The sequence below is a fragment of the Stegodyphus dumicola genome, chromosome 1 (genome assembly GCF_044657685.1).
Source record: "Stegodyphus dumicola isolate Sdum_Otavi_A_Nest chromosome 1, ASM4465768v1".
Taxonomy (NCBI): domain Eukaryota; kingdom Metazoa; phylum Arthropoda; class Arachnida; order Araneae; family Eresidae; genus Stegodyphus; species Stegodyphus dumicola.
Window position 1 is genome coordinate 92,625,554 of NC_140768.1, and position 144,179 is coordinate 92,769,732.

The 144,179-nt window shown below is 33.5% G+C and overlaps 1 protein-coding gene across 2 annotated transcripts; it reads left to right on the forward strand.

The window, feature by feature from the left end:
• The first annotated feature begins 6,157 nt into the window (after positions 1-6,157).
• Positions 6,158-119,547, forward strand: LOC118180522 (neprilysin-2-like). Of its 2 annotated transcripts, XM_085810885.1 has the most exons (21): positions 6,158-6,386; positions 17,420-17,524; positions 30,928-31,026; positions 42,437-42,598; positions 45,983-46,066; positions 49,762-49,973; positions 60,036-60,215; positions 62,021-62,149; positions 66,059-66,183; positions 76,485-76,707; positions 81,579-81,677; positions 85,765-85,842; positions 85,951-86,051; positions 93,209-93,276; positions 96,263-96,314; positions 96,433-96,500; positions 101,084-101,211; positions 114,332-114,397; positions 117,492-117,587; positions 118,796-118,872; positions 119,266-119,547. In XM_085810885.1, the coding sequence occupies exons 1-21, from the start codon at positions 6,341-6,343 to the stop codon at positions 119,363-119,365; spliced, it is 2,298 nt and encodes a 765-aa protein (XP_085667011.1). In that variant the 5' UTR covers positions 6,158-6,340; the 3' UTR covers positions 119,366-119,547. The 2 variants fall into 2 exon arrangements, with proteins under 2 accessions (XP_085667011.1, XP_085667020.1); XM_085810894.1 differs by lacking the exon at positions 62,021-62,149.
• Positions 119,548-144,179: the final 24,632 nt, after the last annotated feature.

Genomic DNA, 144,179 nt, shown 5'->3' on the forward strand with positions numbered 1-144,179 from the left:
TGACCACTACTTTTCTGATTATAACTACAGTTAGAATTTATATACCGTCTCTATCTTTCTCAAATGGTTTCTTCAACCCCGCTCTCTGTTCTAACTTCCTCATATCTCTTCGCAAAGCCTCATACTTGTCGCATTTCTCTGCTAAAATGGAAGCTGATTTAAATTCTTCCCAATTATCTAAATAGTGCTCTCTTATTTCTAGAGGGACTCGCCGCTTAATTGGTCGGTGAGCATAAGTTCCTTAAGACTTTCAAAATCTTGAACTTCTTCTGAATCCAATCAATTCTCTAAATACACTCTCAATTCATACACTAAATCCACCCATAACATTCCGTTTTTTCTAGAATGTTCTTCAAATTTTGTTTTTAGTACCCAAGAACTAAGCTTAAATCTCTGCATGAGTAATTTCTTAACATGCTGATAATCATCCCCTTTATCCGCATGTTCTTTCACTATTAACTGGGCTACATCGTAAGGTAATAAAGGAATTAATTGCGAGACCAAATCAATCTCATTAACGTTCTCTTTTTGAGCTTGTTTCTCAAATAGCATAAAGAATAATGAAATATCTATATTACTCGGTTCAAAACGCGGTACTAGATCTTTGAAATTAACCTTTTTTTATCTAGATTGTTCAACTTTCGAAACCGTGGAAGCTAGGCTATTAGTCTGAACCACATTCATCAGTTTTAACCTTTCCATTTCAAAAACTCGCTACCGCTCCCGTTCCGCTCTCTCTTGTTCACGTTCCCGCTCTGCTCTCTCTTGTTCACGTTCCCGCTCTGCTCTCTCTTGTTCACGTTCTGCTCTCTCTTGTTCTGCTATTTCTTCTGCTTTTCTCTGCTCAGCCGCAGCCCAAATTGTTGCTGCGTATTCCTTCGCGGCTTCTTCTTCACAGTCCTCGGCATTTAGTATAGCCTGCCTAATTTCTCTTACTCTATTTGCCTGAGACACATTTGTTTCAAACTCCTCCGCTAACTCCAATAGCAGAGCTTTAGTAAATTTCCTCATAAACTCACCCATTATGGAAAATGAAAGAAAAATAACCTACCTCGAAAAACAATAACGCAAAAACAACAACAGGTCTATCTCTCCAAAACTGAATAATTCCCTAACAATTCTGAACAAAAATTGCCTTACAACACTTAATGATAATACCTATGCCTACAAACAAAGCGTATATAAAAAAAGGCTAATTAAGAGGCAACCTTTTCCTGCTCTATATCCAAAATAAGCCTAGTCTCGAATAACTGGCATAACTTCTCCAAAATCATATAAATGGTACTCACCAATTTTGAAGACGCCTTCGATTGACTCTCCTGGCACTACCAGGATATTCTTCCGGGAAATTTCACTATTTTGCGGCTCTAGATCACGCTTCCTCCGGCGTTCCCTTCTGACACACTGTCACTTGTCACTGAAGAGGCTTCACCACGCGACCTGTACTTGCACGCAAAATTAGATCGTTCTTGAAGAGAAGAAAGTCGTGACTTTTCACATAAAACTCAAGTTCACAGGCGAAAAAGTCCGTTCCTAAATTTACTCTCAGGAACAATCCCTAAAAGCTGCCACCAACTTTTAATATTTACTGCTGTGGTGTAGTGGCCGAAACCGCTATGCAAATCCTGGGTTGTGACATCAGATTGAAAACAAAACACAGCATAAAAATTCTATTGAACGCAAAAATATGGCTACATTTAATTCTACAAGAGAGAAACTTATCTTTTTTCAAAAATCAAATTCTATAACTCAATCGTGCGAGAGCCATACGTGGCTCTCGAGCCTGCGTTTTTAACATTGCCAACAATTATATTATTTTAACAACAACTATTTTTTTACAACTTAATATTATTTTAAAAACAATTAAATAATTATATTTAATCACGTGATTTCATCACGTATATTGCACTCTGAATTTGCAATTTGAAATCATTCGTCGTAGATTTATGCGACCTTATCACACCGTTAAGTCACTGAACCGAAATACTTCTGTTAACAAAATCCAGGAAATCATCCCTCACATTGAGCACTGGTGTGTCAAATGGAGGATTTCTATCAATGCAGACAAATCCCAGTTACTCATAAACAGTAGAAATAGAAAATCAAGACAGCCCATCATCTCTAATTTGAAGATATTCAACACTGAAGTTCCCATAGTTAACAAAACGAAGTACCTTGGAGTCACTAACAATCGTAGATTAACCTGGACTCATCATATTAACATCTGTCGCAATAGAGCCTACGGTAACTTGAAACAGTTCATGCCTCTCATAGGCAAATACTCCAATCTTGACTTAAAAAGAAAACTCCATATCTATACTGCCATTATTCGGCCAATTCTCTGTTATGCCTCCCTTGCTTGGGCCACTATCAAAGACAAGGATATCAAAAAGCTTCAAATCATCCAAAATAAATACTTTCGATTCTTTACAAATGCTCATTTGTATGTCTCAAATGCTACGCTGCATAAAGACCTCAATATCGATTATATCAAGGAATACCTCCACAAAAGCAACGAAAAATTCTTTCAAAAAGCCCTTAAATGCACTTATATGACAAATTTCCAAGTTTTTAACTACTCTATTCTGCAAGAAGACAGACATCTGAGACCCTGGGCGGCCCACCTCTGTGGTACATTCTTTCCGACGTAATGTATATAATGTATTATAACTTTGCCTTTGTGTATTTTAATTTTCATCATGTTTTATTTTATGTATTATGTATTTATTCCAGCTTTATTATATAACTCAGATCTTTTATTAATTTTCATTGTACTGCATTTATGTTATATTTTGTATATATCTCTTGCATTTATGTTTTTATGCATTTTTCACCTTATTTATTAGAAAATATTCTTCACGAATTTACTTTTTGCTTTCAATCAACCCGTTTCCATAGCTAAATTGTCTGGTTATCCGCCTCAGCGACACATGGTTGCCTTCTCTTTCTCCTAGACCTCAGTGCCTCCACTCTCACCGGTCAACGACTTACAACTTTCAGGTGCCACCACGGCAAACTTATCAGGAGCCGGTAAAGTCTCATTTACTCACCGGCAATACCAGCATAGACTGGACTGGACTGCTGAGTTATAGAGAATCAGAGTTTCTGATTTGTGCGCGTCTGCCTTTTGGCTGCTCTCTCTCAAAGCTGTTATTACGCTCGGCCGTACTCAGCCCTTGAAAAGCTTCGGAGTCAAATAGAGTTAAGGGGCCAACTCGATTAGAATCTTGATAGCTTCGGTTATATCTCTTTAGTTAATCTTAGTTTCAGTTTATTTCTTAGTCTCTTAAGTTCAAGCCCGAGTGTCGGCTTTTATTGTACACTCCAAGACGGAGTTTTGTTAAATCTTATTGGAATAATAAAGGGTTAGTTACCCTTCCATCTTGTTGTTTCTTGTCACACGAACTTAAGCGATTATTCGCTAACTAGTTCTTAAGGTTACTTACTTTCTACAGTAACTGAGAAATACACTAGTGAGAATCTTACAAAGTAAAAGTTGATTTGCAAAAACATGTACTATTAGCTTTTAGTGTGATGAATCAACATATATCTGCAATGCAGCCTCAAATAAATATTTTTATAAGCGTGTTACCTGTAAGATTACTCAGTAAATAAAGATATGCTGTCAGTTTTGCCATTAAAAGGCTATACACGCGGAGTGGACAAATATCAGATTATTAAAACCATGTACCGAAATTAATGTTGCGCTTCAAAAACTTGTGTCCATAGCAATACACGGCGAACCTGCCATGATTTGTCTGCTGCTGTTTTCATCATATTATATAAGAATAATACTTACTTTCCAAGCTTTTTTAACTGCCATTACATCATACAGCAGCAGGCATCGTGCACAAAAGTTTTACGTTATGAACACGTGAAAAGTTGTTCTAAAAATAGTAAATTTCCTTCTTGCCTGCTTTATTTAGTATAGCTTGTTCAAGTAACCTCTTATGAACTTAATGCTGAGTATGGAACTTTAGTGTTACATTCTGAAAATAAATGGCTCAGTAAGAAAAATGTCCAATGATTTTTACAGCTTCTTCCGAAAACAAAACAGTTTTTAGAATCCAGAAACGAAACTTGAGACATTAATACTCGTAGCTAGCTATCTGATTTAGCCTTTCTTTCAACAAAAACCAAAATATATAAATTAAAGTCTTGAACATCAAGACAAAGAAAATTCTATTATTGATTTAATAGGAAGTATAAACTCATCAAAATTAAATTTTCGCCTTTTTCAAATAAAGGAATGTAACTTATTGCTACTTTACTGATTTGGAGAAATATATAAAGAAATCTAAAAAAAGCTTAAACAATTAAATATTCTGAAAATCTCTTCGAGCTTAAAAATAATTTAGAAATTATATTTTCTGATTTCGTAAACTTCAGCCCATTATTTCATTCATTTCAAATCCATTTGTTGATTATAAGATTTGTGAATATGGCAACAAATTGCAAATATTGTTAAATGAAAACTCTACTAATCTAGAAATGGAAAAAAGTTATTTTTCAGTCTTATCTACAATTAAAACCAAGAATATCACAAATCGAATTTTGAATATTTGTAGATGAGAAAAAATAACCACGTTTAGGAAAAAATTGTCAGAGGTTAAACTCCTGCTTTCTATCAGCTTGTTTCAGCAAAAGTCGTTTTTCAGTAATGAACGTGATAAAAATCAAAGTTTAGATCCACGATCCAGAAAAGAAAGTCTGAATGACTGCATCAATTTAATTATATACATCAGATTACAAATAAACTGGCAGAAGACAGGCATTATCAAGTTTCACATTAAAATATGCTTTTCCTGTATTCAATTTGCGTCATACTGAATTTTTAATAAATAGTGATATAAAGAACATAATTACACTCTTGCTTTATATATGAGAGTTACTATTATTCTTTATATATTTCTTTAATATATGCAGCAAATTTTTATAGTTTATGCATTATGTGCGTTTATAATTGAATTGTTAAAAGTGCAATATGTAACTGTGATTCGCCTAAATTTAAAATTATAAATTGGGTCGTGTCAAGTTAAAGTTTGGGTACCACTGCTGTAAACGGAGTCAGCAATGTTTCATAGCAAGTTTTTTTGTCAGAGAAATATAAATGGTTTATTTATTTAAATGTGTATTAAAAATATTTGATTCTTTTATGGAAGAACATTGTTAGGAGAATCTATCTGAATTTCATTCGTTTAAGTCCATTCTCCTGTTGAAAAGGAACAAGTAATCAAAATAAAGCAGGCAATCAACTTAAGTAGTGATGCTAAAGCATGCAAATAACATTAAGGACAATTTACTTTTGTATTACCGTTCAGTTTATCGCGGTAAACATCACCAAAATGAAAGTATTTTGTTTTGTTTTATTTGAGTCAATAGTCAGCTGTTATATGAAAGACAGACTATGCAACAACTAGAAAACTGATATTGTATCTATATCGAATAATGCCTCAAACATTTCCAAAGATAGAAGCATGGAAAGTTTGCAGAGATTATTAATAGTAGGTACTGCAGTGAAAAAAACGTAGCCTAAAAATTGAGTTAAATCAAGAGAATTTACATTAGTGTCAGCTTTTAAAGAAACAATGCAAACGTTATGAAGAGAGTCAAAGCAAATTCTCTTAAGATAGGGAAAAAGTAATTTTACGCAATAATTCAAATGTGCACATCCGGAAAGAACGCAATATTTTGATGCAGTTTAATTTTCCACGAATTACACTGTTAACTTTAAAAATTTGAAATTTATTTCATTCTTTCATAAACATTTCATTGACTGGCTTCTTTAAACAGATGTAGCTTCTGTCGTACGATGATAGAAGCATTTGGGTTGTACATTGTTCTAAATCCTCCGCGTGTATTTTGTCAGTCGCACTTATTAGGTAGGCATTAAACATAGTGATTGAAAAAAATAATCTTCACTGATTAGACAATACATACGCATATGACATGAATGTCGAAATACAAAAACGAAACAGATGCCATTATTGAAACTCCTAAATATTGATTTTTCATCTAATACACCATCGAGCTTGTGTAGAGCATTGTTTAATATTTGCCATATGTGTTGTATGAATATGCAGATCTGGGAATCTGTCAATTCTTCACTGACAGGCGACTGTAAATGTAGGACACCACAACTAATATATAAATAATCCATGAGCTCTTTTCTTTCATCTATCTTGTTTCAGCTCTGTATGCTGTTTACGTATTAAGAATTACTTTAGTTTCCACTTCGTTGACATTTCAGTAGACAACTGGGGTGATCAGTAGGGAAAATATATAGTAACAGATATAGCCTTCCTAAACCACAACGAAATCTCCAGAAAGCAAATTTAATATGGACCGTGTACTGGAAATTCTTTGCTGGCTGCTGCTGTTCACTCGTAAGTAAATACCATTTACTTTGCAGAAATTAACTAAACTTTGCTAAATTTAAGGAAACCGAGGATGTTATATCCATGTCCTCCATCTAAAGAGTATTTGTTTTATAATACTCAAAGCAACTGCATTTACCTATTTGCTAGTATTACGGTTTCTCTTTATGTTTTACATGTTGTGGTTTTTCCTTTTAGGAAAGGAGATACCGTTTCAAGTTATTTTCGTGTGTTACTTTATTGTTATTTTCGTGCGTTTCAAGTTATTTTCGTGTGTTACAGAGTTATTTTCGTGTGTTTTTATTCTAAGGTTTAAATCTCATTTTCTTCTTTCATATGTATTACAATATACATTTTTTATTTGCTATATCCGCCATTAAAACTGAAGTTTGTTTAAATAGTTTCTATCAATCAACATTAAAATTACTTTATTAAATGCCTTTGTTGAAATAAAACATAATAAATGAAAAATGAAATTCTGCTACTTATCTTACAAATGTAAGCATTTGGCTTACAGAGGAAAAATTTTATCTAATTATTCGTGTTTTTTTGATATTCAGATGGCTTAGACTAGTTAATGTGGAATAATTTGCAAACGTCGCAGTTTACATATTGAGTTTAGAGTCTGCAATCAAATTAATTCTAATTTAACTTTAGGGACTGCTAAATTTAATACATATAAACTTTAGAACATATCTTTAAAGTTATGATATTAATTATGTATTGCCTCTAAAGTTGATATACTAATTATATATTAACTTTAGATTTAAGTTTATATATTAACTTTTAACCCCACAATCAAATTAATTGCAGTCCCTAACGTTCAGAGTACTTTACTGCGAAATCAGTGCAAGTGATTCTACGCTAGCAAATTGTTACGAATTTTGTATATATATTAATAACTTTAGTGAAATTACATGCAAAATGATAGTATCTTTTGTAAAATGAAACATGAAAGGCCTCGCCTGAAAAATAAGGTTACAGATGCAAGTCCATTTATCATTGAAGTAAATGGCTATCTCTCCAAATTAGCGAAATAGCGCCAAGCTGGCAGTGGATTTGGCAACTAATATTTTTAGCCAAATTTAGCGAAAAATCTCCAAATATCGCCAGATTTTGCGACCATTTGGAGACATTTTGTGTCCTGTCTCTGCATATCTATTATTGTAAACTGTGATCCATAAAATGCTTCTTCTTCCTTTGCATTTCTGAAACTTAGAAAATTAGAATACTAAATTGCAATCTTCGTTTTAAACAAACGCTGATCTAATTTTTCATTTCATCTCATTTATAAATTTTGATTATTCAGAAATTATCAAGACTCGAAAACGATGCTGCTTTCAGCTGCGAACTTAAACATCGTTAGGAATTTTGTATAATATAACATGAACGGCTTCAAGAAAAGTGAACTTCTGCAGGAAAAATAAAATTACAAGAGTAGGTCTATTTAACAATAAGGTAAAGGACTATCTGGCTGAATTCGCGAGATATCGCTAAGCAGGCGATGTGTTTCGCGACAAATTTCAAACGTAAAATTTGTCGAATTTGGCTGAAAGTTTTTTCCTACGAAGCCTATTTGATACACTTGGATGACATCAACATCCTCTGGTAAAAATTTAAAGAACATTTGGAAAATACTAGGAAGGTGCTTCAGAAATTTAAAGAAGATAATCCAGTGTCAAATGGAAATTGTTCAGACACGAAGTGCATTACTACGAACACGTCATCTCTGCCGACGGGCTGGCTGCATGGGTGTTTTCGTGGTTTTCCCCATGTGTAACGTGTATACGAGCCAGCTTCCCTAAAAAAGTCCTCCACGAAGGCATCCCTCCCTTAAGGCAGATAGCCCTCGAGTGCTTTGCCGTAATCTAATAAACCAAACCATCTCTGCCGAAGGCGTGCATACGAACCCAGAAAAAATGTAGGCAGTTAAAGATTGGAGAAGCTTCGAAAATGTCGATCGGCTAGAGATTTCCTGTGGTTTGCACGTAGTTTAGAAGATTTGTGAGGGTTTTTTTTCCATCACAAGATCTCTTCACAAACTGACAGATAGCAAGCAAACGTTCTTGTGGACAAATGAATGTGAGGATGCATTTAACAAATTGAAGGAGGCTTTAACATCTGTGACAAATCTTCTTGACACAAATGCGAGCAATGAGAATGTCGTTGCTATTTTGTACCAAGAAATAAACACTCAAGAACGTGTCGCGGTATATTGGAGCAAGTACTTGTCTAAACAGGAGATAAATGGCTGTATCACCACAAAAGAGTTCCTAACCTGAATTTCATAGAACATTTTCACTATTACCTCTAACAGAAAATTCCTGCTCCACACAGATCAGGCACCGTTGACCTGTCTCTTAAATTACAAGAATCCCGCTGGCCAAATAGCCAGATTAATACAGTAATTGCAGGAATATGACATCACTATCCGTCGTCGGAAAGGATCGTCGCACAGAAATTCCAACTCCCTGTTTAGAAAATTCTGCCCAGAAAGCTGCCTATATTGTTCCAGAGCCGAAACTAACCTTGAGCTGGTTGGGCCGGTCGCACATGAAATTACAACTTCAAAATGGTCTGATCCATGCTCATGGAGTGATGAAGAAAGCAAGAAAGATCATCTGTAAGAGCCAGACATTAAATACGTAATTGACATAATGAAGTCTTCAAATAGTAAACCTACCTGGCAGGACGTTTTGATCTATAGCCCTACGAGAAAACAATATTGGGCTCTCGGGACTTACTCCATATTCGAAACGGCCTCTTGTACCGGGAGTTCCAATCCGATGATGGATAAGCATTCCGATGGCAGCTGATACTTTCAAAACCTCGGAACTCGGATATCTTTAAAGAATTACTTAGTTGACCGTCAGAAGCTACACACGACTACGCTCGAAACGTAGCTGACGAACGCGCTTTTCACGTTACCAGCGAAAAAGCGTCCAAACGAATACCCTTGCGAAGAGTGCGTTTAACCAATAGAATTATTTTGCGCAAAAATCACGTGGCGCTTTAATATAGTGTCAACGGAGCTGTATCTTGTTACTTCGCTGTACTTCTACATGTTTGCGAAAAGTTGCCCGAATCAGATGATTTTTTGATAGCTGAAACTTTACTTCACTAAGCAGAGGCAAAACCGAAAAAAAATGACGAGAATAGTTCCGAAAGATTTATTTAGAGCGACCTGTTCAAAGAGATTTTTTTTTATTCACTATCTCGTTTGCGAAATGAATATCCGGAATTATTAAATTCCTACTATTAGCTCATTCTCTCCGTATATCTTGTTCAAATTTTCAGTCGTTAATAAAATACTTTTTTTCATCCACTCAAGTTCAAATACAATTTTTTAAACTTGTAGTGGATGACACTTGATGTGAATACAGCTTTTTCACATATTAAAATTTTTTAAATTTTTGATTTAAAAAAATTCTGTTTGTATTTCTATTTACTATTTTTTTTTGTATTTTTATTTATTTATTTATTTATTTTAATTTTTCTTTGTGGACCTAAGTAGGAATTGACTTAATTTTTTTTGTATATTACTTGTTTTTTAATTACTTCAGAATGAGTATCGACCAGTTTGACAGACTTGCAAATTCTATATTGTATGAAAATTAGGATTTATAAAATTGGTTTGGAATACAGTATGTAAAGAGAATTAAATTACTTAATTCTCTTTATATACACCATCCACCATATAATAAAACCAACTTAATATTTTTTAAACTCCCCCTCCCTTGGTCTTTTGTTTTTGTTTTTATTTATTTTTGAATTTAGAATGAGGTTCAAACTTTGGACAGTTTATGAGAAATTATGTGCATGATAAATGTAATAATGTAAATGCAATAATGTAAAAATAAAGAGATAATTTATAGATGATATATGATAAAGAGATGCAAATATATTATTACATAAGGGTTTCTAGTATTTGCAATGCACATTTTTAAACTAAATTAAAAACAATAATAATAATTAATAAAATAAATGAAAACAATAATGATATGTAAAATAAGAATATAATGATTCATGATTAAATATAAGAAACACGTTTCAAAACGAGAAAAGTCTGAATTGTATACTGTCTACGGGTGAGGTTCGAACGCGCGACCTTTCCGTTTGCAAAGCAGCGCACTGACCACTCAGCTATCTGTGATAGCAGCACTTGTGAAAAATAATGTAACAAGTAGAAGTCACTGCAAAAGTAATTTAATTAAACTTCAATAAATTATTGCTGTATGACACAAGTTGTAACTTTTCTCCAAAATTTCGTAATTGTATTTTATTGAATATTCTTTTACAGTCAACTGCTTTATTTTAGAAGTTGTTATATTGCTGAAGTTAGTTTTTGGTGTATTTAATATTGGGATATTTATAGAGCTTTTTATTGCACATGATATAGCCAATGTTTATAATAATTAAGGAGAATTTTGTAAGGCAGAAACTTTGATTTCGTAGAAACTGTAATTCATTTAGGTTCCTATTACTTACGGTGTTATAAGCAGGTGAAGCATATAGATATACTGGTCGGATCATTGCTTTATAAATATACAGTTTTCCCTTTAATGAGAATTTGAAATTTATACCAATATATATGGTTAGAGAAATCTGAAGATGGGCGTGAACAATGCTGATTATTTTATTGCTGTATAAAGTTATGATATTTCTAAGCAAAAACTCATCTCTGTGTGGTTTTGACGCCATATTAAAACGGGTAAGAAAGAAGGTTTTGTGATTATAACACGTGATAAGAACGCGGTCGGCTATTGGCTGTTCGTTCACGTTACGGACGTAAAAGCTGAACAGGAGCGAACTCATTTTTACGTCTTCTGCGTCACGCGAATTTACGCCGGCGTCAAAAAAGTTGCGTCAACTACGTCGCGAGCGTACTCGTGTGGACGGGCCTTAAGAGGCTGAGACGTGCAGAAGTGGTGATGATCGTGCGATGCATGTGCGAACTGAAAATGACCGAAGAAACGCGGCCGAGGGAAGCTGCGAGTTTAGAATATAAGAGCACCTTTTGAACACAAAGCCTTTACATCCTCGGACCTCTGCCACAAGCTGCTGATGACAATACAAATACATACTAGTTGTCAATTACTACAAAGTGGCTTGAACCTGTCCCTCATTAAGAGGCTGTCAGGTCAGAAGAGGGGTAATGGTATAGCATTAGATTTCCAGGTTTGGAGTGTCTCTTTAGTTACATTCTGATCAAGGAAGGAATTTTATTTAAGCTGTAATTAAATAACCCTGTAAACTACTCGGCATAGAAAAACCCAAACGACGCTCTTACATCCGCAGTCAGACGACATGGTAGTGAGGTTTAATCGAACTATCCTTGATAATCTCTCACTTATGGTTTCCAGAAATCACAAGGCTGAGACCAGAAGTTACCTCTGTTCTTATTGGACTACCGCAGTGTTGTTCATTTGACTATTAGTTATTAACCATCCCAGATGCTCTTCGAAAGTGACCTTGTCTGGTGTGTGATCTGCTGTTTTGTCGCCCTCTGTATGCGCTTTCATCGCCTGAGAAGAGCATTCATGATGTTCAGGCACGGTTTGAATTAATGCAGAAATTTGCTTGAGTCAATTATTGACAGCTTGAGATTTATAGGACATCGATTCAACGAAAGTGACAAGGTGTGGATATGGAGGACTGATTCAACGGAAAGGACTTACTTCTAAACTGCAGTCACCCTAAGACGGTCTTTACAGATTCCTAAACAGGCCGGATGACGTCGTAGTCGGAGCCGTTATGTCATCAAATCCTAACCCTAAAATCATTCATTAGGACAGGTTAGCCCCTTACTATAGTTCCCATCGTGTATATAATGTATTTAAAAAGCATACTAAGACCATGATCCTATGCTTACATAAATTTGTAAATTCATGCATTAAATTTTTGATTTAGTATTTGGTTTTTTATATGTTATTTATTGAAATCATTATTTTAGCATTGCATTGATTTTCCTTATTTGTAAGCATGACTTCCTGTTCACAGACTACTGCCTGGGACTTTTATCCTTGGGAGAGAGGCAATATATAGAATTTTGTATATATGTAAATACATTTTTTGAAAATATACGTAAAATTACAGTATCCCTTTTATAATGTAACAGGAAATGCCTCAGTGAAGCGAGAAAAATAAGGTTACAAGCCAAGTCCATTTTATATTGAAGTAAATGGCTGTCTAGCCTAGATAGCGACAATCTGGCAGTGGCTTTGATGACTAAGTTTTGTCACCAAACTTGGAGACTATTTACTCCTATTTTTTCCGGTCCCTGAATAATCGTAATTGGTAATGTTATAAGGCATTTCTCCCACCTTCCTAGCGTGCCTTCGGGGTGCAGCGGTTCTGCACGCTGGGCCGGTATTCCAGAGGTCCGTGGTTCGATTCCCGGCGAAGGCGGTTGCTAATTTTTCATCTTGTCTGGTTCCAAAAATACCTGATGCCTCTACAATGGCACCCGAACTAAAAGGGTGTTGGATGATGATTCTCCTCACCCAGGATTTGGCGATTGGGTCCCCTAAAACCCCAGTCGCTCTTTAAAAGAGGGAGTATATAAGGTATTTCTCCCACTTTCCTAGCGTGCCTTCGTGCTGTAGTGGTTCTCCACGCTAAGCCGGTATTCCAGAGCTCCGTGGTTCGATTCCCGGCGAAGGCCGTTGCTAATTTTTCATCTTGCATGCTTCGAAAAATATCTAATGTCTCTACAGTGTAATGGAATAACTCTAATAGATACTCATACGTAACTGTAATCATATCCTGCCCTTATATGTAACTTTAACCGTGTATGCCTTCTAGTAGTTTCGGCAAATGGAAGGTACTATAAATTTCTCGGCGGCAGGGTGAAAACTATATAAGATTAGAGAGATCATCATTTCTCAGTTTTGAGTTCAGAGTTGACTTCGGATTGCTGAGAGATCTCCGTAAGAACTTCGCTTTTCCGATGCGCTTTTCAGTGCGTTGTGTTTAACGATCTTAGCAGTTTTTAAGTGGTAATTACTGATTGTGCTGTATCATTATGAGAATAGTTTTACAATTACTTTTGTAAAAAGTTCCAGAACTGTCAAGTGTTTCTTTTGGGAAAATATTGTTACTTTTTTTTTTTTCTGACACCAGTTGTTACGTTATTTTCTTCCTTCATGTACGTACGGGGTTCGTGCGGATTTGGAGTGAATAATGACGACAGCACTTGATGGAATATCGAAACACACTTTATTTAGCCAACATTAATCAGGACAGCTCTAATAACACGTTTACACAGTCGTCGAAGAACTACAATAAACACGCTGAAACAATCAGCGACACAGCCTCCAGGTTATCAGGCTATAACGGTGGAGACAGCTTCACTGCAAAGCACCACAGTACAGCTCCCGACTCTGCTCGGTCGTTCTCGGAACTTCATGTACTCTTGAGACTCTCCACGCTACAACTCGCGATTCACTCGACGACACACAGAGCACAGCTCTCGACTCTTCGGTTCAGTCGTTCTCGGAGCTCAACACGCTCTCTTGACGATGCACTAACCGCGATAAACTAACAGACTCTTTCGGTGCATTCGACGACCCACTCGGCACTCGCTGACCGACTGTCAACTCGATTGGACTGACTAACCCGACTAACTGGAGACACTGACTCGATACTAACTATCTCGCACTGGCTCTCCGCGTACCAGCAGGGTTTATATAGATTTTGGCTTGTGTTCGAGAACATTCTGAGCTAAACCGATAAGAATTCGTTCCAGAAGGTTCTCCATCCGTCCATGGCATATCGCCAATTTTGTCACCAAATGTCGCCAACTGTGACAACTTTGTCTTCTTTTGCCATTTTTCGGCAACCCTAAACCTGCTTTGCAGTTAAGCTATCTTACCGCGCCTGTACATTTCGTAACAATACTTTTTTTTTATCAAACTATAATCGGTTCTGTGGTTATTTAATCCATTACTAATCCGTACGTAAGTAATAATATTATACTAATATTGCAGGCATAAAACCCTGTATAAAAGAGTAAATTAAAGACTTAATATTTTGAACATAGAAGCTGATGAGTTTCATCTCATTTTCACTAGTAATCTATAGTAATTTATTAATATGTTTTAACATTAGATGATATACGATACGTGCTTATCTCTTTCGTCTGGTACAATGTGCCGTACATCACTCCCAAAATATTCTATGTAATGAAGCTTAGAAACTGAAGGATATCAAAACAGAAAGTAATTGGTTTCACAAAGAGTTTGTTTCCCTCTTCTTCGGTCCCACTCAGTAGTGGCAGACATGGAGCAAAACTGACTAACCTATGGTAAATTGACTGTGGCTTCGTTTTCCAGAAATATTCAATAGAAAATAAAACGCGACATATAAATTCAAATATATTTATTATAAATGATTTAAAAAACCCATGGTTTTTGTAATTCAGCTTTTATTTTCTGAAAATTGTGATGTATATTACAATATGTGTAATATGAATTACATATTACTATTTACTTTCCAGCACTGGAAACATCTTCTATAATATTCTTTGAGTGACGACATCTTCGTCGTTAATTCAATCAAATTAATGAGCGGCTTGAAATATGACGAAATGGAAAATTTTCACTTTAAATATATTTTAATATTCTTCAGAAGTGTTAATGGGTTCATTACATTTTTTCACCACATACAACATCCATAAAAAGCTAGAATTAAATTCAATCATTTTATTAGCTTTCGAACAACAGCTTTGTTGCCGTCCCGCAACAGCTAAAAGACATAACTTAAATCTTTGTTGTTTTCTAAATAAAGAAATTGCACAATATTATAACTTCTAATTTTACAACACTGACAATATTTATTGAAATTTTCAATACGATTATAAAGTTTGAAATTGTATATATTTGAGGTTCAATTAACGTTTCGTCATCTGAGTACAGTATCTTTTGTAATCAGAATAAACCTTTATGATCACACCTCTCAAATTCACTTGAGTTTTGAGTCTTACAAAATCAGATAAGATGATAGGAGTGTTATGTTAGAGACTCCTGCAACGTATTTTAGAAAAAAATGACTGAAATGAACTGCGATCATTGACATAATGTTGACTGGTGTAACGAGAAAATTTTAGATGAGTGTTGTGTAATCATAAAATACTAGAATATTAAGTTTTATTGTTGAAATGGTACCAATGTATGTTTATTGATTTATGTTAGTGAGCCGCTAACACGAGAAATAAATACTAAATAACCAGAAATAAATAAATATCGGATAAACGCACTCATTGACTGATTTTGCACCTGTTTTTCATGAATAAAGGACCTTGCAATGCATAATAAAGGACCTTGCAATGCATAATAAAGGACCTTGCAATACATAATAAAGAACCTTGCAATGCATAATAAAGGACCTTGAAATATCCATACATTGCAATTCGTATTGATCTTTATGCTTGATAAGTCTCAGAGCAGATGACTAATTTATTTTTATTCCATGGCTGATTTTAGCAAATGATGCACCTTCTTCATGAAGCTTGTTTATGTCAAGCTTTTACTCTTTAAAGTGAGAAACTTCTGTTTATTAGTGACAGAACCGCGCGTTTTTGCACTCATCAATATTATTATCATTATTTTAACCGGATATTAAAATTTAATTATCACAAATGATCTTTAATCTAGATTTGGTATCGAAATCTAATAGACGGAAGTTAAATGAACATTAATATTTGCAAACATCCACTGCTTAAGGATGCTACGTATCTTACACATTAAGGACAGCAGTTAGGATCGCACAGAACTTCAATCAGAGTACATCTTTATCTCATCTTCATGCTTGCCACTACGACCTCGAGCTCCGACAATTGCAGGCGTTGTTGTCAAACTGAGATCAAAAGCGCGTGCCTTGTCTGTATTCTCCCTATTAACTTCCAGCGATAAATTATCAGAGCTCAAGAACCAACGCCCCGAGCACAGATACTTACATATAAATCGGGAAAACAAAGTAAAATATAAAATATGTATCGTATAACATAATTTTAAAATCACAAGAAAATAAACCATAAAAAACACATTTGACTGTATAAAAGAGAAAAACGATCAGTTATGTTTTAAAAGTAATTTTTGGAGCTGATTTTTTTCGAAGTTATTTTTAGTTTTCACAGTTAAAATTTAGTTATTTTAAAATTTTCAAATTTGGCTATAGTAAATCCAGACTATGCTGTATAAGTATTGCTGTTCTTCAGCGTCACATTCGGAAATCTGTTGGATTAGACTATTTATGTAAGTTATTTATGCAAAAAGCACAAACAAATTTCTAAGTTTTTCTAAGATTTTTTTAAGTTGTAGAGCAGCGGTTCTCAACCATTTGACTAACGCATACCATCTAAACAAAAATTGAAATCCTTTAGTACCACCACTCTTGAACAAGGCTCAGATCGCATAAATTTACGAGTGTTAGAGAAAAAACTCAATCAGGATGTTGGAGTTTTAATTTTTGAATTTAATAGTTAAAAATACTTTGCTTCTATGCGTACCACCTATTTTTCTCTTGCGTACCACCACTTGAGAACCTCTGTTGTAGAGTCATTAGGTTATTTTTAAAGCAGGAGGATGACAAATGATCAACGACCTCGCCGGGAATCGAACCAGAGACCTTGGAATACATCCCCAGCATGCTACGAAGACATGCTAAGAAGGCGGGAGAAATACCTTATAAAGTTAGTTCTAAGTTTTAATGTGTTTTGAAAGAACGAAACATCTCTAAGACGACCATGCATTTCCTGCGGATGAGAATGTGTTAGAATGCATGGTTATTGATGATATTAAACAAAATTATTTAAAATTAATTACTTTCAGAAAGTGTTTGCCATAAGCAGATCAGTAAGCTTAACTGTGGCACTTAGTTTCTTCCTTGTCAGTAATGTCTCATATATTATATGTCATTATTAGATTGCATGTTCTGTTGTGATCTATGCATAATGCACAGCTATGTACACTATTGCTAACATATATAGATGCATTTAAATCTTCGGATTTATAATTTAGAATGATTGAAATATTTTCTTTCAGGTTACAGACCGGATATATATGTTCCAATTGAAAAAGATCTGGTATCACCTTTCAACATCTCTTCTGCAGTGGACAACTGTTTAATACCCGCATCCATCAAGACAGGTGAAATTAAAATTATTTTATTATTAGTCTCCTTCCGAGATTCTCTTCTTAGATTTATATCATTCGTCTCCTTACTCGTCTCCTTATGAGATAAAACATTTAGGGTATCATTAACAAAAAAATTGAGTATAATCTTTTCATTTTACCATTTTTATAACGCTTTGCAAATTAATTAATCCATCTGTTACTATACGCGAAAAATAGATATTACTTTTATCGTTCTCGGGTTGATGACAAAGAAATTAGTAGTTGATTGCTAAACTCTGTGCGAAGCTGCAGTTATTCTCGACTAGAAGAAAAAAGATGCATTTTTTTTTTTTTTTCACTCATAAACCCAGTACGATTGTTACCAATCTTACAGGTGTTTGCGTACGCAAATTTCACCAACTTGGCGTCCGAAACATACGTGATAAGCCCTTAAAGATGCTTGCTTTAGTTATGTATGCGATAAGTCCTTAATGATGTTTGTACCTCTCCATACATAATATTGGAATTATTCGGTCTGAAGACTAACAGCGTCCTTAATTCCGAAGAACGCTTTGGTCTGCTACATCTTAAGCGTACAACCAAGTCTGCTCTGCTTCTATACTGAGAAACCGGCCGCAGCTTAGTGGAAGGGCCGTTCGTCACTTTCCCTTTAAGAAAGGTTGCCGCCCCTCCACAACGCCGGGATAGACCAACGTCTAGGTGGCGTTGGATAGACCATCACCATCGAGATAGATAAGGCCTGCGCTCTGAATCGAAACTGGCTTGTGACGTCCCGGTTAAGGGACCCTCAGCAATAACTCACACAATGACACTCCCCGAGACTTTCTACGTATTCTTTATCCATCTACCTCTTAACGCTGTTACCAGTAGCCACCTGCCTCTTAACTCTGTTACCAGTAGCCACCTGCCTCTTAACAAGATATTCTTTGACTTAACTGTTACTGTTAGACATACTTCACACGATCTTGTTAAATGCTTAGATTTTGTTAGTTTTATTAACATTTGTGCATTATTCATTGCTTTTTCAAGTTGATTACTTAGTGATATATTTTTGTTTCTGCATATTTTCGTGCGAAATTGTGTTATCAGCTTTATGCCTTCCCATTGTATTGTTCCTGGATGCAAAGGAAATTATGATAATGGTCCTCGTGTGAGAGTCTACAGTTTTCCATCTAATGAAATTTAAAAAAAGAAATGTCTTAAAGCTATACCTCGGAACAATTTTAAATTAACGAAAGCTTCAAAAGTTTGCGAACTTCATTTCAAAGATGAAGATATTGAGATGGAGACAAGTGCATATGATCTATCCTCTGGAAAAAAAATAAGTGCACCTCTTTCACGTTCTCGATTAACGAAAGAAGCAATACCATCTTTATTTCCGGGTTGCCCAGCATATTTATCCTATCAGAAACAGAATCGAGAATCTCCGTATGATAAAAAAATACGATTACAAAATCAGCAATTGCATTTGGCTCTACAGGAACTGTAGAAAAGCATGAAAACGAAATCAGAAGAAGAAGCAAAATACATGTTTTCAACATATGCAAACTTTTTAAAGTGCTTAGAGACTCAGCAAATCCCGTTATTTTGGTGTATATAATCAGAAAGGAAGATGAGACATTATTTATTCACATCAATACTCAAGCAGCACCAGTTATTGAAGCCTCTGTTGTTCTTAAATATGATTAAAAGCACCACACCATTCTCAAATAATTTTGTTTTGAAAATAAATACCAACAAAAGAAAATGAAAATATTTCATATTTGTATAAGCTTTGTAAAACATTATATTGCCGCTGGTAATTTTGTTTTAGACTGATTTTATAGTATGAGATACCAATTTCATAGAATAGGTTTAGAAAAACGGGTGTTTAGCAAGGAAGCTAAACTGCACGAAGACCGGTCCCCTAGCAGTGACGTAGTAACTCAGCGCGCAGGCCTTATCTATCTCGATGGTGACGGATAGACCCTCAGTAAGAGGGAATTTTCAGAAAGACTTCGAAATATGTTGCATTTTTCACACTACTTTGCAATTTTATGCACTGATTAGTAAGATTTTCTGTTTTCTAAGCTATTGCAAGACTCAAAACTTAGTATGAACGACGATTAAGACATATCAGCCTCACGATCATCTTGAATTTTGTTGGAAAGCTCATAATGGCAGTAATAATATGTCTGGCAGGAATTTAAACTAAAATTTCTTCCCGAATTCCATGATATAGATAAAGTATTTTACATCAGTATATATATGGAGAGATATATTTATAGATATTTTCGTTGCAGATATGATATCATATGAAATTACTTTAACCATGTTAACAGAGTACTATTTCTTCGGAAACGCTGACAGGCTATAAAGTTCTTGTATGGGAACTCAAACCACTGTCCAAGACAGACGCTATTAGATATTTTTTTTTTTTTTTTTTTTTTTTAAAGCAATGACAAAGTCGAAAGAAGATCAAAATAACCTTTTTAGTTACCTATTTAAATTAATAGAAGCCACTAGTTTTGCTGCAGAAAAGCCTCCGCTACTTGTGGGCATTTAAAATAGCAAGATGAAGTCAAATTTAAATTCAGATAACGTAGTCTAGTCTGAGACTACACACAAAATAGAGTATTTAAGCTGGCTGAAGAAATTAATGGCATATTTAATGGCATATTGTTCCTGTAACATCGAAAAACCTATACTTCCTAAATTATTTTTTAAAAACCATTTCCGCCAAAAAGCTTTGTGCTCATGTGTCTAGTAAAATGTCTGACAGGATTTCATCCACAACGAATTGAATATTCGCAAGTAAAATGTTTTTAATTAGTACGGTATTTAATTGAATTTGAGAAAAATAGCTTTTTGGGGTGACTGACGTCTCTGATCCATAGCTTCCCTATCTAGTTTAAAGATTTCTGTTTATCTACACCTGCTTCCTTTTTATCAGAATGTTTCTGAGATTTATTTTCCATTGGTGGACAAAAGATTTTGCGGAAAGTCAAAATGTTTCCTGCCATCAATTTTCCACCTCTTTCGACTACTTTCATTAGTTCTTTCATCGCATTAATTCTTTCTCCTTTGTAGACCGTATTTACCTATATAGGCTGAAATTCAAATTTCACAGATAACTCGAAAAGTGTTCTAGTGTATCAGGTTTATTAATTCTGTAAAATCTTCGATATGCCGCATAACAACGTGGGTAATATCATCTCAGTAATTCCTGCATCAGGTTTTTCCATATAACAGATTCATGAACTGGACTTTTTTTATTAGAATTAAATTAGTTAAGTCATCGGTATTCGTCTAATATTTGCCATAATGTTCTGCTTCCAACTTGGCCCAATCTTTAACCACAAGAAATGCTCTAAAATACATCAGACATATAGTTCTTACTTTCCAGTTCGTTTAGGAGATGTTTTCTGATCTCTTACACCAGCTTAAAACTTGACTTCGCAGCGCAGAGATTGCTGTAGCAACTTTTAGCATTTCTGGAACGAGTTGTAGAAAATGCGTTTCTAAACTTTCGATAAAGACAGGATACAGCTTCGTCTGTCGAAGCTACTGAATAGTTTTAATGATGCACGCACAGTGTCCATAATCAATCCGAATAGAGTTCTGCTTATACAGGAACTTAAATAACTATCTTTCAGGTTTACTAGACTGAAAGCCAAATTATCACTTTAGTCTGAAACAGTAACAAAGTCGTAAGAGGGTTAAAATAAGCTTTTTATGTAATTCTTTAAATCCGTAACTCATGAGGAACTCCGATATATGTAGGTATTTAAATTGGCATAAGATGAATTCAAATTTAGGTAATGTAATCTGAGACTACACACAAAATGGATTATTTAACATTTTCCTGGGAGCTGGGACATATATTTCCTACTCATTCACTGCATCAAATAAGCTAAAAATTAGTCACTAGAGAGTTTTAAAATTTGGTATTTAATGGGAAGCAGGAAATGGAGAATCATGATGATTTGTTTTCTGCTCTTTCCTGACTGAATAGTTAACTAAATGGCTTCAATACATAAAAGAACTAGTCTATATAGCTCCCAAGAAAAAGGTTAAGCTATCTCAAGAAATTAACGGGGAGTAATTTAAATGTGGGTTAACAAGATTGCTGAAGCCAGAGTTATTTTAGCAGAGATGGAGCTAACAAGTAATTGCAATACGAGGCTGACAGATTTCTAACTGTAAAACATTCAAATCCTCGGCTTACACACAGCAACTAATTTGCTTTTGGTGATGAGAACTACGGAAAAACGAAGTTTAAGCAGAGGTTCGGATCATAATAACTGCTTAATTAACATAAATAAGGTGCTGGCTATTTAGGAATGTACTGATACAGTCTATACTCCATGTTATGAGTTTGGTATCACCAACAATTCTGATGGTAATATCTCTGATCAATTAATTATTATTTATGGTTTTGTAGATTAGCTTCACAATTCGTAAGAACAAACATGTCATCATGTTGAATTCATTATAGGAATATGGCTCAAGATCTAGTGTATCTGGCCATGATATTTATTGTCACTTGGCATAGATCACCCTTATTATTTAAAATATTTCATGTTCGTCTTTTTTTAAGATCTAATTATCATCTTAATGAATTGAAGGTTCTAAAAACAAATTTTTAAATAAACTCTTCTTTAAATTTAGCTAACAAATGCTATTTAAGCATAGCTGTTCATAATCAGATCCAGAAAGCTTTGCCGAAAGAAAATTTCAGTACAGAAGCATATAGCAATATCATTTCTTCGAAGGAAAATCTCTTTTAATTTTAATTAAATTAAAGCATGGCATTACTTTGAGTGTATTGCCTTACATTCGAAGTTCTATTAATGCCAATTTCAAAAGAATGTCACAAATATACTGTGTTGAAGATTTTTTATGTGAAATTCTTGCAACTGCAGTGGGCGTAACTTCATTTCTTGCAGTTTTGAAATTAATTCTGATATTTTCAAACACTGGTCTTTTAAATAGTAACTTGCTTACCCATGAACAATACCACGAAAGATTTAATAAGAAGTACCTGAAATCATTCTCTGACCTTCAGTGTCAGGATGGTTTCCTTGAAATGAACGAACAATATGTCACTGTCTATCCTCGCAAACGTTTTAAGTAATAACTGCTTAGTGATAATTGTAACGAAAATCAGTTGGCGCCATTGCATTCTTGAAGATATTTTAGCTTAATGTCATGCATCATGTGCTCTTTCATCAACTCAAAATTTTGAGTAAGCTTTGACGGAGATAGCCCATCAATTTTATTTCATGTAATTCTTAACGACATCGTAAGATGCAGTAATATTTTTAAATCACACTGTATTTTATACAGGATTTACAAACTGAGAAGAAAAATGGGGCAAGAAAAATAGTATTTTAAGTGTTGGCATCTACATAACTCTGTGATTTACCCATAGAATTGAATGGCATAAAAAATATCTACTTATGATATGAAAAGGCATTAAGTCATTTCAATGAGATTGATCAATTAATTGCTTCTACTTTTTTAAATTTTGATTGTGTAGAAAGGAATTTCAGACTTAAATTATACTCACTCATGCACGCAAATAATTGAAAAATTGCGACACTATGAATTATGTTTCATATAAACGACCTTCTTTCAATTATTAGTATGGCATATTAGTATATTTCTGTCTATGAGAGATTCCTGTCACTATTTGTTAACGCTGTTGCTAGTAAATAAGTTCATGAGATTGGGATCCCTAAAATTTCGTACCTCTTTATTTTACTAGAATCTTAACATTGATAAAAAAATCACAAACTTCATAAAAATCAAACAAATGAAGAGTATATAAAAATTAAAACATTATATAAATCTTGCTATAATAAGATTTCTAGGCACACTTTCCACGAATTTAAATATTAGAACCATTTCCCTTTCTTTTTCTATTTCTTCTTTTCTAATTCACTGTTCGGTAAAAATGGTGTGGAAAAAGAAGTGCTAAGGCCCAATCACACTAGGAACTATATCAACTATCACAGCTAGGACGCACGGGAGATACATATAAACCTAATGGAAAAAAAATATTTTCGGACACAGCGTAGCCAAGTTTTCCTAACTGAAAAAATTTAAAAGGGAGCAGCTTAGCATTTAAATATCCAAATCATAAAAATGCTTCAGATATTCCATCAGAAATAAAGTGAAATCAAGTTCTAAGGGATAACTCAGGAGTATTTAAAGATAACTCAGGAATGCAGTCTAGTTCAATCATACCTGAATTCGTAAATTGAATTGAGAATATTTTAAGCATTGCCAATTACTAATGTTAGGGTGCAAAAAGCTTCAGGAAACTTATAAATAAAAGTAAAAATAAAAAAATAAATAAATAAAAATTGTGCGAAATCTTTTCTTGCTGTCCCTCCCTCAAAAAACCGTTCAAATACCACTGCATAGAACATAATTAATGAAATATATTTTGAAGACAATTATTGTCGATTTTATTTCATTAAAAGCAAGACAAGTTAAATTGGACGTCTGGTTCATGGAGAAGGAGAGTAGTACAGCTTCTGTTCGTTAAGGGACGTGGAGCACCAAAAGGAAGAAGGCTGACTTCGCCTACTAGTTTTAGATGGCATATACCAGGAGAACTCCTGACGTACTTTGCTCATTCCGCTCATTGTCACACCCTCGCCACGATGAGGCAACTAGTAGGACTTGAGACAACTGTTTTCGGGGGTACTCGTGCTCACCAGGCTACTTTGACGAGGATCCTAGGTGGACACCTGAAATACCTTGAATTTAACCGGGGAAATAAGATTTGCTCCATCTGTGGGAAATGTAATACTGATCATTTTACTCCTGAACATCTTGTCACCTGTTTTGGACTTGTAAAAGAGAACATATCGAAAAGACGTACCTTCTTTTTGAAATTATTGGCGATTCTTGATTTGTTCAGCCTAATTGCTAACCAGTTAGGATCAGTAACAACAACAAAATTAAATTACAGAAAGAGTTAGATTACCTAATGTAATACTTTTAACATTAATTGCAGTACTTGTAATTATATTATTGAAATGTTATTTGCTATTTGTGAAAAAAAGTTATTTTTAAAGTTTTTATTTAAAAATTATAAATTATGTCTAAAATATATTAAGTATCTAAATGTATTAATTATGTCTATGTGTTAATTTTTGAATAAAGTTATTATAAAAATATTATAACAGTTATGGTATGATTTTTTGTAGTTACCTTTACTGAATATAGAAGTGCACAGATGAAGTTAATTTGGTTGTATGTAGGAGCGCTTGTTTAATTCTTTTTCTCAGTCCAAAAAATACGTAGGCACGGCTCTGCTTGTAACTTTTCCTTGCAGTTTGCTATTGAGTTTCTGGTTTTTGCATATGGTTTACTCTAAATTTAATAAGGGAAGAATTTTAAACCTATTATTTATTTTTTATTATTACCACCAGTTGTTGCTGCTTCCAGCGCGTCATTGGATTATGTGTTGAACTGCTTTTTACATTATATATATATATATATATATATACAATTTTGAAGAATCGCAAAAATCACATGATATTCCAAGTATACCTTTATTACTTGTGGCACTTCACAATGGGGGACAATCTGCACCCCACAATTTTGATGATGACGCATTACATTTTAAACAAAAGCAGCAAAGCAAGAGATGTCCTTCAGCCAGCCAGCACAAGCAGAGAAAAAGGGTGGGACTTAGACTCTATAATTGACCGAGCTATTGCGAAAAGCAGCGTTGCAGGTTCCAGAATTAAAGCCCAAGAGCACTTGACATAAAGAAATCCGGACGTAGAGAAAATCTCAGATGAGAAAACGGAGAAAAGGGGAAGAAATGAAGTACCAAAAGGAGCAAGACAATCCAATCAGACAAGTTCGCAAAACCTGACAAGCGATCAGAGCTTTCAAGGAGGGCCCAAGACAATGCAAATCAATGACAACAATATGAGAAAGATATTCTACAGCAATGGTTCCAATGACAAATTCAAATACAACAAAACAACCTCAATCAATGCTACTAAATACAACGCAATTCAATAGAACTATGCAATACAGGTGACAGGTGACGGAGGACGGGGACGCCTGATGTTTAACAGAGGTAAACAGGCATATGTCCCGCGCCCTCCCCTATCTAGTGGCAGCAACTCCCAGGAGCCTCATGAGGCCACCTTGGGAGTTTATTGAAGAATTTTACGTAATTGTACATGGCCATACAGAAGCGTCTTAGGAATACATTAGTTTTGATCGATAGGCGGATGATTTGTTACATCTTGGTTTTTAGACACTGTTAGACACTAATTACAGCATATACATACACATACAAGTACATACAATTGCACATATAAAGATACATACAAAACACTTGTAAAACACATATAAAAGCACATATATAACACATATAAAACATGTAAGCACATTATATAAAAATAGAAATTAGATACTAGTTTGCACACACTTATACAAGTAAAACACATACTTATAATGAAACATATTTAAGCTAATATATAGTATACACTTACACTAAAGACACATTTAGATCATTTAGACACATTTAGATCACATATCACATGTAAAATGCGCAAATAAACATACATAAAGCATGCAGGCACACTGTAGAATATTAAATTTTGTTATTAGATGATATAGTAATTACAGATGAAACTTTACTCTGGAGAATACATTATGCAATACGTTATATCAGGTACACAATACTTATTTAATTTGAATAGATATGCAGCGCTTTTTATATACATAATGCTTACAGAATTGATACACAATGTAAAAACAGATACACTATGCTTGTAAAGCATTAGATATTAGAATTTATACTGCACACAATTGTACAAACGAAATAAGACACTATACTACTATATACAACACAGTTATGGTGTACAATTATGCAAACACAATTATACTAACGTATTAAAACGCAGAATAAAACACTATACTATGGTATATAGCACAATTGTGCACAATTATATAAACACAATTATACTTACACATTAAAAAAAATCTATACTATTGTATACACACAATTATAGTACGCAGCACCATGCATGCTATGTTGCCAAGCTATATATTTCTATGCGAAGCTATGAGATTATACAGGTAATGCAGATACAATATTGATAGATATAGATGAATTATACATTATGCATATGTCATATACAGTGCAGATATAATACAGATAGTTTGAGTAATACAGATATGATGTGCAGGCAATAACTGTAGTGGCGACACTATGTTATAGAATGCGCTGAGCTTATTTTATATTATATTAGATGCACAGTGTTTATTGGATTAAAGTAGGTACACAGTACTTTTTATATACACATTGCTCACAGAACAAATGCACAGTGCAAAGTCAGATACACAACAGGTTGTAAGGTATTGCAGGTAGTGCACACGCAATGTAGATAGTTGCATAGTAATTATATGCTTTATATACAGCAGATACTGTGCAGAATTTGACAAATTCAGTGCAGAATGAGGTGCATATTTATTGCAGATAGTTTGTATAACGCGTTTGTGTAATACAGTACTGGCAATGACTGTAGGAGAAACACTATGTTGTAGAATACACAGTGCATATTAGTATTATAATAGATACATGATGCTTGTTATATACACAATGCTTACAGAATGGTTACACAATGCAAAGTCGGATACACATTTGTTCTACACTGTTCAGTTAAGCATGGACTAGCATGGACATGCAAGTAGTAATCTGTGATTAGTCAGTGTTGAGCTCTGTACACTGTTGATAAGTTCTGTACACGATTTGTCAGGGCGTTCCAATTACTCTGCGCACAGTACCTTATACACTATGCAATACAGTAGTATGCAATACAGTATACTATGCAATACAGTAGGATTGCCACAATATTTATAGCAAAATTTTTCTTTAATCTGATTGCTTAAAACTTATGCAGTAGTTTCAAGATGGAATTATGCGGAATACGTTTTCAGATATGACGCAGTTTAGAGAAAGTTATTACTAGAGGCAAAATACCCAAATTAAAACTAAGCAATTAAGAGGCATTTTAAATTATAATTTCGATTTTCTTTTTTTTTCTTACATATCCCCCCTTCAAAGAGAAAAAAGGCTTGGCAACTGAAAAGCCTTTTTAGGATAAAGCATTAAAATAGTAGTGAAACAAAGGAAATACAATTAAAAATAATTATAATATTTCGATCTAAATGTTTTAAAATAACAAAATCTTGTAGACATAATTTTTTACAAGAAATGTAAATTTAAAATGCTACTGAAATTTTGCAAATTCATTTTTCTGTAAACATACTGTAAAAAAAATCCTAATTTTTTAAATAAATAACAGTAAAATTTCACAGTTCTTGGAATATTTACTTGAGTATCATAATCATATTTTGCAATCCTTGGTTTGAAAATCTTCGGTAAAAATTGTTGTTGTCAAAATAAAACCAAAATTTTCTTTTACAGATTAAAGAAACTTCATAATTTTACCTTGTAAGGATCTTAAGTTTTACTAACGTTTATTTTTATTTTAAATCTTTACTATCACTTCTTATTTTCTACTTCCGGCCAGAATTATAAGCGTTAAGGTTTTTATGCAAAGTTTGTCCGGCGAACGCCAAGTATTTAAGTTGTGGCCTTTTGCCAAGCGAGAGAGAGGAAGCAGTTGAGTCAAAGCAGGCCGCTTACCTTAGAAGTTACGCAGTTGCTGTTTGCCTTCCAGGCCAGAGGTTTTAATCCTCTTGATAACTTTTAAACGTATTGTAGTGTTCTCAGTTATCTGTACTACATACGCCTTCCTGTTAATATAAGGCCAATCTTCCACGTGTATTATTCTAAAGTTAAATTAGAGTTTAGTTTTATTTTTATACTTTTACGTTAGACCCCAAGTGGAGGGTCAGTGTATTCCGAAGTACGGAAGTTATTGTATATAGAGAAAAATAAAGGGTTTTGTATACCCTTCGTCTGTATCTTGTCTACTTACCACAATTAGTGAACATAGCTTTAGTAAGCTCTCTGTTCCGAGTCAGGTCCTTGTATGTTCCCGAAGAAGGTTAGAAGGAACATAGACCCTGATAACCTGCTTAGGAAAGATTTTTTTTTTAACCATTCAAATATAAAAATTAAAATGCATCTATAAATTACGTTACAAAATTACAAGAAATTTCAAAATACTATAATGTAATTAGTTATCATTCGAAACATTATTTGAAATATTTTGTTGAAATTATGCTTTTTACTATTATTAGATATTTATATTTTACTTATTCTTTACAAAACCTGAAGACCCCGTAGCTTTTTCTAAATACTAACATATCCATCATATTGGCTTATCCAATTGAGCAAACTAGTGTATTTATTCTGTACCGGTGGCCAAAAGAATGCCAAATTGGCAGTTACAATATAAAAGGCCTCCGTTCCTTGGATAGAGGCAACTGGCCTTTTTGAACTACTCTATCATTCCATTACTTAAAGAATTAGCCACACTCCATTATATTAAAAAATAATTATTATTATATACGAAAAAAAGTGGCAGCCTTCAAAATTTATGTCACTTCATTCTTAAAATGATTAGAAAATTCTTTCTTAGAATTCAAATTTTTAAATAAAAATTTCTTTGTTAAAATGATTAAAAAATCAGATTATTATTTCAAAAGTATTTAAACAATAATGCAAAAATATATTAATCATGTTAATAACCTTCCATAAATAAAATGTTTACTAATCTTTTAAATTCGTTATTAAACATAATTGTGAAAATCAAATTTTTGATACTATAAAATTCTACTCTTAATAAAAGGATATAACATTTTAAAAATTCTGTACAATTTTTAAAAAACAGCATACCTAGATTTTTAGTATAATGACATTGATTAATAATCAGATATTTTTAAAAAATGATATTTTTAGTTGTACCTAAAAAAAAACCTTTTGTTAAAAAAAAGTCCATATCACAAAACTTAAAAATCAGAAGTTGATGAATAAATCATTCGAGAAAAATCATTTCCATTTTTCAATTCAGCTTGGACGAGAAAAGCAACTTTGAACTAACTTTTAATGAAGAAGTTTGCTGAAGCATAAATTACACGATGAAATAGCTGTAGAAATAGTGTGAAATTATTCACAGAAAGAACGATGACCTCGATAATCATAAGATTGCGTTGTTGAAATAAACTCGGAACCTTCGGACACATTAATTCACTTTCATTAATTCACTTTATTAATTTTTAAGAATGGTTTTCTTTTCACTTTAAATATTTATACTTTAGGCACAGTGATTTTGCTGATGGAAATACTTTTTGACGGCACACTTTTTAATCACGAGAAGACCGTTACTGTTGATTCTGGAATCAACACATTTCGCTGACGTCATTTTTTTCAGGTACATGCGAGTTAGCAGCAGTCCTGCCGACTCTTTATTGTGATGATAAAACTTAGTTTGGCAGTCGGGAACGTTTGAAGAATCATTCCAAATATACCTTTATTACTTGTGGCACTTCACAGTGGTGGACAATCTGCACTCCACAATTTTGATGATGACGCATTACATTTTAAACAAAAGCAGCAAAGCAAAAGGCGTCCTCCAAACAGCAAGCACAAGCAGAGAAAAAAAGGTAGGATACTTTGATACGAACGTGATTATGCAGGGTTTCTACTGCAGCAGCAGTACTTCCCTGCAACTTGAGATATTTTCGCGATGGGCATGTTGATGAGGTTTACATGAGTAGATCCCAAGATGGGTTATCAGCATTCAAAAGAAAAAAAAAAAAAATGGCCCAAAAACATGGGGAAGTGAAGAATCTGCTGGAGATCTTGGAGGGAATTTCAGAGCTACATATTAGTGGCAAGGATAGCTAAGTTCTAATAGGCGGTGCCATAGATGAGAAAAGGGTGGGAGTAGGATTGCCACAATATTTATAGTAAAATTTTTCGTTAATGTGATTAGCTAAAACTTATATGCAATGCAGTAGTTTCAAGATGGCATAATTTTCAGATACGACGCAGTTTAGAGAAAGTTATTACTAGAGACAAAGGGCCCAAATTAAAAATGAGCAATTAAGAGACATTTTAAACTATAATTTTGATTTTTTTTTTTTTTTGTTTTGTTTTGTTTTTTTGTTGTTGTTATCTTACATATATATATATAGCGACTTTCGATAAATCGAGGTTGGTGTAATCGAGTTGCTGAAAATGCTTAAAAAAACCATCAAGTTTGCGTACTGCAAAACTATATTATACTATATTAAAATATACTATCGCAAACTATCAACTCAAAAGAAAACTATCTAGGGGATAACGCAAAAAAGAAAAGATAAAACTATGCCTAACAGCAGAGATATTACATGTTGTCGTAATACTTGGGATTTGTTTTTCGATCCATAACAATGTTTAATTGTACGCGGTCTAGAATACATGTAATGTTCTCTTGTAGGTTTAAATCAAGCTATCGATTTTCCGGCGGACAAAGAACACTTGAAATCTCTTCTCAGCATCTCTGACTTCTGTAGGACACCTGATTGTCTTAGAGCAGGTAACATTAGGATTTACTTATTCACCATTCACATGTAAAACTTAGTTAAATGTACTTTCGTTTTTCGCAACAAAAATATTTCTTTGTTTAAACCCCTGAGGAAGGAATAAAAGGAAACGCTTAACGGCTTTTTGCCGTTCAAACGAAGTGAACACGGCAAACCTCTTATTTATCAAACATTCAGTGGTTTACCATTAAAAGATCTACCGGTTTTACTCATTGGGCGGTAAACATTCTGTATTTGTATCATAAGTATAACAATAAATGTATATATATTTATTTCAAAGTCCTAACTATTTAAAAAAATTACTTTTTAAGCAATATTTCATTCTAAACGGAATAAAATTGTTTTGCTTTTCCTATATTTTTAATTTTAATGACCTGTTTCACAAGTTTACGTTAATTGCACCAGAAAGAAATGTTTATTTAGTTAACTATTAATAAAAATTAATATTAAATTAAAGTTTTATTGTATTATTAACAATAAAACTGCGCGTTGTTTCTTTTCTATTTGTAGAATCTCTTTCTGAAATATGAGATGATTTTTATCTTTTCTGAACTGTCCTTTAAATCAAAAATCATATTGTCATTATAATTAATTCTGTTTTCAAATTTAAATACCTTTAACATTAATAGTTAAATATGCTGAATATTACTGATCGGTAAAATTTATTAATATTCTTTAAGACATGCAAAGGAATTGTTATAAAATATAAGGAAATAATTATTTTAATACTTATCAAAATTTTGTCTCCTTATATTCACCATTACACATTCTAAGAGTTCCACCTTACTTTTCATAACATTTTAATAGAATTTACTGATTTTACTTTTAACAGACCTTTAATAGGCCGTACTGTCAATAACAGTTTAAATGTTAGTAATTACGTAATATATACTTAGTAAAGAAATTTCTTAGTAATAGTAACTTTCACGAGAGTTTATGAACGAATAATTTCAGATACATTAATAAATAGTTTAATTAATATTTACTCAGTTAATTGGAAGAAATTTCATGTTTCTTAAAAAGATATGTATAAATAAATTCTCATATATATTTTAGCCATGTGCAATTTTTTATTTTCTGTGCATTGACTGCATTTTTCCAGTAAAGTAATTTGCAATCATTTAGTATATTTAAAAGTTTTATGTATGTCTTCCACATTACCGTTGACCAAGCGGTAAATGAATTCTGATGGTTTGTCCCGGGTTCGAACGCAGATTAATGGTTTGGCTACATGGTTGGTTTCTGTAGTTTTCCTTATATGTAACATGAATAGCAGTCAAATTCCCTTAGAACGTCCTCCACGAAGGCATACTTTCTCTTAAGCGGATAGTCCTATGTATGCTTTGACATATTCAAATAACCGTACCCTCTTTTTAACTTCATAGATGCAGTTTGCCGTTAATGTCATTCTCGTCAGTTTTAAATATTTAACCAGTTAACTGGCTATTTATAAACACTAGTGAATAAAATGCTTTCTTTCTGGGCTGTCGTAGACGAGCTCTTTATTTCAAAAGTAAACAACCCTTTTTTTTTCTTTTCCCTGATGTAGTATTATTAATAGTCTTCTTGTTTCATATTAAATATTTTCCCTAGATTAAAAAAAAAATCTGAAAGGTTTCAGATTTTAAATTACTACCAAAGGGGCGTTTTTTAAACGTTTTGTGTGTTACCTTTATTTATTAAATATCATGTTCTTTGCATTTAAACCATAAAATTCAGTTCAATAGCAATTTCGCGAAATAATTTTAAAATGAGCATATCTTTAGAATTTCCAATACACAGCTCCTCGCGCTGGAGATAAAAAGATCTTTTTTTCCCGTAGAGTGTTGCCATTGCTCGCTTTGAAATCCTTGAGTTTGTTAGTCAAAATTCGTTAAAGGATTTACAAAATATGAAATCGATAATAAAACAAATTCCAAATTTCAAATTTGGTTTTCCACATGCCCATATTCGTAGGAGGATTATGTTATTCAAAATTTGATGGCTCTATGTACCGTTGTTTTATCACAATGCGAGAAATATACATACATTTATGCAAATTCTTCATTATTTAATTTCTTCAAATATAATGCAAGACTCTAACATTGGTGGCAACAGTTTGAAAAGTGAAACGGACATTTATTGGATTACGTCATTCAAAATTCGATGGCTCTATATGTACCGTTATTTTATCACAATTCGAGAAATATACATACATTTATGTAATTCTTCATTATTTAATTTCTTCAAATTTAATGCAGAAACATTTGGTGGCAACAGTTTGAAAAGTGAGACGGACATTTATAGTGATTCAACGCAAAATCGCAAAACGAAAACAGTAGTCCTTCAGAGACAAAGCCTCTTTGGACTAAAAAACTAATCTATTCTCGAAGTAAAGGATTCCGTTTGCTTCTCTTTGAATTAACTGTCAAAAGTGCATATTATTCTGCAAGTTTGAGAATGCGGTATTTTATGTGAAAAGTTTATCAGTTTTTCACTTCGTCTTTTCTTCGTTGAAAGTATTGTTGAAAGTATTTCAAATATTCCAAATTATTGAAAAATACATATGAATTTCATGACGTTAAATGTCATTTTAATAGTTAAATTTATTTAAACGAAAATAGTAAAGCAACATTTTGTACCACTTCCTAAATTTAAAGAAATTTGTCTATGAATATAAAATAAAAATATTAACGCTATGATTTTCTTTTATCGATAATGCAAAACGCAACTTTGTAGTACTTTTTATTACATTACATTCATTCATTTTCATGTTTACTTTATTGCATTACATTAGTTTTCATTTCGCTTTTCATTACATTTACATTTTTTTATTTTCATTACAGTGCGTTTCAAGAATAATTATAAAATTTCTTCAATTACCTGAATGAGTTCCCATGCATTTTTCCTATAGTGTCTTTGAGAACTACTTAAATTTGATAAACGATTCATATAACAAAAGTCAATTTGCGTTAGTAATATAATTTCTCGTTCCATTATGTTTTAGTTGTGGTTTTCTTGTATTTATTTTTTGTTCAAAATAATGTTCAATTTGTTCCTTCCAAGTTGCTCCTACATTTTCGACTTAAACTCAGCAGACGTATCAAATTATTATTCATCTTCACACATAAGGTACGGAGATTTTTACGTCGGGGTATCGTCAGATATTTAAGTTCAAAATAAACTGTCAAAGTATGGTGCACTGAATGTGAACAAAAGTGCCACACCCCATTTGACTATCAAAAGCTCAAGAGCAATACGACATCCACGGAGAAAAATGGCGACTCTTTCTTATCCATCCTCCATGGTTTATAAATGTTTACGAGAGTGGGTAGTTTCAGGTTTCCTTTATCGACGTTTGTATGATGCTATAAATTGTCTTGCATATAGAGTAGTGCCTCGCATAACACATTCATACACGGGCTGAAAAATGTTATGCGAAACGAATTTGGTTTCGCCGAATAACATCACACATTAACTACGGGGGTAAATTTATTTTACTTTCTCTTTTAAAGGCGCCTAAATTTAAAAATATGGCAAATGCATGGACAAGGACAAAAAACAAGCGATGATAAATAAATTATTAAGCCGTGAGCATTCGTCCTGATATCAGACATCCGAATTGTATGCTTTTGTTGGTTATGTCACGTTCTTTTATTCGCACCAATGCCACACCCCCTTTGACTATCAAAAACTCCAAAGCATCATGAAATATCATCCCTTCTTATTCTTTCCTCCGTGGTTCAAACATGTTTATTAGACTGGCAGACTTCTTTATCGGTGCCTGTATGACGCTAAAAATTGCCTTGCAATGCTCTGGTCGGGACTCGAGCCTGGGCCTCTCGAATACGCGCTACCGTTATACCACGAACGCATGCAAAAAGGACAGAGAAAATAACCTTGTATACTCCTCCTTTTAAAAGGCAACTGGGGATTAGGGGACCCAATCTCTAAATCTTGGTGGTGAAGAATCATCATCCATCACCTTTTTGTTCGGGCCCCACTGTAGTGTCATTAGCATTTTTAAAGCAAGGGTACAGAAAAAATGAGCAATGCCTTTGCCAGGACTCAAACCTGGACCTCTCGAATACTCGCTGAGTATGCTACCATTACACCATGAAGGCATGCTGGAAGGAGGGAGAAAACACCTTATATACTCCACCTTTCAAAGGGCGACTGGGGATTAGGGGACCCAGTCGCCAAGTCCTGGTAATGAAGAGTCATCATCCACCACCTTTAGGTTCGGACGCCACTGTAGAAGCATAGGGATTTTTTAAAGCAGGAGATGTGAAAAATGAGCAGTGTCCTCATCGGGACTCGAACCTGGGGCCTCTCGAATACGCGCCGAGTGTGCTGCCATTATACCACGAAGGCATGCGGAAAGGGGCTACAAAATACTTTATAATTTCAATTCCTATATTGAAAAAGATACAGACACTGAAAAAGAAGAGGAACCTTTAGTCTCTCAAAACGATTATTTTATTGTTAAAGAAAAATTATCAAACCGTTTAAAAAGAAATTTCATAACAGAAGCTTGTTACTGAAAAGACTCGGACTAAATCCTTTAGAAGAGCAGAATGAAGATAAAAACCAAACAAATATGCAATCTTTAAAAATAAATTGGTTTTGAATATTAATGAATCACTTACTATAAAAAGTAAAGAAATTTATAAAATATGTGTATTTAACGTGTTGTGTCCTAGTAAAATGACAGAACGCGATTTATTTGCCAAAAATATAAGAAAGGGCATTTGTATGGAACATCAGTATACGCTATTGCCAGTTGAAGGGAATTTATATTGCTTTGTGCCATGTTATTTGCTTATTTTCTATTTTGTTTATAAAATAACATTTTTATTTATAATGTTTAAACAGAAAGAAATGGTCTAAGAGTTTGAGATACCCACCACGAGTTCACGCTTTCGTATTTACTGTAAAAGTCTTGCCTGGTTAATACCTTTTTTTAATGAAGAAATGAAAACCGTTCTTGAATACGTCTAAGCTCAGAAGGCAGATGTTTCTGGTAAAAAAAAAAATATTTACACTATTTGCAACTTTCAGGGACCTTTCTAGCAAACAAGAAATTAGACTGATACTGTATTTCCTACAGAATGTATTTTTTATTTAGTTAGAAAAGGAAAGAAATTCCGGTCACACAATCCAATAATAATTTAATAAGCTGAGATGATAACAATGACTAATCTGCTCAACAACAATCAGCTCAACAATCAAGACCAGAAGAATAAGCCTACTTTGCAAAAGAAAACTTCTGATCAGCAAGGCCGTATATATATATGGTCTTACCGAATATTTCTATAATATTTCTGTGACGTCTTTAAGAAATCATGCATACGCACATATTGATATATGTCAAGGATATTAAGGCGATACATTAAAAGTACATACAAACGAGAATAAAGTATCAGGGGCATTTTGACATTAAAATGACGAAAATACCTCTTCCTCAAGGGAAGTTTGGGAAGCTTGGTCTGTCTTTAGCGAAACGCTGTGCCAGTCAAAAGCTTGAAGAGTAATACGGAGCTAAATGCTTCACGGTTTCTTGTACTGTACTTGAATACAAGTTTTTACATCTTGAACTGAGGGCTCTGAAACAGAAAGAAGATTCGATTTCGATTTCTGACTGAAACACAACATAAATCTACTTGAAGTTAACTCGTTTAAAAGGCCAAACGAATTTGCTAAGTTAAACGGTTTAAAAAGAAGCCAATTAATATTTTTGCGCTAAGATTTTTTGTTTTATTTGAATCTTTAAATGATACCTTGTGTTTGCTCATCTTTTAATTCTTACCGTTTTCAATACATACGAGATCATACTTATCATACATAGTACATAACATATACACACATACCAAGTAAAGGTAAGAGATTATTTAGAACATTTTGTTGAAAACGCAGCACATACTATTGCAAATAGAGACACAATGAAGCAGGAAAAGTAGTGTTTATATCGCCTTTATCAGAATGGCAAAGCGTGGTTAGTGTAGGAGAAATACAGATTCAGGAAAACTGCGCAAAAGTGTTTGCTTAGGAATGATCTTGTAAAAAAAAAAAAAAAAAAAAAAAAAAAAAAAAAAAAAAACATAATTATATCAAAGTTTGAAATAAGACTGAAAAGGAATTCTTGCCGCCTAGAAATAATGCATTTCTCAATTCGTTGTCAGTTAAACTATGCACAACTATTTTTTATTAACCTAGGCAAGCACGTGTGTTACATCACTGGTACAGCCATCCCTTATTTGAAGGGCTACTATTTGTAGGGGTTTTAAGAAACAAAGATCTGCTTACATGCGTTTTGAAACGGATTTCAAAACAACCTTATATGAAATGAATGACTAGGGCAGTGGTCGGCAAAGTGCGGCTCCAGAGCCGCATGTGGCTCTTTGGCTCCTTAAGTGCGGCTCTGGTACAAATATCCACGGAAGGCGCAGTAATATTTTCATTAAAAAAAAAAAAAACTTGGTAAGAAAAAAATTACATCTTATTTTGATAAATTAAAATTCTTCTATAAATCGAGAACATGTATAATTTTTTGTTTGAGTAAAAAGATAGATAGGTAATTAAAATTTTATATTGTTGTAAAAATACGTAATGAACATAGTTTAATTTTATTATTTTTCGTATATGTAAACATAAACCATGCATAAACTACCGGCATGCGCGTGCATGCTTTTTATATAGTAGTTGAAGGTACAAATTGGCATCACGGAGCAGCAGTTGCAATGTAAACAGTTTTGTCTTATCTACCGTGTCTGCCGTTTTCCTGTCTTATTAAAAAGTTGTTGTATTTTTTAATCTAGCTGCACATCTTACAGGTATTTTTATACAATTTTATTACACTTGATATGTATGTTTGTGGTTCCGGTACAAAATTTGTAATCGATTTTTCGATAACTTATATTTGTTCAAATGTTGGAAGTTTTCTTCCAGTTTTGGTCATATTAAAAGTTTTGTTATTCTGATGATGGAAAAAATTATTTGTTTCTTTTTAGTGCAGTTACATAAATTAATAAAATTATATTTTTCAAAAGATTTTTTTAAAATTTTATTTTCATTAATTTAATAATGATAATAATTTTGTACTGATGGCTTTAGAAAATAATATATTTGGAATGTTTTTATAGGCGCCCCAATTAACATGGCTACCAAAAAAAAAAAAAAAAAAAAGCAAAGGAAACCGGGAGATGAAAACCGCGAATTGAAACTTGAGTGGACCGAGAATTTTGCGTTTATTCAAACTTGAATGGACTTTCGTCTTATTTGTAAGGAGAAATTCGCGCATAACAAGAAGTCAATTTTAAAGAGAAACTTTACGAGAAAGCACGCGTCATTTAGCACTAAATATCTTACCGGTGATGCAAGGAGGAAAACAGTTGAGGAACTTCAGAAGAGTCAAGAGTCGTCAACTTCTGTGTTTAATAACTGGATGCAATCTTCCAGTAATATTAATATAGCAAATTTTGTTTGTAGCCAAGAGATTGCTAAGAAAGGAAAACCGTACACAAACGGCGAATACATAAAAAATTGTTTTATAAATGCATCCGAAGAGCTATTTCGGGATTTTAAGAACAAAGCAGATATTCTGAAAAGAATTAAAGAGTTACCATTGTCTGCTAAAACCATTAAAGATAGAACAATTAAATTGTGTTCGAATATAACCACCCAGCATATCGAAGATCTGAAATTGGTTTCGGCTTTATCAATAGCAGTTGACGAGTCTTGTGACATAAATGATACAGTGCAAGTTTCACTTTGTGTAAGATTTATGTCTCATTCAGGCTCTAAAGAACTTTTTAGGATTATTGCCACTCAAAGGTCAGACGCGTGGAGAAGATATCGCCAATGCTGTAATTGGAGTGTATTGATAAACATCATATTCCCCTCGATAAAATTGTGTCGATTTCAACAGATGGGGCCAAAAGTATGACCGGCGTAAGAAAAGAGGTTGTTGCTATTTTAAACGAAAAAATTAATCACGAGACACTTGTTTACCATTGTATCATTCATCAAGAAGCGCTTTGTGCTCAAACATTTCCGGAAGAAATTTGTAAAGTTATGGAATTAGTGATTACCATTATCAACTCCATTTTAGCTAAAGCTCTTAACCATCATTGAGCGGTAACGTCGCTGAACATTGGTAGTTCGGTCCGATGTTCGAATCCCGCGAACGGGCTGGCTGCATGGGTGTTTTCGTGGTTTTCCCCATGTGTAACGTGTATACGAGCCAGTTTCCTTTAAAAAAAGTCCTCCACGAAGTCATCCCTCCCTTAAGGCAGATAGCCCTCGAGTGCTTTGCCGTAATCTAATGAACCAAACCTTAATCACCGCCAAATCAAAGAATTTTTATTTGAAATGGAGAGTGAGTACGCTGATCTTCTGCTTCATAACAAGGTACGTTGGTTATCAAGAGGGAACGTTTTAAATCGTTTCGCGTCCCTTTTTCCGGAAATTAAAAAATTTCTCCCTGAGAAGGGCGTTCACTATCCAGAACTAACAGACGATCAGTGGATACAAAACTTTTATTTCATGGTAGACGTTACGTCTCATCTAAATTAGCTTAATCGTAAACTACATGGGAAAGGAAACTTAATTTTTTCGATGTTAGAAGAAGTAATAACATTCGAAAACAAATTATCCATTTTTGCACAGGATTTTGAAAGGGAAACATTGTTTCACACTTTCCGAGCCTGCTGAAGCATCGTCAAGAAAATAACTCCTCTATTGATAAACACCATTTTAAAACAATAATTTTAAATATGAGGGAAGCATTTCTCAGCAGGTTTCAGGAATTTAAAAACAGCAGAGCAACTTTAGCGTTTGTCAAAAATCCTCTTAATGCTACGATAACCGAGTTGAAATTTTCTCCTTTTGAAACTGTCATTAGTAGCTTTGAAATACAATTGCTGGATTTAAAAAACAAGGACATATGGCTCTCTAAATTTGAACGTCTTTGTGTTGAATTGGAAATAATGGAGAAGAAAAAATGTGATCTTAGTTCACAACCCAAGTGGTCTGCTTTGAATGACTTGGAGAAGGAAGGCATGATTCATTTTCAACGCTTGGAATAGTATTCCTGACTCTTAGGATCAGCCGGAAAAGCTCGCGTTTGCTGTTCTTTCCCTTTTCGGTTCTACATATATATGCGAACAATCTTTTTCAAGCATGAACATTATCAAGAGTAAACTGAGAAGTCGTCTTATTGACGAGAACTTGGAATCATGCCTAAAATTAAAAACAACAATATACAAACCTGACTTACTCAAACTTTCCAAGGAGATGCAAGCACATTGTTCGCATTAATAAATATTTATTAAGTATTAAATTTAGTTTTATTTAGTGTAATAAATGTTTACTAAACAAGCAGATTTGGCTCCCAATTTTTTTTAAATTGTTGTAATGTTCATATTTGGCTCTTTGGCTAATAAGTTTGCCGACCACTAGACTAGGGGATCGATTAGGTATTTAATGAATAGGGGATTAGAGTACTCAGTGATTAAGGATTAAGGATTTAATTATTAGGGGATTAGAGTACACTATTCTTAACAACTGACACTTGTTAACTGTAATTCGCTACCATCTTTCTGATGTATAATTTTTCTGATCTGAATATAGTCTAAACCAGTTAGTTCTACGAGTTCTTGGCCAAAGAGGTGTTGGTGTATTTAATTATGGCAAAGCACACGAGGGCTATCTGCCTAAAGGGAGGGATGCCTTTCGTGGAGGACTTTCTAAGGGAAACTGGCTCGTATACACGTTACACATGGGGAAAACCACGAAAACGCCCATGCAGCCAGCCCGTTCGCGGGATTCGAACCTCAGACCGAACTACCAGTGTTCAGCGTCTTTACCGCTCGGCCGCTGGTGGGCCCCTTGGCCAAAGAGGAAAGGGTTGTATTTATTGTTGGCCTAGGCCTGTTGCCTACTTTGCACATGACCGTACGAGATTTCTCACCTTTGTCCTAATTTTGGCGGAGAAGCCAATCGGTGACGAATACGGAGATCTCTTCCCCTCTTAATTTAAGGATTTCGTATCAGCAGTACATCCAGTGACTTTATGCCGGAAAAAAAGGATACAAACATCAATGTCGTTCCCTGAATCCTTACCCCAGCTTTTCTTCAAATACAGAATTTTCATCGAGCGGCTCTGTCGAAGCGCTGGCATTGTCGTACTTAAAAATCTTTACACAATCTTTACGTAGTTAGCGAGACTCATAATCCATATCGCTTGTACCAAATGTATAAGTTTGTAATATCACAAACGTTTATCAAATAATCTCTACGAAAGGCATGAAAATCTTTATTTTGGACTAAAATAAGTACAAAAACTTTTTACAACTAATCAATAAAAACGCATCATATCATACGTCCATCTCTCACTTTCACCAGAAAAATCTCTATTGTTCGGCGCACTTGCCCCTTTATAGCTCTCAGCACAATGAAATACACACGTACTTTGAGATGCTTGCAATGAAATGCAAACGTGACATTGCACGTGCTGAGCTCCTGACATTCGCTGTTTTTACAGCGGTCGCATGAAACCACGCTTGATAATGGTCGCTACATATCTAAAGCGATATTTATATATTATGAATAAATACGATAGTGTATGATTAATAAACTATCCACTGTGTGATTACCAATATTAAATGGAGTCGCCAGAACACGCTCTCCAACTGAAGCGACCCAGACTTCTAGACTTCTGCTTAAATGTTCGTTTCTACCTCATTTGCGTAAGTACTAATCTTGAAAACTCATTCTAGCAGGTAAATGTAGTTGGTAAATTAGAATCTGTAGGAAAGACTTGTTCCAAAATAAAAACAGCTATTAGGAAATTAAAGTAAAGCCCTACAAAGTAATGAACATTTAACTACAGAGAAGCAAAAATATTTCTTCCATTAATTTATTAATGATTAATATCAATAATAATAAGTAATTTTTAGATTAGAATTTTAATGCTGAATTTATTTCATTGACTTCTGGATTTTAGAGTAAAATTACAGGAAAGGATGTTATAAATGAAAATTTTGCGAAACATGATTTTTGAATTTGTTCCTGCTTCCATTAAAGTATTAAAAATTCAGTAATGAATGTAACAGTTTCTAAATTTAATGCAAATATTTTTATATAAAGCAACTGTTGTGGTCGGTTGGTTTAAATGTAGAAAAATGTGGTAGCTTTCCATTGATGTATTGAAGGGCTTTGAAACCTCACTCCGGCAAGAAATTACTAAACGATTACTCGTCCATTCGTTTCCTATGCAATTGGATGTTATAAGAGGCTATTAAAGGCTCTTTCTAGGACTGCTGAAATAGGGGACTCGCACTCATGCCTTATAAATTCATTAGTAGTTATCATTAAGATAAAAATTATCTTTAAATAACTAATGACTTTTCATTTGCTTTTCAGCTGCCGATATCTTGTCTAATTTAGATGAAACTGCGAAACCTTGCGATGATTTTTATAAATTCGCCTGTGGTGGTTGGATTAAAAGACAAAATATTCCTGAAGATAAATTAACTTTCAACGTGTTTGAAAAAGCAAGATCTGATGTCAAAATCAAATTTAGAGGTAATTTAAAATTTTCTATAAGAATTTTAGTAGACTGTAATTACTTTAATAGTAATATTTGACCAAGATGCGATGTTTTCAATGTTAAACTTTTAAGAACAAAAGTATGTTTTGTATTTCGTCTTAGTATGACTAAAGTTTTCTCATTTACTTTAAAGAAAACACGTGCATTTGCCTTTTTTCGTTGTACGGAATTAGCCATTTAACATCTTTGCCTTCAAGGATTTATTATTTACAAGTACGTGTCTGGCAACAACGAGCTATGTTAGCTCTTCAAGCGATCACCTTCTTGGAATGATTTATGTCGAGATCCCGAAGTCCCCAGTGACCATATCTCTTTTTCATACCGCTTTCACCTTCCTTTTCTCTCCCTTACGGTTTTCCTTTTCTGAGAATGGGGCTCTTGTATGATGCTGTAGCTGCTCTTCTTTTTTAAAAGAATTTTATGCCTGCAGAAAATCAGACCGACCTTGTTTTACGCAGGACCTGCCTAGGCAGCAGCTGTGAAAACAAATAGAAACATCTTACAAAATAAATGTTTGCGTATCATTCTGAGTGCATCATGGTGTGTTAGAAACTCAGTGATTCATAACGATCTGAATATTCTACTTATCAGCACAAAAAGTCTTAGTATCACTCACACCTTCTATCAAAATTGTGAAAAACATTCGCATGAAATTGTCAGGACAATAGTAGATTATGACTACCTTATCGAACAACCACATAAGGGAGCCAGAACTATTTTAATCCTTGAACTCTATTGATTTTATTTTAGTGCTGCATTGGACAGCGTACGATAGCCGATAAGTTATCGTCACTGCTTACTTATGAGGTTATGAGTTCGATACCAGACGAGCTCAATGAAACATTTTCTAGGACTTGTATATATTTTCATTTTTTTATTATTTATTTTATTCAAGATTACAGTGTCTTCATGTTATTTATGTGAGATTTCTCAGTTTTACTGGCATCAAGATTTAAGTGTTCACACCCAATGTGAACTTCAAATTTAGTGGGACTTGTAAATATTATTTTACGCTCATCTTTTATGTGTTTCTAGTTTATTTTATGTATCTCATTATTTCAAAGATTTCTACTCGTGCTATCTGCGAAGATTCTGACCTGTACAAGCTGACCTGTACTTGCTTCAAGCTTCATCTGCCGCGGTCAGTATTTGGGAGAGTGACCCCTTCTTCTCTTCTTTATTTCGCATTACATCTCGGTATTTTTAAATTTTTTGTTATAAATGTCACATTTCTTAATTTATTTATAAACGTACAATTGCACTAATATTTAAAATGTAACTACGGCTTAATTTAGTATTACACTAAAAATATTAAAGTGATCGTAGCCATTTATGAAGTATTTAATAACGAAAATGAATGACCAGATGAAACCTCAAAATCAAAAATTCGTGTGCAAAGGATATTGCAGAACAAAAATTTCAAGAAACAGCAAAAACTAATTCTCAAATATAAAATTTAATTTGTACACATATCTCTCTTCTTCAGTGACATTTATACTAGGATTGACTATCTGCGAATGAATTTCGCCAACACCCTGTGCGTTTGCTTCACCACATACTGTCTTCGATTTGAAAGTCACATGAGGCGAGCAAGGCTGGTTTACATAATGTCCACGAGAGCTTGCCTTCTCCTTTCATTTTCTTTGTTAAAAGGGTTAACTTATCCCAAACTTAGTATCGAGGGCTCAGCTATGAATGATCCGGTGATAATGCTGTTGTAGGGCATCTTTGATCGAATGCATCTGGGTAGCCCTAGCATTGGATCCTAAGTCGTCTTGTTGGGCTCCATACTGGACAAGGCAAGCGGATCCAAATATTGTCCTTTCAAACAATACTACTTTTTTATCTCATACTTCTAAAAATTGATCTGATGCTTTAAATTTGACCAAAAGATTAGGAGCTGATATGGACAGCACTGAACTTGAACGTTTCTCATAACTCCTAGTAGTAGTAAGTTCTACAGAATTACAAAAAATGTTACCTTTTCTAACAAACAGTTTTGGCCGAAAAATAAAACCTACCAATGAAAAAATACCTACTGTCTGATGATTGTCTGGTAATAATTGCAGCAAGAAAACAGGCTGTTCTAAAATTAACTAAAGCAGAATAAACAAACATCAGGCTGAAGTCGCACATCCTATATTAGTCCCGACGAGTAATCTCAGAGGTTGATTTTCAATCAGCACCTGAAGCGGAGTTCTTTAAAAGACTGGCAAATCAAAATGTCTGTGATGTTCCTAAAATCAAAATACCGAAAGAAGTCAACCGTTTTCAACTAAGTACGACATACTCAGTTGATCTACATAACACCTAATTTTCCCAGATATATCAAAAACTGAATACTTAAAATATTCTTGTGTTCGAAAACAGTGTTTCAATTTTCACAAAATTCATTTAAACACGGATTAGAATTTTTTACTAAGCATACAAATTTAAGAAGACTTCTGTCTACCGTATTTGGTTGACTGTTTTCTGAGATATTTTCCATAGGTGTTACCTATGGAACCACTTGTTGACCTAACTAGTTCTAGAATAATATATTAACACTTTAATTTAGAATTTGTGCCGTAATAATTAAATTAAGCGATTTAAAGATGAATTCGTTAATTGTTACATACATTAGTCTTTAATTCCCCTGTAGTAGCTTTATGCAGAAATAAATAAATAATCATGCGCAAGGGATTAAACTACGTGTGCCTTGAAAATTCGATTAAGAATGCTAAAAAGAAACAATTTTAACTTACTCCACCAACGTATAATGTCAAGAAGATACATTAAAGATCACATGAAAACTATTTATTCTCAGAAGTTGACATACTTATATGGCCAAGTTAAAGATAAAATTTAAATTTAGTTCTTACAAAAATATTGCTCAGATCGATAAACAGTCTCAACGATTTCAATTCGGTTACTGGCGTTGAAACACTAGACATGCCTTTTGTTTAAAAGTGCAGATGGAAATGACGCCAAGCTTCTAATTATTATTCATGAAAGTTTTAATAATGGCTAGCTATAAAAGAGGAATATAAGAGGTAAATAATGTCCCAGATAAATAATTACTTGTTATTTGTCCAATAATTGCTTCCATCTTCTAATCTCAGGACTCCTCGCTATAGCATCTAAGACAGAAATCGACGCTAAGCGCGGATCGTTTTTGACGCTTCTCACAGTCCAAGTCGAAGAATCTGATAAAATGAGATTTTTTCTCCATCGTGCAGAGACGTTTGTAACGATTAATTTGGAACTGGTCTCAATAATGTTATATGTTTGATGAATAAAAAACAGCTATATAAAGAAAGTTTCCTCTTAAAGAAAGAAGTTATTTCATTTGCTTAAACTCTGTTTTATTCTATTTCCAGCTCTCTTACGCAAGGAGTTGACGGGAGCAGAACCTGACTACATTCACATGGTTAAACGTTTGTATGACTCCTGCATTGACCTGAGTAAGTGTCATTTCGTATGCTCTTTATCATTTACTTTTAAGTATGGTGGAAACTTCAAGATGTTACCACGTTCCAGTATGGGTTTGAGTTATTAATTCCAATTTATAAAGTATTTCTAAAACGATATGTAAGTTACTTCCTGCGATTAATTTGAATTCTACAATTCTAGTAAGAGAGTCAGGAGAACTTTTTGCCCCATCTTTTAACTTAACTACTGAAACAGAAGAACACATATATTTTTATTTAAAATTATAAACTGAACAACTGCATGACTTGTGCTTACAAATTAAGCTTGTGAGAATTAAGCTTATAGCTTGTGGGGTATCATTAACAGAAAATATGAACTTAAAATGTAAACTAAAAAGATGCAGAAGACTATAATGCACTCAGCCTAACAAGCGATGGCTCAAATTAGTAAGTGCATCTTTGATTTAGTACATGCTAGTAAAATGACTTAGTACCTGCTTTAGCCTGCTCCTGCTAGTAAAACGTCATTAGCCATTTTACTAGCATATCTAGTACAATGGCTAATGCCAAATAACTAATTCGCAGAACTAGGTTGGAGAATCGTATAATAAAACTTTGTCAAACTCAAGAATTACGTCATTAATATATTGCGTTTACGGCAAAATCAGTGTTATCCTTCTATAAAGAAAACATGTTAAATTTAATTCAGGCTAAGAAAGTATGTGTAATTAAAAAAAAAAAAAGAAACCTAAATATATTATGTAATTATAAGAAAAGGAAAACGAAACAGATATTAATTGAAAGAATATTACTGCTTAAATACGTGTGACAATTATTTTTTAAAAATGCTGATGATTTTTGCTTGGGACAATGACTAATGGAATTATTTAAGTTTCGTGATTAAGGAGTCCAGAACTTTTCAGTGCTTCTCATAAAGTATCCTCTTCTTCCTTTATTTGGGTGCTACATTGAGAAATCAAATAATTCTTTCTGCCTTATTTTAGATTTTTTGCTTTTAAGATTCGTTTAACTCCTTATAATTTAAAGGCCCTTTATCTGCGTCATTATGATTGCTCTCATTGCCAGTTGGTGTTGTAAGATCATTCAAATCTTTATTTGTCACTTATCGGTTAATTCTTTGACTTCCCTTTCTTCCATATCTGAAAATCATTAGTCTCCAACTGCTTTTAGAATTTGTGCGATTTTGGCTTCGTTTTCAGTAAATGGAAATTCTTCAAATTTGTTGATAACTTCTGGCCAGAGCTGAAGCTAGCAAGTATTCAATGTTTATAAATCAACACTAAAGCGAATATGAAAGAAATTTCAGAACTGAACGTATTAAATGGAAACAATTAAGATAACGCGTATGTGCGAAATCACATTCCACAAATCCGCTATTGGCAGAACTTTACTGTACTGTCAGTATCGCGACCCAAAGTTCACTATACTCTGTTTTAAATACTCGCAACTTATATGCATCCTGATGAGAGCTAATGAAAAGAAGTGACAGTACAGTTTCTAATAATAAGAAAATGGATTAATGGACAAGAAATAAACTTCGCAAATATAGTAAAAGCTAACAAACTGAGTCTTCCGTCAAACAGAAAGACTATTTTTAGCCCAAAGGACGTTAGCCCAGAAGGGCTATTAATTTCAAAACAGCATTTTGCGTCGATTCACTTTTCAAGCTGTTGCCACTAAATATTATTATTTTCTTTTCAAATGGCGGGCACTTGCCTATAACGGCATTGGCCATTCCTTAAGGCCAGAAGTGTTGGCCATTTTATCGTAAAGGCACCTAAATAGGTGGCCACCGTTATCTCCTATGAAGGAACAGACAATTTTACATCCATGCATTTTCCGGTATCGCGCAGTCACAGTCAGTCTCCCTTAACCACTTTACCGTCTGAGAGGCCAAATAAATATTATTGCTATGTATTATATTTAAAGAAACTAAATAACGAAGAATCTGCATGAATGTTTGTGGCGCTGTGAAAAAACAACTATCCTAGAGCCATCAAATTTTGAATAACGTAGTCTTCCAACCGAACATGGGAGCTTGGAAGCCCGAATTTTGAATTTCGAATTTGTTTTATTATCTATTTCAAATTTTGTAAAACTTTAACGAATTTTTGATTAACAAACTCAACGGTTTCAAAGCAAGCAATGGCAACATTTTATTAACATTTATTTAACAAAATAACATTTTTATCTCCAGCGCGCGAGAGACTGTGTATCGGAAATTCTAAAGATATGCTGTTTTGCTGTTTTGCTGTTTTTAAAAGTATTTTGTGATATTGTTGTTGAATTGAATTTTATGTGTTTTAAGTGCGAAGAACATGATATTTAATACATAAAAGTAACACATAAAACGTTAAAAAATGCACTTTTCTGCTTAATATAAAATCTGAAAGCCTTCAGATTTCCTGTCTTTTGTTCATACTTTCTTTAATTTAAAAAACGTTAGTTTTTTGTTTTAGGAATAAAATTCAAGTCATGCAGTTTCTCTTTAATATGTATGCATAACTTTCGTAATATAAGAAACCGAAGGAAAGTTCTCAGGATAATTGATTCATAAAACCAGGGCCAAAAACATGTAATCCTTTGAAGTATGGAGCTTTTAAACAGTAACATATAAAACATACGAAGTTTGTTTCTGTATTTTATTGCTCTATCAGCAAACAAAGCAATAGTTGCCTTTATTTTTATTTTTTTGCTATAGTTGTTGTAGTTGCATTTATTTTATTTGTGTATTTATTTATTGCTATAGCCGTTGTCTTTATATTTTAGAGATTTTAAAGAGAAAATTTTAAAATTATTTATTTTAAAACACAAAATATCTGAAAGCGTTCAGATTTTATATTATGCCCCAAGCGGCGCTTTTTTAACGTTTTGTGTGTTACCTTTATTTATTAAATAGCATGTACTTCGCACTTAAACTATAAAAATTCAATTCAACGGAAATGTCATAAAATATTTAAAAGAGCATAATCTTTAGAATTTTCAATACACAGTCTTCCGGGCTGGAGATAATTTTTTTTTCGTACAGTGTTGCCATTGCTCGCTTTGAAATCTTTGAGTTTCTTAATCAAAAACTCATAAATGCTTTACAAAATATGAAATAGATAATAAAATAAATTCCAAATTTCGGATTCCAGATGGCCATATTTGAGTGGAGACGTACGTTATTCAAAATTTGATGGCTCTAGGTATTGTTTTATCACAGTCCGAGAAACATACATACATTTATGCAGATTCTTTATTATTTAATTTCTTTAATTGTAATACAGGGCTCTAATATTTGATGGCAATAATTTAAAAAGTGATTCGCCGTTTATAGTAAATCAACGCAAGATGCCGAAACGAAATTAATAGCCCTTCTGGGAAAATTGCCCCTTTGGGCTAAAAATGTAATTTCACTGGATTAATCTACTTCATTAAGTTGGCTTAACCTAACCAGAGTGGGTGAAAATTAATATTAGATATGAACTGCTACAAGAAAGGAAAACAGAATTAATTTCAATGAGGTACGAAATAGATACGAAATGATGAGCATAGCATCATTTGAATCATAGATGCCTAATGGTATAGAAATGTTTCAAATATTTACACACCGAGAATTTCTTAAAAGACAAATACAGCAAATAGAGTCTTTTAGTTGCATGTCAAAAGAAATATAATTAGATATTCTTATAACGGGATTTTGTTTTCAATGTGTGCTTGCTTAGAAAGCATCGAGAAAGCGGGCAGCAAACCTCTGAGAAATGCTCTGAGAGATCTTGGAGGCTGGCCGGTGCTAGAAGGAAAACACTGGAATGAGACTTCTTTTGACTGGATTGCTACTCTCACCGAATTCCGAAAAATGGGATTCGATCATAATATCCTGATGAACTTGGTTGTTACAAGAGATGCAAAGAACAATATGACTCCCATCTTAAAAGTAAGTGCAGTAGCTTATCCGAGATTGTTTAGACCGTTATCAGCCCGAATATTTGAAAACTCTGATAAGATATTAATCACACGAATTTTCATGCGACAAAGCTTACTGAATTTTTTATTTGAAATCCTGAAAATAAATGCACAAGTATAACTATTAATTAAAGACTCTCTATCAACAGATAAAATTTGTTTCCTTTAATTAACAAATAATTCAAACAAAATTTTGTTGTGACAAAAATATTCATGCAAATTTTGGAATAAATAAGCATTATCAAAGTTACGCAAATTGTGAAATGTTTTACATGCATTTTTATGAAACATTTTTTTAAACTGTGTTAATCACATTTTGTGATAGTCCTCTAACTCTATGAGCATCCGCGCAATCATGCCAGGTTTTAGCCAACAAAAGATCCCTAGGAAAAACATCTGGGTATTGCTTTGTATTTATATTTATAAAGGAGTTTTGATGAAGGCTTTAGCGCGTGTTATTGACCGAGTGGTATAACAATTTAAGTTGGTAGTTCGTAGCGGTTTCAAATTCCGGCGAACGGTCTTGGCTGCATATAAGTATTCATGGTTTTTCCTATTCGTTAATGTGTACAGGGTACTGCCTAATTCGATGACAAATTCAGAGATGTGATAATAGGTATCAAGAGGATGAAAAATTGAGATAGAACATGGAATTGCAAACCACGAGCAAGTACTCATTGGTGGGCATTGTAGAATTTGTCGGCTTTAAACTTCATCTGGAAACGATAATGAGGAATATGCGTATATGTATCTGATTTTATAAGGTATTTTTCCCGCCTTCCTAGCGTGTCTTCGTGGTGTAGTGGTTCTGCACACTGGGCCGGTATTCCAGAAATGCGTGGTTCGATTTCCGGCGAAGACTCATTTTTCATCTTGCCTGCTTCCAAAAATACCTAATGCCTCTACAGTGGCGCTCGAACTAAAAAGGATTGTGGATGATGATTCTCCTCACCCAGGATTTGGAGACTAGGTCTCCTAAAACATTTCGCCCTTTAAAAAGGGAAGTATATAAGGTATTTCTCTCGCTTTCCCAGCTGCCTTCGTGGTGTCGTGGTCAGCACACTGAGCCGGTATTTCAGAGGTCCGTGGTTCAATTCCCGTCGAAGGCGGTTGCTAATTTTTCATCTCACTTGCTTCCAAAAAAAAAATCCTAATGTTTCTGCAATTTGTAACCGAGCAGGCTGCAGTGGACGCCTAGCACAGATGATGTACCAAGAGCAATATTCGAGAGGACATTATCCGCACCATACCATCTTTACGAACATCGATCGATGGCTGCAGGAGATGGGATCCTTCCAAATAACGAGATGTAATGCAAGGCAAGAACCCAGTGTGCGCACACCTGAAACAGAAAATCGAGTATTGCAACAGTTTGCAGTTACTCCATCGACTAGTACACGATGTATTGCAGCTGTGGGTTTTCGTCATAAAAGGGTTTCGAAGGTTCTGTGAGCAGAAACCTTGCACCCCCTTCGACGTCAAACTTCGACGTAAGTCAAACTCGTAGGCGATGCCAACTATCCCCTTCGGAGAGAATTCGTATTCAGTGTGATTGATGCCACATAGAATGATTCACAGTTTCTCGCCACTTTTTCATTCTCAGATGAAGCCTATTTTACAAGGAGACCTGGTCAACCGCAAAAAACGCATATATGATTGTTCGAAAATCCCTTCAACACTTTGTTATCGAAAATGCAACACAAGTTGGGAATTAACATTTGGGCAGGGATTCTCGGAGATCATCTGTTGGGACCGTACCTTCTGCCCGAACAACTCTATGGGGAAAATTACCTTGTTTCTTTTTACATTTAGCTAGACGGTAGACACTAGACCTAGATACTTTTTACCTTGATTTTTACATTTCGCTAGACGGTGGACACCAGGCATAGGTACTTTTATGACCATGCACAGTTAATTATCCACCTCTAGTGGCGAAGTCCCCGCGGTCAACCCGAGAAGAAAAAGTAGGAAGTCGTAGGTAACACGGTCAACAAGGGTCAAGTCTATTACTACATTCAGGGTATTACGGTCCGCCAGGGTCAACGCAACTTCTGCTTGAAAACAAAGTTTGTGGCGGCCACTCGCAAACGGACTCCAATCGGTCACAACCAGACCACCGGAGAGAAATGAAAAGTTCCCACGAATGGACCAACGGAGAATAAAACCCAGAAGGCCACTAATCAAAATCAACATACGTAACGACACCACAACCAAGGGCCAGACAAGACAGTACCAGTACAGTCCCTGCCTAGCCTGAGTATACCATCGAAGAACCGATGATTCTAGTCTGATTTTATTCCTCCTTTATCGAGGCTGCCTAGATGCAGATCCTAACCAGCACACAACAGAGTTATCTCCGCCGACGTACGGGAGTCTTGTTTTCCTACAGCGCGTCCCGCGATTTGATGCAGGGAGTATCGGCTACTGGGCGCCAGAGCATTTAGCTCATGATGGTGCACCACCACATTTTGCTATTGCTGCCAGTCGCAATCATCTCGATGCTATATATCCCGGGAGGTGGATTGGACGCGATGGACCTGTTACTTAGCCTGCACGCTCCCAGGACCTCGCTTCCTTAGACGAATACAGACGAATTTTCTTCTTCTAGGACCACCTGTATTCGGCTGTTTATCAGACGCCTGTGGATTTAGTGAAGGATCTGACAGCACACTTCAACAGATACCGTCAGTGCAGTATATTCTTTTGAAAGCCCCCGGTAACCCTTCCTCTTTCGGCATCTTCGAACAATTTTGTTAAAATGTCTTATCATCTCCTTTCTGGCGTCGAATAGCTATGCGTTGTAATCCTTCTTTATGTCAAATAATTATTTTTCGACTTATTATTAGACCATTGCTCCATTCTATGTTACACCCTTCATGACTATTTCTCTTAATATCTCCAACTAGAGGTGGTTTGTGACCCTAACTTCTGCGGCATTTTACTTCCTCTTGATGCCTACTATTCCTCCCTCTGAATTTCTCGGTCGAATTCGCCAATACTTTGTATATGAACCAATTTATCTCAAAAAATCCTCTGGGAAGGCATCATTCCTCTCTTTAGGAAAAGAGCTCTCACGTGCTTCGCCATAATTATAATAAAACAAGATTTCCGATAACCAAGATGGCTAATTTTCACGTTTTATTTCCTCCTTTCGAATATTTTACATTTGCTTATTCCGAAACGTTTCTTTTTATCCTTTGAAACATGTTTACGAATCAATTGTCAGTTTGTAAGACCGTTTTTTTGGTTCAACGTGTAGAGACATTAGGTTAATTGGTAAAGCCGGAGAGATGAAAAATTAACAACGCCTTCGCCGGGAATAGAACCACGGACCTCTGGAATACCGGCCCAGCGTGCAGAACCACTACACTCCGAAGGCACGCTAGGAAGGCGGGAGAAATACCTTATAAATTTACGGTCAAATTAAAATGCTACCGTGATTCTGAGTAAATTCTCACGCTGGAATTTCTAAACTCTAAAAACACACAGACACAGAAATAGGTTAACTTTAATTTTCATCATCCAAGACCTCCTACTATGGACATATTTCACGTAGCAGTATCACAATAACATTAATTTTGTTTTACCTCGCCACTTGTGATGGCTAAAATTATACAACACAAAATAACCAATTACCTGTATCTAGATGAAACGCAAGGTTCCCTTAAACCTTATAAATTCAAAAAATATAATTTATCCTAAAGCTTTGTCTGAGATTTAACTTATTAAAAACCAAAAATATCCTAGCGATATTCTATTTAGTTCTAGATAAGAGTTAATGGAATGGGCAAAAAAATTTTCCACGGCAACACAGTATCGGCGGGGAATATCAAAAATTCTCACATAAATCTACGCCTTTATAGCAAAACTACTTCCTACTAAAATCGGCATAAATTCTGGAACGAGCAAACCTTCTGGAAAAATGAGGGAGATAAGTCGAATGAGGGAAATAATGAGAGATATGAAGTAAATAGCATTTGGTTCGTCAAATTTAAAAACTGAATGCAATAAGTTAGTGTTGAATTTTCACACAAATAAATCTTTTTTTTTTTTTTTTTTTTTTTTCCGTAACGAACAATAGAAAGATCGTTAAATGACCCATTAGTGATACGAAAAACCAAAAGATCCATCACAGATAAAATTCGAGAATGTTACTGCTTTTACTGTGTCTATTTTCCCAGTTATTTTTTTAAACTGCTTGCTTGCTCAGTTAAGAGAGTGCTCTTTGATAGAGGCCAGAATAATGGAGTTTCTACTGTATATATGGTTGATCAGAACTGCATATGCTGACTATATATCGCATCTCGTTTTAAATCAGTATTTCTGCTAAAACGCTTTACTGCCGCTACCTTAGACCAAATGTTAAACAGCTTTGAAATAATACATTATTGTTGACAAAATAATTCTGAGCATAAATCAATGGAAACAAAACCAAATCCGACTGAATTTTATTCTAGAAAACTAGAAAAAGATTAAGAGATATATGTACTTGTACGAAATAAAAATTTTAGGTGTATGTAGTATGTGACAGATATCTTAAGCGCTGTTCACGGGCCCACCAGCGGCCGAGCGGTAACGTCGCTGAACACTGGTAGTTCGGTCCGAGGTTCGAATCCCGCGAACGGGCTGGCTGCATGGGTGTTTTCGTGGTTTTCCCCATGTGTAACGTGTATACGAGCCAGTTTTCCTTAAAAAGTCCTCCCTTAAGGCAGATAGCCCTCGAGTGCTTTGCCGTAATTTAATAAACCAAACCAAACTAAGCGATGTTCACACTGGGATTTATTTGAATTAATAGAGACGGTTCCATGTATGGACTAGCTCCTCTATACGTGAAGTTCAGACTTTTCAGCTGAAGAAATAAATATTTTCTCGAAAATGTAGAGCAGCGTTGGCTGCGTCCGAAGTCTCCGCTAGATCAGATAAACCCTAGTGTGAATGACCCTTTAGAATCGCTTTATATAAATATATTCTGTAAAGCGGACTAGCTCCGCTTTACAGAATTTGGCCTCATGCTGTAATACTACAGGGAAGTCTAATTCTTAATCTTCACCAAGCCCCAATTTTTTCAACACGGTGTGGGGAAGGAATATCCTCTTTCTGGTGCAACAAAATTTCCATTTTCCTGCCAGTTGGAAGAATATTATAATTTTGCCCAGAACTGCTTTCAAGTCTCTTTTACCTTCTTGACTGTCTTTAAAGTTTTCACAGCATTTTAAAGATTATTTGAGAGTTTTACTGGATTTTATTGAGTTCTAATTTAAATTTCAAACATGTTTTAATGTGTATATGATGCAATACGGCCCTATCATGGATTTAGGGAATTTTATTGAAAGATGAGAAAGGATATTCTCAGGTTGGAAAAAAAGGCTGAGGCTTACAGAAAGATAGGAAATACATAATACGACTCAGCAGAAAGAAGTGATCATTCGATATGCAGATACAAATTTGAAATTAAAAATTTTAAATGGCAGGGAAATTTCTTGGCAGACCCCTTAACTGGAAAAAAAAAAAAAAAAAAAAAAAAAAAAAACGAAAAACAATGTGAGAACGCTTAGGAAAGTTTGCGGATTGATAATATTCAAATTGAGATTAAATTACACTGAAAGATATTATATAAACGTGAGCTGGCTACATACAAGAGATTGATTAAAAAAGCGAAGAAAGAAACTAAATATAAATACTTCCTCTGGAGTACAGAATATTACGATATATTTTTAAAAATATCAGCATTAAAACATTATTGTTGCGCCCATGGGGGAGAATTCTAGAAGCAAGACATCCAGATGATGATTACTCAATTGAAAACTAGAAGTGAATCAAGTAAGTTGGAATTACAGCCGCCATCTTATTTTATGATTTTATTATGCAATTAATGATCTTAAATATCATATTCTCTTTAAATATTGGAAGACCGCCGTAATGGTCCTAACTGCGAAAGAAAATGGAAAACATAGGCCAGTTTGTTTGTTAAAGATCTTGGCAAAATTTTTTAGACAGTTATTTACAAAGAGGCTTACCACTATGCACTGACTTCAGAAATTATATCAAGGAGGCAATACAGATTTGTATCGGGCCGCTCCGCTGATGACGCATCATATGATTTTGTAAATTTTATTCGAGGAAAAAGGAAATTATTTCATGTGGCAGCTGTCTTCTTTGCTATTAAAAACGTTTTGATTCAATGAATTGGAGTATGCTTTTAAAACTTTTATTAACATTAAGGATCCCTACAGTAATTTTTTAACTTTTACAAAACTACTTCGAAGAAGGAACGGTGTCGTTTCTATGGAAGATAAAGCAAGGGATAAATTATATGAAGTGAAAATAGGCTGGCCCCAGGGGTCACGCAGCTGTCCGCTTCTTTGGAATATGGTTATCAATGAATTACTTAACAAGGAATTTCTCCTTCATGTAAAAATATTTGTCATGGCTACAACTTAATGCTTATTTTAACAGAATGCTCCCAGGAGAGGCTGGAGAAAAAATTTGAAGATGTTGTAAATATAATTGATAGCTGAAGAAATGAACAGAGATTAGAGTTCAACTTTAAGAAGTTCGAGGATCTTCTTTTCCCTAAGGGAGGTAAAAACGTAAGGAAATCTTTTATCTTTTTTATTCAGGAAACGAAATGAGGCTAATTACGGATTTGAAATTTTTCGAAGTATTCTTCAATAATACACCGACTTTTGTTGAACATTTTAAATATGTACATAGAAAAGTGATTTGATTCTGCAATTTTATAAGAGAAGCTTCCCAGGTGAGATTCTAGCTCACAAGAGCCCCGCGTTTTGAAAGATTTTTAATAATGTGATTTTTCAATTATATTCTACAGTATTGGTGCTTGGGAGCTCGAGCATCGAAGCTTTATCGAATTAGAATAAAATTAGATTCCACCAGACGAACTGGCTGCTGGTCATTGCAAGCCTTCTTAAAACTGCTCCAACGGAGAAGGCATGTGTGTTAGCAGGCATTCCGTCTCTCTCATTGCAATGAGATTTTTAGCGTACAAATTTATTATTGAGGATTGGCAGATTGGATATACGGGTGATCCATGACTTTAGCTTACTAGGTTCGGTTTTAAAATCTTAGATGTGAATTTAATTTATCGCAAGAATAGAATCTCATTGGAATACTATACGAATGAGTCAAAAGAGAATGAGCTTGATATTTACACTGATTGGTCCGGGACTGGGCAGAACTTAGGAGATGCTTTCGTTGCCTATTATTATGACTCTGAAGCAGATAATGGAAAATTGTAACTCTATTTTTCAATCAGAATTTCTTGCAATTTTTAAAGCACTACAGTAAGCACAAGAAAAGATAACTTGTAATAGAAAAATTACTATATATTCTGTTTGTCTCTTGGTTTTACAAGCTCTCTCCAACCCGGACCAACCGAATATTTTGATTTAAATAACGAAAGAACTATATACAAGCCTTCTTAAGAAACATGAAATTAGACTTAATTAGAGCGCATGTTAGATATTTAGACAATGAGTGAGCGGATGTCCTTACTAAAGAAGCAGCTTTAGAGCCTAATACTTTAAAAGCGGAAAAACAGGTTCAAGAAAAAAAGACCATATGAATTTTCGTAAATAATTTGTACAGGAATTGGGATATCCTACGCCAAAACTGTATAAGAAGAAAAGATTTTCTGTATAATTTTCAAATTAAAATAAATACAAACCCTGTCTCAAGCATAGATGTTGTTCATATTACAAGCGGCCATGGAAGGTTTCCCTATTACTTAAATAGTTTGGGCTTCAAGATAATATTGATATCACATTGCATAATTCTCATAAATGCAAATTATGCACTGTGATTGGAGATGCTCGTCATTTTGTTGGACAGTGTTTTATAATTAGAGATACAGAAAAATCAAACAAGCACTTAAACATTGAATTACAATAATATAGTAGTGAAAAAGATTGCAGAGAAGATTATGGCAAGAATAGGTCAAAAAACAGAAAAATAGACATATTATGTTAGTTTACATTTAAGGGCGTGTTTGTGTTAGTGTTTTGAAAGTTCTCCTTTGTTTTGTTTTTAATTTTTTTTTTCATTTTATTGGGGGTGAGGGAGGTTCTGCTTTTTTATATCAGTGCATGAAGTACAAAAACCAAAGGTTTATATAGTAGTACCTTCTGACTGTATTTTATGATTTCTGTTTTGCTATGTTTTACTAATCATTTTTGGTACAAATGTGCCATTTTATTTTCCATACTACTTCCAGTTTTTAAGTTAACTTCGTGTACATTAAACCCTTGCCTAACGCAAACTTGCAAATTAAGGTTGCCTAACGCAAACTTGAATTAAGATAGCGCATGCGCTATCTTAATTCACTCTATTTAATTTGTCCAACGCGAGAATTTCAATTATACGCGGCATGTTACAGAATATCAGCCGCGTTGAAATAGCCCTCTTTAATGATTGGTTTGAGAATGCATTCATTAAAAAGTTAAACATTATTTAGAACAACAAAATATGAGCCTTAAAATTCTCCTTCATAATGCTTCATAATGCACCAGGACACGGTGTTGAAGCCCTCATAGCATAACATCCAAATGTAAATGTATTTCTCCTTCCACTGAACACAACTGTCTTAATCCAATTAATACTCTAATGATCATAAAAACATTCAAACTAAATCTCTGCAAATTAAGTACTAGACAAAGGAAATGATGACACATTAATAGCATTTTCGAAGCATTTCAATAAGAGACACTGCATCGTAATGAGTAACTCGCATGGGAAAAATTGAATTCATCAACAATGAATGCTTGCTGACCATCCCTGGCCAGAAATTGTCAAAAATTTTAAAGGATTTTCATTGACTGAAAATAAAGCCAATGCTGTGTCCAAACGGCAATTCCAGTTGCGTTATTACCACACGTATTCTGAATATGCTATTAGGTGATAGAAAAATTCAAATAAAGGAAAACTTTGGACTACTGGTGAATTGCCTTTTGGAAACAAATATATGGATGTACCCGAGTTCAACACAAATAAAGGGCCAGAACTCAGATGATTCTCCACCGTTATGTTCTGTATTGTGCCGAAAATCTTGCCTTATATTTTTTGTGTCCCTACAGAGTTATACGTTCATTAATCCTCTGACTGCAGATGCAAAATTCATAAAAGCGTAACATATTCATACATTTTCTTTCTGCGAAACTGATTGCAGTAGAAATCCTAATTTCTGCCGACACGATAAGAATCTTACCCGCGTGTATTAAGGATAAAAGGTGAACGCGTTATTTACGAATCTCACGTTCGGAGCGTGAATTTGAAATTTATGTTAATTTCATTTCATTTCCAAAGTGATTTATTTACTTGTTTTTTGATGCGTTTTTAAAGTTAATTTTACATTATTGTTTTCTGCGTGAATCATTAATTAATAATCTCTAGCACCGACAGGTTTCTTAGAATGCATTATCTCATTTTCTGCTTAAAAGCGCAGTTCGATCCTATTTTCGGTTTGGTCTATTTGATTGTGGCAAAGAAGTCGAGAGCTTTCTGCCTAAGGGGGAGGATTTCGTGGAGACCTTTCTAAGGGAAACTGGCTCGTATACACGTTACACAAGGGAAAAACCACGAAAACGCCCATGCAGTCTACCCGTTTGCAAAGATTCCGAACCTCGGACCGAATTACCAGTGTTCAGCGAATTTATCGCTCAGCCACTGAAAGGCATCCTTTCTTCATTTCCGTTAGCTGTCGCAAGCCACTAAGTTAACATATTGAAAGCGTAAATCGAACGTATACACACAGTCGATGTGATTTAGGTTACTAAAATTGAAATGTCGTTGGATAACTGGCGAAATATTTTGAAAATTCTAATAAATAAAAAATTACCTCGAAAAATGAATAACTAAAGCAAAAAGTGTGGTTTATCCCTTCGAAAGTAAGCATAAAAAGGTCTACTTGAAAATATTTCCTAGTTAACAAATTTAAACTGTTGTTTTTCTTGAAAAAGAATACTGGATATATTTTTGTCTTATAATAAAATAAAACTATATTTATTTATTTTTCAAGCTGGATAAAGTTCTGCTATTCGGAATGGGAAGAGAAAAGTTATCGCACGGGTTAAATGATTCCGCCATAGATGCTTACTTCAGATTAATGGTGAAAACAGCTAATCAATTGGGTGCAAATGAAAATACTTCAGAAACAGAGCTTCGGGAAACGCTTGATTTTGAAATCATGCTGGCTAATGTAAGTAAAGGAAATTCTTAATTTATTACTTTTCATAGCAGCATTCACCTGCTGTATTTATGTGTTCGAATTATTATTCAAAACAGAAGAATTATTTCTATTCTTTGATCAACACCGACAACTGCGTATGAGGTTAGCATCGTATGTCAGACTACGTAAAAAACTGTCAAATAATAGAAGAAAATTTCTCAAATTGTAAAATAGCTCAGGGTACAACAATTTGCTTTGGCATTTATTTCATAGGATAACAGTACTTCCTAAAAGGGTAATATTCTAATAGACATTTTATATATAATACGATAGAATCCATGTAGCACAAAAAACATATGAACTGATGTGACTTGACTCATGGACATTCATGTTTTGAATATGAACTTTTCTATATCTGACCCATACCAATTTAGCACTTTATGTATAATTAAGAATACAATTCGTTAATTCACTCTCACTTCTATTTATTAAATATGTATGCGTAGTGCACTTAATATATTTTTTTCTGTTGCGTAAATTCTATTTTATTTTATTGCCTATTTACTGTATCCACTTGTATGTTACTATATTTTTTTCTATATTATTAAGCATATGAACTTAGTCCCATTCAATGTAAGCACGTATTCTATAACCTTATAGCTCCTGCTGCCAGATAAACAATGAAAATACAATTGCAGATTTACAGTGCCCTTTGCTCGCGTACTTTGCTCGCGTAGACATTTGCCTACCTACCGGGCACTCTATTTCTCTCGCGATACTGGTGAACGCGTGTCAAAAGCGACTAAACTATGGTAAATATGATGGTGTCCTTGTCCTCGGTCAGCAGGCAACAGGAACAACAGTCTTCTTTGTTCGATGTAGATTCTAAAGTAGAAATAAGCCTTTCTGTGTTGTATAAATGCTGGATAATAAAAAAATAACAAAATAGTTAGAGGCAATCAAATACTTTTTAACTGCGATTGCTTGAAGATAATTGTAATAACTTGCTTTAAGATGTCATCCGGTGGTTCAACAAACCTAGAAAGTATTTCAAAAAGACTGAATATCTCTGAATGACATAATTTAATATCTCTTGAATGTACGATTATTAACCATTACCAGTTTAAAAATACCATTTAATAAAGGCATTTAATGTATGGCAGTATTGATTAAGAGATACCTTTTGGTAAAAATATAGGAAATTTAAGAGTTTACATCACCTATGGAGAAAGTCATAATTAGTAAACTTTTTAGAAATATTCTTAAAAATAAGAAATAGATCCAGAGATGAAGAAATCATCAAAATAATATGACTTAAATAATTTTACTTGAAGAACAGCAAGGTTATTTACTGATAATCGTTAAACTTAATTAATGAACTTAATTAATTTAATTAACATTAGTGAATAACGCTATATATTTGCCTGTTTCCATACACACTTGTGTTACTTATTCATTTTCAGTCCTTGAATATGAGAAATTTTACGACGGGAAGAAACTGTGGTTTGTTCTAAAACAGCCTTGTAGCTTATACTATCGTTACTCGTAGTTTGTACAATCGTTAATTGCTTTTAAGGTTATGAATTAGTATTAATTATGAGTACTGTGAATTAGTACTAATTCATTTAAGATGTATTACTAAATTCTTTCCAAATCTTAGTGATGAGTTTTGCTAATTCACAAATATCTAATTTCTTCTGGTATATTTCAAGACTTTTCCCAAACAGTTACCTTACAGCATTTAAAGAAACGCGAAATTGTACTGCTCTCATTTATTCGGTTGACATTGGTTTTCTAACATTTTATTTGAGCTGATTGAATTTTTTTCTCTGTAGTTATCTTCGACACATGGAGCATTCATCAAAAGTCCAGCTAGAATGTCATTTCGTGAACTATACAATATGTCTTTAGATTACACGAATGACAAATACACTGTAAGGAAGCTTGTGGATACGTTACCACAGGTGAAATGATTGTTTTATAAACTATCTTCATGGATAATTAGTGATATTAAGTATAAAAGCATGTGTTCCTTTAAAATTTACTTTCTGCTGAAAATGAAATTTTACATACTAAAGACTCAGTTGCAACTTATGTTATAACTTATTTGACTGTGAAACTAAAATCGCACAACAATGATTGTTCCATGGATAATTATTATCCATTAATCGAGGTGGGTTTGTGGTTAGGAAGAATGTTTTTCAAAACACCAAAGACACAATTGTCCATAGATGAAACGTAAGCGGACTAGGCAGGAATAAACTCCTTTCTAAAATTTTCTTTGAATTGACAGAACTGGATTTATGTATTTTTTTCTTTTCGTTTCGTTTCCAATAATAAATAGACCTTTTTTATATTTTTGTTTTTGGTTATAGACATTTTGGGAAACTCATGCTTCATCAAGCGAGTCGCAATGTATTTCCATTTTTCTCTTATTGAATAGTTTTTATACAGGGCTCTACAAATTGTTCTACGTTGAGGCACATGCCTCGGCAAAATCTGGTGAAGATTATGTTTTTCAGCCTTTTTAAGTTGTAAATCTTCATTTATTATTTTATTTATTACTAAAGATGTATTTAAAGACTTTACAATTGATTGCTGCGTCGATGAAGTTTCTCTTGTTACCAACGATTTAGCTTTAAAAGTATTAAAAAAATAAATAACTTTCATTTCATTCATTAACTTCATTAACCCCAAATTTTCATTTGGAGTCTTCTTTCCATATAAAAGTAGTGACTGCCAGTTTTTCCCATTCTGATTAATAATGATGCTTATTTTGCATATAAAAATTTAAATACCATGCATTTCCCAAAGTTTCTGAATCATGGAGTAGGAATATTTCTCTTCAGAAAGCGCAAAAACACATCTTTCAAGCCCCAGCTTGTTTACATGCGAGATTTTGAAAGAAGAATTTTAAAAGTAGCAGAATTATGTTTCTCATTTCAAGCAATTAACTGTTGTCTGAAAATTTTATTCCGAAAGCGTTTACTTTTTTTTTAAAACATTCTTTATCAAAGGCGCTCTAAAAATGTGTAAACACACTTTGTACAACAATCTTTGTACACTTCGCTAAAAAAAAGGGGGCGGCATATCTCCCGTTCTACTGGGCCGATTGGCAAAATTCAACTTGCGTTTTTATATATGTATTTTGACATAAAATCGGAATTTTTCTGAAATGAAATGCCAAGTGTTTTTTTCATGTTTCGATTCTACGACTCAAATTATACCAAACTGCCAAGTTTTGTAAAAATCGCACGAGTGGTTTTTAAAAAATTAGCTCTAAAACCTTTTCTCAAAATTTAATTATTTTCCTCTTATATCTCTTTTTTTTTTTTATTAAACGTATTTGATTCTTTCTTTCACATTTCGAAATTTAAGTTCATTCCAAATAAAATTCGCCTATTTTTTATGATTTATTTTTAAAATTTGTATTTTTAAATAATTTTTATAAATTTTTCGAAAAATATTTTGCATTATAATCTGTAAAATTTTTACCATCATCTTAAAGTAGATGTATTTAAGCATACATGCAAAAAATTAAAATGTTTTATTCAAAATTTCTAAAGATATACGTGATTTTATATATTGACGTGTTTTGAAATTTGGCATAATTGTTGAAAGCAATAATAATATCAAATGTTGTTTAGGCACTTTGTTAAAATTATTTGAAAGGAGCGATGTAACTTTTTTCCCGCTCATGCACAACGTAAAAAGGTTAGGAACGGTGTGATTTTTTTTCCGTTCCTTCCCAAGGGAAGGGGAAGGAAAATGGGTTGCCATATCTTAAGAAGTTCCCCAAGTGAATTATTCTTGACGCAAACTGAAAAAAAAGACACCAAGATAAGTTTGCGAGTTTCTCCATAAATTTCCCACTAAATTTTACAAAATTTAATATTTAGGCATAATTTGAATCGTAGAATCGTAGAATGGGAAAAAATTATATATTATATAAGAAAAGTCCCATTTGAGGTCAAAATACCTATGTTAGACTAATGCTATATATAAATCTAATATATACCCTAAGTCGCGCTTTCGAGGCATGAAAAATGCAATTTGAATTTCGTCAGTCGGCCCAGTAGAACGGGAGATATACGTAGAACTGTTCCCTTTTTTTTCTTTCTTTATACCCAGTGTACATTTATACTTCTCTTTAAAGGTTGCCTGATAACTTTTAGTCTACCATCTTCATTCACATTGGTATTTGTATCACTGGCTTTTTACATGATTCTAGCATGTTAATGCTCACATACTGTATTATTTAGATTGCTACTTAATCTTCAATAACGCTAAGTTTACTGTATACTACTTGTCATCCGATTTGATGAAGACGGTACATAATTTCTTCTTGAGTTAAAAACCTTAACACGCACGCTACTTTTGTTATTACTGGAATTTAAAAATAACGTATTTAATAAATAAGTTTTGATCTAGTGTAAATGAAAAGCATTCCTGAAAACATTTATAAACATTGATGTTATTGTGGTTGAAAGCTAACTAAAACAAAACACAAACACTTAACAATACTTGTTGTAGAAATACGAATAGAAATTGTAATTTTTTATTTCTGAGTAAAGATGTATTCATTTCATACAAGAGTGTAAAGAATTTTATGAATAGAATGAGCATAATTTAAGCATAGTTGAAACTTCGCCCACAGGAGAAGAATAGGGTTAATTCCAGTCTAGTTTTCTCCAAAGATTAATTAGTAGCGATTTTATAAAAAAACAAACACCTCTTTAAAGTTGACTTTTGTCTAATTTTATATTATTCATTTGGCTTGATAATCAAACTTGTTGTGCACAACTAGACTTTTAATATGTTTCAGCTTGAAACCGTAATTTTTAACTACCTTTACCTTTAGTTGAATCAAGTGTTTATAATCAAGCTGTTATGCACAACTGTACTTTTAATATGTTTCAGCTTGAAACTGTAATGTTTAACTACCTTTATTTTTAGTTGAATCAAGTGTTTATAACCAGTAGTACAATAGTTCTGAATTGCTCAAATGTTTCTCAAGTTTTCCGAACTAACCTTCACTGTATATTAAAGTTCTTGAATATATATTTATTTACTGAAAGAAATACAAGATACATTTAGTATTTAACATCGTATGAGTATTTAATATCATAATCCTGAAATACAGTTAGATGCTTCTGAACTACAGTCAGAGTATTTAATGTCATAACAACTTTCACAAATACCTTCTGTAAATAGATAAATTCCGGGGATATTCTCCAGAGTTTTCAAGTGCTTATTTGTTTGTTTAATAAGGAAGCTCTTACTATTTAATAAGTGGTGCATAATTAAATTTCTGTTAGGATTTTCTAACCATTGCCCTATATTTTATTTAAACAAACCAAGTTTGTAACAATAGAAACAACTTGATTTGAACTAACTTATAATAACCAGTTTCCCTTGTTTTATTCATCTTTCTGAAATATTTATTATTTTTATATAATTCATACAATGTATTTTTTAAGTTACATGTTTAAAACTTTTCTATGCACTTGCATTTCAAATACTTCATGCAAAAGAAACCATTTAAAAATCCACAAACAACCTTTTCCTGAGTTACAGTTAGAGATAACACTACTCGAAAATATGAACGCTCATTTATATAGTTAAAAGGAAAAGATCAGCTCTCTCAAGCGCCTGAAATAAAAATGAGATATGAAATGTTGCTAATAAGTTTTTTTGCCTTGTAGCAACATAAGGCTTACTTCACTAAATTAGAGAAGGTTTTTCAGGAATTTAATTTTTTCTAAATTTTAGTTCCCTATTTATGTTTCATGAAATATGCTTGAATATTTATGGAAAAAGAGAGTGAAATGTTCCTTTTTTTTTTTTTTTTTTTTTTTTTTTTTTTTTGACAGATTGATTGGCTTAAATATTTTAGTGATGTGCTGAATGCTACAATCAGTGAAAATGAACCCTTGATTATTAAGGATCCAGATTTCATTGTTCGGCTGGTAAATTTTATCACACAAACAAAAAAGCGGTAAGACAAATTTCGCAATGGATTTAGTGTATGTTATTCTGCTTTGCAGAGGTAGATACCAGCAGCTAAAATAAAATTATACATGTATGCATGCGTGCATATACATCCACAGAATATTCATTATTATAAAAATACATATTCTACTCATTAATTTAATAATAATAATGCACAAAATACAAAGGAAGTTATTCAAATCAATATCTAATTATGCACTGTGGGTTACAACTGGCGATAATATTAAAGAATAAAAAGTGTAATAAATATTCACATTTAATACATCCAATGCATATCCAAACTGGAGCAAGCTAATATAAGAAAAGAAAACAAAAAATAATAAATAATATTTTTTTTAGCCCAAAGAGGCTCTAGCCCAAAAGGCTATTAGTCTCGAAACGGCATTTTGCGACGAATCACTTTTCAAATTGTTGCCCTCAAATATTATCGCCCTGTATTATGTTTAAATAAATTAAATAATGACGAATCTGCATGGATGTATGTATGTTTCTGGTACTGTGAAAATCAACTGAACCTAGCGCCATCAAATTTTGAATAATAGTCCTCCACTCGAATATGTGCACCTGGAAGCCTGAATTTTGAATTTCTTTTATTATCTATTCCTTATTTTGTAAAACTTTAACGAATTTTTCACTCAAAATGTCTACGATTTGCAAAGCGAGCAGTGACAACGGTGTAACAATTTTATCTCTAGCACGCGAGACTGTCTATCGGAAATTATAAAGATATGTCACTTTTAAATATTTTTAGCCCAAAGTGGCATATGCCCAAATGCTCTCGAAACGTGTATATGTGCGTAAATGAAAAAAAAAAAACGCTCCTCTGGGTCCCCCGGGGAAATTTTAAAAAACCCAGTGTTTTTTTTTTTTTTTTTTTTAATTTATGCTAGGAGCTGCGTCTTATCGGGCTCTGCTATAATCTGTTACTTTAAAATAAGAATTTAAAAGTTATTTTCCTGCGCCCTATTTTACCCATAACCATGAAAACAACAACTGCGGGGAAAAAAAGAGTCAGCTCGCTTATTTATCCCCTCCCCCCGATTCCCTATCCACTCAGAGTGTCTAGTTTCATGAAAAGCATGCGAATGAAGCTGACATGAACTACAGTCTGAAATGTGTGTGTTTGTGTAAATGAAAAAAACCGCTCCTTTAGGGTAATAAAGGCTTACTTGAACTACAGACTGAAATGCTGTGGAGGAAATAAATGCTATGTGGTGATGACGACATAGCTGCGATCGCTTGTGGGAGGGCTAGTAACGGCCTTAAAACGCCTATTTCAAAATAGCAAATTATAGTTGTCCTACCATACGGTATAAGATATTTAATTTACATGAAAATAATGCTTTTTTTTTTTTCCAAAATGTTAAAAATACAAGCATTTATTTTTAGTAAAGTTAAAAATACAAATTTGTGTATAAAATTAATAAGGGACATTAGAAAAATTTCTGCTGAGGGATATATATGTTGGATAATTTTCGATGCATCAAATTTTATTTACTTTCAGATGCTACTTCTATGCATCACTTTCAAAACCCGCACTCTTTTATGTTTAATGCATAATGGCAGCTAAATATCTACAGATAGTATGAAGAAGAAAATAAAAGACCAGAGTAGTCGAGCGGATCAGATCGATGAATACTGGTACATCGTCGATTTCAAATTTCACTGAACTGTCTGACTATGTAGAAGCTATTGTATAAATGCATTTTCGTGTGTAGAAGTTAATGAAAACGTCTCCACCGACATCTCTTCCCTCTGACAGATAGCCCTCGTGTAAATGACTTCAATTTTACAGAAAATAAAAATCACGACTTGAAAGTTTAAAATTTAAATTTTCTTTCTGGAGAAGAAGTTTAAATTTATCTTACATTTTTCTAAAATTGATTTTGATCGTTTTGGGAATTTACTTTATTAGAAAGTGTTCTCTGTATCTAGTTTGTTTCTGTGAATGCTGCAATTAAATTATGGAACTTTATCGTTTTGTAGAACTGCTCTGAGTTTGTGTGTCCATGAAATTAAAACAAATAAAATGAAAATTATATTTTGGATACTATTCTTAATACTTTAGTAGCCCGTGTGTTAATAAAAAATACTTTATTAAAAATAAATCTCTTTTAATATTAGCAAACGTCTTTAGCTTAAATTTTGAATATTATGGGCGTCTATTTTCATTACGTTACGACACTAGGATATTTATCTTCCCATACACAGCTTGTTAAGTGTCTGCCACACATCAGTTTGTTTGTGATGAACAACTGTTTCAAACAATTTTTCTACTTAATTTAACACTGAAAAAAACACGCACGATTTTCCCCACCCTTTTGCAAAAAACTCTAAGTAGTTTAATTTCACAGTCGGCTCAGCATCTCCCTCTATATCATCACAATGAAGAACCAGTTTCTCCCTTAAATAGTAACCCCAAGTGACTGGCTGTTTTAAATCATGTGACAAAGAATTTTATTATGCATTTGTTCGCCTGAAATTTTTTGAATGTGTGATACGGCTGGGCACAGGAAAATATAATCAGTAAGGCGTAAAATAGCAAACTGTTTATAGTAAATGCTAACGAGGTTTTAAATGAAATGATTTATTATTAAATGTATAAGGTATTTCTCCCGCCTTCTTCGTATGCCTTCGTGGTGGTCTGCACGCTCAGCGCGTAATTGAGAGGTCCTTGGTTTGATTCGCGCGAAGGCGTTGCAAATTTTTCATTTCTCCTGCTTCCAAAAAATACCTAATGTCTCTACAAATGAAAGGAAAGCACTTTAGAGGTTTTTCGATGTGAATAAGCGAACGCTTGAAACACGCTACGGTATTAATTCCGCGGGATTAAGAATGGGAGAATCAAAAATTAAAGAATAAATCTAACCTACATTTAATCCAACTTCATTTTAACTACGCTGCTGAGGTTACTTACTGCCAATTGATATTTGGAAATAATAACTAAATTAGCAACAAATAAAATTAAATGTACTTCGTCGTTATGCGCCTGCCATTCAGTTTGGTGGGATTTTTAGTTGAAATAATTTTTGGTTATAAGAATAGTTTACAGATGGCTAGCAATGTAGTCAACTAACACTTTTTATGGGCATTCGCTCCATTATTATAATTAAATAAGGTATTTTCAACTTATTACATCATGTACTTATTTTAGTACTGCTTAATCGTCTACTCTTCACACCCTAAAGAGAGTTTCTTTATTAATAATTTTCTCAAAGAAGTATGTTTTTGTGTTTCAAATAATAGTATCTGTGTTATCCAATTTTTCTTGAGCAGTTAATGAAAGCTAACTTTCGCAAAACTTTGTAGTTTACACTTGGGATTATAATTTTTTATTCTGTGAAATTTTTATCATATATATGGGAAGATTTTCTTATCTCGTAGTCAGCAAAATTGTACGCCTAATAGGGGTTCGCCTTAAAACACGCTATATCCGGGCTCTAAACGTGCCTACACTGCAGTTAGATAGATAATCGAACACCAAATTTAAGAACATCTGCTAATGACTGTCAACAAATGTATAATGTTCATAAATCAGAATGGTTAAGGAATAAAATATTTTCAGCGAAGCTCTTCAAATCTTTTACAACTCTAATTAAAACTTTCGTTTTATTAAGTGTAGACTTAGAATTTTCTTTTTTTTCTACAAGTTTCACTTTGTACCTATCGTCGAGGTATTTGATTTCAACCAGAAACAAATTTTGGGATTGCATTTAATGATTTTGCCTTTTACTCGTATTTGGTCTTTTAAGAGGTAGCCTTTTTTATGTGTGTGAGTGTCTACATGTGTCAGCACGCAGTAAGGTAAATTAATTATCAGAGATGTTGTTGCACTCATTTTCTTGATTGTGGTAATCCTTTGATTTAGCCTTGTTTTGTGATTTTTTTGGAATCCCATATAACTGACCATATAAACTATAACTCAGTTATTTTCAGTACAGGAAAGCATCTCTTTTGATGGCATCTATTAGATGTTTCTTTAGATACTTGTTGCTTTGACAATGTTATCCATTTTAATCAAATATGTGGGAAAAAGGATATTATTTTTTCTCAGATATCGGCTGACAGCTTAATAATATTATTATTGGTTTTAATCGAAAATTCTAGTCATTTTTATTTTTTCTTTGCAGAGTTTTAATCGGTCTTTCTACATGGTAGTCCAACAGACTTCGTTTCGTGGTAATGCTGATGAATGAAATCTTTTCTGTCATTTTTACTTCCTTGTACGAAGTAAAGGAAGTATTGTAATCACGAAAAATTCCGGGTACCATATTTCAACGATAATATCCATTTTGATGGCTATTGAATATAATAAGGATGTTTTTGCATGACATCTGTACATAAGGACAGAATAAAGGATCCTTTTCTAAAATTGATTTAAAATCGATGAAGGATTTGCGTGGCGTCTGTACGTACGTACATAGGTATGTACGTATGTATGTATCTCATATAACTCAAAAATGAATAGCCTCAGAACGTTGAAATTTTGTATGTGGCACTGCTATAATATGTTAGATGTGCATTTCCCTTTTTTGTTGCAATCGATAGCACCAAAAGTATATAAATATATATATATATATAATTTATTTCCTAAACAATAATGATTAATTTATTATATTATCTCCTAAGTTTAATTAAAGTAGAATTATTTTAAAAGAGTGAATCCATACTGGTAAGTTATATTTTGAAAAATGTTTTGAAGTAATTTGAAAGTAAAATGTTAATAATGTTTTAACGGAGACTGGAATTAAATCATCATGAAGAACAAAATTTCAATTGGAAATCAAAAGGAAAAAGTAAATTAAATGCATGTAATCATTGTCATTGATCGGAAATTAGTTGACTTTTCAAGGGGAACAAACCAACTCCTGTTCAATGAACAATAATTAATAAAAATACGTAAATACGAAGGTGTTTCATCTTTACTCGAGTTAGAAGGTAAAGCCAAACCGGCAATTCTAGTCAGGCCAAAAATTTCCGCGAATAGAAGGGATTACGAACCAATGCTGATACTCAAAGAACTTATTCTTATGAAGCATTTTATCCAATTCAATTTGGAGTAAAAAGCAATTTCTGTAGAGAAATCCGAAAAAACTCGAGTAACCGTCCCCGACACCCTCATGTTTATGCATTTGAGTTCTATATTATTTGTAAAAATTAAACATTGGAAACTGTCATTATGAAATAGAATTCAAAGAAAAGTTGAAATAAACATAGAAGATTACAAAATAAGATAAATAATGCAAACTTTGTAAAAACAAATCAAAAATAATATAAAAAATATAATAAGACCAGTGAATGTACATGAAGATATAAAGGCCAGAAAGGTATTAAGTAACTTACATTCTTTCTAGTGAGGAGTTGGCAAAGTGTTCTCTTCGCGTCTGACTCATAAGTGTAGGGTGTCCGAAAATTCTTAGCTGCAGTGGGGGCTTTGAATAATGTCAGTCGGTAAGACTTGGGTGAAGTAATTTATGGTAGTGGGTGGGACTCGGAATTCTTGAGGGATGTATTAGGTGGAGTTCTTATTTGAGTGAAACTGTCTGTTAAGATTTTTTTGAAAATACTAGTGAATGGAAATTAATTAATTTCTGGCTAATTGTCGTGTCGCAATGATTAAGAATTTAAGAAAGGAAAAAAGGAATTTTCACTGTCCAAGAGCTATTAGACAGACTAAAGTCATGAAATAGGCCCATTTTTTTAATAACAGCATAGTAACAGCATAAGTCTGAAGACAATTATCTTTTTACAATATATACAACTGAGTAATTACACTATATACAAATCCTTCAACTGATAGTCATCCAACTTTATACCGCCTTCTCAGGATTAGGAACAAATTATCATATCCCTATCAGTTAAATGATTTAGAGTGAGTATTTAACGCCTGCTCTTTTAAGGCAATGGTTAATAAATTGAATGGGTATTAGATTATTTTTGAGAATTATAATAAGGAGCAAAATTTCGCGTTGTAAATCTATTGTATCTGTGCATATAATTTTAATTCGTTGTATTTGATTTAATTATTTTATTATTAATTACTTTTTTGGATATGTTGGAGTTCCAATTTATTAATTTGTTAGTATTGAAATTGAAGTTTCTTGTTTTGTCAAAAAGTAAAATTTTTTTGTAGTTAATGATTTGAAGATCAAGAAAGTCTATGCTATTTTGTGAATTATTAGTTTTATTAAGTGTAAGACAATTTGGATAAATCTCGGAGTGTTCAATTTTACCAAAATTATTAATTGTAATAAGTTCATCAATATATCTGTAGGTCCGTTTGTAGTAATTTAACTCTTGTGGTTGTAGATTTTTTGGAAGTTAAATTCTTTTATAAATAAAAAGATATTACAGATCAAGGAGCTGGAATGTAAGCCCATTGGCAATCCTCTGACTTGTTTAAAAAGTTGATTTTGAAACTTGATGTAGTTATGAAAAAGTGTGCATTTTAGGTAGGTTTTCCATTTGTCAAGAGTCATAATTTTGAGCTTATCGGGGAAGAGTTTAGGTAGATTAAGTAGACTGGTATAGATTTCTTCTAGAGGAAGTTAGGTATATAAGTTTTAAAAGTCATAGTAGTTAATGTTTTGGACGTTAATTGTTTGAATAGTATTAATGACAGGAGTGTTATTATAAATGATCCAGCAATAGTTATGATTAGTGTTACAATCATTGAAAATAAATTTACAGATTTTATTAAGTTGAATTGAAAAATAATAGTCTACATTTTTCTTGTAATTATTAGTTCCATTAGCTATAAATCTGAATTTTAATGGTGTTTTATGGAATTTGGGAATTGCATAAAGATTAGTAAATCTGTTGTAGTTTGTATTGAAAGTAATATTGAGTTTCTTATGAAAAGTTTTAATCCTGTTTGTTATAGATGTTTCCGTAAGGTTGGCTAATTGATAAGTAGTTGCGTTGAGAAGTTCTTTATGAATAATTTCTGCGTAGAATTGTTTTAATATAATGCTAAAGTTATTAGTTGCTTTATCTATTTTTGTAATAGTAAAAAGCTGTTTTAATTTTTTAATATCTGATGTAAGTTGCGACCAATTCAGTGTACTTTTAAACATGAGGTGACTGATTTCGGTGGATATGCGTTGAAGAATTTTAGCTTTCTATCTTAAGAAGTTATCTATGGGTAAATTCAGTTGATAGCTTGCTTTAACTAGAAATTCGTTGATGTTGTTTTCGAAAGTCTTGTAATAGTAATTTTTAGTCATGTTCCTGACTGGTCTAAATTTTATACCATAACTCATTAGTGTTTTTAGTTGATGGTTTTGTATGATATTCAGGTTGCCAGTAATTATGTGCTGGTGATGAGAATCTACGTAATTGCTGTAAACTGGTGTCTTACAATGTCATTCTGCTGTTTCATCTATTTCATGGTGGTTAGTGAGCAAGTTGCTTAAGGTCCTTTGATATTTAAATTCAACCATTGGTATTGTGTCAAGTGCGGGGAAGTAATCTTTACAATCTCTGATGATTCTTGAGAAATGAATATTGTCAAACTGCGGATGCAGAAAATTGACTTTAAAATAAATTTTGCGCCATGCCTGCTACATTATTATGGTATAAATATATTAATTATTAAAATATTAGAAAGTCTGAAAAGACTAAAATCGAGAATCATGTTTTTAATGATTTGTATGTCGTCGTAGCTTTCTTGAATGACTTTTTTTAGTTTGATAAGGAATTTATTAGTACAAGAGTGTAACCAGTTGAGAAGTTTCTTGGGAAAGTTGTCTGAGTCAAAAAAAAAACATTTCAATTGTTTTTTCAATGCAAGTGCATCCAAAGTGGATAAATATCTCGCATTATTTTTTTATTTTGCTTCCTCTTTTTCCTCTCTGCGTTTTGTTGCTGTAGAGCTTAAATTGGCTGAAAATAGATTTTTTAGAAGTATCTCTATGACTATGTATATAAGTGTTAAGTCCATATGGATAAAGTGAACGTTGTTTTAGTATATAAAGAGATTCCTGAAAAATTCGTGTTTTGTGATTGGGTATTATATCTAGTATCTGAAGTTGAATAGAGTTGAACTCATGGTGTTTAAAGTGCTGTAATTCTGCTGTATTGAGTTGTGATGGTGTACTTATTTTAATGCTATTTTTTTGTGCGTTGAATTTTCTAATTTGAGCTCTATGGTTATTGATTCGAAAGTTAAGATTGTTTTTAGTCTGTCCTATATATTTCATATGTCAGGTGCCGCATGTAATCATGTAAATACAGTTAAATGTTTTTCATAGAAATTGCTTTTTTGGGTTTGCCTGTAGCAGGCATGGCGTTAAATTTTCAAGTTTGTCATCTAGTGGAATGACATTTAATGATTTCAATTTGAGGTAAACTAGCAAGATTTAAAAGTAAGGAGGCTGCTAACCTTCATAGATAGATAGATAGATATAAATATATCCACTCTGTTACTCGGCTCAGTGAGGTCAGTTTCTTTATTCTTATATGTTTGTAAATAGTGCATTTTTTGCTTTAAAAATGTTTGAATTATGTAGTTCTTACCTTCCGGTTAAGGTTTTTATACCGATAATTAACCTGCATATTATAGTTGTAGAATTATGAATAATTTAAATTTGTTTAAGTGCCGCTAAGCTTAATTTTTTTACCATAGCAGCCATCTTTGTTTACATTTGAAACTTAGGGGAATAGTGGATTTGCTGCCAATCTAGAGAAACTAAGCTTCGCGTCAACAACGTAACGTCTTCTTTTATTATAGCGAATTAAATTATGCTCAATACATTCTGGAATTATCATTTAAGTTATTAAATTATGTCATGTATTGACTCAGCATAGCATCCACAAGAAATTCAGTCAGTTTCTGCCTTCAGTGTCTTTTTGCCGATTGAGACCAAAAGTAACCTTTCAATTTTGTGCACCTAAAAATATGCCTTCTTGTCCGCTGGCCGAATTGCTTATTTTTGCGTAGAAACTGTAATTTTAATTGCCAAAAAAATGTTTAATTGTTTTAACTGTGTCTGGTGTTTTATGTTTTTCTATAGCTTTCAATTTTTAATATAGATATTTTGAGTTTTGTGTATTTTTTCCTTGTCGTAAAGTGAGTTTAACTGAATGAAAAATCTATCTCTAATGAAATTCAAGAAAATAAGTTTAAATGAAATGCAGGAAAAATGCGTATAATTTAATTTTCCGTACATGGAAATCATGCGATGTACACATCAGATTTTTTAAATAAGGATTCGCATTCTTGCTTGATCGGACATTGCTTCAGCATTATCTACAGATTGGTAAAATTTCTTGTAATTACGTTGCTGTGACTATACTTCATCAAGCGCTTTTTTAGGTGTTTTCTAGTTTTTATTAGGATCCTTAATAATGGGAATTATTTTAAATATTTTCATATTTGGTAATTAATTCGCTCATAGGGTTTGCAATGACTACAAAATTTTTCAATTCCATTATAACTTTTTACCTACATATTGCAAAGGCCGAATTAAACACATGGCGAGATTATGCGATACGTTTAATTCTACCCATATTAGATCAAAATCTTATACATGCCCATTTGGATATCTAATGATTTCATAATGAATACGATCATTCTGTTGGCTCTTTTTGCTTCTTTTCTTTCTTTTTTCTGTCTTTTCTTTTTCCGTTTTTAGTCTTCATTCAAAACTATTGAAAAACCAATATCGTTATCAAGGGTTTGTCATCCAGAAATTTTCAAGGGTTGGAAATGTTCCGTTATTCCCTTTCTTAACATTTTCTGTATATGGTGACAAAATTTGCAAATGTGTCCAAAGATTTAAAAAAAAAATTAACCATAGGTCTAACATTCATGTTCAAAAGATTTTTTTTAATTTCGCAAAGTGCGTATAATAAAAAGTTTGAGTTTATGCATAAATAATTATAAACGTACTTAATTCAATTATCTTGACGCATTGAAAATTGAGCTGATTTTGGGTCATTATTTGCGTGTAAAATAAATTATATAGATTAAAGTTTCAACATTGATGTGACGGAAATTTATACCAGATGCGGCAGGGCGTGAAAACTGATATGTTGAACAGATGACAGATGAACTGAAATAGAGAAGAGCACTAAGGATAGTGAATTCTTTTTCTTTAAAAGTTCAAAAAGATAGCACAAATCCTACTAGCCCCATAACACCATTATAAGAAAATCATCATTCATGGTTATATGAAAAACCACAAAAAATCATTATGCTGATCCTTGTATGACAATTAAAAGAAAAAAGTAAAATTATTATATGATACCTTCGACAATCCTAATGGCTGATACTTCTCTTTTAAGGGTGGTCGCCAATTATATGATGTGGAGGGTCGTTTTGAAATCTTTGCCTCTGTTATCGAAAGACTGGAGGGCTCTTTCTTTGGAACACAGAAGGCTCAGTTTACCAGATGCAGATGAAACTCCCCGCTGGGAAGAATGTTTGTCATATTTTCCTGCAAAACTAGAACTTGCACTTAATTCCTTCTACCTCCGACACTACAAAGGAAAGGAGAACAAGGCCATGGTACGTGTTAAAATATTTTTCCAAAGATTATAGTATATGTTATGAAGAAATTGAATGATGTGTCACTATGCATGTTTGAAACTTTAAAGAAATCTTATGCATAATGCTTCACATTGATCAACATCTTTTCACTTGCTCATATATTATCTTTTTTATTTAAAACCACATAACGAATGTTTTATTGCTACTGCAGATTGAATTGAACTGTATCATTTACATTACATCAAAGCACGCAAAGACTATTTGAATAAGAAGAAACCTATGTAAACTGATCGCATTAATGTTACCTGTGGGAAATGTCGCGAAAACTCTAATATAGATAGGCCGTTCATTAGGATTTAAATATGGGTCAAATTATAAGTGTTCAGCGGTTTTTATCGCTTGAGTGCTGATGGGCGTTACTTCTGCAGAAAGAGCAGGTATACAAATTTTAGTAACAACGAAATTAAAAGTCATGAAGCTTTCAGGTTAGCTAAGACTATAAGGTATTTCTCCCGCCTTCCTAGCATGCCTTCGTAGTGTACTGGTCAGCACGCTCGTCGTGTATTTGAGAGGCCCGTGGTTCGAGTCCCGGCGAAAGCGTTGCTCATTTTTCATCTCTCCTGCTTCGAAATAACCTAATGTCTCTACAAGACTATAAATGAAACAAAATGTGAAGTATACTATTTATGACATTGCATAATATAGGCAATGCGATAGGTATAATCGCTTGAAACTATAGAACAAGAGTATTTGGCGTATTTTCACTGTTGAACGCACATCCATATCAACATATTCCTTAGGCATGTGTTTGTTCTGCAATTCCTACTGCTTATTGCTTCGACAGCCAGAATGAAAAAAGACAGGTACCTTATTTCGCAACTATTTTTGCCCCCTTAAGGAAAATTAAAACATAATCGTGAAGAAAAGAACGTATCTAAAAGAGCAATTTTTTTAAAGAAAATAACATCATTTTATTCAATAAGAAACTGGAAAGTCAGATATAAAATGTAGGGGGCCAGATATAAAACGCAGATATAAAACGATATAAAACATAACGTATACAAAACACATATTTAAATCCAAAAAAAAAAAAAAAAATTAACGGGCTTTGAAATAGATAGAGAGAAAAAAAGCGAAGTTCAATGAAACCTAATCATTAATATTTCCTAATGCATTGTGAGCAATGTGCTATTAATATTTTCTAATGTGCATTGAACAAGTTACTATTAATATTCTTCAATGTGCGATAAACAATATGTCATATCACCTTGTCTCTAAATATTATGTCTCTTTATGTGTGCAGTGTACTTACTCATATGCTAAAAATGTGGAAAAATATGTAAAAATTTAGAGATTGCGATAACTAAAGTAAATGAAACATTTAGAACTTACAAATTGGGGTGCTTCGATCCAGTAGACTACTGAGATCACTCCACGTTTCTGTTTTATTTTCTCAGTTACAGTTATTTTGTAGCCCCCAGACTTATATTTCGAACAAAACAGAAAAAAGAGATAACTTTCAGAGCCGATTTCGGAAGAAAATCCACTTCACTTGATGCTAATAGTTATTGAATTGTATTTCGTTCCCTATTTCATTGCTTGTAACTGATGTTTTTGGGTTAATTTGCATTTTATCATGTATGTATTACATTTAATGCTAGGTTTCGCAAATTTCAAACGTATTAAAGAAACACGAAAGGTTCTGTAGACGAGCAAAAAGATCGTTTTCTCTCAAATGTTCTTCTTCATAATACCGATGTCCCACCTCTGCAAAAAGTTAATCATTTCGTAATTTGTGGGTATCTAGTAAGCCAGTGTTACGATCAGGAAAAGAATGGATCGAGTCTTGTGGGCACAAAAGGCCCAGAAATATCCCACCTCTTCAAACGACAACTCATCTAAAAATTCATAATCCTTGAGAATAATTACAAGGATCCTAACCTTTGAAATCATACTGAACCAACATATGCTGAATAACCGGGTAAAAGCTCTAATAAAAAAGGAGCTCAAGATTTCCAATGTCTCATTTCCTTAAAGGATGAAATCGATACCGTTAAAGCAAATAATCATGTTTCAAATCAAATGTCAATGGTCACTTAGTATACAGAAAATACAGGTAGAGGACACATGTGACTCCATCTAAGCAAATTAGGTTTCGTCGGGCCTTGCTAACTGCTTCCGCCTATGATGGATATCCGTTGGAGAACAAACAACCCAGAGGATGATCCGAATATGCTTTCCATCCCTCTTTTCCTACCACCAGCCTCTCGAGAGGATTTTGGCCATCGTGTGTTTTGATAGCCTCCTTGCCGCTGACACTATACGCTTACAAACATTCCTGTCTTATTCCGAATTCGAACCCGGGCCCGATGGTACTTCAATTAGTGTCATTAACTACTATCCCGTCTGGATGGATGACTGATATGAGATACACAACATCCACCCATAACATATATGGACATGAGCAAGAATATATAGGTCAAGTTACGGGACGGAGAATTTGAATTTCATAGGAGTCGAATATTTCTCCTATATTTGTTACAGACTCGAAGTTCATTTGCAGATATTTCCTTAAAATTATCGAAGACGGAGGGGTTTAATTCCTTGCTAGAATATTTGAAGCAGCTTTCCACCTGCAAATTACAGCCTAAATGATTCAAAAGATATTTCGTACGATAGATTTATTCTTCCTAATGACAGAAATCAGAAAGTCATGATCAAGATTCTGTTCCCATATGCTAACCCGAGAGGCATACAGGACGAACTGCGAACTTTTGAATTTCTGGCTTTCAAAGTAATTAAGCTCACGCGAGGAATGCGAATTAGAAATCACAAAACTCCTCTTTTTTATCACGTTTACAGAGAATGGCAAATCATGGGTACGTTCAACCTTGAATACACATGCATCTTAAGGTATATGTAGAATCTTACAAAGGCCGGAGAGGGTCGGTTATACAACATTTTCGCTGTCAGACTTACCAACATACTTCGTGGCCTCTAAATTTCCTTCTCCACGGTGCAATAAGTGCAATGTTGATAACGAGCCGAAATTTAGAGCAGAAAACGCATAACAGAACTAACAACATACGATAGATGTCAGTATCCACATTCAATACTGAAACTAAAAATTTGAAAAAATCAAAATTATTCAAATAAAATCTACTCGGAGAGGATCACTGCTAAAAAGAAAAAATAAGATACTGAACTTTTCAGATAAGTGTACTGTCTAGCAAACGTTCTTCAGGTTAAACGTCTCAAGTTCTAACTACTCTTATAGCTATTATCAAGGAGTTTGGAATCCAAGAAATTACTTAAAACTTATATGCAGTGCAGTATGCAAATGCCAGGATTCATGAACTCTCAGCCTCAGTTTAACTCAGCAGGAGGTTTAATTTACCCGTCATAGTGATGTCGAACCTTCTAATATTGTATGCAAATTTGACGATTTTCGTAAATTTTATCAATCATTACTCTGTTTAACTTAAATCTTGCAAACTAAATACCTATAGATACAACAGATAGGAGAGCTATGAGTGAGATATGTTTTAGGTTAGGTTAGGTTAATTAATTACGGCAAAGCATCAAGGGCTATCTGCCTAAGGGGAGGGATGCCTTCGTGGAGGACTTTCTAAGGGAAACTGACTCGTATACACGTTACACATAGGGAAAACCACGAAAACGCCCATGCAGCCAGCCCGTTCGCGGGATTCGAACCTCGGACCGAACTACGAGTGTTAAGCGACTTTACCGCTCGGCCGCTGGCTGTAACGAGGAAATTTTGAAAGAAACTCTACTATGCAAATTAAAATCACTCAAATAATTTATGATTAGATCTTCAACGTGGTGGTTTTTGGCAGAATGATTGTACTTTTTTTATCTTTGAGGAGATGAACATTTCTACTTATTCTTAGAACACTTCTTTCATCAAGAAAAGGATTCAAAGGTAGAGTTCTATACTTCGAATTTAAGTTTTTAGTACACTCCAATTGATTTAATTTATCACTAAATCTTATTTTTCATTAATATCTTCTTAATTCATTCTATTAAGACAGTTTCGCAATGTAAGCGTAGCCTTTTCAACAGTCGTGTGCATTTATAAAATCAGAATTTATTTGGTCACACTTCTGGCACTGTTTATGAATGTTCGACACCAAGCCAAGCTTTGAGTCCAAGAAGGAAATTCGAAAAGAAATTCAAATTTTTTTGTTTTCCTGATTTAAAGTACAGTTTTAGGCTGTTCTTGAAGGAAATTTTCTCCTTTCCAGTTCATCAGAGGCTCAAACATTCTCAGTGGTTAATGCATTAAGTTGAAGCAAACAGCACCGTATCACAACATTTGCGATTTGGCAGGATGTTTTGCCTACATCTACATGAAATGCTACCGGCAGGGTTTTTATATTTTAACAGCATTTCTAATTTATTAAAGAACTTGATAAATGATTTTGAAATGGTTCGGAAGCATTGCAATGTGTTACGTAGGTTTATGTTAAGAACCTTATCTGTATTGGGGCTTAGGGTGGTCAAAAGTCGTTAGCTTGAATTCCCATCCATGTCGATTTCCAATTTTTCATGTGTTAGCATTGCTTAGATAAAGCGTTAATAGCTTCGGCCCACTTTCCTTACTGACCAGCTTTTGATTAAAGCGACAACTAGAAAATTTAGGAAAGCAGATCTCTCTATATATATCTTTCCCTACGTTTTTTCCATTTGATGACTTGCGTAATTGCATACTTTCCGTATTTTTACCTATTTGCGAGTTTTAAGGTATTTTCTCTTTTATTTTTTGTCTGTAACTTTGTACTCAGTGCGAAAGGTCCCCATCTCTACGTACATAAAGTTCTTTGCTTTCTACATTTAAGACTTACATATGTTTCTTTAATACCTTTCAGGTGACAGAGATAGCTGAATATATTCGTGGAGAAGTCTTAAATATACTTGAAAGCAGTGCTTGGTTGGACGAAAGAACTAAGAAGAATGCCATAGATAAGGTTTCGTAATACTTTATTATTTTCAGAATGTTGTTTACAAATGCTTAATTTATTATGGCGAAAGAATTTGTTACGGCTTACAAACTTTTGATGATACTAAATCTTACGTTTCTGTGCAAAATATACAAATGCCAAAGCACTTTCTATACCCAGCTTTCAATAGCAGGAAAATTGTTGGAACAATCATTCTGTATTCGTAAACTTCATAAATTTGCCCATTTTGTAGGATTTTGTGGATTTTCATAAGTTCAGCTGCGCGCATCGACAGCTGACGTCATGTTGTTTCGCGATAGCTGCGCTCGCCACCACCTGACAACACATTGTCTTTACCACCACCTGTCAACACATTGTCATGCCATCTGTTTTGTTATAAATTTCGAGTATCGCGTAGTAGCTCTGTGTTTTAATAAAAGAGTTATGTTAATAAAGTTGATTGTGTTAGCAACAAGGAATCATAACGTGTAAGGACCAACACCGAGCCATATATAAAACTCTTACAATAGTGACCCTTCTGCACGCATGAAGCTTCAAGTTAGTTGCTCGTTAAAAGCTTGGTTGTTTCAAGACTTCCGTTTTCTTCTCTTCAACTACTACCCCTTGGAGGAAATAGTAGCGGTAAAGATACTGATCGACAGTTCTGTAGATCATACACTGTGGTTTGCTATGTGCGAGTCCAATTTTGCTTTAGCTATACTAAAGCCTATTATGGATCTCAAGACGAAATTTGATTATTACGTCGCTTATTTTGCGACGAGATTGTTTCTTTGATTCGAAATATCACACTTCAAGCGTACTGATACTTCTTATGAAAAATTGGAAACGTGTCAGCACTCATTTCCCAGCTGAGACGCTGGCGTGCCAAAGCGTTTTCTCGCTCACCCCCGCCCGTAAGACATTTGTGCCAGAGCCTTGGAACGTTTTAAAAACTATAACGTTTGGCACCAAAATGGCATTGTATGTACATATGGTTTTAGATACACTTAGATTTGACCTTCTACTCAAAATGAGAGTACCATGTCTCATACACACGTGGTTTACGATTATATAAACATAAGAGGAAAGGAATATTTCCAAATGGCATGCTTTATAACGGCTCTTTAAGCTGTCATGTAAGTTAAAATTAGCGTTTAAATGTCTTTTTCCTTTACTTTGCATGAAAATATATATATATAAAAAATTTGCTCACTTTGAGAAATAATTTGCAGAAGAGCTACTCAAATTATTCCAAAATTTTAACTAATAAAATACATTAATAAACTTTTAACTTAATAAAAAAATCTGATGTGTACATCACATGACTTCCTTGTACGGAATATTAAATTATATGCATTTTTTCTTGCATTTCATTTAAACGTATTGGATTGAATTAAATCTACTTCGCCAACAGCGCATAAACCACAATAGAATAAATGTATTCTTCAAAATTCACTCTTTGTTTACCATAGCGACACTCTGGCGCTAGGTTCAGTTAACAGTATTATATTTCGTTCATATTATAACTCAGAATGCACAAAATTTATATCATTTAAAGAATTATCTAATCGTTGCCAGATATTCTATTCAAATACTATAATAAAGCTAGAACTATGTATAAAAGAAATTAAGCAAACAAAACAAAAAAGAAACAGTTTTTCACAGACGATTGAGTATTTCTCATTCAATTAATTCAGTTTTCACTTCGCGACAAGGCAAAAATACATAAAAACTCAAAATATCTGTATTAAAAATTACGAAGTAAATCTTAAACGCTTATTTCCTCGAAAAAATTCCAGAAAGGATTAAGCATGATTTAAATAATAAATGAAGGCGTTATCTTTGTTGTTGCGAAGCTAAGTTTCTCTAGATTGGCAACAAATCCGCTACCCTGCGGTTTCAAACGTAAACAAGAGCAATGGCCGCCATCAAAAACATTATTACGCTTAGCGGCACTTAAACAATTTTAAAAGTGTTGATAATTCTAAAAATATTGCATACAGATTTATTAAATGCATGAAAACCTTAACCGGAAGATAAGAACAACATAATTCAATCATTTTTAAAGCAAAAAAAGTACAATTTACAAACATATAAGAGTAAAGAAATTGAGATCACTGAGCCGGGTAACAGAGTGGATATATATATATAAATATATTTATATACGTTTAGTGCGGCCGATTGCAACCAAAATACGAGGTGCACATCTACATGTTATAGCAGTCCTATATACAAAATTTCAACGTTCTGAGGCTACTCCTTTTTGAGTTATGCGAGATACGTACGTACGTACGTACATACGTTCGTACAGACGCCACGAAAAATTCTCTTCAGAATTCATTTTAAAGCAGTTTTATAATTTTGTTGTAGGAAAAGAGTGTTTTATTCTGTCCTTACATACAGATATCACGGAAATACATCGTTAAATTGCATTTGAAAGAGGTCAAAATGGGATATTTTCGTTGAAATATGCTGCCTGAAACTTTTAGCGATTACAATACTTCCTTTATACTTCGTACAAGGAAGTAAAAGAAACAGTTTTTTACAGACGATTTAGTATTTCTGATTAAATTAATTCAGTTGTCACTTCGCGACAAGGCAAAAATACATAAAATCTATAAATATATGTATTAAAAATTACGAAGTAAATCTTAAACACTTATTTTCTCGAAAAAATTCCAGAGAAGATTAAGCATGATTTAATTCGCAATAATAAATGAAGGCGTTATCTTTGTTGTTGCGAAGCTAAGTTTCTTTAGATTGGCAACAAATCCAATATCCTGCTGTTTCAAATGTAAACAAGCAATTGCCGCATTCAAAAAAATTATTAGGCTTAGCGGCACTTAAACAACTCTAAAATTGTTGATAATTCTAAAAATATTGCATACAGATTTACTAAAAGCATAAAAACCTTAACCGGAAGATAAGAACAACATAATTCAATCATTTTTAAAGCAAAAAATGTACAATTTACAAACATATAAGAGTAAAGAAACCCAGATCACTGAGCCGGGTAACAGAGTGGATATATATATATATAAATATATTTATATATGTTTGGTGGGGCCGATTGCAACCAAAATACGAGGTGCACATCTACATGTTATAGCAGTCCTATATACAAAATTTCAACGTTCTGAGGCTACTCGTTTTTGAGTTATGCGAGATACGTACGTACGTTCGTACGGACACCACGAAAAATTCTCTTCAGAATTCATTTTAAAGCAGTTTTATAATTTTTTTGGAGGAAAAGAGTATTTTATTCTGTCCTTACGTACAGACATCACGCAAAAACATCGTTAAATTGCATTCGATAGCGGTCAAAATGTATATGTTCGTTGAAATATGCTGCCTGAAACTTTTCGCGATTACAATGCTTCCTTTTTACTTCGTACAAGGAAGTAAAAATACAAGAAAGTCTGTTTATAGAAAGTAAAATCTATCATCAAAATGTTCATACGAGAACCACTAGAAGTGCCGCTTTCTAACTCTTTAGGAAATGAATCACCACTCTCATTCATATCACTAATTGGCTCATTTATAATTCGTCTGATAAAAAACGCTTTCTCGCCATAATAAACTGAAGTATAAGTAAACTGAAGGCTTTAGAACATTATTAAACAGCGAGTGGATATTTCGGTCATTTCATGGATTTAGGTTTAATAGCAAAAACCCCTCCAGCCCTGAACACATCCTAGCGATAGAGACTGACAACCTCAGCGAAAAGCTCGCATTTACGCTTTCCCGTGGTGAAAGGGTTAAAATAGCATGTAATGTGGACTATGATAATTCATTATACCATGCTGATTGAAAGTTTAAAATATTGCATTTTCAAGATCAAATTAAACAAGTACTATATTTTCATTCTATTCTGTTTATTTATTTATTTCACTCTTTATTTATAAGAGAAATGGTGATACATTTCTTTTGTAAATCTGCTAATTTTCGAACTTTCCTGGATCTTTCCAAATATTTGTTGAATATTGTTTTGGGCATATAAAATAATATATTTTGCCTGTCTTACGTATAAAATATGATGCAAATTACAGTCAGATATTTGATGTTTATTTCTAGCTTTTTACATCTAAGGTGCTAATTTGCTTTTGCATCGTAGGCTAATGCCGTGACGTTTAAAATTGCGTATCCAGAAGAGCTTATAAATGAGACCGTTATCTCTTTACTTTATCCAAACGTGAGTATTTAAATGTTCATTACCAAAATTTCCGAAAGTATTTTACATTTAAAATGTAAGGACTATCTATGTGGTTGTTACTAGTCATATTACTTCTTATTTTTCAAGGTGAAGCTTAACAAAAGTCATTTTAGCAATAGATTGAAAATACTCAAATGGTTACAAGACCACTTCTACGTTACGTATCAGGATCCTACTTATAATAAAAGGTATGTAATTTTTTTCATTATTTACTCTTTTAAAGAAAGAAATACAATTATGCATCTATAGTTATAGATTCATTATCGCAGTTTAACTCGAACTCTCACTCCTAAGAAAAAGTGTCAGAAAAGTTAGAAAATACACACATACCCAAGACTTAACAGTAAACACTTTTCTGTGTGTTATATGAATTAAGACGAATATAACAATTATTGTGAATCAATTACTCGATACCTAACTCGGGATAATAACCAACAACGTTTTGAAAATAATAGATCCAAGCACTGTCTGCAAATATTTTCACGGAAAGTTATGCACATGGAACTGGACATAGGAGAAAAACTTGCATTCTTAGAATTACTTATTGAATTCTTAGAGTTACTTATTGAGTTACTTATGAATGCCAGAGCAATTTGATAATTATCAGTGCGTCTGTCTCAAACTGTAACACAGCAATCACAATGATACACTGCGCTCTTAATGAAATTATTTAGTTTTGGAACAGATTGTTCTCGTTTAAAACATAGGTTAGGTCTTGCTTTCTGCAAAGGATTGAGCATCTTCAGTCAGTGCCGATTTCAGCTGCAGTTTGTTTCTCGTAGCGCTTCATGTAGTACCTACCCATTGTGGCCGAGATATGTGAAACACGTAGCCACATATCTGCAAGACATTCTCATTCCTATGCTGCAACCTACTCTGTAACTTTCAGCATATCGCATTGATTGCATTAAATTCTTACCACGCTTACCAATGTTCTTGTGCAGTAGCAAAGGGAAAAGTTCTACTGCAGTGCGTCTGGAACATATTCTGTTCGTTTAAAACGCTGTCTAAATACCTAAATACAACGCATTGCAAAATTTAGAACTTTATTTCAACTGTGGCGATTGTAAAGCTTTCTTTCAACTTTCATATAATCGTTTCTTCTTTATAGGAGCAACGATTATTGGAAAATCTACAGAAAGCTCATCATCTGCATTGTAATATAATTATACTGCAGATGACTGTAATTATAATTATATTACAATGCAGGTGATGTACTTGAAATTTAATATAAATCTCATATTTATAAATTTATTTTCTCAGAATTCAGGTTCAGAAATGTGAAAAATGCAGTTCATCGATCTTCTTTTCCAGTTTCTCAAAATATTCAAAAGCAAGAGTTGAAAATTTTAACTGGCCTTTTTACCACATAGTATTTTAACTATCTTAACTGCGGAAATGTTGATTATGCGGCTTTACTTTTGCATAATGATGTTCTCTCGTATTTCAAATATGTCTGTATACAAGTATTTTTAAGTTGCAAAACACATTCTGAGTTAGAAAGCATGTATTATAAAGAATGTAGGAGTTCAAAGTCTAATACTAACTTCCCAATAACCCTAATCTTTAGTACAAATGCACACGTGTGATTCGAGCTAAATTTTCATGCTTATGCCATGCTTTAACAACAAGCATGCTGCTGATAGCTTCTGTTGCCGCATGAATGTGTTAGCGAATGTTTCGTCTCTGCTATATTTTGTTTTGAAGATTCAGCCAAATTTCAGAATCTCTTACTTCAACAGGACCGAGAATGAGAGAAAGAAAAATGCACTCTAAATTACATCCTGCAGAATATTAAACAGTTTTTATTATTATTCTACTCAACGTAATATTGTGTGCTAAAGTTTGGCGTATTTATTCAAGGTATTTAAAAACATGACTTCATGATTTATTTTATTAAATATTGCTTCTGGACGCATAATTTTAATGCAAAGTTTCCTCAGCATAAGCTAAACAGGCTAATAAAAGGTGTTTCACCACTAGGTTTGGCAATTATATTTCATATATTTTAATGCAAAGTTTCCTCAGCATAAGCTAAACAGGCTAATAAAAGGTGTTTCACCACTAGGTTTGGCAATTATATTTCATATATTTTAATGCAAAGTTTCCTCAGCATAAGCTAAACAGGCTAATAAAAGGTGTTTCACCACTAGGTTTGGCAATTATATTTCATATATTTTAATGCAAAGTTTCCTCAGCATAAGCGAAACAGGCTAATAAAAGGTGTTTCACCACTAGGTTTGGCAATTATATTTCATATATTTTAATGCAAAGTTTCCTCAGCATAAGCGAAACAGGCTAATAAAAGGTGTTTCACCACTAGGTTTGGCAATTATATTTCATATATTTTAATGCAAAGTTTCCTCAGCATAAGCTAAACAGGCTAATAAAAGGTGTTTCACCACTAGGTTTGGCAATTATATTTCATATATTTTAATGCAAAGTTTCCTCAGCATAAGCTAAACAGGCTAATAAAAGGTGTTTCACCACTAGGTTTGGCAATTATATTTCATATATTTTAATGCAAAGTTTCCTCAGCATAAGCTAAACAGGCTAATAAAAGGTGTTTCACCACTAGGTTTGGCAATTATATTTCATATATTTTAATGCAAAGTTTCCTCAGCATAAGCTAAACAGGCTAATAAAAGGTGTTTCACCACTAGGTTTGGCAATTATATTTCATATATTTTAATGCAAAGTTTCCTCAGCATAAGCTAAACAGGCTAATAAAAGGTGTTTCACCACTAGGTTTGGCAATTATATTTCATATATTTTAATGCAAAGTTTCCTCAGCATAAGCTAAACAGGCTAATAAAAGGTGTTTCACCACTAGGTTTGGCAATTATATTTCATATATTTTAATGCAAAGTTTCCTCAGCATAAGCTAAACAGGCTAATAAAAGGTGTTTCACCACTAGGTTTGGCAATTATATTTCATATATTTTAATGCAAAGTTTCCTCAGCATAAGCTAAACAGGCTAATAAAAGGTGTTTCACCACTAGGTTTGGCAATTATATTTCATATATTTTAATGCAAAGTTTCCTCAGCATAAGCTAAACAGGCTAATAAAAGGTGTTTCACAACTAGGTTTGGCAATTATATTTCATATATTTTAATGCAAAGTTTCCTCAGCATAAGCTAAACAGGCTAATAAAAGGTGTTTCACCACTAGGTTTGGCAATTATATTTCATATATTTTAATGCAAAGTTTCCTCAGCATAAGCTAAACAGGCTAATAAAAGGTGTTTCACCACTAGGTTTGGCAATTATATTTCATATATTTTAATGCAAAGTTTCCTCAGCATAAGCTAAACAGGCTAATAAAAGGTGTTTCACCACTAGGTTTGGCAATTATATTTCATATATTTTAATGCAAAGTTTCCTCAGCATAAGCTAAACAGGCTAATAAAAGGTGTTTCACCACTAGGTTTGGCAATTATATTTCATATATTTTAATGCAAAGTTTCCTCAGCATAAGCTAAACAGGCTAATAAAAGGTGTTTCACCACTAGGTTTGGCAATTATATTTCATATATTTTAATGCAAAGTTTCCTCAGCATAAGCGAAACAGGCTAATAAAAGGTGTTTCACCACTAGGTTTGGCAATTATATTTCATATATTTTAATGCAAAGTTTCCTCAGCATAAGCGAAACAGGCTAATAAAAGGTGTTTCACCACTAGGTTTGGCAATTATATTTCATATATTTTAATGCAAAGTTTCCTCAGCATAAGCTAAACAGGCTAATAAAAGGTGTTTCACCACTAGGTTTGGCAATTATATTTCATATATTTTAATGCAAAGTTTCCTCAGCATAAGCTAAACAGGCTAATAAAATGTGTTTCACCACTAGGTTTGGCAATTATATTTCATATATTTTAATGCAAAGTTTCCTCAGCATAAGCTAAACAGGCTAATAAAAGGTGTTTCACCACTAGGTTTGGCAATTATATTTCATATATTTTAATGCAAAGTTTCCTCAGCATAAGCTAAACAGGCTAATAAAAGGTGTTTCACCACTAGGTTTGGCAATTATATTTCATATATTTTAATGCAAAGTTTCCTCAGCATAAGCTAAACAGGCTAATAAAAGGTGTTTCACCACTAGGTTTGGCAATTATATTTCATATATTTTAATGCAAAGTTTCCTCAGCATAAGCTAAACAGGCTAATAAAAGGTGTTTCACCACTAGGTTTGGCAATTATATTTCATATATTTTAATGCAAAGTTTCCTCAGCATAAGCTAAACAGGCTAATAAAAGGTGTTTCACCACTAGGTTTGGCAATTATATTTCATATATTTTAATGCAAAGTTTCCTCAGCATAAGCTAAACAGGCTAATAAAAGGTGTTTCACCACTAGGTTTGGCAATTATATTTCATATATTTTAATGCAAAGTTTCCTCAGCATAAGCTAAACAGGCTAATAAAAGGTGTTTCACCACTAGGTTTGGCAATTATATTTCATATATTTTAATGCAAAGTTTCCTCAGCATAAGCTAAACAGGCTAATAATAGGTGTTTCACCACTAGGTTTGGCAATTATATTTCATATATTTTAATGCAAAGTTTCCTCAGCATAAGCGAAACAGGCTAATAAAAGGTGTTTCACCACTAGGTTTGGCAATTATATTTCATATATTTTAATGCAAAGTTTCCTCAGCATAAGCTAAACAGGCTAATAAAAGGTGTTTCACCACTAGGTTTGGCAATTATATTTCATATATTTTAATGCAAAGTTTCCTCAGCATAAGCTAAACAGGCTAATAAAAGGTGTTTCACCACTAGGTTTGGCAATTATATTTCATATATTTTAATGCAAAGTTTCCTCAGCATAAGCGAAACAGGCTAATAAAAGGTGTTTCACCACTAGGTTTGGCAATTATATTTCATATATTTTAATGCAAAGTTTCCTCAGCATAAGCTAAACAGGCTAATAAAAGGTGTTTCACCACTAGGTTTGGCAATTATATTTCATATATTTTAATGCAAAGTTTCCTCAGCATAAGCTAAACAGGCTAATAAAAGGTGTTTCACCACTAGGTTTGGCAATTATATTTCATATATTTTAATGCAAAGTTTCCTCAGCATAAGCTAAACAGGCTAATAAAAGGTGTTTCACCACTAGGTTTGGCAATTATATTTCATATATTTTAATGCAAAGTTTCCTCAGCATAAGCGAAACAGGCTAATAAAAGGTGTTTCACCACTAGGTTTGGCAATTATATTTCATATATTTTAATGCAAAGTTTCCTCAGCATAAGCTAAACAGGCTAATAAAAGGTGTTTCACCACTAGGTTTGGCAATTATATTTCATATATTTTAATGCAAAGTTTCCTCAGCATAAGCTAAACAGGCTAATAAAAGGTGTTTCACCACTAGGTTTGGCAATTATATTTCATATATTTTCCGCAAAGATCAAAAGGAAAAGCAATCAATTTGAATCACATTTCAGTGTTTATTATTTTGCAGTTTTTTGTGACTTTGACCAGACTGAGGTAAAATTATTTTTTAAAAAGGCTAAATTTTGCAGTTAAACGTTTCATCTTGGATAAAATGACGGGTGCTAATAAGCATAGCAGCATTGGTCCCAGGAGACTATTAATCGTTCGCAGGTACTGTCTGCCTCGAACAACGTCACTTTGGATACGTACGCATACACATGCAGATGAGAAACATACGCTTGAATACCATTCACATGTATACACATACAGATAAGAAGCATACCTTTTGCCATCCAATCATCCTGCATACATCGAATAGATAGTTACAGAATACTTCTCTTTATGAGAACCCGCAAATGTTCTCATTCATGCCTGAATGGTAGAAAGGTAGTTATTGTTGTTTTGTCATTGGAAGCGTAACAGCAGGACCAGATTCATTTGGATTCGCATGCTTAAATAAGTAAATTTAAGATTTGCAAACTAATATACTTGCCATTCCAGCGACAATTCACATATAAAAAATTTTCTTGCTATGCTAATTGTATTTACCGATTGCCTTAAGTCTAGAGGATACTTTAGATCCTCGCCATAAAACTTTTCTGCCTTTCCTCATCCAGCCAAATATTTTTTTTTTACTTTCATCTGAACAAAACTGGTTTGAAATAGTCTTTCATGCGCTAAATGTCGCCACATGTCGCCATTCAAAGAAATGGAACAGAGGATCATCTTGGGAATCTTGTAAGGAATTTGAGGCATACTTTCTATGCGCACTTGTAGAGCCATCGAATTTAAAATAACGTAGTTCTCCAACCGAACATGGGTACTTGGAAGCCCAAATTTTGATTTTTAAATTTTTTTTATTATCTATTTCAAATTTTGTAAAACAAATTTTTGATTAACAAACTAAGCGATTTCAAAGCGAGTCTTAGTTTTAGGTCTTTTTGCTAAGCCTTATCAGGCTTAGCAAAAAGACCTTACTGCTTATTTTCTCCAGTGATCTCTTATCTCCAGAAAATTCTGTCCAGTAACTGGATGTAGTATATACATAAAAACTGAACTTGGCATATCAGGGCAACTAGCCAACTGGTGAACGATTAAGGAGGACCGCAGAAGCAATAAATAAGATAGTTCAAAGTTTAAATAATGAAACATTTGCATAACTGTCCTTATTAGTTTATCTTTCATTGTGTTCATAGTAGTTGTTCTTCGACCGGATGTCTAACTAAGTTAATAGAGAACACTCTAAAATTTTATTAATAGCTGTTTTCGTTCAAAACACTCTAAAATTTTATTAGTAGCTGTTTTCGTTCAGAATACTCTAAACTTTTATTAGTAGCTGTTTTCGTTCAGAACACTCTAAAATTTTATTAGTAGCTGTTTTCGTTCAGAACACTCTAAAATTTTATTAGTAGCTGTTTCCGTTCAGAACACTCTAAAATTTTATTAGTAGAAGTTTTCGTTCATGATGCTACTCTATCTAACTAGGTTTGTGTTTTCTTTCATTCACTGTTAAATGTTCTACAGATTTTCTAAATGACAACCAAAAACTAGTCGCCTAGCATAAGGCTTCAATATTGTAACTTTAGGACACTAGACTAAAAGTTAAAGGCATGTACTGAGATTTAAAAGGGTAACTCATATGTATCACATATAATGTATTATTTTATGAAAATAATACCATACAGTCAACATCTTTTAAAATTTTTAATTCGAAATGAAATTGCAGGTCAACAGTATTTATATCTTTCATGTGAAAAATTGGTATTTTTCATCAAAATTTTAAAAATAAATTTCATTGCATGAAAAGTCTATCCTTAAAACAAAAATGAGCTTTATTGCATGTAAAGTCTATAGTTAAAATAATGAAATTTTAATTTATATGGATAGCTTTTACTTTCAGGTGGCATACATCCGGTAGGAAATCCTTGCGTGTAACTGGCATTTATTACCCTGAAAACAACGTCATTGGTAAATTCAATTTATTTCTAATTTTGCTTTATAATGTTATGATTTTATTAACTTATGATTTGCAATTTTGAAGTAATGGCTTAACAAGAAACACAATTTCATCAACTATTTTAAACAAAAATCATATCTGATTATATTAATATTACAGAAGGAAAAAGGGATATTTAAATTTTGAAGAAGATTTCGTGAATAATTAATTAAATTTTTCCTACTAATTGAAATGCGTTCAATGTTTTGCGATTCAATTACAAAACTGGTTTAAAATAATCTTTCATGTCCGTCTTTAAAAAAATACATTTTGCTTTTTTTAGTTTGTAAATGGCACTTTTTTTTTTTTTTTTTTTATAAAACATGTATGTCTTATTTTTTATCCCAAGGTTTTCGAAAATAATATAATTTTTTAAATAAGTTTTGCATGAAATTAATTAGTTTGTAAATGGCATTTCAAAATTTAAAATTTATTTAAAAATTTTTCACTGTTAGCATTTTGCTTTTCTAAATTAGATAAAAATAAATTACTCATTTACAAAATTATCTATTTTACATTGCTGAACAATGCTGCTTTTAGTGAATGAAAATATTCAACACCAATTTTATGTTAATGGCATGTTCAGAAATAAACGCATGATGGAAAAATTTTGAATACATGGTCTTGTAAAAATTACAAGTTCCCAAAATGGAAGCAAATAACAGAAACATCTTAAATTATAACTCATATGTCAGGGCATCAAAATCAATAGTGCGTCATTCAAGGAGTTTAGCATAAAATGGCAAAAACTCATTAATGTATTAAAAAATTACTTTTAAGTCTTCAATTTCGTATTTTTGGGGAAGGTGTTATAAATGCTGAATGTACTTATATAATAGGGGGACCGGAAAGTAATGTCGTTTCTGCACATGTCGACAACAACATGCTAAGGGCAGAAGTAGAAGCAAATCCATGTCAAACACTCTTAACCAACCTTGGTCGACCATCCGAGAACATTTAAAGCAGAATGGAAAAATAAGCAAAGCAGGTGTTTGAGTCCCCCATAATCTGTCCGAAAAGAACAAAGCCAACTTATCCATCACATGCAACGTATTGCTTCAACGGCACCATACAGAACCGTTTTTGATCGTTTGATTAGTGGAGACAAAAACAATAAGTCCTATATGATAATCCAAAACTCAAAAGGCAGTTTTAATAGGAGTTACAAAGGGTTTACACCCCGAAAAGGCGTTTCTGGGTGTTTGATGGAGTATTCACGGAATTGTTCATTTTGAATTGCTGAAACCTGGAAAAACTGTTAATGCAGACCTTTATTGTGAACAATTGGATGGAGTGAACCAATCTTTAATCGAAAAATATCAATTGTGAACAGAAAAGGCGTCATTCTGCAACACGACAATACAAGACCGCACTGTGCAAGATGAACACTGGAAAAAATTAATGAATTGGGGTGGGAGGTACTGCCATACTCACCCACCATACTCGGTTGATATCGCAGCATTGGATTTCCATTTATTCGGATCCCTGCAACATTTTCTTAGTGGCAAAAAATTTAAAAATTTGGATGATGTCCAAAATGTCTTCTCGAGATATTTTACTCAAAAACCAATTGATTTTTATCAGTCCGGGATTGAAAATCTGCACATTAGATGGCAAAATGTTGTTGATAACGAGGGTGATTAAATTATTGATTAAAAATAAAACTTGTTAAATATGTATTCGTTTGAATTTAATGTAAGAAAGCGACATTACTTTCCGGTACGCATATTTCACAAGTGCACATCTGTGTAGCCACCGAGGGTGTGGCTTCTAGGATGGACCAATAAGCATCCAGTAATATTTCTGTCATGTCACATAATCTTTCGCATGCATTAAGATTTAAGCAAAATGGGTGAAACTATTTTGCCACGCAATTTTCTGTACAAAATAATTAAAGTATCGTCGATTTCTTCTGAAAATTGTCATTGCGAAGTTAGATCAGATATAAGCAAATGTGAAGATTTCACTACCTGGTTGAAAGAATTTAAAATAAATAGAAACACATTTTGTATACTCCGCAAAAATATCCATGTGAAATATTACGTAATAAGTGGTAAATAAGATGAAGAAAGATATATGTGATAAACATATGAGCCCAAATGCTATCTTTACGTAAAACTATGCATATGAGAAAAATATTTACACCTATTATATATGTAAATAGAAGCCAGCACTTTTTATTGTAGTTTATATGAAAAATTATTTTAAAAAAAACTGTACACTTGAATTTTCTTAATCCACAGGTGTTAAGTAAATGCATAATATTCGAGGCTAATTGTAGCTTGAGTCATTTTCTCGATGTAAAGAGCGATAATATGCCGTGAACATCAAATCCAGATATTAATGCGTGATAAAAATTGAGAAAGTGAAATGTCAGCGACGAATTAAACTCATGAAACGAAAGCACTACGAAATTTTCTTCTACTACGCCATACATTTTTTACCGCGAAACAAACGTAAATGACATACGCTCACATGCAGGAAGATTTAGCGTCACAAGAGCAATAGAAGCTCATTGGTCCATTTTCGAAGCCCCTCCCTCAGTGGCTACGCTGATGTGCACTTGTGAAATATGCTTCCGGTACCCCTATTAAAAATGATGAATGTACTCTCTCGCATTTCCCCCTTTGAACGTTCAGCTGTTCATAGAAAACGTACCATAAACCCTACGCACCAACGTTATCTGTTAAAAAAGTCTATTATTGAAATTATCTTTTGAAGATACCTGTGTTTGCTCAAAAATATCAATTTAGACCCTCAAGGAAATAAAAAGCATTGATTTTGAAACCATTGGAGATGATCATTGCTTTCAGAGTCCTTAATTCAATTCCCAATTCATTTAATATGATAGTAAAATAATTATCTAACTTAATAAATAGCTAACAAAGTAATTAGCTAATTAAGTCATATTTTAATTTTTGTACTTAGTTATTTTCATGAACAGCATTCTCTTTACAGACATGTCTGCAGGGATGATTCAAGATCCCTATTTCAATAAAGATCGGCCAATGTAAGTTTGTATACATATACATATCGCAAAAACTTATATTTAACTAAAGTGTTTTTATGATTTTATTTGTAATATTTCTAAGATGTTATAAACATTTAGATTCGTACATATATTTCAGGTACCTGAATTTTGGAGCCGTGGGTCTCGTAATTGGTCATGAATTTTTTCATGGATTCGCAGGACAAGGTGCGATCTTTATTAAAATATGACGGGGTTATATAAACAGCAATATGATATATATTGTTTTCTAAAAGACAGAAAGCGTGCCAAAAATGAGATTGGATTATAATTTTAAAGTACTGCATTTATCAAATATAGTAAAAGCGATATGATGGAGAAATTGAAAAGTAATCTTTACAATAATGTAGGTGTTAAAATAATTACGAGGTTAAATAACTCTCCATTTTAAGAAATAGCTTTCAGACTAGGAAAATTCTGGTTGCGAGATACTACCTTTTAATAAGAGTGTAAAACATAATTTTTTTTTTACAGGTCTTGAAGGGAAAAAGTAAAGAAAGAATTTTTTTTCCTTTGTTAAATTAATATCCATTCGAAAATCCATCTGAATGTGACTAAAATTATAAGATGTACTCATAATCAAAATCTGAAGCTTCGTATTCTCATAAAAATGCACAATCATACCTGCGGACAACTATGCGACTAAAATTTTGCGCGAATCTTTAAAACAGAGATTTTATGTCAATGAAGCATAAACTTATGAAACGAGAGGTTTTAAATTCATGCTTATGAAAATGGTGAAATTTTAAAATATTTTATTTCATGTACTACATTTTTATGTTCCCTTTAAGAACCGGCAGCTTTTTACGATCGAAAATATTTCAAGTCATATGATTTTAGCAATAGTCATAAAAACCAGTTTTTCAGAAATGTAAATATCTCTTCCACTCTAAAAATGTTCAGTAAGCTAAAGTTGCATTTTTTTCCTACAGGAATTGTTTAAAAATTTAAATTCCCTATAATTATAGTTCGTTGTCAAGTGAGGGATTTTATGTTATTTAGCACGTTGCCAAGTGACTGAAATTACCATAAATGTCTTCCTTCATTCCTTGGCTCCTAACTTCTGGAACCGCAGGTTTACAATGCACTAATTGATTAAGAAATATTTAGCCGCTCAACCTTTTGAAATTACCCGAAATAATACAAAATAAAATATTGCAAAGGTAGTGCCTTATCATTAATTATTTTGAAGAGCGTTTTCCCTGATGATATTTTCATGCTTGCCATTTGCAGGACACAGTTCAGCTTCAGGAATACGTTCAAACTTGCTCTGACAAACCGCTCATAAATTGATATATCGAAGCAAATCGGCTGTCAAGGCAACTGCTGATTCTTTATCACTAGCTTTTTAAATCATGTAATCCACGTAGTAGTTTTATTTTATGAACAAGTGTATTGCGTAAAAATTTGGCATTATTTACTGTGCCACGGAATAAAGAAATGATCTACGTATCTATAACACTAGAGCCAGAAATCTTCTCTGATTTTTTTTTAATTTCGTCTTAAAACCAAGAAAATAGCTTACATAAATTAATTATAAGTACATTTTAGACCCTATTAGAATTTTAAAATTTGGTAAGCCTAGTAGCTACGACGTTTGGTTGTCTATACCATCCCATCATCCAGTGCTGGTGAAATCGCCGAGGGCACTAAATCTAAATTTTTATAACCTTCATCTCTGGAGTTGAATATTCTATGAAAAAACCCTCAAAGAATGCCCTGGGTTACCATATTTAAAAATTGCGAGGACTCTACAAAAAATCACCTGGCATTATTTTACCATCTTGAAATGGCGCCTCTACTTGTCGGGCGCTTTTCTGTTTTTTTCACGGCTGGAGACCCCAAACAAAACTGTAATCTTGTTATAAGTTCATACAAATATAGGATCACCTGATTTAAATTAGTATTACTAACGACTTTTCACACTTAGTACACAATCCACTTAACTCATATTCGTTCCCTATCCAAATAAAGCCAAATGCGAAATAGTTTGCATCCTATTTTGCTTTTTGTATGTTAGATAAATCTTCATATGATGAGAAAACTAAAGAAATGGCTTTTCATCATTTATTATTGATAATTTTTGTTCACTATTATTTTCTTTAATTGCTAACGTTTTCTGTTACAGTTTGGAGATTTTTAACAACTTGTTTATTCATAAGGTTGGAGCAACTGTAACTTCAATCATTTTACAAACAACCCTCTAAACTTATCGCATACTCATTGCAAATCTCTTAGGCTTCAAATAAAGTTGATTTAATTATACGGTCAAAGGAATAAGACTGGGGAATAATATGCATCTTGAACGCGCCAAAAAAATATGAATGAAAGAAACCAAATTTTCTCTAACCTTACAGTGAAATCTCTGGCTGCGTACAACAATGCGCGTTTTTAAAAAAATGATGGTCAAAATGCAGTACCAATCAGCCCAAAACGTTTATGTATATTTATGATTTCTATTTAGTCAGTATCAGAAATATATAGACTCCGATATGAAATGGTATTCATAAATTTATTTCACCTCACTTTAGGAAATAATAAATATTATAAACAACAGTGTTAAATAATTAAGATTTTATACATTTAAATTTGCCTTCCACGTGGTATTCAAATATTCTTTCGATTTTGTTTCTGGTTTGCAAAACCTCTAGGAGAAATTATATGGATGCCTAAGCTACCGCTACACAGTTTAAAGACCATTACATTAGTTTAAATAAGGGTTCCCAAACTCCTTTTGATCGTCAACTCCCTGAATTCAATCTTTAATTGTCTAGCCTCCCATATACGCAATACCCCAAAATGAAATATTTATTTGTAATGTACTAAAAGATAATAATTAAGCAGTTAAGCATTTTCTAGCCGTTCAAATAAAATATTTAATTTTAGTTTATTAAAAGATTAAACAACTGAAATATAAAAAATGTAAATTACAAATTTGAAAATTTTAATTGATAAAACTGAAACATATTTTTACTCAAAGAAATGTTAGAGAAAAAATTAATCATAGTATTTCAAACAACATATACAAATTCATTCCTAAGACTATTAAATGGGATCGCATTAAATAGGGCTTATTAATGAGATGTTTGTGGCTGATGATTTGATATTAGCATATCAACATTTTCCTGAAATTTTCTGATTCAAATAAAGATCACCTCTTTTTTCCATATTACAGTTTCTATTAACTATCGTGTAATGCGATTAAAAGCCGCATTACGCAAGATAAGGTGACGGGAAGCCAGTAACATTTTTTTAGCCCGGTCTTTACATGCATTGTGACTATTCTCAATATTTTATTCTGAATCCCTTAGTTCATATTATGGACCCCAAAATTCATTTTTCCCCTTGTGAACCCTCTCTGAAGCTTATATGGACACCTGTGATTCATATGAGTTCCCGTTGGGAAATTACGAGAAGCCCAATTTCTATCTTGATCGCCCAATTTACAACCAAAGTACAGTTCATAGCATACCTAACTTGAGTAGTCAAATTTGTTTTTGAGATTCAGATGTCCAGTATGTGACAGAAATTATTCGTATTATTTGCACATTTTCTTAACATGTTCCTTAGTTTACTAACATTTCTTACAAGCACGCGCTTTTTATGCACAGTCGCATTTCTCCTTTGGCCTATCTTTTTAAATGTGATGCTTTATTATAACCTACATTTTCATATGCTTTTAATAGAAAAACAAATTTTAATTCATATTTGTAATATTTTAATTGAATTTAACTAAAAAGCTGAAAATTTTCATTTTCATTTTTTCCTCATTTTGTAATGTATTGGCTTCGTTCAGAAATTTATGCAGATTTGATTGGCAAATGGCTTAGTATAAAGTGACCGAATGAGTTGTAATAGATGTTTGATTATGAGAAACAGCAGTCACGCTTGCTTGTTATTTAGGGAATGCCGCTAGGCAATTTGAGTTACCATACGATAGTCTAGTTAGTAAGATAAATTTTGATTTAGATTTTAGTTACCCGATGACAAACTTGTAGCTTTGGTAGAAAATCTTCAAACTTTATTCAAAAGAATTTTACCTTCTAGTTTTGCTTCTCTCCAGTTCTCATCTAAGGAGATTGGTATTTTGTTTTGTAATATATTTTAATTTGAACTTCACAAGTGGTGAGGTAGAATAAAGTTGAGTTAAAATTCACCTGCTTGCCTTTCTTATGGCTTCACAATTTATTTAACCTATAAGCAGTAAGTCTCATCATAATTTTTAGATAACACTGAATTGAGTATCGGAATTAAATTTTAAGTAGTTAGAAGTAGCCCCTTAATTATTATAACTTTGAATACTTAAAACTTAATCCTTTGAAAATAACTAAATCCAACTGAATATTTTAGAGTAAATAAAAACTGATCAATATATCAACTTAATTCCTCTTTAAAAAAACGTTTTACATGCATTCAATCTCCTTCAAAAAATACCTAAAATTTGAAACATCAATATATAAGAAATATGTACTAATATTGTTGGCAACAGAAAAATGTGAATGAAGGTTTAAATTTAGCTAGCGTAAAATGTCATTTTATAAACACATAATGAAGACCTTATGAACCAGAAACTATGCTTACCATGGCAATTTAAGAAAGGAAATTTCTTCTTCATTACATTAAGGACGTAATAAAGACACTAGAGAACCATTATTTCATTTTAGTTGAGGTAAGACATTCTTAAGAGGTTATAAATGGTTTTGCACTTTTTACGGCGCTGTTTTTCAATGCTGATTTTCAGTATGTTACAGGTCGAAAATATGACACAAATGGTAACAAAGTCAATTGGTGGAGCAATGAAACAGACAGTATTTACGAAAAGAAAGCCCTGTGTATCATACAGCAATATAGTAATTACACTGTTGGAAATGGAATGAAAGTAAGATATCATAAAGCAGTTTCCATACATAGATCTATACAAAAAGCTATAACTTAATTGAAAGAAACTTAATTTAATAACCACGTAAAAAAATTCATTTTGTCATTCCAGAATTGCATAATTAAGTGCCATTACAGCATTAATAAATTAAACAGCACAATTTCTACAAAAATACTTTAAACATTTTCTAATTTACCAGTCACCAGAAGCATATAAAAAAGGCAGAAACGAAAACTGTAAATGTTACAAAAAACGAAAGAAAATAATTATGTTTATTTTTTAAAATGAAAGAAACAAATAAATGAGTGGAAAGCAAAACGTCAAAGCTTAAGATAATAATCTAAAAATTTAGAATGGAATGTTATTCCCTGGAATCCGTTCGCTGTCAAAGAAATGGCCGAATTCGACACAACTAATTATGCTCTACTATAGGAAATCCAATAAATATTTCTGAAAGTTATGAGATGTCTCAAACTTAATTATAATTCAATAAATGAACTTAGTCATATTGTAACTCAGCCGACGTTGTTTTAGATTTCAAAAACAAAATAAAACAATAGTTGCAAAGGGTACAATGCATAAGAAAAATTCAGGTTTTAAATTAAAAACAAAAAAATTGCCACATCATAAATGCCTAGTTTTGAACTAGAAGAAAGTCTAAATATACTGAACTTAAACAAGCAAGGTTTTGAAACCTTTTATTTTTTATGTAAAAAATTTTTTAAAAAAAACCGAGTAACTATTTATATACATCAAAATTTTCAGAACACAAAAGCTGTAATAAAATATAGAAATGATCTCTACTCAAGTTATTCAATCAACATCTGGAAAAGGGCATGAAGCTATTAAAAGGATGACTGCCTCTCTAAAATCAAAATTTAAAAAAAAATGTTCGGAGCACGGGAAAAAAAAAGAGAGAAAAAGAAAAACGAAACGTGCCCGAGAACTGAAAATTGTCGAAGGTGCTTGGGTTGAAAAACAAAACAAGGGGAAAGGTTCAAAAAGGCAGTCTCAAAGGATAGAGCACAACACAGCCTGCCAAAAGAGACAGTCCTGAAGGTTAGACCCTCAGGGAGGCTCTTACGGTGGTCAAGATGGCTGTACTCATTGAGCGATGTCCTGGAAAATTTTATCGGAGAAACATGCCGTTAAAAGGTAACATAAAAAGCCTATAAAAGTATTAACTAGAGGGTTACCTTCTGACTCAAATGTAGATATTATTCAGGAACTTAATTCTAAATTAATTAGATCTTGGTTTTAATGTGTACAAAGTTGTGCAACTAACTAAATATAAAACGAAAGTGCCTATGCCTCTTTTCCAAGCACAAATTATTCCAGATAAGAATACTGATAGTATTTATGATGTTACCTATTCAATGTTCTTTGGTTTTAAAATAGAAAAATATGTTGTATGTTATGATAAAAATATGTTAAGATCAAGTGCCCCAGTGTCACAATTGCCAGAAATTGCACCACTCTTCAGAAAATTGCCACGTGACACCTCGTTGTGTCAAATGTGCAGGTTACCATCGTAGTGGCAATTGTGATCTCCAGAGACGTATAGAAAATCCTAAATATGCCACCTGCCAAAGCCCTCACATGTCCCCATATAGAGGATGGTGTGTTGGTGTGGTGTATTTTAATTATGGCAAAGCACACTAGGGCTATCTGCCTAAGGGGAGGGATGCCTTTCGTGGAGGACTTTCTAAGGGAAACTGGCTCGTATACACGTTACACATGGGGAAAACCACGAAAACGCCCATGCAGCCAGCCCGTCCATATAGAGGATGTTCTAAGTTCCCTGCTGCCAGAAAACCTAATAAGAGTTCTACTATCAAGCTTGGACTTAGTCATGCACAGGCGCTAAAACCTGCTACTCCCGAAACTGTTAATACGGAAGTACCCAATGTTGGATCTGCTCCTGTAGCTTCACAACCTGTTGCCACAAACATTGTAAAACCAGCTGTTGCTTCACAGGTAGTAAATCAGCCAGTCAATTCAAATACTGATTCTGTAAACAATAACTCAATAAATAAACCTAGATCAAATAATGGTAATGGAAGTTCAGATATTTCGGAACTATTCAAAATTATGAAAGAAGTTCAAAATATATTTGGCTATAGTTCTTGGCCATGTTATTAGTGTTTATAAAAGTAAAATACCTGAATTAAGGAACAGTAATAATTTATTAGATAAAATGCAAGTTCTCCACCTCATTTTTGAAGAAATTCACGGGTCCACTAATTAATGATTTTTATGAACAGTGAGTTTCGAGTAGTAACATGGAACGCGAATGGGCTAAATCGTAAAATTGATGAATTACGAATCTTTGTAACTGAATATTGCCTTGATGTTCTTCTCCAGAAACACAAGCTTGGCCCTGGGGATACATTTGAAGTTGCTAACTATGTACTCGATGAAGGACCGAAGGAGAACAAATCAAAGCGCCGGAAAGGGTTTAATAATTTTAATCAAGCGCTCTATCGCCTACTACCACTCAACACTTCCACGGCTTTTAGCTCTCGAAGCCTTAGCTATCACAATCACTCCACTCAGTACGCGACTAATTACGATCATCTCTGCCTATGTTTCAGCCAGCGTTTTTTACAACAGTAAACCTGCTCCTGAAAACTGAGGTAAAAAATCCACTTCAGAGAATAAAAAGCCGATTTAACGCAGAAATGCACAAAGAAACAGTGGTAGAGGTGAAGATACCCTCCCGCTTGAGTTTTACTCAACCAGCTCAGTCGCCAGGTCAGGGTCCTTACACGTAAACAAACAGACCACGACAGGGCCGTCTACGTATCTTCTCTTTCAGCAGAAGAAAATATCTGAAAAGCTATCACTAAGTTATTGAGACGCTACACCAGCATTCCGCCCTTAACTGACCATCAAGGAATTGCCTACACCAAAAAACTAAGAAAGCTGACTCTCTTGCTGATCACTATGCTACTCAGTTTTGCACAAACAACATATCTCACCCACAAACAGTACGCTTAGTTACACAGTCGCTTACAGATTTCCTCTCCAAACCAAGCACGAACAACTTTCCTCCTGTCAGACCGTCAGAAGTCTATGATTACATCTCAAAGTTTAAATCAAGAAAAGCCCTGGACTGGATCTCATCAGCAACAAGATGTTAAAGAATATGCAAATTTTAATGACCTTAAAGTTGACAAGAATCATCAATGATATGCTCTACCCAACGTTCTGAAAATCAGCTGTCATTTCGCAGATTTTAAAACCCAGCAGGCTACCTTCTAAACCTGTCTCATATCGGCCAACTAGCCTGCTTTCATCAAGCAGCAAAGTTGCGGAGTTCATAATGCAGCAACGCATACTCGACAATATCAACGAGTAACAACGTGCTTATTGCGGAACAACATGGCTTTATAAAAAAGCATTCTACAGTCTACCAGCTGTATCGAGTAACAGAACACATCTCCCAAGATCTTCAAGATAAATTTCTCACAGGGGCCATCTTCCTGGACGTGACTAAGGCCTTTGATCGAGTCTGGCTGAAAGGGCTTATGCACAAAATCATAAATCTGGTTTCCCAGACTACATCACTCACATCATCTCCTCTTATCTTATGGATCGACACTTTGTCGTTCGTGTCAACAACACAATCTTCACCCCCAGGCTCATCCGGGCTGGGATCCCTTTTGGGCTCTCTTTTCTTTAATCTCTACACGAACGACATCCCACATACATCGCAGACCACCGTATCAATGTATGCTGATGACACGGCAATAATATCTCAAAACGCATCTCACGGCTCAGTCATCCAAACATTAACAAATCTACCTCCACATTCTGGAGTTCTGGCTTGAAGCAATATTATTCACATTAAGAGAAATATCGACTGCCGCATCTTCATCAATATGTATAATACCCCCATCCCATGGACCAAACAAGGCCCGATACTTTGGCGTTACCCTTGATCAATCTCTCACATAGACCCCACACATCACACAGCTCATAGCCAAGTTCCGAATGCGTAAACGTACACTCATCGCCCCTCTTAATTGCTCGGAACAGCTTTCTCTCTATCGATAATAAATTACTCATTTACAAAGCCATGCTACGTTCCATCCTCACATACGCCGGCCATTTCTGGGGATATGCTTGTAAAACTTCGATAAACAAACTGCAAACTTTGCAAAATATTTTAATTAGACAAGCGGTGGATTGTCCGTGGTTTATAAGAAACTTGACAATCCATCGTGAATTCAATATTCCTGATATACAAAGCTATATGGCCACTCTGGCTGAGAGGTTCTTTTAAAAAATCACACTGATTCAGAATTCTACAATATCTGTAATATAAGGGCATATAGAGAAAAGCCGCTTGCAGTCCTAAGACATCTCAATTAATTATTTGTTTCTGTACATGTACAACTGACTAATTAATTAGAAAAATACCTAAGATATGCAAATCTTATTCCTGCAAATATTTATATACCCAATACTATTCCTGACGTGGACATTTACACCTACTTGTGCACCTTTTCATTTGTTTTTCATTATATTGCTTACTTTTTTTTCCTGTGTATTTATGTATGTCTTTTTGCTGTAATATGTAAATTTACTGTAACCGTATAATTTAGTCTATCTTGCATACTGGCATTTCTTTTTAATTCCGCATTGCCTCATTATTCCATTCATTATGCCTTTTACTCAAGAATTCGGAAATCAAAAAGTTCGAAAAACGGCACAACGATATCCCTGGGTAGCGCCAAAAGCGCGGGAACCTACTTGCGAACACAGTTTGCCTGAGCCAAGGAACAGGCTACTGACTTTGAACTTCTGATAACGTTGAATACTTTAGGTATTCTCAGTATTAAAGAGTTACACCTGAGCTCTTAGGGGCTGTTAGACTTTATGAACAAAGTGGGCGACCCAAACAAATGAAGCTAGGAAGCATTGGGGTTGGTGCGTTTGGCACAAAATGCCATTTAGCAGAGCTGTCTGATATCTAACAAACTCAACCTCAAGAAGAAGTAATTACTTAAATTAAATTTTAACAAATAGGCAATGGAATGAATTAAAAAAGTGATAACTTAGGCAAAAATATTAAACGTACTAATCAGAACGAAAGATGGAAATTTAGTGTATGTTAAGTTATAGTTAACAGCCTTTGGCACATATGAACAATTTTAATTTATAAACTAAAAATTAAGTGTAAAAATACAGTAAATATAGCTTTTAAAAAGTTGTTTTATTACTGTCAGACTCAAACTTTTCCAAGGAGTGTTAGAATCTGATCCCTGTATGACAACTTCATCTGGCATACTAGATATGTTTCTGTTCGTCCCAAATTAGCAGAGATATCGAAATTAAATATTTTAAAATTATTTGAACCTCTGAAAACTAACAACGCCACCTCTCTCTAATTTTCAATCTGCAAACATTCAATCTGCAAAAAATCAATTTGCAAAAAAATAAATAAAATACTTATCCAAATAGAAAATGAACGTATCAAAACTCCGATAAATAAGCGAAAAAAGTTGGAAAATGACCATAAAGTAATTTTTAACATAAAAACTATCAACAATGTCTAAAAACAAAAGCGATTCAAAAGAAAGTGATAGCAAACACTTTTTGTTTACATGTCTGCACTTCTGCCACTTTATAATGAAATATGTCTTTCCCGCGCGCACTCTCAGTTTCGTCTCAAAACTTAACACATCATTCTTGTCAAAATTTCAAGCCAGCTGACTCATAGGATATTAACAGTAATTGAAACGCTATATAATAGTAACAGTTTTCCTTATGCTCTCAAGACTGCCAAGTTCTCACGCGATTTACCAATTATGTAACATTCAGATGACCCTTGACTTTTTTAATTTCCCTTTCTGATAATCCATAGCTCAACAACTGTAAAACACGGATTAGCCAAATAACCGCTTAAATTGCTAATTGATTAATTCTATGCTCAAATTTAGCGTAAGCGTAATCCTATTGTAACCTGCATGTGAATGTGCGTTAAAAAGGAAATAAAGTGCAGGGGTTGTATCTCTAAGCAACGAATGGCCAAATGTGATGACATATAGTCATATCGTACGCAATGTACACATTAAATGCCCCACCGGTCCAAGTTCAAGCTATAAGATGGAACAATCGGTGACACAGACCGCGGCGGTAGAGTTTGCGATGTAGATTGCATCCACGAAGGTTCTTTTCTCCATGGTTGCACCAGATAACAATTGCACCTCGGAACCAGAACAGCACAGTGGGCCTCAGAATGACATTGTTAATCTAAATAGGAGCTATCAGGAGCTTTTAACTACTTGCTCAGGGTAAAAAATAGGTGGCCTCTGCACTTGTACGTAATCTAAGCTAATGATAATTCAGAGAGATTTAGGGAGTAATGAAATAGATAATCCGCCGCCAAGGCTTATATGTCTGGTATGCTGCTGCCATAGTGGACAGCTACCCTATCGATGAACCGAAACAGATTAACATCACGAAAATACACATGAGAAGAAGGAAAATTTCAATTCGAAATTTTGCAAGTGAATACTGATTTCTTAATTGTTTTCACTAGGTATTGTTACTATCGAATTAAATCAATGATTATTAATGATGGTATGCAATATGGAATTGAATCATTGATTATTAATGATGGTATGCAATATGGAATTGAATCATTGATTATTAATGATGGTATACAATATGGGATTGAATGAAAGATTTGTGCCTCATAAACTATTCACAAGAATTTTCATACATTTTTCACAGTGCCAAAAATCAAAGGTAATTTTACGAGAGACAGAAATGTCTTCAGAGAAGAAAGTGCGATTCCGAGGTAAAAGTTTTTTAAACCAAGACACGGGATGTGATAAAATTAAATGTAATTAAAGAAATAATTTTTTAATTACGAAGGAGATAAGAAGAATAAATTAAAAAAGAATAAACTTCATTAATTTAATTTTCAAAAAGTCTAAACAAATTTTTGTGTTAATCTATATGTATGTGTGTGTATGACCAGGTGTAAGAAAATGTTTCAACGTTAATTTGTAATTAGCTCAAAAATCTTTTATTTGGATATCTCACTTAAACATCATTAAGTAGAAGCATATTTAAAATTAATCTTTCTGAAACAGTCATTCCTGAATTGGCTGTCACAAGATTCTTCAATAACGTTTAACAATAAAACACAACAGAAGTGCTATACATAACAATAAAAGTGGAAGGAAATATCTTTATGTAATAACACTCCTATTTAATCTTTTAATAACTATAATGATAATCCAGAGAGATTTATGTCGTTATAGGTCACTAATGATGGTGTTGCTTTTTGAAAAATACTATACAATTTCTCCATTTTTTTTATTCTATCACAGTAATAATATTTGTCTTCTTCTGACTTCTGACCTTTGTATCAGTTTGCAATGTGCATTATTCAGCATTTAGTTCCCAAATATATTGCAGTAAAAGTTTTAAACCTTCGCTGGAACAATTTAAAATGACGAGACCGTTTCAGGTATGTATTTTATTCTTCGATTTTCCTATTACTAAAAGATATGTTTCAAATACACAAAACACCAGTAGCAGAATAATCGATTTTGCCGCCTTTCTAAATTTATATATATATGTCCATGCCGTTTGTATTTTACACTGTTATTAATATAAATATATTACTGCTGAGTAAAACTCGGAAGCAAGGCGGAGTGTTACATTTCTGCTAACATCTCACAACGGGGTTTCAAAGTTCAAAAGTTTCTTTCAACACATACATTCTGTACACAATTATGTCATACAGAAACAACATAAGAAGAAAAAAGCGATATTATTGAAAAGATATGAATCCACGCAAGCAAAGAAATGCATCCTTTAAAAGGAAGCATTCATTTTAAGGGAAGAAAGAATATAACATTATGGATAATAATACTTAAAGTAAAGGAATCAACTAATAGATGCTGAAAGAAATATAATAAAATTTAAAACTGAAAATATATATAAACAACACATCAAATTTTGTTGCAAATAATTCTAAAAGTTAGTCCGATTTTATGATTTCTTATTCATGCATTGGAAACAAAAGAGTATGACAAAGGAAAAACGAAGTTAAAAAGAGAAAAGTATGTAATTTAGATGCAAAATTTTATCCTACAGAAATATGGTGTAATATAGAAAAATTAGCAACAGTGCAGTTATAAAAATTCAAAATAATTTCATAGAATTAAACCTAATATCTTCTCAAAAAATTCATTTCAGCATTAGGAAAGGATATTCATAAACAAATTAATAACTAAATTACGAATTTGTACTGAAAGGAGAATTAGAGTTCACATTAGAGCTCACTTAGAGCTGATGTACCATCCTAGAAATCGCTTTTCCAAGCAAGCTCATGAAAAAAAAAATTAAATTATAAATTAGTTAAAAATAATATTAAATATGTCGCTTAAAAAAATTCGTCATCGTTCTTTGTTAAAGCCCATTTATCGTTTGGATAACATATTGTTGCGTGCGTACGGGTTCGTTATGAAATGAATGCACAAGTCCGATGAAAAATGAACAAAAATTTATTATTATCATAACAAAAATGCTTAAATTTTCTCAAATTATCATGCAGTATTACAATATCTCACAGTAGTTATCTTTTAACTACTCAAATGTCCAATAGAACGTAATTCAAAACAGCTAAAGAACGCTAATTCGCTACAATCAACAAGAGCAGTTTTCTAAACAACAACAAACTAAGCAACTACTACAAACTGAGATGTTTTCCTCCTTTTATAAGCTTTTAAAATCACGCGCTAGAATTTTCCAGTACTTTCTCGAAATCAAAAAGAGATATTTATTTATTTAATGCACGCGCTCTTGTATTTTTAATTTTCCGGCTTAGCTTTCTTCTTTTAATATTCGTCACGCGCTGCACTGCGCGGGAAATAAAACCAGTTAATTTATAATTGAACTAACATTAGCTTTTTAAGTACCGAATCCGTAACACTGCCCCCTTTCCAAGGACTGCACGTCCCGGGCAGTACAATCCCTGGACTGGAAGCCAAACTTACAACTAAAGCATGAATGCAAAAATAAGCATTACATTACAATAATAAACAACATGAACAATAAATGCAATAAATAAAACAAATCAAATACAAAATACAAATCAAATGCAAAATACAAATCAATTATTAAATACACATTTAGAAGCAAAAAGGACCATGGTCTTACACTATTTACAATTATTTACATTACGTACTATGGCCATAGTAATGAGCTAACCTGTCGTAAGAGTTCGAAGATTCACGGATCCGAACCACGACGTCATTCGTGTTCAGCACTGTATATGGACCATCCGAAGGTGACTGTAATTTAGGACTCAGTCTTTATCGTTGAATCGGGTTCCACAACCACACCTTGTCTCCTTTGTTAGATCTATGTCTAGTAGCTCTTGTGTCGCATCGGGTCTTCATTTTCTCCGTCGCCAAGTTGACTTGCTTTCGTGCAGAACGATGCATCCTCTCAAACCGGGCCTGGGCATCTTGGATGTGTTCCTCAGGCGATGAAGGGGCATCCGTAGGGCGACTAAACAGGCGGTCACAAGGCAGACGAAGGTCTTGACCAAAGAGCTTCTGAGATGGAGAATAGCTGGTAGTCTTGCGTTTCTTTTCGACCCTGGTATGATTTCGGCAGCTTCCCGAGCTCGATCTTTCGGACAAGGCGTCGACATTTCCAGGCGAGGATCCCTTTTGAGGATGGATAGTCATGCCATCAGATGCTGAAAGCAGCTTATTGTTTTTGAAATCTAAGGAAAAATTGTATTTCCTTAAAAAGTCCAATCCGAGTATGCATGGATCTGTAATATCCGCCACATATGCCGTGTGATAGTAGGCGGCACTTCCAGACGTGATGTTTACGTTTAACTTCCCAGTTATGTCGATCTTGTCACCAGACGCAGTCTGAAGGGTAACACAGGATGGCGTCCAAATAAGTTTATCTTTAAACTATTCAGCTAAATCTTTCCTAATGATGGTAACATTAGCTCCTGTGTCAATGATCATATTGCAAGGAACTCCATCGATATTCCCATTGATGGACAGTCCGTTATTGTTGCCACTCACTATAGAGATCTTAAGCGCTTTAAAACAGGGTTTTTCATTATCTGGCAACCTCCGTTCCTTGATATGGTCATTAATTTGTTTCCTGCGTCGTTGCTCAGAAATTGTCTCAATTTTCGTACCCTGGGGTGTTCTGCAATTCTTTCGTACGTGGCCTTCAGCTCCACAGTTCCAGCACTTTGGTTTCTTGTCAGTCCTTTTCCTTCCCGTGGCATTTAATTGTCTGTTTAAATCGTATGCCTTATTTTCCGTGCTCTGGGGAGTTCTGCAGTTCCTTCGTAGGTGGCCTTCAACACCGCAATTCCAGCACTTTAGGGTCGGTTTCGTTTCACCACTATTCCGTCTTAAAGCATTCACTGGTCTTGTCAACTCATCCGTTTTATTATCCGTGCTCCTGGGGTGTTCTGCAATGCCGTCGTAGGTGACCTTCAGAACCACATCTCCAACACCTTACAGCCACTTTGTTCTCACTGCTACTCCTTATCAAAGCATCGACTTGTCTGGATAAATCATCTAAACGAGCCATCAATTGGTCCCCTGGGTCGTGGACTCGCACAGCTCTGGCTGGGTAGCGATCTCTAAGAGTTGCTTGCTGGGCTGCCTCCAATTTCACGGCGTACAACAGAGCGCTTTTTACATCCTTTACATCTGCCATTCGTAGAGCCTTCTGTATTTCGGGATCCCAGATTCCATCGATGAAGTATTGCAGGGACAGGATTTCCCTTGTTTCTGTCGGGCACTCCAAAAAGGCGTGATGGGACAGCCTTTCAACATCCGTGGCGAGCTCCTGAAGTGTTTCGGTAGGCTTCTGTTGACGAGATTTTAATTGGAGCCTGCTGTAGTCTTTTAAACACTTCTCTCCAAAGCGCAGCTCCAAGGCGCCGGAAAGAGCTTCGAAATCTAACCTTTTGTTTTCGGGAAGAGTCTGAAGGATATCCGCTGCGTCGGCTCTTAAAGAAGCGGCGAGATGACAGGCCTTAGCTTGGGAATCCCATTCATTCGCATCCGCAACGATAGAAAACTGGGTCTTGTACACTTGCCAGGATGTCTTCCCATCATATATGGATAGCTTCAGAAATGGACGAGCAGGCATCGGTAAGAATTTAAAATCATCACTCTTGCTCCCTGCCGTCGCTACGAATTTCTTTCTTAATAAGTTTCCATTTCTTTGGCAACTGCAGAAACTCTCTCATCAATTTGTTGTTCGATTTGGTGTTGGACGGCACAAACTCTTCCTTCAATTCGTTCCTCCACAGCCGAAACTCTCCCTTCTATATGTTCTTTTACAGGAGAAACTTTTTTTCTATTTCTTCTTTCACCGAAGAAACTCTTTCTTCAATTTGATCTTTTACGAAAGAAACTTTTTCTTCAATTTGTCCAACTTTATTTTCAACTGTGTCAATTCTCCCTTCCATAGATTCAAATTTACTTTCTATTATGCAGGTAATTTCTCTTTTCATTTCTTCTTGACATGCTTCAATCTTTTCTTGACCAGCTTGAACGGCTTTCATTTCGTCCTTAACGGATTCCTGGCCCAATTGCATTTCTTCTTTAAATGAGGCAAAGGCTGATATTAACTGCCTTAATTGCTCTTCCATCGCTCTTGTTATTGGCATTCAAACCCCACTCCTGACACCAAAAATTGTTGCGTGCGTACGGGTTCGTTATGAAATGAATGCACAAGTCCGATGAAAAATGAACAAAAATTTATTATTATCATAACAAAAATGCTTAAATTTTCTCAAATTATCATGCAGTATTTACAATATCTCACAGTAGTTATCTTTTAACTACTCAAATGTCCAATAGAACGTAATTCAAAACAGCTAAAGAACGCTAATCCGCGAATTCGCTACAATCAACAAGAGCAGTTTTCTAAACAACAACAAACTAAGCAACTACTACAAACTGAGATGTTTTCCTCCTTTTATAAGCTTTTAAAATCACGCGCTAGAATTTTCCAGTACTTTCTCGAAATCAAAAAGAGATATTTATTTATTTAATGCACGCGCTCTTGTATTTTTAATTTTCCGGCTTAGCTTTCTTCTTTTAATATTCGTCACGCGCTGCACTGCGCGGGAAATAAAACCAATTAATTTATAATTGAACTAACATTAGCTTTTTAAGTACCGAATCCGTAACAATATGAAAGAATTTCGTAGTTCTGGGCTTATTGAAAACTCTTTCATTGATTGTTATAAAAATCCACGGCGTCATATACATATCCTGGTTATTTCGAAGACATTTTGTACATAAAAAATAATAATAATATTTTATAATTTTATCAGTATATATCGCCATCTTTGGTTTCATGGTAATGTAGATTTTAATAACTTTACTAATAATGCTATTACTTTATCTTCTAATACTTTATCTAATAATGTTTTATCTAATAATTATAATTATCTTAATCTAATACTTTATCTAATAATGCTGTGTTTAGTCTATTACGCCCCGTTTAGTGTAAATAACGACTGAAGTTTAGTACCAAAATAACAATTAACCAACCATCCTTCTAATTTAAAAATTCAAATTTAATAATATGTTTGCTAATAATATTGTTCCCATAATAAGAAATAATAACTTGCTTAAATTTATGTTGGATAAAAACATGTTGCATTTCGTTTTAGATCCATAATAATAAATTCTTTTTTTTTATTATTATTTTTATTTCAGTGAATAAAAGTTTAAAGCAAAATAAATGTTTATGTAAATAAAGTTTACTTTTGATGTTTTATTTGCTTGAAATAAAAGTTGTTTACTCGCTTAGGCAAACAAAAAGTAATAATTTAAAGAAAATGGATTTTATACTTTATTTTTCAGAAAAATATCTTACTTTTTTTAACTATATACTATTCATTCAGATATAATACAACTGAAAAAAAAAATAAAACGTTCTAACCTACATTATTGAATGTGTACTTTAGGTATAGGAAATGTAGGTAACCCAACTACGCAGAATTTTTTATTATCAAGATAAGTTCTTATCTCAGCTAGTCCGGAATTTTAGAGTTCTACTTTAATTGAAACAATAATATCTTTTTCAGGTAAATGGCCTTAATACACAACCCGATAACATTGCTGACAATGCAGGTTTAAAAGCAGCTTATTTGGTAAGAAAATTGTTCGAAATTTAAGAAACCGTAAAATTGCGCCGAATTCAAAATATAAAGAACAAAAATTTAATGCAATGTAAATATACGAGTAATTAAAATACTCTGTGAAAGGAAACATTAAGTTCAGAAATATAGAAGATTACTAGCAATGTAATCAAAGGTTTAACACAGAAATTTTACTAAATGTTAAATTTAACTAAAGTGTAATAAAATAGAACGTATTTATTGAATGTAGTTATTGTTGTATATCTTCAAAAGTTAATCGTTAGAAGGTTACCATGACTCATCTCGGATTCGGTTCCTGTTAGTTGCATCAAAACAAGTTACAGTCGGGCTTCGACTTTCGCACAATTCACTATTTAACACATTTTTAATAACTCAATTTTTTAAAAGATTTTTGTCGATAATGAAAAATTTGCTCGCGCGTCGACCGCTCTGCAGCCGTTGCGAGGGTGAATGTGGGTAATATACTTGAATATATTACCCACTGTTTTATACTTGAATATAATACCCATTAACTAAGATAAAATAACACGCCGAAAGAGTATTCATTTAAAAGTCAAACAATAAAAATCAGCGTCATATTTGCAAATTTTCACAGGACTAGTCTCGATGGTTTTTATCGAACCATCATCCTCAGCTGCCAAAGAGCAAATGTATAACAAAGCGCAAATGAAAAGATAAAATAAGAATGGATGGACAGGAGTTAAACTATCGGTGTCATCTATTGAGAAACGAGAACTAAAACATAATTTCCTTAAAGGCTGAAGGCAAATATGTATTAGAATTAGGGTCCTTAAGTAGAACAGAAAAACAACAGAGGACTTTTATTTTTCTAACATACGCTTCATGTTCCTTAACGCGAAATTTTAGTTTCGTAAAACGTGTGTGCAAATGAAGCTTCTTCTGATCAATGCAAACCTGAAGTGCACCAACTCTGATACTATTACAGAGAATAGATCTGTGGTGAATGTGGAGTGGTTGTTAATTTATGTCCTCGCAGTTGTTCAAAGCTTTCGTGTTTTACCGGAGGATCGCTCCCAGCGATGTCTTATGGGTTGAACTGCAAAGGCGATGCGAGAAGCATTAATGCAAAGAGTAAAAGAGCTCTAATAAGACGATTCAAGAATTATAACTCTTCCACATTTGCCAGCGTCGAGTGGCTCCGCGGAAGTCATAGATCCTTGGATCTATACTGTCTCTATATCTATGATTCTCAGTCCGTGGTTAGCGGAACATTAGTGCTTCATGCAGCCACTTCAAGTGTTTCACGAAAAATTCAAATACACAGTTAAAAATTGCTTCTAAAGAAATATCAATAAAATGTAAAATAATTTTTGTATGAGATTGTAATCAGAAAGCGCGAATGTCAATTAAATGTTTTAGTGTTATGTATGCAGTATGTGAACTTAATACACATCTTATTACTGTGGGAAATGATGTCATACACTAGTTTTATGAAACAATCATGCAGATTATGTCATAGTGATTGTCAGAGAAGGGGCTGCATGTGCAGGTATCCGGGAAGGGAATCTGAAAGTTGATAGTATTAATGAAAGTTTTGACAAAAGGGAACATAACGGAATAAAAAAGGCTGGATAACAAAAAGGGGTGTTAAGAATAAGGAGGCTAGAACTTAAGGAAAGGGAGTGTATCAAAGGGTTGAAAGGATTATGATCGATTCTGGACTTCGAGTTAACAGTGCAGTGTACTTTTCACCAAACAAAAGGGGACGTCTCTCCACCGGTAAGCCAGTTCATTTTAATTTTACAGTGTGATACATTGGTGTGCCTGTGTTGTTCACATTTGAATTCTGAGCAATCAATGTGGTTTATTTAGCTTATTTCCAGTAATGCTATCTTTGAATTTTGAATTAAAGTCTTCCATCATATTATCAATTACTTTTATATGTTTCATAAACACTTTTATAAGCAATGGATAATTTCATCATAAAGAAATCTCCTTGATATTAGTGATGCCAATGCTACGACTAGTATTACTGGAACTGAAGACGATGCAGAAGAGATAAAAATTAAGAAACCAATTTGAAACTCTATTTGCTTCTATGACGAAAAACAGATAAAATTCTGATTGACCCGAACCGTAAATACAATGTCCAACTCTTCTATGCTGTGTACGTGGAATGCCAATAGCGCGACGGTGTTCATTAAATGAAAGTATCATTTTTTTTTTTTTTTTTTTTTTTGATTGGATATAAAAATCTTTCATCAAAAAATAAAGAATATTTCTAAAGGCTTTTAAAATCATAAGGTAGGCAAAGAAGACAATTTAAAAGAACAGTGAAAGTAAACGATAATACTCAATTTACGTCGTATAAAATTACTAAATTAGTAGCATTAAATCAAAGCCACACGCGACAGCAGAATCTCACATTTTACTTGTCTGTTGTGAAATAGTGACAATTTAATTTGAGGAAGAGACAAAGAGGGAAATTTTGAAGATTACGCTATCTCATGATGCAGTTTGCAGACAAATTTAAAGCATGTCTTGCAGTATTAAAAGACCAGTCGCGGGTGCACTTGTTAGTATCCCCTTTGCATTGCAACTACACGAATCAAATTATATATGTGGCAAGTCGCCCCTCTTTTTAGGCTTTATTAACAGAGGAAAATAAATCAATTTTTATGTTGCAAAGAACTTTTGTAAAGTGCTACTGTCCAGGACTTAAGTGACGCGATAACATCATATTTGAATGCTTTAAAACCATCATGGGATCAAGGTGTCGTTATTTGTACCGACGGAGCAGTATCTATGATGTAATCAGTTACAGACATTATAGATGCAAGTCTTAATGCAAAAACAATATTTTATCACTGTTTTCTGCTACGATAAGTACTTGTCGTAAAGACAATGCTAAAAAACTAAACGAAGCGTTGGAACAAGTAGTTTCTATGGTTAATTTTAAAAATGAGAGCAATAAAAACCTAAATTTTTCAAACAACTTTATTTATCTTATGAGAGAAGACTATGAATGCTTACTTCTTCACACAAAAATGAATGCCAGTTATGTTTTCCGCCATACTGTTATTTACAATATATTATTTGTTAATCGCGCCTTAAATTTCTGCAGGCCTATCAGTCGTGGGTGAGAATTCACAAAACAGAGAAAATGCTACCAGGATTGAAGTATACACCAAATCAGCTGTTCTTCATCAGCGCAGCACAAGTAAGTCTTGTATATCTAGTATAGTAGATATAAGAAGCCTTGTATATCTAGTATATCTAGGATTAGCAGCTAGATATTACTTCTGACCAGAAAACATTTGATCAAATGATTTACTTTAAATTTTTCAAAATATGCAAAACCGTTCCTCTAAACATATGAAATGATACTGGATCTGTAACATCCTTTATAACTCTGAAACTAGTATAACAATCAAAGTTTTCGAAATAGTGTAAGAATTAGCTTGTGAACCTTAGCTTCGAAGTGCAAATGGTTCTTCTTATAGCTTTCTACTTTATTCTACTGCATTTAGCACCATTCTATAAGCATTTCATTTAACTTCAAGTTTATAAACAGCTCATGTATAAAATAACGTCTACACAAGCAGCATAAACAACAAAATTCTATGTTCGCATTTTAGCCGTTGCAGGTGACCCTCAGCTCATTTTTATGAATGACAACCATCTTCCGCTTAGAACTAATCCAGTGAGAGATTTTCTGAAAGTAAGGCTGTTAGCCAGCTGGATTGCCAGACAGATCTAGAACTAGATCTTATGTCCTGTGCACATGTCTGATATGCAAGTGAGAGAGCAACCAGCCTTTCTCAACCCAGATATTTCCACGACCTGAAAAGAACGTTGCTGCGTGAGTAAGAATGGCTGCCCCAAGAATTCATAAATTGGGTCATTTATTACAGAAAGTTCCGTTCTGAGAGCTGTATGACTGTTAGAGGAGAATCTTATCTTCTATTATCCTCTTTCTACCTTGCAAGCTCGGTTTTAGACCTTCCAGCTTCCAAGAGTCTTATGAACGATCATGCATGTGTACCGTGACTGCTGCATGGTATCGTTTTGTATTCTATCAACTTATGTCCATATCAAATGTCATTAAAATCTGCTCATTAGTTGTGGAGATAATCAAACAAATATGAAAATTCTCCTCATTTTGGATACCAGCGTAAAACAAGGGTTATAAACTAAGTGGAGAAAATCTCAAACTCACGAATTTACTTGATAGGTATGAAATATTTAATATTTGTGAAACTGAGAAGCCTTACATTCTATGAACATATGCGAACAATAAATTTACTAGTATAATTATCAATAGATGCCTAAACAACATAAATATATATTTTTAGTAACATTTATATCTGACTTATTGAAAACATGAGGACTTCTAGAAAAAATAAGTATTACATTAAACTCTTCTAGATCTATTGTGAGAAAAACCTACCAGAGCATCTTATGTATTTTCTTCAGTATGACGACCATAGCCCAGGACAGTTCAGGTGAGTGTCATGCGTATATGCTTAAATATATGCCGTTGCATTTAATCCCAAATTTAAGCAGTCCCATATATTTAAGTGTTCTATCTTTGCATCTCATCATTTGAAATATATTAATTAAGCAGTTCTAATATTAATATATTTCAAAACTACTGGCAGAGAATTTAAACAAAGTTTTCTCAAACGACTATCAAAATTATTTTGAACAGAAAACATTGCATTTCCCTTCAAATTTTACATATTATTCTGAATTTATCATTCTGAATATTTCCTATCTGGAAAAAAGTAAAAAATACTTTTTGAAGTATTTTTTATCAACTACTTTTTTAAGAACAGTACTAGATAACTGAAATCATATCCAGAGTACAACATTGAAAATTATGTTTTAAATTTCAGAGTAAACGGAGCTATGTCTAATCTACCAGAATTTGCCAAAGAATTTCGCTGCTCATCAGATTCAGCTATGAATCGACAAAATAAGTGCCGGATTTGGTAGAAAAATTAATAAATCAAATTTTCAGAAACCATTTTTTACTACTTTCTTACGATACATGGTTGTAGTAGTTATATAATTTGGTTTTATTATTGAAGGATGGCGCAAATTATTACATGTAAAATTTGAAAGCTGGTATGTATTCTTCAAGGAGCATCTTCTTCAAAATAAAATTTTTAAACCCGTTTTGGCCTCTTTCTTAGTACATTTGTGCATAAATTTATCTACGATGAGAGTAAACTTATTCTTTCTTCCTCTAACACAAAGTGACACAAAATTTCCCTTTTCATTCTTAAATATCTTATGAGTTATGTGCCACAGTTATTATTATTATTAAGTGACGAAAAATTTCTCGCTGCGTAATGTGCAATATGGATATTAAAAGCTTTATTTTTATTTTTCTATTCTCCTGGATTTGGCCATAAATATTTGATTTTTCAGCATGTGCTGCATATAATAAATTTAATTTTAACAACATTAACAATTAGTTGTACATGCATATATTTAAACGCTCGATGTTTACACATGTCTTAATTCGAAATATATTAATTAAATAACTCTAATGCATAAAGTTATCTGAATTGATGAAACCATACTACCTGACATCCAATAAAAGAAGGCACATTTATATGATGCTAACACAATGAAAGATTAAACTCATACTATATTTTCAGCAACAATAAAACATCCTACTGCAGTTATGGTCTAAATTTGTATCTCAGCGTATAGAAGAATAAAGTACAGGCCAGCGGATATCCAGACCTCACATGCTAGAAGAAAAAAACCTTATGTGTACACCCCATGACTTCCTTGGACGGAATATTAAATTATACGCATTTTCCCTTGCATTTAATTTAAACTTATTGGATTAAATTAAATCTACTTCGTCGATAGCGCATAAAATACAATAAATTAAAATCAATCTCTAAAATTCACTATATTTGTTTACCATAGAGACACTCTGGCGCTAAGTTCACTTAACAGCGTTATATTTCGTTCATATTATAATTCAGCATGCATATAAATTTATATCGTTTGAAGAATTATCTAATCGTTGCCACATGTTCTATTCAAATGCTATAATAAATCTAAAACGATGTATAAAAGATATTAAGCAAACAAAACAAAAAAGAAACAGTTTTTCATAGACGATTCAGTATTTCTCATTCAATGAATTCAGTTCTCACTTGGCGACAAGGCAAAAATACATAAAAACTCAAAATATGTATATTAAAAATTACGAAGTAAATCTTAAACACTTATTTCCTCGAATACATTCCAGAATGGATTAAACATGATTTAATTCGCAATAATAAAAGAAGGCGTTATCTTTGTTGTTGCGAAGCTTAGTTTCTCTAGATTGGCAACAAATCGGCTATTTTACCAAGTTTGAAATGTAAACAAACATATCCGCCAGCATAAAATTAGTTAGGCTTAGCTGCACTTAAACAACTTTTAAATTGTGATAACTCCACAAATATTGCATGCAGATTTACTAAAGGCATAAAAACCGTAACCGGAAGATAAGAACAACATAATTCAATCATTTTTTAAAGCAAAAAATGCACAACTTACAAACATATAAGAGTAAAGAAACTGAGATCACTGAACCGGCTAACAGAGTCGATATATATATATACATATATTTATATACGTTTGGCGCGGCCGATTGCAACCAAAATACGATGTTCACATGTACATGTTATAGCAGTCCTATACAAAATTTCAACGTTCTGAGGCTACGCGCTTTTGAGTTATGCGAGATACGCACGTACAGACGCCACGAAAAATTTTCTTCAGAATTCTTTTAAATCAGTTTTATAATTTTTTGGGTGGAAAAGAGTCTTTTATTCTGTCCTTACGTACAGATGTCACGCAAAAACATCGTTAAATTGCATTCGATAGCGGTCAAAATGTATATTTCCGTTGAAATATGTTGCCTGAAAATTTTCGCGATTACAATACTTCCTTTTTACTTCGTACAAGGAAGTAAAAATGAGTGCTCCCTAATGTAAAAAATATGCTTGAAAGAAAAATGCCTCTCTGTGAAACTAGTATGTTTACATCTTTCAGTATGAAGATGTACCACCCATCCAACTGGAAAAGGAAACGGACAATTTTCTTTTTTTGACAGGTTTAATAACCAGTTATTTTATGCTTTAAAATTCGCTCGCATAATTTAAATAACCAGTTATTTTATGCTTTGAATCTGTACTGTCACTTCTCTCTTTCTATTTTCCGCCAGAATGCAAATGAGTTCGGGTGTATTAGAGTGTGGGTTTGAGATTGTTAAAACAGAGCGTGTTCTGTCTCTTGAAGGCCTCATTACTAGTTTTGTTATTCTAAGATATGAGTCCCTTTCTTCGGCCTTATATTATACTTACCGATAGACCGTTTACGGCCGTGAAGTCCGAGCTAACTTCGCGTTAATTTGGTATGAGTAGCCTTTGCTGTTTGTTATTTAAATACATCTTTACTTTTGAATTTATACTTCGAGTTTCTTGTTATAAATGCTGGCAGACTTATAAGTACCGGGAGTGCTTTTTTTTCATCTTAAAATTTTTAAAGAAAGAGTCTTTTACACCCTTCTCAAATGTTTGTTGTACTTCAGACATAGCAATAAGTCGCTTAACGTGTACCAAAAAAAGCTAGTCACAGTTTCCAGTAGTGAAAGGACATAACATTACTCAAAACTTGCAGTGGCAGTTGAACAAAACAATGTTTACATCTTTCAATATGATTATGCATGTAGATATTAAACATTAGCTGTCCATTTATGTTTCGCTTGAATTTCTCGGAAACATTCCGAAAGAAAATCCCGTGATAGAATCCTAAAGATGTAACATTCTGTTTTGAGTTTATAGTCTTGTTGTTGACGCTATTGAGAGTGGTTGGTTCCGATAACAGTTTTCATCTGTAAGAATATGAGTATTATAATTCTTGGGAATACAAATGTTTTTAAAAGAAGGATTATTGATCAAAACGTAAAATATCCCTGACCGAACCATACAACATATATTTTTAGATGCTTGGTCGAAAAGACAGAATGTGATAAGTGAATTTTTTCAATTCTGTGTTATTTTAATGGAAACTTGTCAGTTTTGGAGAAGGAACGTTTTTCTTTCTGGTATCTTTATTTAATTCGAAAGAATCTTCAAGTTAAAAACAGTTATTAATTCCATACACGCCATCAAGTGTTCTAGGTTTAGTGAAATAAAGCGAAGCAAGCCTGATCAGCGTTATATTCGAATCTACGTAAAGTGAAATTTAGAAGGGTAATCTTGCCCAAATGATCGTTTCAGTTTAATGCACTTCCTTCAAGGCACAGATCCAAAAATTATTTCAAGAGCTTTTGCTGGATTTTGTGAAAGTACAATCGAAGCACAAGATAAGAAACTAATTGTTTTTGTAGTTTAATTAAAATTTTCACTCTTATTAATATTACAGCAAATTAAATAGTTTTTCTCTTATTCTGCCAGAGTGACACTCAAGTTCTAAGGAAGTAATATTAACCATTGATTGCTTTTCTTGAAGTAATTTAAACAAACATTATGGATAGTATAAGTTATAAAGAGAAAAGACTTGTTTTATAATGAATCTGTTCTAATTTAAAAAATGATTCAATGTATATGTTCATAGAACCAAAGGTTCTCAGAGAACGATATTTATCAATGGTTATTTTTTAAAGTAATTTAAACAAGGTTATCGAAGGGTGTAACTTAAAAAATAATAATTTGTTTTACTCTGAATTTCTTCTAATTTCATTTATTTCAGTGGCACATGTTTATTGGATGGTTCATGTGGCACGAGTTTTTATTCACTGCGTCTAATTTGAAAATAATCTATTCAGATGTTTTGATTTTTGCGTTTATGTTTTTACCTTGATAGTCAACTAATTTAAATTGTGGTTCAGATTAAAATTACTTTAGTCTAAAATGTCGTATTTAGCGAAAGATTTTAAGGAAGATTTAAAATCTTTAGCTGATGATTTAGGTTTAGACACGCAGTAGGATTTGAAAGTTATAGATTTCAAGAAAGGTATCTTCAGTAGCAAAGATTATTTCAAAAATTTCTGCAAACAACAATTAAATACAACAATAGAAAAATCTCAAAGGTTTCAGATTCTAAATTACGTCCAAAAGGGCGTTTTTTTTAACGTTTTGTGTGTTACCTTTATTTATTAAGTATCATGCTCTTTGCACTTAAAACCATAAAATTCAGTTCAATAGCAATGTCCCAAAATAATTTTTAAATGAGCATATTTGTAGAAATTCCGATACACACAATTCCGCACGTTGGAGATAAAAATGTCCCCCTCCCGTAGAGTGTTGCCATTGCTCGCTTTGAAATCGTTGAGTTTGGTACTCAAAAATTCGTTAAAGTTTTACAAAATATGAAATCGATAATAAAACAAATTATAAATTTCAAATTTTGGTCTTTCACATGCCCATATTCGTAGGAGGATCACGTCATTCAAAATTCGATGGCTCTAGGTACCGTTGTTTTATCACAATGCGAGAAGTGTACATACATTTAATATAGATGTTTCATTATTTAATTTCTGCAAATATAATGCAGGACTCTAACATTTGGCGGCAAAAGTTTGAAAACTAAGCCGTTTATAGTGATTCAACGCAAAATCGCAAAACGAAAAGAATAGTCCTTCAGAGACAAAGCCCCTTTGGACTGAAAAAAGAAAAGGAGCAATCGAAGAAGAAAGACTGAAAGAGGAAATCGCAGTCGAAGAGAAGAAAAGATGAGAAGGAACTGGAGCTTGAAAAATTAAAAATTAAAACAGAATGTAAGAAAAAACGGGATGATTCGTGTGGAAGATATTAGAAACTCCAGCAAAGAATTTAGAAAACTAATTCAGAAATTTGATGTGAAATATGTTATAAATTTATATTTGGTTCTTTTTAAATAGTAAGCCGGTCATGTCTCTTTACCTAAGGAAGGATGGGTCACCCATCTGTTGGAACCTCTCTCCTATGAAATAAATCAACTCATCGCTTATGAACGAGAGGTTAAGGTACAACAGTATGAGTATATAAGAACTGTAATTGAAAGAAATTTCAGCAACCATTCGCTTCACACCAAAAGACGCCGGCCAGCACCTGCCATGACTTCTATCAAGAACTATTCACGTACTTCAAAATGGAGGTCAGGACTAAAAATAACAACGTTCGATGAGTTAGAGGGAGTGAATTTTCATTTTTTCATTGATTAAATTAAGGAACAAACTCTAGATTTCAAGAATATTTCTTGGACAAATGGAGCAGTATCTTTTTTGAATTTTTTCGAACCAGCCTTTGCTGGCTGAAAAGCCTCGTCCTCGAGGAGGCGAATCACTCCTGGCAGCTCTATTACTGGCTAATGTTTGTCAGCACCTTCTTCAGCCTCTTCATTGTCGTCATCGGGCAAGATTTGGTCGTAGAGAGCTTTGGCCTTTGTCCTGATCATATTAGTGTCTAAAATCAGTGTCTTTTTCCCGCAATCAGCAATCCCCAATGCCAGTGCAGCTTCCAGTTTCACAATTCTGTTATCACACGGAGTTACCACACATTTCGCTTCTTTATTGAAGGTTATTGAAGCAGTTTTGCGGATGTTTGCTTCCTCTTTCTTGATGCACCGCACTGTAGATTCATTCACCCCGTAATGGCGTGCCACAGATGCATAACTTCTACGCTCTTTGATCATATCTAAAAGTTTCACTTTTTCGCTGATGGTCATCACCTTCTTCCTCTTGCCCGCCTCGAAGGAAGCTTTCGCAGGGGCACAGCGCTTAAGTGGCATTATAAGGGCTTAATTAATAAAAAAAAAAGTTATCGCTTAAACAGAAAAACGTTATCGCCAACACAACACTAAAATACAGTATGCGAGACAGTCAACATCATGATACAACAAGAGAATAGGTGAGGCTGCGATGATGAGCAGACAATCAACTGACCGGGATGAATCCACTCGTACCTATTGATCAATGTCGCACCGGAAACCAATCACGCGCCTTTATGAGAGCCCGTGGTACTCTGTGGTGATGGCGATAAGGAGCGCGCCTTGCGCCCTCCGATAAGTGTGGCAAACCTAGAGGAGAAGTTTCTTACGAGTAGCGAGCAGAGCGAAACAGGCAGGCTGTCGAGGAGTATGCGCGATGTTCCTAAATAAAGCTTAACTTTTATTGTGCGCTATGTCTTGTTAATATTTATATCAATGCAGTAGAAACATAATCTGTGATATGGAACTCGAGGATTGGTGGTAAAAACATAACATAAGTCACTATAACTCTGAATCAACTCATCTCTTTGTTTGATATGCAGGCATCCTTCTCTCGCGCGCATTAACATGAAACAACGCTCCTTTCCGCAATGTGGCTACGAGATGGTTATATTTTTTCATTTTATTTTTTGATGAACATTTTGGAAAAACCCGCGAAGCACAGAAGCCGCAAAATATGAAGCGCGAAGTGGCGAGGGAACACTGTATACGTACAGACCGGATCGACTTGAGAGGTAGGACATTCTTGATACTGCTCTTTCAACTACTACCATCCCAATTGCATTAGATGTGGTCCATGAATTAAATTCTGACTACCTACCTGTCATAGCAACTCTTGGAATTCCCAAAGCCTCTACTAGCATGACTAGAAATTACACTGACTGGCAGCTATTTGAGAACTTAATGAAAGATTGGACTTTCACCCAAAGTAACTTAAAGACAGTGTGACTATATAGAGAAAGAAATTTGAACTTTAATTAACAAAGTTAAAAATGCTACTACTGAGACTAGTGAAGTAATCACCGAAATAGAAAACTCTATAAACTGCCAACTCAGATTCGCTTGCTTATGAGGCAACGGAATAGGCTTAGGAAAAGATACCACCTGACTTGATCTCTTGCAATCAAACGTGAGATTAACCAACTCAGCAAAGAAATACAGAAATTGATCAAGCAACATAAAGAAGATTTGTGGTAAGAGAAGACGCTTAATTTAGATACAAAGGACGGAATATTTTGGAACTTTATCAAAAACTTAAAAACTACGTACTCTAGCAATCGCCCACTGCACTTTAAGAACAATAACAATATTGCTACTTCCAATCGCGAAAAAGCTGCTGTATTCGCTTCACATTTGGAGGAACAATTCTCGCCAAATGATTGGCCAGTGGATATTGAATTTGAAAAGAAATCACTGTTTAAAGTAAGGGATTTTGTTGAACTCCCCCACTGCCAACAATTTAATGAAATTAACTACTCCTTCGAAAATCACTAATATTATCAAACAACTGAGGACTAAAAAGGCCCCAGGACTTGATGGTATTACGAACATTGCAATCAAGAATCTCCCAATAAATGTTATATGCAGAATTACGTCCATCTTAATGCCTGTATGACGAATTTGTACTTTCCTCAACAGTGGAAGGTTGTGAAAATTATCATGATCCCCAAGCCCGGAAAGGATCATACGCAATCAGACGGATTTCGACCCAGCCTATTACATGGATTTGCTAAAATATATGAAAAATTTTACTAGCGAGGATAAAATTTCACCTTAGACAAATTCCGCCGGAGTAATTTAGCTTCCATGAGCAGCTATCTACTGCAAAGCAATTAGTGAGAATCACTGAACTTGTGGTCCAAGCACTGCACTTGAATTTAAATACAGCTATTCTCATGTTAGATGTGGCGAAAGCTTTCGACCGCGTCTGGCATGAGGAACTAATTTCTAAGCTGATCGATCAAAATTTTGAAAGAGAAATGATCCTTGTGCTCCTTTCATTTATTTCCAGCAGAACTTTTAGAGTCTCTGTAGGGAACACGCTCTCCACGGTGAGATATATGCAAAGCGGTATTCCCCAGGGTTCTGTCCTTGGGCCGATTCTTTATTTATATTATGTTGCTGACTTCCCTAAAATCCACTACAATAATAGGGCAATTCTAGCATGCTATGCTGACGACACTGCTCTTGCAGTTTGGTCAGCAAATATTAATTATTAGCAAGCGCTGGAAAGTGCGAATTAACGCACAAAAATCGCAGCTCCTCATTGTGAAAAAGGAAAAGGGGACATGGCCCTTTAAAAAAGAACTGTACTTTTCTTAACGAACCTGTGCCGATTGTCAGTAAAGGTAAATACCTTGGTGTCACAATTAACAGCCGGCTAACTTGGAATACTCATATCCAAAACGTCCGAAACCAAGCATTGAGAGTTATGAAATGCCTCTATCCAATCATTGGGAAGTACTCCAAACTTAGCCTCCAGGAAAAGAGACTGATTTATCTTTTAACAGTAAGACCGATAATAACATACGCTGCACCTGCTTGGGCTGCTGCAACAACAAAGGACATACAAAAGCTTCAGACAGGGCAAAATAAATTCTTCAGAATCATGGCGAATGCACACTATTTTGTTCGGAATCAAGTGTTGCATAATGATTTGAAAATTGGTTCTCTGAAAAAATTCATCCAAAAAATCAATACCATCTTCTTTAACGGAGCAGTTAACTGCGATCATCTCAAAGACTTTCAGTTGTTCAATTATGAGATTTTAGATGAGGACAGATTTCTACGTCACTATGCTGCATATTTATTAAAGAAAAATCATGACTTTCCCACTTAGATTACTTTACTGCTGTAACTTTACAAAACTCAATCAGCATACGTTTGAGCCTTCACTTGCGTGAGTGGTCACCCATGTGACCTACGGACTCTCTATCATTATGTCTTGTTAACTTCCCTGTTGAACTTTGGTACTTCTATAGTTGTTGATAGCACACAGGATTGTCAATTGCACCCATTTGAATTATTATTTGTTTAATATGTTATTTTAGCAGAAGTTCCCTGGGAATCCCGCAACCAATACCACGTCTGTTTACAGCTCATGTGACAAGCTAGCTGTAACGCCCCTTTCACCATCAGCTCTTGCTCTCTTGGACCTACGGTTCGGACTCAGTCTACCTTCCGCGCCCTTTGTGCAATCACTTGATGACAGCAGGAACAAATCATGCACTTTGCATGATAACCACGGCAAAAGAGGAAATTGGAACTACCCTCCTCTTTCTCTGCCTATGCTTGCTTGATGAGGGACGTCTCTTGCTTGGTTGCTTTTGTTAAAAATGTAATGAGCCATTATCATAATTGTGGGGTGCAGATTGGCCCCTATTGTGAAGTGTAACAACTAACAAAGAAATATCTAGAATATCAAGTGATTTTTGTGATTCTTCAAAAGTTCCCGACTGCCAAAATATGACACATACAAGTTGTAAATATATACAGGTTGTATATATATATATATATATACAGGTTAGGTTGTATATATATATATATATATAAGGCATATATATACAGGTTGTATACATATATATATATATATACAACTTAAAGCTTGGCTGTAAGAAAAATTCATTTATTTTAATATCAATGAAATTATATGCGACACCTGCCACATATTATGTATTAAGTAAACATTATGATTCCTTATAATGGCCAACTGTTCCAAACGACACAGCTAGGAATTTGCAATATTTGCAAACATTTGTGGAAATCTGAAATCTCTCAACATGAATAAAATACATACCAGTCACATACATAACACACTGATCCACTTAATGAATTTTCACATTTGCTAGCAAATCTGTTCTCAAATAGCAAAATTTGTTAGTCAATTTATAAAGGCTGAAAATATTTATAATTGTGCATATAACATTCATAAAGCTTGAGAAGATGTAACAGATGTAACAGGAATGGCATTTAGAAAAAGTATGAGCCCTTAATCTTTTTCATGGCTGTCATGATTTTAATTAAGTTGATTAAAAGAAGAATGTCCTTATAAGTCTTATCATTATTAGCAGGTAGCTTAATATAAACCATCAGGAGGAGGATTTCAAAGAACTACTAGACTCACATGGAGAAGAATTGACTAATTTAGATCTAATGTATCTCTGAGAGCAACGAAGGGAGAAGGAAGAACCTGTGCCATTTAAAAATCTCAATACAAAGTTAAGAGCAATAGCATTTTCTAAGCTTGAAGAAGGCCTCACTTTTTTAGAATCAAGACCCAACTTCAGAGAAGATTTTTAAAGAATTTAAATTGCATAGTAAAGAGGATTAGCAGCAAAATTTTTATGCCTTTTGTGTGTGTGTGTGTTACAAGCTTTTTTTCTGTGTGTGTGATATATACAGGTTGTATACAGCTGACAGCTTTCAAAAAAGCCTAGGTGTATATAAACTTGGAAAATGAACTTATGTGTAATAAGGAAAATGTATACAGCTGACAGCTTTCAAAAAAGCCTAGGTATATATAAACTTGGAAAATGAACTTATGTGCAATAAGGAAAATGGTAGTTAATATGACAGATGTAAAGTGAATAATACAGTAATTAACACTCATAAAATAAATTATGTTTAAAATTCATCTCATATTTAATTAACAACTGCCATAACAAAAGGGTTTCTTCTCTGAAGACTGAAAAATGGAAAAAAATTTACCTTAGTGCTTAAAAAACTAAGAAAATTTGCTGTTAGCCCATGAAACGATCTGCTATCAATTATAAAAATATATATGTGTGTGTGTATATAAAGTAAAATTCTGATAATCTGTGACCACTTATTCTATGAGTGCTTATAATCTGCATTCAAGTTTGGGTGATCGCAAATTATGGGCCAGTTTACCACATTCTAAAAAAATCAGCACCTCATCAAATTATCATATTTACAGGGTAGAGATTTTGAAATAAACATGTAAAGAAAACTCATATCTAATTATCAACCATATTAAGAATTTGAAATAGTGCCTATCAATCATATTACGAATTTGAAATGCTGACTATCTCATATTTAAAAACAAGAAAAAAAGATTTAAAAAAAAGGGAAATTATTAAGTTAAGAATTGGCAGCATTGAGCAATAAATAATTTTAAAAAAAAACACATTTATTCAAAAAAAAAAAACTTAAATAAAGAGCAGAAAGGAAGATAAAACTCAAAATAGTCCAAATATTGCAAATATATCTACTATAATTGTAAAGACACAAAAGGTATGTACTTAATTATTGTTATCTTTACTTTACTATTAATATTATGTCTGATGTACTTTATAATACTTATAATTTATAATATACAAGACTAAACATTTTTATGAATATTTGCAACAATTATTGCTATTAGGAAAAGTAATGTTTTGCTTTTTATGTTACTTTACTCAATACAAGATCAAAGGAATTGGATCAAAAAGTGATCCGGCAACATTATGCAAGTCTTCTCAGAAGCAACACATTTTTAAACTTCTTAGCTATGGCAAATTGTTATTTATTTTCTGGTGGTTCTCATTTTCAAATAGTAAATTAGTGAAACGTCCTTAAGTATCTTAGATCTACAATGCATAGCCAATGCATAGCTTAGATCATACATCTCTCTATAAGCATCTTGAAGTGTACCACTGACATCTACTACTTACTCATCCGTAATGAACCGATTCATATATTTCTGACCATACAAATGTATTGGTTGAAGGATCAGATTCACAGGTATATACCCCTTCAAAAACTCAGAGCTCTTTCTTACACTCCTTTTGATTTCACACTTGAAAGAAGCAAACATGACACTGAAATATATTACATACCTTCTTTCAGTTAATTCCATACCATTTTTCACTTATGACACTTAAAATGCAATCGAAATCAATGCTTTGTTCATGCACCATTTCATCACAAATCTTTCATTCCTATCTTGCAAACAAATCAGTGACACGAGCCATATTCAAGGTTGCCACTCAAACAGAAGTACCCTGACTTTTCCAGGTGCGTTTTAAGAAAATTCCAGTCTATCCATGTAGTGCGCATTGTCTGAGCTAAAAGGTAAATTAATTATAGTACCACTTGAAAACACAAAAATTTACCAATTACACAAGACTTACATATATATATAGCATATAATCTCCAATATATACATACACACACTCACACATAGTATTTATATATATATATATATATATATATATATAAGGTAGGATTCAAAAGTTCCCGGACTGAGTCTACAATGTAAAAAAAAAAAAAAAAAAAAAAAAAAAAAAAAAAAAAGAATTAAATTGCAGAAACACATCCTCCTTCGAAATAAGACCTTTATGCAACAACACACTTTTGCCAGTGCCTGTAAAGTTCATCGAAGTATATCTGGAATACATTTCTGGCCATGTCCTTTAATTCAGCATGCGATGTACATTTAACTTCATCTGAAGATCGAAATCGACGACCCTGCAAGTGTCTTGCCAGTTCAGAAAATAGAAAGAAATCGCAGGGTGCAAGATAAGGTGAGTAAGGAGGATGAGGCAAAACATTTGTTTTCCTTTTCGCAAGAAAGTCATTGACGAGTACGGATCGGTGAGTAGGAGTGTTGTCATGCAAGAACCCCTACACCGCTCAGCCCACATTTTTGGTCTCTTCTTCCTGATGCAAACAATGCAGGATTTCAATGTAGATTTCTTTATTCACAGTGCGTCCTTCAGGGATAAATTCCATATGCACATTGCCCTGGATATCAAAGAATACCTCCAGTATGACCTTTCCTTTAATAGAGCGATCTTGGCGGAATTTCTGCTTCCGTTGAGATTGCGGTGATTTCCACGTTGCCGATGCTCTCTTGGTTTGCGGGTTGTACAACATTTCTCATCCCCAGTAACAATTCTGCCAAGTACAAAACGATCTTTGTCAACAGCCAAGATTAAGTCTCCCGCCATTTACATTCAGATTCCCTTTTGGTCGACGTTTAGCATGCGGGGAATGACGTTTAACATGCGTTGACACACTATATGCATGTTAAGATCCTTAGTCAGTATCTGCTGACATGTGGCCTCTGGTATCCCAACTGATTCTGCTATTTGACAAATTGTTTGCTGCCTGCTTGCACATACCGCCACAGACACCTTTTTTATGTTTTCATCAGTGCGCAAAATCACGGGATGGCAACAGCGTTCATTATTTTTGGCAGTTCCCCGAACACAAAATTTGATATTGATTCTCTGCTCAACTGACGCCATTTCTTTCTCTCGCCGATTACTAAATGCACCTGCTACTGTCGCCGAGAGCTTTCGACCACGTGATTTGAGACAAACAACTTTTAGAAAAGGGGGAGAACATAGTACTGCAAAACATTTTTACGTTGTAGACTCAGTCTGGGAACTTTTGAATCCTACAACGTATACATACATGTATATATAATCCCCAAAGCATTACAGTTACAACTATAATAGGAGTTGTTTTCTCCGCTCAGGATTGAGATTAGAATCTGCCCAATCAAGATTAAAAAATGTCTTTTTTTGCAGACATTTTGCAGCTAAACGAAAGAAAAAAATGTATTTAATGATATTTTTAAATAAATTCAGGTATTTTACATTTATTTAGCAGCATACCTAAGCAAAAAATATGTGCGTTAAAATTTGTGATGGCATGTCATCATACTGCTAAAATTAGTTTTAGGGTTATGCCAGAAAAAATTGCCTGGAATTTTAAAGTATTATTAACTAAAAATAAATAAATTTAAAGGGAAAATGCCACCTTAAATGATACAAACAATTTTTAAGTAATTTATTTTAAATTACTTAAAAATTGAATTACAATAATCAACGATATTTTGGCGAATATAATTATATTAAATGGTTAGCCTAGATGACTAATTACTATTTTTTTTTTATTTTACTGCAAAGTTACAAATAAGGCATTTATTAAAAAGAAAACGTTTTAAAAGATTTTGCGGTAAAATCTTAATATATGCTACGGTTTTGGCACGATTTTGAAAATTGCCAACACCAAAATGACATGTCACCAAATCCCATGTGTACCATATACTAGGATTAAACCGTTTTTTCTTATACAAGAATGGGAACCGTTCCCTTGCCAACCTATGACACTCAAAAATCAGGAGATTTTTCAAGAAATCAGGAGGTTTTTCACAATGTTAAAAAGAAATTTTAAATGATAAAAATATAGTTTTTAATAATTATTTAACTTTAAATAGTTATTAAGTCTTAAATGCAAACAACACAAAAATACCTTAGACATAAAAAACATTTTTATTACTTGCATTATTAAAAAAAAAAAAAAAAAAAAAAAAAAGGCACTTTAATCAGTTTTTGTACAAATGTTATGAGCAATGGCAGATTTTGCTTTCGTTAAGAAAGAAACTTCATAATTCTGTTCATAGCAATTGCCATATAGGCCTGCTTTCACTAATAAAAGTTTTTCTAATGTGTCATCACTAATATTAGATCTAAATTTAGTCCTCGTTTTCGCAACAACACTGAAAATCCTCTCACACTCCATTACTATGGGGAACTGTCAAGATGGCCAACATAATTCTAGACAGTTCACTATATTTTAAAATTCCATCAGCACCTTTCAGTTTTCCAATTAAACTCCACTGGGTGTCAATCCTAGCTGATTTTATAACTTCATCCAAGTTTTCTAATTGTAAACGGCAGAACTGCGACTGCAGTATATCAGTAGCAACATCAATTTCATCATCTTTCATGACTAAATGAAGTAACACAGGAAATCTGTTCAAAAAGTACCTTATATCAGAAAAAGATGCATTTGCTAGAGCAGAAACATTACAAACTTTAGCATGCAAAATCACTTCATCATTGACTGGAAATTTATGTAGTATGTAATCACATACTCGACAGAAGTAACTTCTAACATGAAGATAAAACTTATTTTTGTCTTCTTTTGAAAGTTCTTCCACTACTTTTGTAGTTGCAGCTCCTATTACCAAATCTTCATCTTTCTTCTGATTTTCTATTTCACCATAAATCACATCATATAAAGAATTACAAGACAAAACACAGACTGGTTTTACAAACTTTGATAAAATGCCTTTAAACAGATCATAAATCATTGATTGCAAAACATGAATTAATGGAATTCTGCTTTGTAGAAATGTGTTAAGAACATCAAATGATGGCAAAATGAATGGTAAAAAAAAGCAAAAAGCTTTGTTAAGATCCGAAGAAAAAAACATAAATATTCGTTCTTCACAAAATAAACTTACAGTAATCGGAAAATGTTTCGTGTGTTGAACAATTTGTTTTATTTTGAGAGAAATTTGTATCAGCTTTACGCTTATGTTTTGCAGTATTACACTCATGTCCATAAATTAAGGATAATTCGGAGTCACGCGAAAATCGAACTCTAAAATAAATATATCACCTGTAAAATCACTACACACATCTTCAAGAATCATATGCAAATTTCAAGAAGAACTAGATGACACCGATGGTACGTCACAATGACGAGAGTGTAAGAAAGTGATATATAAGGAATACAGGCAAAGAAGTAAAATTGTTCGCAGGCGCTTTATAAGCATTTCAGTGCAATAACCGAATAGTTATGACACAAAGGATGCATTTGGATGACTTTTTACGTGGTAGAATTATCGGCCGTCTGGAATGTGGGCGTACCCAACTGGAAGTATCAGACGAACTTGGAATTGCCCAGAGTGTCATCTCCAGGCTTTGGCAACGATTCCAAGATGATGGTAATGTGAGTAGACGTTACAGAACAGGTCGCCCCAGAGTTACAACGCCGAATGAGGACCGGTATTTGGCAGTTACTGCCAAAAGAAACAGGCGGAGCACAGCCTCACACCTGTCTCGTCAGCTCTCTTCAGCCACTGGTACGACAATTTTAAGGCAGACCGTGTACAGACGCTTAGGGCAGATTGGTCTATATGCTCGTAGACCTGTCAGATGCGTTCCACTTACTGAAACTCACTGTCGCCTGCGGTTCGCCTGGAGTAGAGAGCATGTATTGTGGACACCGCAACAGTGGGCTTGTGTGATGTTTTCCGACGAGTCCAGGTTTAGTTTGCAGTCTGATTCTCGCCGAACTTTCATATGGAGAGCTCCAGGTACCCGTTACTACCACGAAAACATCATTGAACGACACCGTTACTGTGGTGCAGGAGTTCTCGTTTGGGGTGGAATTATTCTAGGTTCCAGAACTGACCTGCATGTTCAAATTGGAACCATGACAAGCCAAATCTCTCGGGACGTCATTCTGGAACAACATGTACGTTTGTTTCGGGGCGCCATGGGCGCACAATTTGTGTTTATGGATGACAACGCCCGTCCTCACCGTGCAAACATCGTAAACGAATGCTTTCAGTCGGAGCATATCACCCGTATGGACTGGCCAGCATTCTCACCGGACTTGAATCCAGTAGAGCACGTGTGGGACATGCTTGGCCGACGAGCTGCAGCCCGTCAACCTCCTCCTACATGTCTACTGGAACATTTGCTTTTTGAGTGGTGTAATATCCCCCAAGATCAGATCGATAATTTGATATTCAGCATGCCTAGGCGTTGTACGGACTGTATTGCATCGTCTGGGAGACATACAATGTATTAACAATCATACCAACCATGTAATATTGGTTTTTTGTAAATAGGGTTTTTTGTAATTTGCTCCAGGGAGGAAAAATCGGTAATTTTTTTAATAATATCAAACATATAGCATCTTTTTTTGCTCTTTACCTTTTGTTTAATAAATAAGCTTTCAAATATGTCAAATTTGTTTTGCTTCTAACTCTTCCTTTGCCTGATTTTACATTATCCTTAATTTATGGACATGAGTGTATTTTGAAAACTGCCAGTTGAATTGCGGAATGGTGCAGAAATTACTTTATTTTTCTCAAACTTATTTTTAACAATCGAAGTAGTAACTACATCTCCATTTACTTTAGGTATTTCATAACTTTCAATAGAGCCTTTTATCTTAACTCTCGAAGCATTTACTTCTTCTTTAAAAAATGCAAAAAGTGGGTTCTATTGATCGAGGACTCTAGGTAAGCATTTCTTTAAAAACAGCAGCGTGTACACACATTTTAAAAAATTTTCTCATTTCAGTGTTACGCAGCTGTTGGAACTGTTTCAATTTTTCCTTCCTTTCAGAACTCCTCTCAAGATAATAATAAATATCAACAATGTGTTCATCCACATTTATTGGTAAAGAAGCTTCCCCTTTTCAGCTGCTAAATTTAAGAGGTGATAGGTGCACCTCATAATCTGCAAATCTGAATTTTCCTTTCTTAAGATACCTACAACACCAGTCTTCAAGCCTACCATTAATGGTGCATTATCGGTACCAAGTGCTAAGCAATTATCCAGAGGGATTGCATTTTCTTTTAAAGTTAAGTTTTAATAATTAGCTGTGCTATATTAAAGTCTGCCGAATGTCCTTCTAAAGTGGGGACAGAAAGTAAACTGCACTCAATTTCTGAAGACTCTGGTTTAAAAAAAGAAACAAAATTGGATACAGTTTTGAATCGGTATTATTGCTTCCATCCGTAGAGAGGCAGAACGGAGCTGTTTTAATGCAATCAATAACTGAAGATTTATTTTTCAAACCCATTTCTTTAACAATTGCACCTGTTTTGGTCCTTGCACTTGAGTACTTTTTTAGCGATTTCACTATCGGGAAACATTTTTCTAAATAAAGCTGCAGCGTGATCCGATGCATTCAGTGGCAGGTTGTGCTCCAGTAAAAAGGCAGAGAATAGACATTCTGCATTAATCACTTTTTGGTCTTTTGTTTCCGAAGAAAAATTTAATTTTTCGTTTTTTTCAAAACAAAAATTTAATTTTTCGTTTTTTTCAAATGTATGGTTTACGCATGCACACGTTGAAAGAAATGTTTAATAAAATAAACAAATAAATATTCAGCTTTTTTCGTAAATTTTTATACCCTTTAGATCATAATTGCTCTTTATTTCATAAATTACGGTTTCATATTTTTAATTTTATAATTTTTGCATGCCATCTTACCAGATTTAAACTGATGATCTATAATCCGGAATCGCCGAAGTCCCGACGAGTCCGGATTAAAGACTTTTAACTGTATATATAATGTTGTAAGATCTTAAATTCACTTAGTGCGAAATCGAGTTATTCTACTACTTGTGCAATTGCTGCAAAGTAAGTTAATAATAATTTATTTACTAAAGAATAGTGATTATATTATCTCCTAAGATTAATTTTAGTAGAATTATATTAAAAGAGTGAATCCATACTTAGTAAGTTCAATTTCAAAAAAATGTTAAAATTTTTTAACGGGGACTTGAATTAAATCATGAATAACAAAATTGCAATTGTAAAAAGAAATAAATTAAAAGCAAGTAATTAAATTAAATGCAAGTAATCATTGCCATTGATCGGGAATTAGTTGACTTTTCAAAGGGAACAAACTAGCTCCCGTCCAATGAACAATAATTAAGAAATAAATGCGAAGATGTTTCCTCCTTTACTCGAGCAAAACCACCAACTTCCCCCCACCCAATAAGTAACTTTTACATTGTCATCTGTAAAAAATCGGCAAATAGCACCAAAGTGGTTGCATTAATACATATGTACCAGACAACAAAAACAAACAAACAAAAAAAAATAAAAATAAAAACTCATGTTGTCCTTGTGTTTTTGTGTACGCACATGTTTGAGAACATCCGCCCTTCCACCATGCGAAATCGAAAAATCGCAACGACAGATGGTACACATCGCAAATTTATTACATTGAGGAAATAATGGAAGGAAAGTCAACTGTGTAAGATTTTTGAAACGCGCACGAGTATTTCACCTTTCTCGCAGACATAACAAAAGATGATAATTTCTAAAACTATTTCCCGAAGGCACGTGTACTCACACAACTCAGAACAAGATGAACGAAGTAACGAAAGTAACATCTAAATAATGGCCTTGAGCTTGCTTTGTGCTCATTGGCTAATATATGCCAGATGACACGCAGTGGAGCTCGATGCCCATTGGAGAACTGGAGAACGACCTTTCTGGATACGTATGCTGTCACTCACAAAGCAGAAATTCTCATCTGATTCGCAAGGTTTTGTTGTAGATATAATCTAGAGAAAATTCAGTTGCTTTCAGACGTCCAAAATCACTTTTTTTTTTTTTTTTTTTTTTTTTTGTTTTGTTTTGTTCATATAACGAAGTATAAGCCAAGTTCCATAAAAATCGTAAGAAATATTAAGAACAAGAAAAAGTCGGGAGAAATATATATTGTAAATCGGGTTGGCGGGAGAGCGGTCGAAAATCGGGAGAGCTCTGGGGAAGGTATTTTCTTCAGTTTAACATGCACTGCACATGCGAGTCAATATTTTATTGCACATACCTCCATCTACAAGAAATATGTTAACCATAATTCTCAAAGATTAAAAAGTTTGGTTAAATACATACGTATATACCTTAATCTTGAAGAACATGTTTCAGTCAGAAGGTGATTGATGTTGGTAAACTTGGCAAGCTTTTACAGCTTGACGACACCAGCCCATTATCAGCTGTCTAGCTCAATTCTGAACGTAAATAAATAAAATTTCAGTTTTAAGAAAAATTCAGCATGGCAATTTCAATGCTGTTTTTTTTTTTTTTTTTCCCTTAATACTTCTACGAAAGTAACTTTTGAATAAAAATACAGTTTATTTATATTTTTATTGACAAAGAGAATTTATTTCATTATTGAGGTTATTTAGCATTTTGTGCACCTGCATCAGCATGTACTTTTTTTTTTTTTTTTTGTTGTTGTTGTCTGGTACTTATGTATTAATGCAACCACTTTGGTGCTATTTGCCGATTTTTTACAGATGACAATGTAAAAGTTACTTATTGGGTGGGGGGGAAGTTGGTGGTTTTGCTCGAGTAAAGGAGGAAACATCTTCGCATTTATTTCTTAATTATTGTTCATTGGACGGGAGCTAGTTTGTTCCCTTTGAAAAGTCAACTAATTCCCGATCAATGGCAATGATTACTTGCATTTAATTTAATTACTTGCTTTTAATTTATTTCTTTTTACAATTGCAATTTTGTTATTCATGATTTAATTCAAGTCCCCGTTAAAAAATTTTAACATTTTTTTGAAATTGAACTTACTAAGTATGGATTCACTCTTTTAATATAATTCTACTAAAATTAATCTTAGGAGATAATATAATCACTATTCTTTAGTAAATAAATTATTATTAACTTACTTTGCAGCAATTGCACAAGTAGTAGAATAACTCGATTTCGCACTAAGTGAATTTAAGATCTTACAACATTATATATACAGTTAAAAGTCTTTAATCCGGACTCGTCGGGACTTCGGCGATTCCGGATTATAGATCATCAGTTTAAATCTGGTAAGATGGCATGCAAAAATTATAAAATTAAAAATATGAAACCGTAATTTATGAAATAAAGAGCAATTATGATCTAAAGGGTATAAAAATTTACGAAAAAAAGCTGAATATTTATTTGTTTATTTTATTAAACATTTCTTTCAATGTGTGCATGCGTAAACCATATATTACGCATAGTCGAAATTAGAAAATTGCAACTAGAAAACTATTTGATTTGTATTCGTGATATTTATAATGACAAGGAATTTGATTTAAATCATATCAAAGACGGAGTGCATCGAGATGAAATACTGCATTTAGTAAGGAATTTAAGCCGAATAAAATAAAAACATCTGCCCTGAAGATAAAGATAGTGCTGACAGATCAACTTCCAGTTCATTGCGTGCCGCGACGTTGTCCACCACCCCTCGCGCAGAACAGCGTGAAATTGATAAACAGATTTCGGAATGATTAGAGAAACAAAAGAGCCTTTATCCATTTTTTGCAGCAATTCCACTTTTTGTTTGATGGACATCGAAGCAAGCTTTCCTTTTGCAGCTCCAGTATCGGAAATTCTATTTGACATAATCGAAAGTTCCAACTTACTTTTATAAAATTGCTCTAACAGTCTGCAAAAAATAATAAGCCGGATCCAATTCAAAGATTAAGGAACAACGCAGTCTGCAACATTAACTGAAATAGATAATTAGATAATTTTAGCGTAGCTTATACCGTCTGTTATACATTAAACGCGCATGCGTAAACGTATTACGCGCATGCGTCAACGCAATCAAGATTATAGATCATTCCGGATTAACGAATTTTGACTGTATATATATATATATATATATATGTACATACATATATATGTGTGTGTATGCACATACACGCACATACATACATACATACACATGTACATATCAATATATATTTCTTAATTCAGTCTAAATAAAAGAAGTGTACCAAAAAAAATCATACTTTAGCAATTTAAAATGCAAATCTGAATTATTATAAAAGGGTTACGTGATACATTGAAAAAATAGAACATATGCATTTTTCTTCAAATCTTTCTATAATTCTTTTGCACTACTCTACTTCTAAAGCAAACGACGATCTGTATTTGCTTAAAAATATTCTGTGAATTACGAAGACTCAGTTTCATGCAACTCTCGACAACAGCAGCTACCTTGACGTTCAGAGGCCATAAGCACTGGTGATTTTTTTTTAAAAAAAAAGATTCTGGTGCCCTCACATAAGTTTATGCCAATTTTCTCTTTATTCCTTCTCTCTCTCAGTTTTGGTTTACTTGTGCCATGCATTCTAGTGCTAAACCAGCAGTATGAAATTTTTTGTTGCCCCCTTTGCTAAATTTTTCCTTTGGTACTTCCTTATTTTAGCTGCTCCCCCCAAGATTGAATCACTAGTCAACCGAGACATTTCAAAGAAATCTTGCCACATATAATAGCTTGGTTGATTTAGCAAATAAATTTGGGAAGCCAATATGATAAGAAAGTACCAGATCATATTTGTAATATCCCTTTTCTTTTATGCCCTAAGCATGTATTTTTATTTTATTAATGATTAACCCAAGCCTGCCCTTTTAATATTAATTTGGAATTTATATGGTTGATTTCAAAATTATATAGCACATGACATGAATTTATTTGCAAAAACTTTTTAGATATTGTGTTTGACCTTAAATACACTAGATAGTTGTTTAGATTGCATTCCATATAACAATCAAGAGTGCTTACATCAACAGCACATAAAAACAGATTCTTGAAAATAGCACTTATAATGATTTTTCTGGCATAAAAATTAGAAACATGATGAAAAAACACGGGCTAAGAGATTAAAAAAAAAAAAATCTAATAAATCCAAAATGTTAATTTTAGCACTCTTTGTAGCACATACATGGAATGTAATGGCAGAATTCTTGTAGAAATTTAGGAAAATCAAGACAATTGAGGATTCTGCAAACAATATATTAATTGGTTAACCTATATTTAAGGGTGCCCCTTGGATTATCACCAAGCTGTTGTTTCATTTACGATAACCCTGAGTAGCTGAATGTTATGGAAACCCTATTATTACGTAATTGTTTGCATGATTGCGGTGAATTTGACTGATGGGAAGATTTGTAAGGGTTTGTTTGTGTGTTGTATGTTGTATGTGAAAGATTTATAAGGGTTTGTTTGTGTGTTAGGAAGTGCATTGCTTATTTTATGGTTTACATGGTAAAATGGCTGAATGTGAAAAGATTAATTTGAAGTTTCTGTATGATTTGGAATAAAAGGGAAAAAAGCATTAATTGACTGGTGTGTAAATTTAGGTTTACTTAGTAGCCATTATAAGTGTCCTGCTTGTGCGAAGGAAATGCATATAATCAAATGTAAAGTTCATTCAGATGGCTTTGAATGGGTTTGTTTCAAGAAAGGTTCATGCAAGAAATGTCACGGACAGTTCGGCACTATGGAGGATATTTTTTACTCTTATTTTTGTGAATTTATGTGGCGACACCAGTATACAGATTCTAGTTCTGATAATTTGAGGAAGTTTTTGGATGCTGTAGGAGGAAGTTTTTGAGGATGTTATGATAATTTGAGGACGTTCTGATAATTTGAGGAAGTTTTTGGAAGGAATTTTGAGATAATATATTTTTTGTTTGGCTCTAGTGTAGAAGTGGCTGCTCCTTAGACTTTTGAAGTGAAAATAGATCGATGTGTACATAGACAAAGTCAAGGAAGTGCACAATGTTGAGTTTGTGCAATTCTCTGATGTTTATTTAAGTGAAAATAGGTCGATATGTACATGGATATCAAGTTTGCGCAGTTCTTTGACTTGTTATTTTGTCTTTGTGTAATGGTGATTTTTGCGCCAAACATTGCTGCTACATAAAAACAAAATAAAAAGTCAGAGAATTGCACAAACTCAGTATCCATGTGCCACCAAAAATCACCAAAGGCACCCACAAATATATTTTTACCTATTTATTTACTTTTCTAAGTTTAAAAATTACTTTGAAAGTAATTTCATTGACAAACCTACAATTTGCGACACAGAATTTTTTAACGAATTTCTGTTTTTTTCAAAAAATATCCCTATTTTATTTCTCCACTAAATTTTTCCCTTGGACTAATATTATTTTCTTTGTATTTAATTGTATTAAAAAATTAAATTTAATTAACCTTGATCAAATAATTCTTAATGTGTTTTAGTTATTTATCTATGTACAGACAACCCAAATTTAATGCAGAAATTTGAAAGGGAAAAGTGCAAAATGAGAAAAAACAAAAGCACATAACTCTTGATCCTGAGGTGTATAAATTATTGGAATACATTACATCATAGTAACCTAACTACAGTGTGGCGCAGGATTTTAGATCCGTCATTTAAACAGCATTTATTATTTGAGGCTGTATAATTACTTATTTCAGTCTGTATTTTTATAAACTTACATTCATTAAGATGTATGTGTGTGATTATGGCAAAGCCTCGAGGGCTATCTGCCTAAGGGAAGGGATGCCGTCGTGGAGGACTTTCTGAGGGAAACTGGCTCGTATACATGTAGCACATAGGCAGCCAGCCTATTTGCGGAATTCAAATCTCGGACCAAACTACCAGTGTTCAGCGACTTTACCGCTGGTGGACCCATATTCATTAAGATTACATTTACATTATTAAAGAAGTAAGAAAGCAAAATAGCTTAAATTATAAGCTAACATATGCCAAGTAGCAAAACTTCTGATGACCATTATAAAGCCGATCCTGATGCTCAGAGGGTTAATACATTTTATACATATATTACAAGTGAACTGTTTATTTTAGAAAAATAGGAAAGGTAGTTAATTCCAATCCTTTCACTAAACCTTGGATATTTTGTAACAATGTTTTGTTTGCACATTTTTAAATCCAAATTCTATCATATTACAGATAAATTACTATTACCATCCCACTCCCAAATCAGAATTTCTAACACCTGCATTAGTAGCAAAATTTTATGAAGTTCCAAGCCGATATTCCGTCAAATACATTCAGTGGTATAGGTAGGATGGGGCAAGGGGGCATCTGTCCCCGGGCACAGCATCCAGGGAAGCCAACCTGATGTTACAAAATTTTGGAATGAAACATTTTTTCATTCTTGGCACACTGAAAGGGGTGCAACATCTTCAGTTTTTCCCAGGTGCTGAAAACCCTAGCTGCAACTCTGACTACATAATGAGTAAGTATGTAAATCTGCAGAAAGTGCAGAATTACCCACTGCTTGGCGCATTTTTAAGAATTGCACATACTCAGTATCCGTACACATCGGCCAATTTTCACTTAAAAAAAAAAATCCCAGAATTGCACAAAAATGGCATTGAGCACGCCCTTACTTTATCCATGTACACATCGACCTATTTTCACTTAAAAAGTCAAATAAAATTGACAAAAATCCAATTCTTCTTACTCTTGTAAAAGATGCCAAGCAAATAAGTGGGCGATTCTGCACTTTAGCCGTAAATCTTTATAAACATGGAAGAAATTAAAGTTTACAAATGTTTCAAAAACATATTAAAAGCTATAATTATTTTTAATAAATAAAATACACAATAGATACAAATGAGGGGAAAAAAAGAGTTTTCCTGTGGCTTACCATTAAGTTAATAGTGGCATATTTTTGCAAAGTATACACTA

What these genes read in the sequence shown, in the direction of transcription:
- LOC118180522 (XM_085810885.1), top strand. Translation starts at nt 6,341, where the DNA reads ATGGACCGTGTACTGGAAATTCTTTGCTGGCTGCTGCTGTTCACTC. An exon ending in GAAAGGAGAACAAGGCCATG is followed by an intron (nt 76,708 to 81,578) that starts GTACGTGTTAAA and finishes AATACCTTTCAG; the next exon opens with GTGACAGAGATAGCTGAATA. An exon ending in CATAGCCCAGGACAGTTCAG is followed by an intron (nt 118,873 to 119,265) that starts GTGAGTGTCATG and finishes TTTAAATTTCAG; the next exon opens with AGTAAACGGAGCTATGTCTA.